The 121,896-nt window shown below is 51.8% G+C and overlaps 6 protein-coding genes across 14 annotated transcripts in view; 3 read left to right on the top strand and 3 right to left on the bottom strand.

Annotated features, from left to right (window-relative positions):
* Positions 1–300: 300 nt before the first annotated feature.
* On the bottom strand, positions 301–7,352 carry TGIF2 (TGFB induced factor homeobox 2). Of its 2 annotated transcripts, none has more exons than XM_077187389.1 (3): positions 7,199–7,352; positions 5,864–6,099; positions 301–2,584 (listed from the first exon to the last, which is right to left on the bottom strand). In XM_077187389.1, exons 2-3 carry the CDS (start codon positions 6,062–6,064, stop codon positions 2,054–2,056), a joined length of 732 nt encoding a protein of 243 aa, XP_077043504.1. In that variant the 5' UTR covers positions 6,065–6,099; positions 7,199–7,352; the 3' UTR covers positions 301–2,053. The 2 variants fall into 2 exon arrangements, with proteins under 2 accessions (XP_077043504.1, XP_054500597.2); XM_054644622.2 differs by lacking the exon at positions 7,199–7,352 and adding an exon at positions 6,901–7,081.
* Positions 7,353–12,140: 4,788 nt separating this feature from the next.
* On the bottom strand, positions 12,141–21,934 carry MYL9 (myosin light chain 9). The gene is made up of 5 exons (XM_054644213.2): positions 21,667–21,934; positions 20,423–20,497; positions 14,160–14,363; positions 12,947–13,108; positions 12,141–12,810 (listed from the first exon to the last, which is right to left on the bottom strand). Exons 3-5 carry the CDS (start codon positions 14,341–14,343, stop codon positions 12,638–12,640), a joined length of 519 nt encoding a protein of 172 aa, XP_054500188.1. The 5' UTR covers positions 14,344–14,363; positions 20,423–20,497; positions 21,667–21,934; the 3' UTR covers positions 12,141–12,637.
* A 3,319-nt stretch (positions 21,935–25,253) lies between these two features.
* RAB5IF (RAB5 interacting factor) lies at positions 25,254–31,339 on the top strand. Its single transcript, XM_054644555.2, has 4 exons — positions 25,254–25,480; positions 26,978–27,081; positions 28,938–29,067; positions 29,622–31,339. Exons 1-4 carry the CDS (start codon positions 25,352–25,354, stop codon positions 29,661–29,663), a joined length of 405 nt encoding a protein of 134 aa, XP_054500530.1. The 5' UTR covers positions 25,254–25,351; the 3' UTR covers positions 29,664–31,339.
* A 3,540-nt stretch (positions 31,340–34,879) lies between these two features.
* GGT7 (gamma-glutamyltransferase 7) lies at positions 34,880–55,701 on the top strand. 2 transcript variants are annotated; one of them, XM_054644655.2, is made up of 15 exons: positions 34,880–35,206; positions 37,959–38,185; positions 39,893–40,044; positions 41,268–41,382; positions 41,885–41,952; positions 42,596–42,669; positions 43,107–43,300; positions 45,309–45,396; positions 46,407–46,534; positions 48,950–49,038; positions 49,797–49,940; positions 50,613–50,730; positions 51,232–51,369; positions 52,333–52,432; positions 53,376–55,701. In XM_054644655.2, the coding sequence occupies exons 1-15, from the start codon at positions 35,029–35,031 to the stop codon at positions 53,537–53,539; spliced, it is 1,977 nt and encodes a 658-aa protein (XP_054500630.2). In that variant the 5' UTR covers positions 34,880–35,028; the 3' UTR covers positions 53,540–55,701. The 2 variants fall into 2 exon arrangements, with proteins under 2 accessions (XP_054500630.2, XP_077043371.1); XM_077187256.1 differs by lacking the exon at positions 34,880–35,206 and adding an exon at positions 35,934–37,444.
* Positions 55,702–61,246: 5,545 nt separating this feature from the next.
* On the top strand, positions 61,247–105,514 carry NCOA6 (nuclear receptor coactivator 6). 6 transcript variants are annotated; one of them, XM_077187470.1, is made up of 16 exons: positions 61,247–61,361; positions 67,949–68,051; positions 73,528–73,680; positions 73,784–74,058; positions 76,885–77,040; positions 77,606–77,728; positions 79,141–79,269; positions 80,085–80,900; positions 83,615–83,761; positions 84,673–85,792; positions 91,491–91,612; positions 92,510–95,494; positions 97,243–97,311; positions 99,187–99,223; positions 101,933–102,081; positions 104,918–105,514. In XM_077187470.1, exons 4-16 carry the CDS (start codon positions 73,824–73,826, stop codon positions 104,962–104,964), a joined length of 6,135 nt encoding a protein of 2,044 aa, XP_077043585.1. In that variant the 5' UTR covers positions 61,247–61,361; positions 67,949–68,051; positions 73,528–73,680; positions 73,784–73,823; the 3' UTR covers positions 104,965–105,514. The 6 variants fall into 6 exon arrangements, with proteins under 6 accessions (XP_077043585.1, XP_077043586.1, XP_077043589.1 ...); XM_077187471.1 differs by having other exon boundaries at positions 102,211–105,514; XM_077187474.1 differs by lacking the exon at positions 79,141–79,269.
* A 3,008-nt stretch (positions 105,515–108,522) lies between these two features.
* Positions 108,523–121,896, bottom strand: part of TP53INP2 (tumor protein p53 inducible nuclear protein 2) — a 21,953-nt gene continuing 8,579 nt past the window's right edge. The window contains exons 2-4 of one of the 2 annotated variants that reach the window (XM_054644326.2): positions 120,984–121,312; positions 117,568–117,877; positions 108,523–116,044 (exon numbers count right to left, since the gene is read on the bottom strand). In XM_054644326.2, coding sequence (XP_054500301.1) covers positions 115,792–116,044; positions 117,568–117,877; positions 120,984–121,107 — 687 coding nt within the window. In that variant the 5' untranslated portion in view covers positions 121,108–121,312 and the 3' untranslated portion in view covers positions 108,523–115,791. The remainder of the gene's footprint in view (positions 116,045–117,567; positions 117,878–120,983; positions 121,313–121,896) is intronic. The other variant, XM_054644327.2, reaches the window with a different exon arrangement.

The following is a 121,896-nucleotide window of genomic DNA, read 5'->3' as shown; positions in this document are numbered from 1 at the left end:
GTGGTGTCCCCAGCTGTGACCCCCTGTCACAGTGCAGACCCCTGAGCTGGGCTGGCAGATCCTGCCCTGGCTCCAGCTCCCCACTCCCCATGGGAATGTGCCCCATCCCACATCTCTCACCCCGAGCACAAAGCCCATGGACAGTGGGGGACACCTGGGTACTGTTCCAGGGTGGCCCAGGGGTTTATCTGGGGGTGGAGAACCAGGTGAGGCACCCACAAAATGACAAATCTCGCTCCAACACACAGCTCATATTTAAAAATAACAACCAAAACTAAAAAAACTTTTATTTGACAATAGAAAAAAAAAAAAACCAAAAAGATATTTACAGTAGTTTGTTATTTCTCCATAAATTTAATTCCAATAACTCCTGCCTCTGGTCCTTCCCAGGGCAGCAGCACCAGCCCCTGGCACAGGCACTGCTCGGGAGAAGGAAACCACTTGGGTTTGACTGGGGCAAGCGAGCAGGAGGCCAAAGAGCCTCTCCCTCCCCCAGGACAAGGGACAGAGCTGCAGGGGGGTGACGAGGTGAGAGTCCCAAAGCGGAGGACTTTCCCTGGGGAGGAGACAAAAGGCAAACGAAGGCTGGACATAGAAATGGAGGTGGGGGTGAGAGGCACACGATGGGCACCCACCCACCCTGGTGTCCCCCAGCACTGCACAGGGCACCTGCCCAGGTGATGCTGTTGGGAAACCTTCCCACAGCAGCCCCTCCCTGGCACTCTGAAGAAATTGGGGGTGGGAACACACCAGTCCCCCAAATCAGTGCTTTTCCCTTCCAGCCCTGTCCCCTCCAGTGCTCTCCCCCTGCCCCGCAGAGCTCCCAGTCCTGCGGCTTTACCCCCTCCAGCCATCGCCTCATCTGGCTCGGTGATTACCGAGGGGATTGGCGCTGCCATGGCCAGGGTACGGTCACTGAACAACCCACAGGGCCCGGCACAGCGCCCGGGGACAGCGAGCGACACCCAGCCAGGAGCTGCCCCGGAGCCCCTCAGGCCCGGCCATCCCAGCTCACGCCAGTTTGTCACTAGAGGTCCCCAGCACCGCACAGCCACGCTGCGAGGGGAGGGGACAAGGAGCGACATCTCCATCCTCCGCCCGCCCCGCGCTGCCTCCCAGGAGCCCCGCGCTGCACTTGCAGGACGCACATGGCCGTGCCCGCACCACGCCTCCTTCCAAAGGTTTTATGGAAAAAAAAAAAAAAAAAAAATAAAAGGAAATGAAATCGGGTACAAAATTCACAGTCTCAGCTCTGCCCGGGCTTGGCCCCGCGCTCACTGCTCCGGGCACAGCGGGCACACATTCGGCATGAACTCGAGGGGAGCGCGGGGAGGGTGTGGAAATGCTTACAGATTTAAAAAAAAAAAAAAAAGTAATAATCATGGAATAAATCACAATTAAAGGGAAAATGTTTCAACAAAAAACTTGCTAAACAGCACCATAGAGATTTCTACTGGCAGCATCCAGAACAACCTAAAAAGGAAGAGGAGGGTCCTATTTTTTCCATGATAAAATGCCACAGACTCCATGTTTCCAGTTCATCTGTCCTTTGCCCTTCCCTGGGCAAGGCAGGCCCCCTGGCCAGCACCGGGAAACAAAAAAAACCCCAAAAACAAAAGGGGCGCCAGGGGGGAAGGGTGGCAGGGAGAAAGGATCAGAGATATGGGAGACAAAGCTCTTCAGCCACAGTCCTTACACTGGCATTAAAAAGCCAGGTTCTCTCTGTCTCCCTGAAGAAACGGTGCTGGCTGGACCCTCGTTTGCAGGAGAGGAGGAGATCAGCAGGTTTTCCAGGGGAGCTCCCGTGCCCACTCCGGCCGTGCGGCAGGGACAGGGCACTGCCAGCGCTGGGCTTGGGCACACACCGGGGCACCGTGCTCGGCAGCCGGGGCATCTCCGGGGAGGATGGCGGGGTGGGACCGGCCTTCCTCTGCCGCCTCGGCTGCCGAGAGACACCGGAGCCCCCGGGGGCAGGAGCCGCTCCTGGATGGGCCATGGGGGTGAGGGAGGGTCGGAGCCCCGGGAAGGGCACCCTGCGGGACCCGGCCCGGGGCTATTTGGAGGCTCCCGGGGGCTCGGCGTGCGGAGCCAGGGGCAGCTGCCCCCCCTGCCGCTGCCGCTCCAGCTCGGCCGCCTTCTGCAGGGCCACCTCCACCAGCAGCTGGAAGCTGCTGAAGTCGTCCCCGAAGAGCTCGGGGGGCGTGGGGGGCGGCGTGTTGAAGAGTCCGGGTGTGGGGCTGCCCGCCTCGGCCCGCGCCAGCAGGGTCAGGGTGCTGCTGCCGGGGCCCGCCCTGGCCTCGGGCCCGGGGGGCTTCTCCCACTCGGGGCTGTGGGCGCTCACCACGGCCAGCGCCCGCGCCGGCTGGCACAGTACCTGCGGGCACACCGACATCGACAGCACCTTGGAGGCGCCCGCGGGAGGCACCACGAGCACCCCGGGGCCGGCGGCAGCGCCCCGCGGCACAGCCGCGTCGCCGGCTTTGCCCCCGCGGCGGGAGATGGTGAACTGGTTGGGGTCCTTGCCGTCCTTGCGCAGCATGTCGGGGAGCAGCCGCCGCCGCGCGTTGATGAACCAGTTACAGATCTGCGGGGAGAGAGGGCGCGGCGGGGTCAGCCGGGGGTGCAGCCCCGGCTCAGAGCAGCAGCAGCTCCTCCAGAGCAGGCGAGCGGCTCCCACACGGCCGGACTCCCACAGGTCCCCCTCAGCCCTGCACCCCCTTCCCGTGCGGCTCCGGAGAGGCACAGCTAGCGCTGGCACCCACGGAAACCCCAGCACCGGCTGCTTCCTGCCCGGCACCGCCTGCCCGGGGCAGCCCCTTCCTCCCCGGCCCTGCCAGCGCCCCTCGGGCCCGTGCCCGCGGCTCCTGCTCTCCATCGCAGCCCAGGACGGGCACAGCCCGCGCTGCCTCGGGCCGAGCCGCCCCCAGGCACAGCAGCCGTGCCCGGGGCCCCGGGAGCTGGGGCGGTTCTCAGCAGAGCTGCCCCCGGGGCAGGAGGGGCTCAGTGCTGTGCCACAGGCCCCGGCTGCAGGCACAGCACAGCTCCTGCCATGCCCCAGCCAGAGCCCAGGGCATTGCACAGAGCCAGCCCAGAGCCCATCCTGCAGGTCCCCAACCTGGGGACAGGCTTTCCTTCTCCAGGTGACCCATCCTGGAGCTCAGCCCTGTTTCCACACTGCTGCCAACCCAAACAGGAGCACCGAGGCTGCCAGAGCAGATGGATGGCAGGAGAGCAGCACAGATGGAAAACCCTAGAAGCCATCAGGTGATGGAGCTGCAGCTCCTCAGCCCCTAACAGGGCTGGGGATGGGAGAGCAGAGACACCTTCCTGTGCCTCTGCCCACGAGCAGGGTCACAACTCATGCTAAAGGCTTTCCCAAACTGCACAGCATGGAGGCTGCACGTCTGGCAGCCCTTTGCCATTATTGAGCCCTGGCCATGAATTGTTTCAGCATCTTTATATAAAATGCTGCATTTAAATAACTGCCTTCTTCCTAGAAAACAATTAGAAGAGAATAAATCAAGGGGAAAAAAAAAAGTCTGATCTTTCCTAAATCAACAGCTATGGAAAATATTTCCCCCAAGGAGAGAGAACTTGCCACAACTTCAACCACAGCAAGATCTCAGTTGTCGTTTTTTTCTTTATGACAATATTTGGCATTAAAACTCTCAAACACACCAGTCTTACTCCCTTTTCTCTTCCAAACCCCCTCCCTTGCAGGCCTAGGCTGGGTCCCCTTGACACTATCCTGGCCATCCACCACTGTGATCCCCAGCTAGAGAGATCCCATCGAAAAGCCCAACTCCTCAGGGCTGAGAACCCCCAAAATCCAGCCTGTCCCCACCACCATGCTCCTTCCAGCATTCAATTCCCATTGGAGAATGGGGCACAGAGATGGGGACACACAGCCACTGTGACAGCAGGCACTGTCACAGAGCTGGGACACGCTCTGGCTCTGAAGCAGTTTACTGGGTTCAGTCCGTCCCTTTTCCTCCCACCAGCACACCCTGCTCTGTCCCTTTGGGCAGTATCTGTCCCCTGCACTGTGAGAGCAGCATCTCCTCCACAGGGAGGAAAAGCCCATCCAGGGCACAGGCTGGGAAAGCTGCTGCTGTCCAGGAAGCCTCAGTGGGAGCAGGTGCCACTTTCCTAGTGCTGGAATTCCTGCAAGGGAGGCACAGGGCTTCCTGCTCCCCCTGATCCCTGGCTGCCGTGCACAGCTCCAGCTCCCCAGGCCATGGAGCAGCCAGGTGGGGGCACAAAGAAACAGCTGGGGGGGGGTTGGCCGGTGGCTGTGGCAGAGCCCTGCATTCCAGAGGATTTTTGGAGGGGCCAGATCAGCATCACAGACTGAACCCCACAGCCAGACCATGGGGTGTCCCACACCTCCCCCAGCAGGCAGAGAGAACCCCAGGGGTTCCTGCTGCAGCCCCTCAGGCTGGCACTGGGGATGCCCTCGGGCTGGGACCCCCTGCACAGCGGGTACAGGGGGCACACGCTGGCTCTGGGGTCACCTGGGGCAAACAGCAGCTGGCACACAGCAGGGCCACATCTCAACAGAGCCCACCCGTGTGCCAACCCCTGCCGGGTCCCACGGGGCTCAGGCACCGAGAGCCGGGCACCTGCCAGTGCCCCCGAGGCCTGGGGCTGCCCCCGTGTGCCAGGCACTGCCAGGCCAACCCGGGCCAGCACCAGCCCAGCTCCCACAGGCCAGGCCTGTCCCTGCTCCCCTGACTCAGCCTCAAGCCCAGCCAGGGGCTCCAGGCTGTCCCCGAGCAGCTGCTGGACACGGCTCTGTGGCACAGCCAGCACTCACAGAAACACACTAAAGTGAAAGAGCAGGTTTGCCCTGCTGCCCAGGGAGAGGGCAAGCAGACAGCCCTGCCCACGCTCTGTGTCTGGGCTGGGACAGCTGGCCAGGACTGTGCTGAGCCACGGGGAGAGGAGCCAGAGGTACAGAGGAAGCTCCAGGAGAGGAGCAAACCCACCAGCCCCTGCCTTCTGCCTGCACCCCACACCCTGTCAGGTTGGGAGAGGGGGATGGGGCCCAGGGCACCAGGCCTGAGCACGGAGCACAGGGCCAGCAGCTGGGCAGGCCCTCCCAGCCACCCCAAACACAGCAGGGACCACACCAGAGTGGGAAGGACAAATGCTGCTCACCCCCACTGCTGCCCAGGGCTCCTGCCTGGGCACCCACCCTGGTGCCACATGGAGAACATCAGCCCACAGCTGGGAGCAGGACAGGGAGACTCCTGGACAAGGCTCCCCTTTAATGCAGCTAGTGTAACTGGGACCAGGTGGACCAGCCAGCCCAGGGCACTCCAAGCACAGCCCAGCCTCTCCCTTCTGGCTAAAATCACAGAATATCCTCAGCTGGAAGGGAACGACAGAGATCATCAAGTCCAAGTCCTGGCCTTGCCCACTCCAGGGCTGTTCTCTGCCCAGCTCTGTGTGCAGGGGGTGCTCATCCTGCTGGGGGTGTCCAGGGGAACCGGATAAAGAGGCATCCCCCAAACCCCTCCCACCTGTGCAGCTTTTACTGACAACATCCAGCCTGTCCCCACTCCAGTCCCTCCACCTTCCACCTCCAGCAGAGCTGGTCCCCAGTGCTCAGACCTCTCCCACGAAAGACCCTCCCTTCACACAGGTGCCTTTCCTTCCCAAACATCCCTTCCCTTGCTTCCTTTCTGCCCTGCCCGTGGTGAATGATTCCAGCCTGCCCAGACCTTTGGGATCCTCGGTAGGGTTCTCCTGTCCCACACCGCATGGCAGTGTCCCCAGCAGTGTCCCCAGACCGCATGGCAGTGTCCCCAGCATGGCAGTGTCCCCAGCGGTGTCCCCAGCGGGTGGGGCCGGCTCCTACCTGCAGCACGGAGAGGCTGGTCTGCCCCGAGAGGCTGAGCTTCTCCTGCTCCGAGGGGTAGGCGTTGAAGCGGTGCTCGTACAGCCAGTCCCGCAGGATCTTCACCGACTCCTTGGGGAGGTTGCCCCTTCTCTTCCTCTTGCACTGCGAGGGGTCGGGGGATGTGGCGCCGTCCTCGTCCCCCGGGTCACTGTCCGACATGGTGGAGCTGCCCGCGGGACCCCCCTGGCTGAAGCCTGGCGAGGGGAACCAAAGGGAGCTTCAGGCGGTGTCCGGTCGGGGGAGGGGAAGGGGCCTCCCACCGACCTCCCCCCGCCTCCAGCGGGGGTCTCACCCCCTCCGGGCCCGCCTGAGGGGGAATCCCGAGGCAGAGACCCCCGGGGGCGGGACACAAACAACCGGCACCGGCGGGACAACGGGGGCACCGAACAGAGCCCCGGGGGTGCGGGGGATCTCAGCGCACGCACGGGGCTCGGGGGCACTCGGGCTTCGGGGGGCACCGCAACGGGGAGAAAAAAAAAATCAAGCGTGGGGTAGGGTGGAGGAGGGGAAGTTAAAAACAAAAACAATCTCAGCAGGAGAAAGAGGCCGGAGCTGGAGAGTGGGAGAGGAACCACGCGGGGTCATTGTGCGGCGGGGATGGAGGCGGGGGCGGCTGTCACGGGCCGGGGGCTCGGCGGAGTGGGACTCTGAGGCCGGGCCCCGCCGCCCCTCCGGCCGCAACAGGCGGTGAGGGGCCGGGGCCGCCCACACAAAGCGGGGCAGCGGCGGCCGCGGCCCCCCCGGGCGGCGGGGGCACAGAGGGGCCGGAGAGCGGCCGGGGAGCGGCCCCCGCGCTCCGCCGCCGGCCCCGAGTCGTCCCCGGGCGGGCAAACTCCGCCGTGACTCCGAGCGGCGGCGGGGCCGGGCGGGACCCCCGGCCGCAGCTCCCGCAAACTTCGGGAAGCGCCGGCGCGGCCCGTCCCGCTCCGTCCCGCACAAAGGCGCGGGGCCGCCCCGCTCCCCCCGCGCCCCCCGGGATCCATCTTTGCTCTCACCCCCGGGCCGCCGCCGCCGCCTGGGCGCTCGCATGGGCCGCGCCGGGGTCTCGGTGCCGGGGCCGGTGCGGGGCCGTCCCGCGGCGGCGGGCGGGCAGCCGGGCGCGGCGGAAAGTTTTGGGTGGGCGGCGGTGACAGATGCCGAGACAGAGTTCCCTTTGTTCCCGAGGAGGCAGGAACTCGCCGGGCCCCCCGCCCCCGGCCCCGGCCCCGGCCCGCCCGCCCCCGGCTGTCACCGGGCACCGGGGCCCCCCCGCCCCGCCGAGCCCCCCCCGCCCCGCCGAGCCCCGGCCGGTACCTGGCGCCGGCGCAGCCCCGGGCTCGGCCCCGCTGCCGGACACGGCCCCCGGCAGGAGGGGGCAGGGACAGAGGGAGCCCCGGAGCCCCCGCAGCCGCCCGGCCCCGCGGAGCTGCGCCCGCACGGGGGCCCAGCCACGGCACCCACGTGGGGACAGCCAAGCCTGGGGACACCCAGCAGGGACACCCACTTTGGAACTCCCACCCAGGGACACCCACGCAGGGGTGCCCCACAAGGCACTGCACAAGTTCCTTCCCCTGGCTGAATGCTGTAACTGGGCCCCAGGGGTCACCGGTGTCTGTGGGCAGGGGACAGGGACAAGGACAGGAGCTGCAGGGACAGGTGTGGGTGACGACCCTGGGGACCTCTGGGCACCTTGAAATTCCACCAGTGCCTCGCTTTTTCTTTACCAGATGGGAAATCAGAAGCCGAGCACATCACTGCTCCCATGACAGAGGAAGGTGTTTTCAAGCAAAGGTGGTGACTGAGAAGGATCCAGGTGGAGCCCTTGCTTTGCCATGGCCACCAGGCTGGCCAAGGTCTCTGGAAGCCTTTCTGCTCTCCCTGTGCCTCTCCCTGACCACAGCAGAGCCCAGGTCACCTTTGGAGTTTTGGAGACCAAATTGCTCTGTTTATGTGCTGGTGGTCCAGGGTGTGATGAGCATGAGATTTCCCCAGCACAGCTGTGTGCCCCTGTGTGCTGTGGGGCTGGGTTGCATTGCCACCCCCTGCCAGCTGCTCCATGGAGCCCAAGGGGATGGGTCCATCAGGGGTCCCCTGGAGCGGCGCCTTCGTCAGTGGGAAGGAAGAAGAGAGAGGAGCTGCTCTGAGCAGTGGTGCCACATCCCAGCGCCTGTGATGGACAAAGAGCCACCATGGGAACCCTGTCCTGCAGCCAGCCCAGAGCCCCCTGTCCTGGGGGGCATCTCCTGGGGATGTCCTTTTTGGGATGTCCCTCCCCTGTCTTGGGCACAAGCACAGTGTGGGCACCCCCCAGGACCTGTGTGCTGCTGGGGCACAGCCCCCAAGCCTCACCAGGTCCTGCTCCACCTCTCCCCACCAACCCCTGGCTTGATGTCACCCTGCCCCAGGGGCAGCTCCCCTCCCTCCCCTCTTTGCTGCTTGCAGACTAAAAGATGGGAATCCCTTCATGTGTTGAATAAAAGCTACAAACCCCCTTTTTTTATGCACTATTTTTTGGTCTGAGAAGAGCAGGATATGTGGTGCAATAAGGGAAAAAGGAGAACTCCTTAAATCACTTATTTTGTTGCTTCTAAATCTTCCATGACCTGAGTGGAACTGTGTCCCAACCTGCTATGGCTGCATTAATGCCAAGGCAGCAGGGCTGGTGAAGCGCAGGTGGGTGTGGGGAGCCCTGGCAGCACCTCCCAGCCTGTGCAGGGTCCCCCCGGGCAGGGAGCACCCCCGGGCTGGTCCTGCCCGCTGTGAGCCACGGCCGGGAGGGATGGGCTCCTCCTGCCCCTCTGCTCCCTCTGCAGCCGGGTCCGGGACCCCCCGACACCCCCGGACTGCCCGGGCTGGGTCAGTGCCCAAGCAGAACCGTCCTGAGCAGGCTGCTCGTGCTCCCACCTTTTGGGAAATGCTAGTTCAGTCTTCCACCGAATTGAGACAATCGGGACCCGGTCCCTGAGCTCAACCACCCCTCAGGCTGGGCCATGAGCCACCCCCGGGTCCCTCCACCTGCCTTTGCTCCCCAGACCGGTAGTGTGGAAGCAACTTTGGACAAATCCCATCGGGTGCCTGATGGGAGGAGCCCGAATCCCTGGGCAAGCCCAGCCTGGCATCCCAGAGAGCTCCCGGCTGATGGGGACTAGGGAGCCTCGGGGATGAGGGGCCAGGGAAGGGGCTGAGGTGCATCTCCCTGTCCTTCCCACTCCGAGCTTGTCCGTGCTGAGCCCTGCCCGGGCCCATTGACATGATAATACTGCTAAACTTCAGCAATTTGAACAACAATCAGCCAACGAGAGCCTGAGGGGGAATGCTGGAAACCCAGAGGGATTCTGGGAACCCCAGGGTGATGCTGGAAATCCCGGGGAAGCTGGAACTCCCAGGGGAAGCTGGAATTCCCAGGGGGATGCTGGAATCCCCAGCCAGCCTCCCAGGTATGGACACTTCCCAGAGCAGACTCTCTCCATCCTCTGCCCACTCTCTGATCTTCAATCTGCGTTTTTAGCAAGGCAAATTGGATTTGTGGTTGGCTGTGCTGGCTGTTTGCTGCCACCCTGCCCTTGGGGCCACTGCTCCAGCAGCAGGCCCTGCTCCCTACTCAGGGCCACTGGACCTGCTGCAGGCTGGGATTCCCCCAGCAGGAAAAACCCCTGGTCCTGGGAGCTGGGATGCAGCTGGAGCCCCTCTCCTGGGCACTGCAGCCCCTCCATCTCCTCCTGCCCCTTCCCACGGGGAAGCTCTGCTCTGATTCCTTCCTGGAGGCATAGGGCAGGACAGACCCTCTCAGCAGGCACTGCTGTACCCTCTTCCTCTCTGATGTTCTTCTAATCTACATCTCTGGACATGGCAAGAGGAGTGTGGGGACTGCAGTGAGCTCACAGCACTGCTGAGAGCACTGAGAAAAGCAAACATTGGGGTCAGGGGGTCCTGGGCTGCACTGGGAGCTGTGTCACAGCTGGCAGAGGGAGGGGATCCTTTCCCTCTGCTCCACACCAGTGAGGCCAGCCCTGGAGTGCTGGGCCCAGAGCTGGGCTGCCCAGGACGGGACACAGGGACAGACTGGACAGAGTCCAGCACAGGGCCATGAAGCTGATGGAGGGACTGGAGCATCTCTGCCATGAGCAGAGGCTGAGAGAGCTGGCCCTGCCCAGCCTGGAGCAGAGCAGGCTCAGGGCATCTCATCCCTGTGGATGAAAAGCCAGGGGGAGGCTGCAGAGGGAACAGGGCCAGGGACAGCCCCGGGGGCCTCGGGCACAAAGTGACCCACAGGAGGGGCCCTCCGAGCTCAGGAGACACTTCTGCACTGGGAGCAGCTCTGCAGCTCTTCTAGACTGACCAAAAGTTCACCTGACTTGGTGTCCCCCTGCCCCAAGTGAACATTTCTGAAATGAATGTCTTTATTTTGCTGCTATTTGATACCTTTGAAACAAGTCAGGTCAGGTCCAGCTGCTGCCTCTGCTGTTTCTGATGCAGCCCAAGGACAGGTGACTTCCTGGGCTGCCAGTGCCCATGGCCAGGTCACATCCAGTTTGTCACCAGCAGCACCTCCAAGTCCTTCTCCCAGGGCTGCTCCCCACCCAGCCAGCTCCAGCCTGTGCTGGTGCTGCCCTGACCCAGGTGCAGGACCTTGCCCTTGGCCTGGCTGAGCTCCATGAGGTTCACCTGTGCCCAGGTAGTTCTGGAGTTTCATACATTCATCAAATCCCAGAATGGTTTGGGTTGGAGGGGACCTTAAAGCTCGTCTCATTCCTCCCCCTGCCATGGGCAGGGACACCTTCCCTATGCCAGGGTGCTCCAAGCCCTGTCTAACCTGGCCTTGAACACTTCCAGGGGTGGGGCAGCCACAGCTGCTCTGGGAAACCTGTGCCAGTGGGGTAAGTTTATTTATTCTTCCCATAAATACCTCAGTGCCCAATAACAAATTTGTTCTGCTTTGCTGCATCAGGGTTGAAAGTCCCACGGTGCCACCACAGCCTCACCAGTGAAGCGGCAGCTCAGACCCAGCAGTTTTGGCAGCTGCTTGAGGCAGCAGCTCTGACAGCCCCGGGCGGGAGCTGTGGCAGCTCCCAGCTGGAGCAGCAGTGAGTCCATCCCACCCCTGCACTGCCAGGACCTGGGCTGCTCACCCAGGGGGATCCCTGGGGTCAGAGGGGCTGAGCAGCACTCCCACATGCAGCTGCCCTGGGAGCCCATCTGGCCCCAGCTCCAGCACCAGCTCCTCTGCCCCAAAGTGATGTCTGTGGATGTTCACTCTGCTGGGTGTCACAGTGAAGGTTTTATAAATCATCCAGGCCTCCAGAAGCCTTCAGGCCTGGGAATTCTCTCTGGCTGTGGGAGAACTGTAGTTTTTCCCTGGCACAGCAGTGAATTAAGGAACAAGCTTTGTACCCATGAGGCTGGAGTTTGGCTGGTTTGGGGCTGCTGCTGCAGAGCACAAGCCCTGACCCTGGGGAACTCCCTGGAGACCGCAGGTCACCCTTTCACATCTGACAATTTACTTCCTTTTTCCTGGTGTTGGTAGTGCCTGCAAAATAGGAGCACTGAGACCAAGGAGAAGCTTTTCATTCATGGATCATCTCCCAGGGGAGAGAGCATCACCTGGGGCCTGGAGTGTCTCTGATGCCTCTGAGCCCAGCATATGCCCCTGGAGCTCCCACAGACCCTACCCAAGCTTTCCCAGAACTGGTAGCATCTCTGCCATGCACTATGCCCTCACCAGGCTTTGTAGGTTTGTCCCCCCATTTTAAATAAAGAATTGCTGGAAACTCGTGCCTCCCTCCAGGGCAGCCTTCAAGCAGCATTTTAAGACCACAGCTTCACAAGGTGGGGAGCACCCCATGCTCCCACACCCCTGTCAGGGAGGTGACAAATAACCAAACCAAGGGGACAAAGCTCCTCCCCATTTCTTATCCTTTCTGTTTCTTGCTCCCCCACCCGTGCAGGGTGACACAGAAGGTGGCCAAGCCCCTGGGACTCTGGGCCAGCTGATGTGGGGAGCATGGCTGGCACTTGCCCCTCCTGACACAGGGACTGAGCAGAATGACCTTCAGCCCACCAGCTAAAGCAGAAAATGATGCTTAAGCTGATTTTACATCATTTGAGAGCAATTTTGCTTCAAAACCAGGCTGCCCCATTGCCAGGGGCCCTGGGTGACAAGGGCAGCAGGGTGAGGAGCTGCAGTGCCCAAAGCCACCTTCCCAAAGCCCCGGGCACAGCACGGGGGCACGGGGCAGCCACACACAGCACACGTCTGTCACACCCATCAGCCTTTATACACCCCTCCAGCTTCCTGAATCCCTCAGATCTCAGGCTCTAAAGCCATACAACAGCCAGGGAGGAAGAACAAAGTGGGGGTTCTTTCCTGAAGGGGGAGTGTGGGAGGAGAGGGAGAGAGGCTTTTCCTCTGCGCTATGGCCCTGAATGGGCTCGCTCAGGCTGGACCCAGACAAATCCCTGCAGGTCAGCAGGGGATGCTCAGCCCAGCCCCGGGACCAGTGGCACGGTGGCTTTGAGGGGGAGTCACAGCAAGGCTGGGGCACCCAGTGTGTGGGAGATGTGATGGGAGGGGAAGGCTGGATGGGCACACGGCAGCACAGTGATGGGAGTGCGTCCCCTCCAAGCGTGTCCTGGTGCAGGGTGATGGTCCTGGGAGGTGCTTCCCGTGGGAGGAGTCTGCTGTGGGGCAGCAAGGGGGGCCAGGGGGCGGGGGATGTGCAGGGGATGGGCAGAAGGGGTCAGTGGCCGCGGGCTCTAATCGTCCTTGTCCTTGGCCCCGTGCTTCAGGATGCGGGTGAACTCCACGTAGTTGAAGTTGCCCTTTTTGTCGATGGGCGCCTCCCGGTACATCTCATCCACCTCCTCGTCAGTGAACCTGTCCCCCATGGTGGTCAGCAGCTCACGCAGGTGGTCCTCGTGGATGAAGCCTGCAAGGAGGGCGGGGGGCAGCGTTAGCAGGGGGTAGCAGGAGGGCTGGGCACAGCTCTGGAGCTGCCTGGGGACTGTCCCTGCAGTGCTGTGGCCCAGCCCCGTGCTGGCTGTGGCAGAGGGGCTGGACTCTACCTGAGGCCTCCTCGTCGAAGCAGGCGAAGGCGTTGCGGATCACGTCCTCGGGGTCGGTGCCGTTCAGCTTCTCCCCGAACATGGTGAGGAACATGGTGAAGTTGATGGGCCCTGGTGCCTCGCTCATCATCCCCTCCAGGTACTCATCAGTGGGGTTCTTCCCTGAGGACACAGGCAGGGGGTGGATGCAGGGCCCTGCTCCCCAGCTCCCATGCAAACAGCTGGAATGGCTTTTATCCATTGCAGATTGATCTGCTGGTTCTTGTTCACCCACCCCACCAACATGGGAAGGGAGTTTCTGCCGTGCCCACTGCTGCCCCCTCAGCACCTCTCCTGATGCTTTCATCTCCACCTGGGAACAAGCTCTGCCTTGGGGGAATGCAGTAATTAATTTGGGGGTTACTGGAATGAAACCCATGGCTATTCCCATCCCCTGACAGCCCCAAGGAGAGGGGCAGCAGTGTCCTCACACAAGCCTCGTGCTGCTGATGTCCCCAGCACTGCTTCCCCCGTGGGTGCACCGGGGATGGCTCAGCTGCTCTGCTGAGGTCCTGCCCCCAGCACTGGCCCCTCTCTGCTCCCAGAGCTCCAGCTCCCTGGGAGGAGGGAGATCCCTCCCATGGCCAGGCAGGACCTCCAGAACAGGTTTGGCTGCCAGGTCAATCATTGACAGACCTCCCAAAGCGCAGTGGGGGTACCACTGGGGGTGGGAGGAGGGAGCCATGGTCTGCAGCAAAGGAGAATGGCTCGGGGCAGGGAGTGGGTACAGACCTGCAAGTCTCAACCAGCCCAGGTATCACACCAGCACGGGCACCTGCCTTTGTCATCCCAGCTGAGAGCAACGGGAGGGCTTTGTTCCACATGGGACAGCCCCAGAGACATGCTGGGGTGAGACTACTCAAACACTCCATGGCTGCAGCTGGTGGTTGCTCCCAGGGCAGAGCTTCTCCAGCTCCAAGGGTCTCTTCCCTTCTGGTGAGTCCACCTGTGAGCAGCACACAGAGCTGCTGCCCTCAGACCCCTCACAAACACCCCTTCTGTCAGCTGGTGGAGCAGAGAAATCCCACCCTGGGCTCTGAGGCATCCCAGGACAGGCAGTGTGGGCACGAGGTCACCCTGGTATGGGCACAAGGTCACCCTGCAGCTCTCCCTGCTCCTGAGCTGGTGCTCGGGGCAGAGGGACCTGCAGGGGCACGGGGCAGGGTGTCCTCACCCAGGGAAGCCAGCATGTCGTGCAGATCCTCCTTGTCAATGAAGCCATCCCTGTTCTGGTCGATCATGTTGAAAGCCTCCTTGAACTCCTGGATCTGCGACTGGTCGAACATGGCAAAGACGTTGGAGGTGGCGCGCTGGGGGCGCTTCTTGGTGGTCTTGGCCTTGGCACGTTTGCTGGACATCTTGGTGGCTGGGGGAGTACCTGGGGGCAGGAGCATCAGGAGGGCTGGAAACAGGCTGAGCAAGGGGGCCAGAGCAGGGACACACTGCCCGTGGCACCTGCGGTGCTGTGCCTCAGTTTCCCTAGCTGTCACATACTTGGGCAACACAGGGAGATGAGACAGACACAGGGTCAGACGTGGGAATGGGCAGGACTTGAGCTCTGATGAGTCACAGAGCAGGCATTGCTCACTGCAGCTCCCCAGGACCATCCCCCAGGGCTGCAGGCAGCCCCCAAACCCCCTCACTGCCTGTCCTCTCTGCATATCCAGGCACAGGGAGACACCCGGCCCAGCACCCACCTGGGTGCCAGTCCTGGGGCCATGGGCATGGAGGTTTCAGCACTTCAGTCACTGTGGCCATGCCTCTCCACCTCCCCCTGCTCTGGCAGGTTCTCCAGGCCCAGCCCAGCTGCCAAGGTCACCCTCATGCCCTCTGTGCACAGTGCCAAAGCAGCCCCAGCAACCAGCACAAGGGGGTTATCTGCTGCGAGCACACTGCTTCTCATGTCCCTCCATCCATCATCCATCCATCATCCATCCATCCATCCATCCATCATCCATCCCTCCCTCCATCCATCCATCCATCCATCCATCCATCCATCCATCCATCCATCATCCCTCCATCATCCATCCATCCATCCATCCATTCCTCCATCCATCCATCCATCATCCATCCATCATCCATCCATCCATCCATCCATCCATCCATCCATCCATCCATCATCCATCCATCCATCCATCCATCATCCATCCATCCATCCATCCATCCATCCATCCATCCATCATCCCTCCATCATCCATCCATCCATCCATCCATTCCTCCATCCATCCATCCATCATCCATCCATCATCCATCCATCCATCCATCCATCCATCCATCCATCATCCATCCATCCATCCATCCATCCATCCATCCATCCATCCATCATCCATCCATCTATCCATCATCCATCCATCATCCATCCATCCATCCATCCATCCATCCATCCATCATCCATCCATCCATCCATCCATCCATCCATCCATCCATCATCCATCCATCCCTCCATCCCTCCATCCATCCATCATCCATCCATCCATCCATCCATCCATCCATCCATCCATCCATCATCCCTCCATCATCCATCCATCCATCCATCCATTCATCCATCCATCATCCATCCATCATCCATCCATCCATCCATCATCCATCCATCCATCCATCCATCCATCCATCCATCCATCCATCCATCATCCATCCATCCATCCATCCATCCATCCATCCATCCATCCATCATCCATCCATCCATCCATCATCCATCCATCCATCCATCCATCCATCATCCATCCATCATCCATCCATCCATCATCCATCCATCCCACCCTTGGTGGGTCGAAGGCCTCTTGCTGCTGCCCTCCCTGTCCCAGTGACCCCCACCCTGCCCAGGGAGCCCACAGGAAGAGGCAGAGGAGAGAGGGGACCATTGACCTCAGAGGGCTGCAGAGGCAGGAGAGGAGCCAAGAGCCCAGGGTGCTGAGGATGGTGCTGTTGTTACAGGTAATGAATGCCAGGAGAAGGGAGGGCAGCAGTGGGACAGACCCATCTGTGGGGACACAGCTGGGGCGGTCTGTGTCCCATGGGGAATGGCACAGGGACCATGCAGACCCCAAGAACCACTGAGGCAGGATGACAGCAGGAAAACCTGGTCCTTCCAAGGTGAGGGTTGCTGTGCCCAGCTGGAACTGGGGCCCCCAGCAGGATCAGGGCTGGAGCAGAGCCCACTCCCAGCCCAGGATAGCATCCAGGCCCCCTCAGGCTCCCAGCAGGGGGCTGGTGGTGTCCCCATGCTGCCAGACTGATGGATGCACCCAGGGTTTGGAGCACCCTGCTCCTCTGACTCTGCCTGAGAGGATGCTCAAGTTCCTCCCAGGGGAGTCCTGCCAGGCTCAGCCCAGCAGGATGGCAGCAAAGCCCAGCTTGGCCTGTGGGACAGGCTGGGATGGTCCTGTGGGACACTGTGGGACAGGCTGGGACGGTCCTGTGGGACACTGTGGGACAGGCTGGGATGGTCCTGTGGGACAGCTTGGCCCGAGGCCAGCCCAGGGAAGAGACAGTGCTCTGAGCCCTCATGTTTGTGCTGCAGCCATTCCTCCCTCACACACAGCCCTGGCTCTCCTGGCCAGGGTCTGGCTTGGGCAGCAGCTGCTGGGGCAATAGCAAATGAATGGATCATGAAGGGGTTCCACAGTGGAAGAGCAGAGAATCACTCCTGTGCTCTGAGTGCCCCATGCCTGGTGGGCAGCAGGACCTGGGCTCCCCATCAGTGCCCAGGGATGGAGCAATTCAGGAGCCACATCCTCTCTCACGGAGACACAGCCCAGTGAGTGCAGCAGGACTGTCCCTGCTGGGCTGGAGACCCTGAGAGGGCTGCCCTGGGATCTGCTCTGGGAGCTGCTTCCCAGCTGGGTCCTTAGTGCTGACCCCAGGGGGACCACAGGGACCTGGGGAACATCCCCTGGTGCTGGCATGGACCAGAGCAGAGCAAACAACCTCCAGAGAGCCTCCCCCTGCATTACCCACACCAGACCCACTCTCCAGGTCTCTCCTTCCCCTCCTGCTATCACTTTCTCAAGGGGTAGCAGAGGTAAGGGCTGGGGCAGGGGACCACCAGCCAGGTCCTCAGCCTCCTGTGGTCCCCAGGTTCCCACAGCTGGGCTGTGCTGGAAGGACATTCCAAGGGCATCAGGCAGTGCCAGATCACAGCCCAACACACCATGGTGACCAGCCAGGCTTAGAGGGGGCTGGGCACTCTTCCCACATCTTGACGAGGCTCCCATCCCACTGTGGAAGCACCCACAGAACCCAGGTGGGACCCTTCATCTGCAGGGAACATGGTCCAGGAGTCCTCCCTCATCCCCCCTGTGCCTCCCATTCCAGGATGGAATCCACAGCTCCCTCAGCCCTTCCCTTGTGCTGATCTCACCACCTGACAGCAGCCACCAAACCACCCCAAATCCCCTGAACTCTCCCTCCTTTCCCAGTGCCCACCAGGAAAGAGATGTTTGTCACCAGCCAGCCAAGGGGGGCAGCAGGACCGGGAGCCCAGCTGTGCCCACACTGGGTGAGCAGAGACCTCATCCCCCAGTCCACCTCTGCCTGCTGCTTCCTCCAGCCCCACAGAGCTCTTTGCAGGAGGCCAGCCCCTCTCTGCATGCCCTGCCAGGCACCACCAAGCACCAGGACACCCCCAGGTGGAAAGGGCCAGTGATATCACATGGCAGCAGCATGAGAAGCTCAGTTCAACACCACAACACCACCAGGCCAAGTCAGAGCCAGAAATAAAAGCTCTGCTGCTGGCCCATGGCACTGGGCTCAGCTTTCAAAACACATCCAATTATTAGCAGAATTATTAGCATAAGACTATAGAAATAAGCAGGAGTTTTGCTCTCACCACATGAATTAATATTATCCAAATATTTACCCTGCCCTGACTGTGACCAGCAGCAGCACAGCTTGGCACCATCTCCACAAAGACAGTGCTCTTCAGCAGGATGAAGTACAATTTTGACAGCACATGGATCTGCAGTTTGATCCAAAATGTGCCCAGGAAAGATGCTCAGTCCCAAGGTCCAGCTCAGTCATTCTATCTCTGCTGTTTGACAGCTGCCTTGGGCTGGCTGGGACTTGAGAAGAGATTTTTGGGTCAGTGTGGGGGGAGGTTCCTGTGCATGGATTCTGTGTGGGGATCTGCAGCCAGACCTGATTCAGCTGGAGCAGTCCCTGCTGTGCACAAGGGCTTGATGGCCACGCTCCCCTGGTAGCCATGCTGTCTGGGATTCCCAAAAACCCAGTTCCAGGAGCATTGCAGGGAATGCCTGGCCATGATGCCCTGCCAGCTGGGCTGGCCTCAGCTCAGACAAATGGTGCAGCCACCAAAGCTCCAGCGTCCCCTCAGCAGGAGGGACACACATGGACACAGGTCCTGCTCCCATCCCAGCACTGCCCCAGCCCAGGAACTATGGATCCTGGGCAGCAGAGCCGAGGAGGTCAGTGCTGGGTGACAGCCACATGCTGATCTGGTCCCCAGCTCACCCTGTCACAGCTGCCCTCGTCCCCTTGTCCCTCTGCCACTGCTCCTGCCAAAACAATTTCCCAGCCTCCTGCAGTGGAGGCAAAATGATCTCCTGCCAGGCTTGTGCCTCCCCACCTGAGAGCCAGACCCAAGGGACCACGGGCTGACCTAAAGAGCTCATAAATTAGTAAATAGTTTAGTTTGAAAGAGGAAAGGACCCACAGTTATCAGAAATATAAACTGCCATGTGTTTCCTCCTTGGTAGAAACCAAGCAAGCAACTCCATCCTGGTGCTGCTTCCTGGCTGTGCTGGGGAGGGTGGGACAAGCCAAAGGGACACCAAAGGGCAGTGCCACCAGGGCAGTGCCACCAGGGCAGGCAGCCTGTCCCAGCCCCATCCTTCCCCCCCTGCCTGTTTCCACCCTCCCCTGCAGCTCCTGCCGTGCTGCGTGTCCCGGCAGGAGCTCACGCTGGGCTGAGGGCGCTGTGACAGCCCGGGGGGCACAAAGGAGGAGCGGCAGGCAGGGGACAGGGCAGAGGTGGCAGCAGCCTGTCCCCAGTCCCTGGGGTGTTCACATGGATCCTGAAGCTGTGATCTCCCAGGATATGCTGGTAAGGTTTCTCATGGTGGGCTGCTCAGAAGCTGCTCCAGCAGGAGCCACCTCTGGACATGCTGAGGGGGCTGCAGTGGGACTGCCCTGCCGTCCCTGTCACAGCCAGGCAGGGACATCTGCTCCAGGGACCTCTGCTCCAGCAGCTCCTCCCCAGGATCCTGGCACCATGTGCCTCCCCTGGGTGCTTTGGGTCAGGGAGGCAAAGAGCGATTCCAGCAGCCTAGGCTGTCCTTAGGGACTCTCCTGCAGGGCAAACATCGGCTCCTCAGGGGGGGCTGTGCTCCAGCCTCTGCCCAGGGCCGCTCCCCAAGGAGAGCTGTGAGTACCAGCGAGCCACGAGCAGCCACGTTCACTGCTGGCAGGTGCTGGCCCCCACCACGTGCAGCCTCCGGCAGGTCAGCAGCTCCCACCCTGCTCCAGGGTGGCACAGGGCTGGCAGGGTCAGCTGGGGACTTGTGCATGCCCCTGGCACAGGAGGGGGAATATCGGGGTGAGCTGGTGCCCTGTGCATGCCCCTGGCACAGGAGGGGGAACATCCTTCCACCCTAAAGCTTTGCCAGCAGCAGGCACCTCTCATAGCCCCGGGGCTGCTCACCGGGTGTCACACTGGGGGACGGAGCAGGGAGCAGCTCATCTTCCCTGCTTCTTTTGTTGTTAAACCAGCCCTTTCCTCCAGCACAGCCCGGCTCAGGATGCCTGTGGGATGTGGCATTGCTCAGCTTCACCAAAGAGGGTTTCTGGTGCTGGGGGAGCCCCACTGCCAGCCAGAGGCACCGGGAGCTGCGGGAAGACTCCTCAGCCCACTGGACACTGCAGGAATGCAGGCAGCTGCCATTCTGCTCCTTTTATGGCCTTATTAGAGATGTGGGAAAGGGAGCCCGGAGGTGAGAGGAAAGCAGACCCTGAGCCCTGGGCTGGGCCTCCAGTCCAGCCACAGCCATCGGCCCTGATGCCAGGGAGGAAGGGCCAGGGCAGCATCAGTCAGAGCAAAATGTGCAGCAGCCCCCGGGGAGCAGAGCTCATCCCAGCCCTCCCCAGCTCCCACCAGGCACTGGGGACCTGGCCAGGTCCAGGCACAGCTGTGGGGCTCAGCTGCAAGTTCAGCAGATGGTTCTGTACTAGTTGCTTCCCACCAAGTGCAGGAGACAAGGAGCTCACCGTGTGACACACACACCCTTCCAAAGCACAGGTTCTGCGGCCCCCCGGAGAAGCCCTGGCACAGACACCCTCGATGTGCAAAGCACCCAGCCCCTCCCCATGCCCGGGGAGGCCGGGAAAGGGACCACGGGCACAAGGTCCCCATGGCCTCGGGCAGTCAGCAGAACGTGTCCTGGCCGGAGTTCGCTGTTTTCCCAGGGGAATTAAGGGGCTCACCTCGGCGGGGGAATGTGGCCGCAGCGCCTCGGAGGGGGGAGGTGACCGCAAACTCCTCCTACAACCGCACAGAGCCTGCCAGGGAGAGAGGGAAAAAATTCCAGCGACTGAAGGAACCCAACCATCTTTGGTCAGCAGCAGTGGTTGTTAACACTTGGGGATGTTCCACTCCAAAGAATTCAGCTCCAGCCGCCCCCTTCTCCTACACATCCATGTTTTAGAGCTTGCCTGGCTTTTATCACAGTCGAAACATTTTGTACCAAAAGGGCATGCTGGGAGGGAAGCCAAGAGGGCTTCAAGTTTTCATGGGAAAGACTAAACAAAACACAACATCCCTCTGCACTTAAGGCTGAAGGAAATGAGCTAAATAAAGCTTTTCTGCCTTAAAGAACTTTATTGCCTGAAGTGGCTCCCAGGCCACTGGGGAGATATCTGTAGCATCACACATGCATCTGGATCTTGGCCCTGGTCATCAGCAAAAGGACTTGGAGGAAAAGCAGATGTTCCAGACTGGAACAGTCTCAGAGATCAGGAGGTGGGTGAAGGCACGGGCAGCAGGATCTGCTTCTGCAGCTCTGCCATCCCGGGGAAGCCAGGGTATCCCAGCTCCAAGGCACTGCAGACAGTTACCCTCAGCTTGGCTCGGGACCCATCCCCACCTGCCCTTGCCGGGACATTTCTGCCGGGCCTGGCAAGAGGCTGCCCGGGTACAGGATGCCCGGCAGGGCACACCGGAGATCGTCCTGCCGCCTCGACCCGTCCCCAGGGCTGACCTCGGCACCAGCTCCAGCACCGCAGAGGTGGAGGAACGCCGGGGCTGCCTCCCTCTGCTCCCCGAGGCGGACGGGCCAGCTGCCCCTGCTCTCCCGGGACGGCTGGGGCTGCTTCCCCTGCTCCCCCCGGCTCCGTCCCTCCCGCTGCATCCCCCGCTCCATCCCTCCCGCTCCATCGCTCCAGCTCCATCCCTCCCGCTCCATCCCGCCCCTCTCTCTCCGCCGCGGCCGCTCGTTCCCATCCCGGTGCCGCTCGTTCCCGTCCCGGGACCGCTCGTTCCCATCCCGGGACCGCTCGTTCCCATCCCTTGACGGCTCTTTCCCATCCCGCGCCGCTCTTTCCCATCCCGGGACCGCTCGTTCCCATCCCGGGACCGCTCTTTCCCATCCCGGAGACGCTCGTTCCCATCCCGCGCCGCTCGTTCCCGTCCCGGGGCGGTCCCGTTCCCGTTCCCGTCCCCGTCCCCTCACCTGTCCCTCACGGGAGCGGCGGGCGCTGCCGGAGCTGGGGCCGTGCGGGTTCTGCTCTGCGGCTCTGCGGACGCGGCTCCGCGGGGCGGGCGGGCCCAGGGTCCCGGCCCGGCCCGGCCCGGCCCATACAAGGCAGAAGAATGCGGCGGGGCCGGGGCCGCGGGGCCGGGACGCCCTTATATAGACGAAAGCGGCGGCCCACGCGTGCCCCGTGCCGCGGGGAATGCGCAGCGCCGGGCGGCACCGGGCACCGCCGAGCCGCGCTCCCGCCCGGGGACACGGGGGGACCACGCCCCGAGGGTGGCACTGCCGGGGGCACACGGGCCGGGGCTCCCTGAGCTCCCTGGGGCAGCTCTGGCTGTGGCGGGGCAGGTCCCCGCTGCTGCGGCTGCTGCAGGACCGGAGCGCCCTGGGGTCCCTGGAAAGGCCAGGGAGTGTCCACAGGCAGCACCGTGGGCGGCCACACAAAGGGAACGGTGGCCAGAAGGGTCAAGCAGCCCCTCAAAGGTCTCTAACAAGTGGCCTGGGGTGGAGAACAGCTGGGGAACTGCCCCATTCCCAAGCAGGGATGCAGAGCCTGGAGAAACAGGGATGGGGAGCTCCTCCACCCGAGGCAGGACTCACGCTGATCCTGGGACACCTCTCCAGGACAGCAGCTCTTGCTCACTGTTTCCTTCCCATCAGCAACCCTGAGCCTCATCACAGTCCTGCAGTCACCAAGAGGAGCTCCTGGTCCTGTGGGATCCCCCTTGGGAGGGTGATGCCCCTCCAGACATCACCCCAGAGGAGGTTTATCTCTGTTTTGTGGGGTCCCACAACAGCAGGGGCAGAATTGAGCCTGCAGAGGAGCAGGAAGGTGGAAGAGGGAGACAGAAGGAGTACTTCTGAGAGGGACTGTTCTTCTGGGGACCCAGCCCTGAGTGGGCAGCCAGGGCAGGACTGCCCAGCTTCAGCATTCCCAGGAGCTCCATCTGCCCATGGAGATGTGGGAACTTGAGGCTGAGGACCAGACCCTGATCAGAGGGGACAGCATGGAGCACACAGACTGCACTTGCAGTGGCACAGATGAACAGAAATGAGCAGTGGCACAAATTAATCAGCTGCCATTCTCCTGCAGGGCATCACTGCAAACAACAGCTAAAAAGTCCAAAAAACTGTTTCAGCCCTGCTATAAAAGCAGTGGTGTGTTCTCTGGCAGGCTGGCCAGACCCTGCCCCAGGCATGGAGCTTGCTCCCACTGGCTCAGAAGGCTGGTGACCTGCTCTGCCAAGAGCCTGCCTGACTTGGGGACACCCTCCCCGTGTCCCTGTGCTGCTTGGATGAAATCTGCAATGGGGGGAGAGCCACAGAGGTTCCTGACCCTTGGCTGGAAGCAGGGATCCTGCCTGCAGCCCTCTGAAGGACAGAGCTTCTGAGCTGTGGGCTCAGAAGCCCGCAGAATGCAGGAGTAGAGTTGGAAATGCTGCTGGATGCTATGCCAGGGTGGATACAAGCCAGGGAAAGCACAGAACCTTTGCCATGCTCGTGAGCTGGACAGGGAGGCCCCAGAAGGTTTGTCTTTTTAATAAAAAATATAAGGGGGGGGGGGGGGGGGGGGAAACACACACACACACACGCACACACACACACAAAAAAAAAAAAAAAAGAAAGAAAAAGAAAAAACACCAAAAAGCCCCTGTCGGGAGTCACCCAGCCTGAGCTGCCACCCCGTGGCTGGTCCCAGAGTTTTCCGTGCTGGAGAAGCCCAGCCTCAGCAGGGTCCAGGTGTTCCCAGGAGCCCAGCAGGAGCAGGACCCACCTGCAGCCCCTCTGGGGTGGCTGCAGTCCCTCACTGAGCTCTGCTTTCTCTGGGCAAGTGGGCAGCCAGCCCCTACGGGGGGAGCTGCTGAAGGGGGGCTGCAGGCACATGGCAGCTCCTCCAGCTTAGCAGCCCCTGCAGCTGGGTCACCTCTGCTGTCCCTTCAGCCCTTCCTGCCTTCCCTGTCTGTGCCCAGGACTTCCCATATCATATTTGGTCCCTGCTTCCATGTGTCTGCCAACACACATCCCTTACCAGGGCCTGTTTGTGCCCTCTGGCACTTCTCCTGTCTCTCTGTGGCTCTTTCAAGCCCAAATTCAATTTGTTTCTCTCTCTCACTTTCAGCATCAGGCAATGGAAATGGAGTAAAACAAGCCATTTTTTTAAAGAGTGTGAATTTTAGGTCAGTTCCCTGACCCAGGTATTGTAATCACCATGCAGACATTTCCATCCCTGTAAAGTGGGGACAGGGACAGGGACACTGTTTCCACTCTCCCCAAGCACCTGAGGAGTGTCTGGGGAGCAGGGCTGGAGCCAGGACACGTCTGGCCTGGCCCTGCCGTGGGGGTCAGAGGCAAAGGAGCTGCCAAAGACACAGGCATGACCCCACACTGGTCCCTTCCTGGCCATCTTGCCAGGCTGCCTTGGCTTGGAGCAGCCTCTGGCTTCTGGCAAATGCCCAAGGGGCTGGAGGTGATCAGGGCCTGATAGCTTTGCAGGAGCAGGGCAAGATACTTCTCCATAAGTCCATTAGTATATTGCATTATCTGTATTTAAATTACACTCCCCAGCTGGAAGTGATCAGAGCTCTGGGACAAGGACCCCACACAGCCCACACAGGCCCAGCCTGCACCCACGGCCTCCAGGTCCTGCTGGCAGCAAAGCAGCAGCTGCTGGAGCCTTTGGAGCTGCAGCCAGGCTCTGGGGATGCTCAGCACATCGTGTTTGCAGGCTTGTAGGACAACAAGAAATGCAGCACCTTGGGCCTGGGGCTTGTTACTGGGAAAAAGGAACAGCAGGGCTCATGGTGTGCCAGTGCCAGGGGGATGTGTACAGCAGGGGAGGGAGGAACGGCTCCACACAGGGCACCAGTGAGGATCCCCACAGGATCCAGGGCTTCCAGCAGTGCCCAGAGTGGCCCCAGCAGCACCACTCAGCTGCCAGGGACACCTGGAATATTGTTACTAAGGCTCCTCTCCACCCACACAATCCTGTGCTGAGGAGGTAACAGAGTGAGAGCCAGGCATACCCTGCCCACAGCATGCAGGAGTAATTCCTGTATGCTTCTCCAGAAGTGCAACTGGTCTGCGTGCCACTGCTCCTGGAAGGCAAGAACATGAAAAAGAGACAAATCTTTAGGGCTGCACTGGTGATAACTCTCCCCACATCCCCCACACGTTCGGCTGCTCTAAGGTCAGGTGAACAACTACGTAAGGAGCTGCATGACCCTGTGTATCCTACAGATACACCCAAATCCTGTGGAACCTCCTCAGCCTGGCTGAGCACCGGCATCCCCCGGGGCGGCCTGTTTGACGGCTCGGTGACCCTGCAGGGCTGCCAAGGGCTGTGCCACTCCCAGCCAGCAACACCGGCACTGCTGGCTGGGCCTTCCGCTGGGGAATGGCCCTTCCGCTGGGGAATGACCCTGCCAGGCCGAGACGAGACTTGACTTGACTTGACTTGACTTGACTTGACTTCTTCCCTTCCCTTCCCTTCCCTTCCCTTCCCTTCCCCTCTCGGCCCCTCTCGGCCGCCGTAGGCCGCGGCCCCGCCCGTGTCACGTGCGGCGGGGCCGCGCGGCGATTGGCGGCGCGCGCGGGCCGGGCCGGTTCCGGGCCGGGCGGGCGGATCCCGGCGCAGGATCCCGGCGGATCCCGGCGGAGCGGGATGAGCGGCGGGCGGCGCCGGGACGAGCCGCCGCACCCGCAGCACCACGCGGTGGCCAACGGCGGCGCGGCCGGGCGCGGCTCCGTGTGGGGCAAAGCGCTGCGCAGCGACTCCGCCTGGCACGACAAGGTGGGACCGGGGCGGCGGGACCGGAGGGGGCCCTGAGGGGGGGCCGGGACCCGCCCGGCGCGGCGGCTCCGTCCCGCGGGGGTGCCGGAGGAGCCGCCGTCCCCGAGCACGGTTGAAGCCGCTGCGGGGGGACTGGCGGGCTGAGGCGGTGCCGGGGCCGTGCCGGGGCTCGGCAGCGCCCCGTGCCCGCAGCCCGGAGCGGCGGGGGCGGCTGTGCGGTGAGTGCTCGCGGAGCGGAGCCGTGTTTGCCGCTCCCCCGTGCCGGCCCATGGCCCGGCTCTTTGCTCTTTGGGCGTGGAGCCAAGGGAAACACGGTGTTGAGACACCGCCGTTACTTTTGTCTTGTGGTTTAACACTCTTCTCGGATAAAATAAAAATGTCCCTTGTATGGTTCAAGAAACAGCAGCCTGAGCTTTCCGAAGTTTCCCCGTGCCCATGTGCCGTATGCTCCTGCGGCGCCTGTCCTGTGCCGCCTCCCAGCAGCACGGCCGCCCGGTGCCCGGAGCTGCCGCTGCAGCCCTGCCGTGCCCGGGCACACAGCGCAGGTTCGGCCTCTGCTCCCCGCTGCTGGCTTTGCTTTTGGCCGGGGCAAGGGGCACGCTCCGTTTCCGTGGGGCTCAGACAGCAATCTGTGTCGCTTTTTCCTTACCTGTGGCTCCCCGGACTGGTGGGGCTCGTGTATCCCTGCCCCCTCGCCTCTGGCTGATAGAGCTGGAATTTCAGAGTCAGCAGGGGAGCAGGGACGGCTGTGCCAATGTTTTGATACAGTAGGAGGTGAACCGAAGGCTGAGCTGCCTGTCAAGTGCAGTGACCAGAAGAGATGTCTGTATCTTACATGGATTCCCATCTTCTGTGAGGAGCTGAACAGCTGGCACATGCCACAGGCTTTGGGGGATCACAAAGGCTTTAGTGTTTGGGGGGATGCTGGGACAATCCCAGTTCTGGGGAGGCTGGGGAAAAGATGTGAGCTGAAGTGAATCTTTTTAAAGTGTGAGCCCTGCTGCTAGGCTACAGTAGCTACTGAAGCGTGGCCCTTGGACAGAGGGATGAGCAGAGCCCTGCTGCTCAGGAAGCACAGGAATCCTCATGGCACGAGTGAGGTACAGCTGTGCTTTGGAGCTGCCCTGAGCCCCGAAAGCAGGAGGTGCAGGAGGGCCTGGGCCAACGTGGGTAGAGCATTCTCAAAGCATAAACAGTTCTTTAAACTTTTATTCCAGGAGATTATTATTGCACCTTTAGTAAATAAGGGGACTAGAGCCTTATTGGCCTCTGCAGTTGGCCCATGGGAGGACAGAGCTGAGTGTTTAATGTGGAAGCAGAGAAGCCCAGGGTGCACAATGCCTCACGCTGCTTTACCTGTTCTGAGTGCAATATTTTATACTCTGAGTGGGGAACTAAGTGTTCAGTATGCTGAATTTTCACCTGTTAATTGTGTGGTGCTTTAAAAAAAAGAAACGTAATAAATGCCAACATTTTTCTTGTGCTTTGTCTCCTCAGGACGAGTTTTTAGATGTGATCTACTGGTTCCGGCAGATCATTGCAGTTATTTTGGGAATCATCTGGGGAGTAGTTCCACTGAAGGGATTCGTGGGAATAGCAGTGTAAGGTTCATTTCCTTTTCTGTCTCATGTACGTTTGCACGTTTGGGTTGGCCTGGGAGCCTGTTTGAGGCTGTGCTGTGAACAGTGGGCTGGCTAAAGGCAGGCTCTGCCTGCTCTGTGTCTCACAGCCAGCCTTTCATTCCACTGCTGCTTGCCATGAAATTCACCCAAATCATAACATGGCCATCAGTCTCTTTCTCCTCAGCCTGATTAATACTTCTAAACATTATTATTTGTTTTGCTATTAAAAGGGGCAATGGCAGAAGAAGGGAGCTAGCATTTCAATTGCCTTGGAGTGTGTCCTGCACATGTGGGGGGGGGGGGGGCTGGCAGTATGGTGCCTGCTGTGATCACCCAGGAAGGAGCATCCATGGGGAAGGTGTGCTTGTCCTGGTCTTTGAGCCCTGCTCAGACAGGAGGCTCTCTCAGCAGACAGGGGCAGCTGCTCTGAGAAGAAGAAAAGGTTTGCTCAGAACATGAGAGGCTGGAGGTCCCAAGCAGGCACAGTGGCACTGGCACAGTGGCACCAGCAGAGCTTGGCAGCACTCCTGGCTTCCTGACATGGCCCTTTCAGCCATGGGGTGGGGAAGGCAGTGCCTGAAGGGGGTGTGTGTGCATGGAATCCCTGGGAGCCAGGTCACCTCCCCAGAGGTGTCTGAAGGCTGCAGTGAGTTATGAAGAGAAAATCTGTTTGGGCCTGACATGTGCCTGGAAGTGTTCAAGAGCAGAGGTGGGGACACAGTCCTGCTCTCTGCACATCTGCTCTGGGAAGATGCTGGATCTGCTCTGGGGAGCCTCTGTTTGTAAATATCTCTGCCTAGCCAAGGTCTCAATGGTCAAGCTCCAGCCTCACAGCTTTTCTTAGGCAAAATTCAGTTGTCATCTTGTCCCTCATCCCAGGTGTTCTGGTTTTGGCAAGAAAGGGGAGGGGTGATGCTCCAGCAGGTTAGCTCCAGGTTAGCTCCAGGTTAGCTACAACAAACAGTTCAATCTGAAGTGCCCCCAGGAACAGTTCCTTGTTCTTACTTAGTCACCATGAATTGACAAGGCACCTTCAGGCACCCAAGCCCATTCCTGTGCTAAATGTAAACAGGAAGGATTTGGTGTACAGTGGAAAACCAAAAGTTTCTGGAAGTGTCTGTGTGGTTTCTCTGTGCTGTGCAGTGACACAGCTGCTCCAGCCTGCTGCTGGTCACCCACTTTGTGTGTGTGTTGTCATCCCACCCTTCCCACACAGCCTTTCTTGCAGGACATGGACCTGTCCCAGCCCCAGGCTGGGCTGGTGTAAAGCCAAACCTGCCTTAGGACAAACAGAAGGTTGTGTTTGTTCTCTCTGCTCAGCACAGACTGGAGAGCACGGAGGTATCTCAGACTGAACCCTAGTGCTGGGGCTCCAGGGCACTATTGAGTCTCTGTGGCCCTTATTTCTTCCCTGTTTGGTCCTGGGATGCTCACAGAGATCTAACCCTGAGCATGGAGGTGACAGTTTTCCCTCTCAGCTGCCTGAGAATCAGGAAGCACACACAGGTTCTCTGTGGAGGCAGAGCTGCTGTCAATCTGCAGGACAGGAGAACCTGCAGATTTGCACATCTGAGGATACCTCCAGCTTTTGACTTCTGCCTCTTGAGCCCTACTAGGAGTAGGTTGTGCCTTGTCAAGTGAACTTCATCCCAACCTGGCAAGCTCCCCTGGAGGGGCTCTTTCGAGGAAGTGTCTGAGCTGCCTGGGAAGCATTGCAGGAAAAGAATTCCTCTTTGCTTCCTCTCTGTTGTGGATGGAAGATATTTCACTGTATGGCATGTGGGATACCTACAGCCTGTATCACTGCAATGATGGTTCCTAACCTCTCCCTGCAGATTCTGCCTGATCAATGCTGGTGTTCTGTACCTCTACTTCAGCAGCTTCCAGCAGATAGATGAGGAGGAATATGGTGGGACGTGGGAGCTAACGAAGGAGGGATTCATGACATCTTTTGCACTGTTTCTGGTAATGCCTCTTGCTGTCTTTAAGATGATTTGTCAATTGTGTTGGTGCACTTTCTGAAGACCTGGGAAGAGAGCAGGGGAAGTGGTGAGAGAAGGCAGATGTGTTAGCACCAAGTGCCAGTGATTGGGATTGCTGCCTGTGAAACACAGTGCTGACACCTGGGGTTTCTCTGTAGTAATGGATGCATCAACCACTCCCTCCTCTGTCCCAGATACCCTGTTGGAGTTCCATTCCATCTCGAACTAGTTACACCTGGACTGGTGTTTTGGGTGTTGTTTTTCCCTTACTCCCCTCTCCCAAGTAGCTGATCACAGCACTTGATTAGCTAGTGCCTCTAAATCCCTGGAGGGGCTGTGGTGGGATTTTAATGTGGAGAGGCTGGCAGACAAGTTGAATGCCACCATTTGGGGCAAGTGGTGATCTAAGATCTCCCCAAGATCACCTCCAAGCTGGAATTCAGTCCCCTGTTGAGAGCAGGGCCTGAGGCTTGTTTGCTGTGTCTGACAGCTCTCCAGAGGCATCCAAATAACCTTCCCTTCCTTTCCTCCCCACAGGTGGTTTGGATAATCTTCTATACTGCCATCCACTATGATTGACACAGTCTGCAGCATTTGCCTGTTAAATCAGTTGTCAATAAATAGAGAAGGTTTTAATAAATCCTAGTCTTTAGTGGACTGGTGGCAAAGGGAAGTCAAACCAGCTCTCCTGTGTACCAGTGGTCTGGCTAGCCTGGAGGAGCCCCAACTCTTCTGCTGGAGAAGCCTGTCTCTGTTTTATATACCCGTGAATTATTGGAACTATTAAAAAGCCATTGGAATTTTTGGAAGTGGTTCAAGACTGTTCAAATTTGGAACTTTCTGTGACTCTAGCCAGTAACTCTTATCCAACTCCTGTGCCGAAGGTTGAATCTGTTAATTTAATGTATGTATGCCCTCTGTTTGAAATCTGTCATTAAACTCTGACTTGTCTTCCATGGTTGTCCTTTAGACAAACAGTGTTTCAAAAGCAGTTGTCGGTATGTGGGCAGAAGGCACAGCAGCACCCAGGACATGAGCTGGTGGCTGTCCTTAGCATGTTTTTGTAGTAACCAGATCTGATTTGATTAAACAGACTGTGTTGTTACCATTTCTAATTTTTTTTGGTTTTGTTTTACTTGCAAATCAGTTGTTGATCTGAATTTTTAAATGCTTTTTGCCGAAGACAAATTTTTAAGTGATTTTGCTAGGAAGAACTGATTCATTTGGTGAACCAAGATGTATTCAGGAGGCTTAGAAGCTCCACTGCACTCCGCCAGCCTGACTACCAAGTTGCCATCACATACCTCAGAGCTTCGTAGTCTCGAAGGAGTCATTCTGGAGATACCCTGTTAAATGTTAGTGTTTCAATTTGGTTTTAAGCTCTTGAATTCAACTGCTCTTTGTTCATAAATGCAGGACACTAAAACACAATCAAGGCAGCTATTATCTTAAATGCAGAAGTACCAACTTGCCAACTGGGCAGAGTATACAACCTGTGGTTTGGGAGGTGCTTGATCACTTCATAGCTCAGTCCCTCCCTAGTCATGCCCTTTTTATGCATCGATGGGGAGTCTCTGCTTTAAGGTATTTTTTAAGAATGTGTCTTTCAGAAATAGTTCTTGGGAAACACGCACAGTCCTTGTTATTGTCACAGGACCTTGTAGTCTTGTTGCCATGTGGTCCTTGCTTCTCTAAACAGCTCAGGCACCCAAAAGAGTCCTGACCTAACGCTGCCTTATAGTGAGGGGTTGGTAGTTTAGTGTGCTCTTGCTGCAAGCCTGCATTGCCTCCTCTCTGGTGGAAGTGCCACAGCCTGGCTCTCACTGGGAGTGCAAAGCCAGGGATCTCAATCTCCAAGTGCTGAGCCTGGGCGAGCCTCCACTCTTACCAGGGAAAATCTGCCTGTTCTTGGTGAAGAAACAGCCCTGGTTATTTTAGGTCCTTGGGATGCCAAGGGAAGAGTGCAATAGCAGACAGCTTCTGCTACTTGTGAGTGGCCAATTTAAGTAAATTATCTCCAAAAAACTTCTTTATTTTCTCCTCCCTATCCCCAAACTTGCCTAAGCTTTTAGTCTGCTACTTTCTCTTCCCCTCCTATTAGCTGAAATCATTAATTTCCCATGAGAATTGCATAGCCTGCTAGTGCTAGGTCACCCTTTCCTGCTGGCATCTGTCTGCATCTTAGCTGCTTACAGCCATCAGTAAAACCATTGTATACTTGAAATGCTACAATAAATGTTGCCTGAATAATCCACTGTGCAGCTTCTGTGTCCTCTGGTCTTTGATGTTTTGTAAAATGGTGGGAGTGTGGGATTCCTTTCAGAGTTGGATTTTTTGGTAAAGTTTTTGGGATTCTTGGATCTCTTGTGCTGCACTTTGAGAAGAGGCCAGAAGCATTTGCAGTGGTAGCTAATGCTTAGATCCATGCTTCAGCTAAGCAGGCTAAGCCATGTTGCCTGTTCAAGCTGTTCTTTTAGTGACTGTTCCTGCCCTGTGACACTGAGCCAGTGCTCCTTCCAGACTGCTCAGGTGTGGTCTGGAGCAGGACCTGGAGCACTGCTGCACCACGTGCAGAGAGAGTGCAGAGCTGCTTCCCTGACCCTCTGCTCTATTCCTTGCTTGCCTGTGCTCCCACCAGCTCAGTTCCTTGGACAGCTCAGTGCAGTTCCAGTGGCTGGAAGCTGAACCTGAGCCAAGGAGGATCATGACTGTGAACAGACATTGGCCTCTGGTATCTTTAAGGCTCCTTGCAGAGAATTTACTGATTACTGTTACCCAGCTGCAGGTTTTTCTCTCTTCAGGTTCCTGTTTTAAGGGGTGCCTCAGGGTCTAGGAGCTGGTATCCCCTGTGCTGGTCAGCAGGAGAACTAAATCTTTGGTGCCTGCTCATGAAGGGTGGGGGGGTTAATTTTAAGCTCAAGGCAATGTGGCAGCCAGCAGAAGGGAGCTGAGCATCTTGCAAACGATGAGAACTGTAAATACAGGGAGCACTTGCAGGGATTTGAGAGGTTGACACGGGAATGGTGTAGCGGAGAGCGTGGTTTGGTGCTGGGAAGACAGGAGAGCCTTGGCTGACAGGAGCAGAGAATGCTGTGGGAGAGCAGGGCCTGGGCAGCACCCCTGCCCTCACAGTTCTGCACTGGCACAAGCTTGCTCTGCACTCTGCACTCCTTGGTGGGAAAGAGCCAATGGCTGGTGGGGCTCAGTGCTACCACAGAGCCTCAGCTTGGGGAGAACAATGTCCTTCCTGCTCTGGAGAGCTGGGCTGTGGGAGCCCCAGCTGCTGGGACACAGTTCCAGGAGCAGCTGTATCCTCATGGAGCTGACACGGAGGCTGCACTGCCCACAGTGCAGCTCCCTGCTAAGCTGCAGACCTGCAGAACATCACCTTGGCTTTCAGCAAAGAGCAGCCAGTCCCTGGCAGGAGAGAGAGAGATTCCCTGGCCTAACCTTGTTGAGAGGTGAGCAGCAAGTGTTTTGTGTGGTGGAACTGGTAAAGGAGTTTCTGGTGTCCTTGGCCTCCAGGCACATAATGTGCTGAAATTAATGCAAGTTACTGTGGGTCTTAAAGGGAGAAAACTAGGGTGGGTGCCAAGGGGTGTTGGAGGGTGGCTGTGCCCCCAGGCATCTCAAGTCCTGCCAATCCCAGCTGTCAGAGCCCAGCTAGACCTGGCACCGAGCAGTGCCTGTTGGGGTGGCAGCACCCCCCAAGGAGCCTCTGTCCTCTTCATGGGGTGTCACCATCTCTGCAGTTCCCCAGGTTGATTCCCAAGCTTGCAAAGATTGCTCACAGCTGTTGGCTTTTCGCTGCCTACAGGTGTCACAAAGCTTGTAACATTGAGACAATATATTCAAATAAACTTCTTTTATAAACCAATTAAACTAGATAAACCAATTAAACCTCAGCCAACATATGAATACAGATTCGTGCTGTGAAGTAGAATTGGAACCACCTGACTGTACAAATTCTCAAGATCTCAGAAGGGTCCCCTGGAATGCACAATCCCTATGCAATGAGCTGAGGGCTCTCAGCCTCGAGGAGCTTTGTGCTGACCCTCAGGGAGAGTCCCTGACTGCTGACCAACAGCTCTGAGGAGCAACTCCACTGTCCCCCAGCGTGGCTCCTTCCAGAGCCTGTGGGATCTGATCTGGGGTAGGCCAGAGCCACATTAACCTTCCCTGACCGGGGCTCTGACCTTCTGCCCCACCACAGCCCCAGGGGCCGGTCAGGCTGGAGCCAGCTGTGACACAAGGGGGGTGGCACCTCGCCAGCCAGAGGGGCTGAGGTGGCTGCTCCTGTCACAGCCAATTGGTTTGGGCTTGTCTTAAACACCAGAGAGGCAGAGGCTGGGCTGGTGGGTTGATCCTCTGCCAGGCAGTGGGTGGAAGAGGATGCAGTATGGACATAGCTCCTGGCCTTGTTGAACATGCAGTGGTGGGGAAGAAACCCCTCCAGCTGCTGGGGATGGGGAGACTGGACAGATGCCTGAAAGTGGAGCAGACTGAGACTGGTTTGCAAAAGCCAAACTATCCCACTCCTGTCCCTAGTCCTATTTATTTATTTACTATAGCTAGCAATGGTCATGATGCCCTCGGGCTGCTGGAGGCACAACCAAAACCTTACCAGTGCCTCAGCAAAGGAAGATTTACAAATCCCTGCATTGAGAAACACCGAGCCAGTGGAGCTGCTCATGCAGGGGATTAGCTGGCTCATTGGAGGATGAGAAAGTAGGACATGTACCTGTCAGGTGACCTCCCCAGATCCAAACAGCACTTCACATGCTCTGCCTCCCAAAACAACAGATGTCCAGGATACATTGGGGCTGTAGATGGATTTTTCAGATCTGGCAGCCAAAGAGACAAGTTTGTGTGCCAAGTCGAGAGAGGCCAGTGTTGTTGCAGGGATAAGGAATTTTCACAAACTTGGACCACGGAGAGAAACAACATCTTCCATCTTACAGATGTTTTACTGGCAGTTTTTAGGTCAATCTCTGGAAGAAGTGCAGGGGAAAATTTAAATGTTTCAGCCAATTTGATCTCAGAAACATCCATGTAATCCAGGCCCCTCAACGCATATAAGTCCACCACAACTCTGCCAAATGGGAGCTGTTGGTAACCACAGCTCAGGCCTGCCCCAGGCTTAACTGGCCCTGTGCCCCCATTTGGCTCCCCCCGGCTTTGTGCTGGTTCCCTGTGCTGCCCAGCAGCCTCAGCCCCTCCTGACACCTGTGCTGGTGCTGCCGGAGCCAGGAGCAGGGAGCCACCAGTGCCAGGCGAGCCTGGCCAGCTGCACCTGCAAACGGCAACTCAAACCCCCTGTGCTGCAGAGGGAACGGCGGTGTCCAGCTCTCATCCACACGCACGAGCAGGCAGCGATGGAAGGCAGGCTGTGGCAGAGCAGACACCCGGCCGCTCTGGGCCAATGTCACAGCATCTCTTGCTGATGGTCCCACTGGGCGCTGGTGGCCCCTTGCCCCATGACAAGGGGTGACATGCGAGCCCTCTGCTAGGGGCTGGCTGTGGCAGCGACATAATGTCCATGCACATCCCCTGGAAAACTCTTCCAGCCTTCTGGAGGCGGACGTAGGAATCTCGGATCCAGCTCCCCGGAGGCCTGGCCCGGAACCCGCCTGGTGCGGCGTGGCCGGGGCAGATCCCCCTGTGTGGGTCAGGGGCGAAGGGGAGCTCGGGCCATGGAGCAGCCCCGGCTGGAGCGGGGTCCGGGCCCTCCCCACCGGCCGGCGCTGGCTGCCGGAGCGGCCCGGAGCGCCCCCAGCCCCGGGAGGAGCCGCCCCTGAGCCCGGCCCCTTCCGGCTGCCCCGCCCGGCCGGCGCGGGGCGGCTCCGTTTGACCGGGAGCGGTGGGCCCGGCCCGGCGCCGCTGTGGGTCCCGGCTCGGCTCGGGTGTCCCGGCTCGGCGTGACCCGGTTCGGGGTGAGCCGGCGATGGCAGTGCCGGAGGCGGTGCCGGGCCGGCAGCGGGCCCTGGCCGCCGGCTCGCCCGTGGATTACATGAGCATCACCAGCTTCCCGCGGCTGCCCGAGGAGGAGCCGAGCGGCGCGGCCGAGAGCGGCCTCCGCGCCCGCAAGGAGGAGGACGCGTTCCTGGGCGAGCAGGACACGGGTGAGGGGCGGCGGCAGAGCCCGCCCGCGGCCCCCGGCACCCCCGGCCCTCGGCCCCGCGCCCGGAGCGGGGCTCCCCGGCTCCCGCCGTCCCTGCGCCCCGGCCCCGCCTTCACCCTGAGGGACGGAAGGCAGCCAGAGATCCGGGGCTTCGGCACAGAGCCTCCCAGGGCAGCCTGGAATGTGCTCTCCCACAGCCTGCTCGGCCTTCCGGCCTGGACCACTTGTGCATGGCCTTCTTGCATGCTCCTTGAGCGTCTCTCCGCCTGGGATGCTCCTTGAGCATCCCCCCACCCTAGGGTGCTCCTTGCACATCCCTCAGTTCGGGATGCTTCATCCCTCCGGTGCTCAGCTGGAATAAAGTCAGGTGATCGTTTGATCTATGAGAAAATCCTCTGCCTATTTTTAACTGATTGCTTCCTCCTCCATAGTTGAGAGAAATGCTATTTCTCCCCCATGTCGTGTTTCTTCTGGCGGTATTGCCCTTCCCCCTGGGGCTGGTTCCCAGTCCGGGTGCCTGTCAGTCCCCAAGCCCATGTTTGCACAGCCCCAGGCTCCCCTTGCCCTCTGCCCTGTCCCACCATGCTCACGGGTGAAGCTCCCATTGCCCGTTCCCACCCTGTGCTCTCCTGACCATCGAGGCAAAGCCGCTGCTGGCAGGAGTGTGGGAGCAGCTCTCCTGGCAGCACAAGGCCTCTTGTCACACAGCCAGAATCTGGTGGACTTTTGGCAGTGCCAGCACCTGCAGGTGGGGTTGCTGGAGAAGAAAGCTACTGCTCTCCTGACACTTGTTGCAGGAGCACCTGCAGAGCCCACCAGCAGCTCCAGTCTCTGCTGTCTCCTCTGCAGTAGCTCCAGACCTGAGGTGGCCCTGGTTCTCCAAAGCATTGGCTCCCACTTAAAGCCACAACTCCTTCATGGCCCCACAGAAGCCAAGTGGGATTTGGTGGCTTGTTTTTCAAAGCATGCACATTGGTGTTGGGATGGGCAGCTGTGCATTGGCTACGCAGGCTGCTTCTGATCCCAAGTGACCCCTTCCAGCTGCTCCCATCCCCACACTGCAGCTCTGCTGTCCCTATGCAACACCGGTGGGCACAAAGACTAAAAATAGGATGTCTGTGGCAGAGAATGGAGGTGCTGCATGGTGGGAGGGCTGTGGCCTGCCCTCTTCTACTGTTGCTTCCAAGGTATTCATGTCCCCTCATGCTGGGCTGGCCTGTCACCAGAGCAGAGGGATGGTGTCCTGGAGTCCAGCTCACTCCCCACTGTTTCCCTGCAGGTGGGACTGGGGCCTCACTCGTGTGTGCCAGGGGCTGTATGTGACATCCCACCCCAATGGCAGCCCCTGCCAGGCCAGTTGTGGCCCCCACTGAGGCCACCAGCCAGTCCTCCTGCTCAGTCCAGCTCGCTTAGACCAGAAAAGCCCATGAGGGGCTCAGTGTGTGCTCAGAGGCTCAGGCTGCAAAAGCTGAGCCTTTCCCAGTCCCACTCCTAAACCACCACAGCACAAATGAGATTAAATTCCCTCTGAGGGGATTTCCTGGCTGTGGAAGTTTACTCCAGGTTGCAGCATCACTGAAATTAAAATTCCTTCCCTCCCTGGCCTCAGGAAAGCTGCAGCTAGGTCAGGTTAATGCCATGACAAGGACTGGGCTGGCAGTGCCCAGGGTGATACCCAGCACCTGCCAGAGCAGACAGGCAGGCAGTTGATGGGGGATGTGGGCTTTCCTGCTCTCTCCCCTCTCCTTTTCCAAGCCCAGGAAACATCTATACGGAGGGACAATCTTGTCTTTTCCACTTGGTGCCTCTTCTTCCACTATGGATGCACAGAGTACTGCAGCCCCTGAAAAAATTCCTCCAGGAGCCCTGGATGATGCCCTGAGCTACTTGATCCCCTTCAGAGCCCATGAGGGATGGGCACAACCTCACAGCTGCCCCAGCAGCTCTGTGTGCCTGACAGCACCAGGACAGGCAGGGCATCCTTAGCCGGTGTCCTCCCAGCACAAGGGCAGCAGCTGACACTCACAGAGATTCAAGGCATCTTTCCGAGCAAAAAAGACTTTTTCATCCTGCTGAGGCCCAACAAACTCCTGCCCCACTGCTTTGCCATCTTGGAGCTGGGTGTCCAGTGTGTGGCTTCATTTCACAGTGGGCCTCATCTGCCAGAGGAAGCAAGGAATTAAAGCAGAGTCCTTCCTGCAGAGGAGCCAGTGGATGTTCCAAGGCCTCCGGTTTGCAGGTTTGCTCCTCCCTGCCCTCGCTTCCCTAGAGGGATTTTCTCTTCCCAGGCCAAATGTTTTGCTTTACCTCTGTTTTGATCAGGTGCTTTAGTTCAATCACAGCTCCAAGTAAAGCTGCTGCATCTTTTTTCATATCTTAATTTCCTCTTCTTCAGTCCTGCTGCATTTCAAAGACCTGTTTGCTGTGTTAAGAACCCCTCCAAATGGAGCATAAGAGTGGGCCTGTCACTGAAGGCTGATGAATGGACTGAAATGGAGTAAAAATTCAAGGGTTTCTTGTCTCTTAATCTCCAGGGAAGTCAGTTTGGAATAACCAGAGCTAAAGAAAAGGATCAGTAAAATGACTCAAAGCAGTATCTGAGCCAGAAAGGCTCCTGAGGGCTGGGATCAATAGGGAAGGTGATAGCCGTGCTGGAAGGGGCTCAGTGTAACATTAGTGCTGGGTAAACACTGCAATAAGAGCCCCAAGTTGCTCAATAACTCACACCTGTTTTCTCCCTGTTGCCCACAAAGACCCAGACTCCTTCCTGAAGTCTGCGCGTCTCCAGCGCCTGCCCTCGTCCTCCTCAGAGATGGGGAGCCAGGATGTGTCCCCTCTGCAGGAGACCAGCAAGGACCCCTTCTCAGGAGACTGCAGCTGCCGGCAGGACGGGCTGACCGTCATCATCACCGCCTGCCTGACCTTCGCCACAGGCGTCACCGTGGCCCTCATCATGCAGATCTATTTTGGGGACCCTCAGGTAAGACAAAACCGTGGCTTTATGGTTGGGCTTTGGCTCCAAAGATGGGAGAGCTCCCTGACTTTCCTCCTGGTCAGAAGTTCGACAAGGGAAGCACTGGGGAGCCATGGCTGGTGTCAGTGAGGCCCTGGGTGCCAGTCTCCCCCTGGTTCCACCCCAAATTGGCTTGAAAGCCTTTTCCTGCACCTGGAGGTTGTACTTGGAGAGCCGAGCCAGACTCTCAGAGCTTGTCCCATGGCCAGGTGTGGGGGCCTGTGTCAGGCAGGTTTGGGGGTGCTGCCGGGGGGGAACAGAAAACCCCACTTCTGTGACTGCAGCTGTGGTTTGAACTAGATGGGAATGCTTTCAGAAAATAATTCTTAGTGAAACAGTAGGCATCTTGTCCACATGGACAGAGTTTTATGGATTATGGGCATACATGCCCAGATTCACCTCTGGAAGATTCATCCAGGACTAAGTAGAGAAATGGAGCAGTGGCCAGTGAAAAGTGAAACGCCCAGGCTAGATAAGTGTCCAGCCAACCTCCAGCCAGTCAGGCACTTCCCCAACCCGGAGTCAGGGCCTTGTGCCTAAGGCGATGTCAAGCCTTGCGGACGTGTGGCCGCAGTAGAGAGCTCCGAAGTCGCAGGATGAAATGAAGAGGCGACCCTCAGTTTCTTCGGGGGGTGGTTTTATTGGTAGGGAAACGTGGAGTTTTTCGGTGGAAGAAGCTGAGAGCCCCGAGGCAGGGAAAAGCCTCGGTTTTACAGAGGGTGGGAGGGGTGAAAGATAGCAAATCAGAGAGGGATACATTAAGGATTGGCATGATCGGAGAACCCATCAAACACAGTTGCGGGAGGGACCCTGGCCCCTAACCCAATCACTCGACACCTTGGCCCGAACTCTCTAGAAAAAGAGGCAGGGGTGTCGAGTGACAGGCAGGCTGCCAGGGATGGGGAACAAGAAAAATACATTTGGTAACCAAGACAACTGGGGAGGGGTTTGGGGATTGACACAAACTGGTAACAGGGCAGGACTTTCTGAGAGAACAATGGGGGGAAAACTGAACAAGCATAAAACACACCACAACATCGAAATAGCTGAAAACAGAGGTGAACCGCCCGCTAATCTGTCCCACGGCCCAGTACTAGATTGCACAGCCAAGGCAGTATGGCTACAGGATTGGACCCTGCAGAACCTCTGCCAGGGTCACAGTCAGCCAGGAGTCACCATCATCATCTCCACATGCAGCCATGGCCCTTCTGTCTTTTCATGTCCCCAGGCCAGCCTGGCTTTTGTTAAGATGCTGCAATTTGTGCCATAGGGACAAAATCAACTCTTTAAAATATCATGGGACAGCATTAACACAGCTCTGGCACAAGGATGAGAACATGCTGTGGTCCTGGGGCCCTGCTGCATTCTTTACAGCTGTATCCCCATTCCTGATGACTGCCTGGCTGCAGCACAGGGACAGCTCTGGGCTGGTGAGGGGCAGAGGGAGATGTGGCCCCCCAGCCTGGCACACCAAGTGTGGAAAGCTGTCTGAACTGGTGGCCGTGGCTGCCTGCAGCTGCCCTGGAGCGGGGATGCGCCAAGGGACGCACGGTGCCCGCTGGCATTGGTTGGATCGGCCCCGGCGCTGGCCCCAGGCCTCAGGTGGCACACGGGTGGGTGTGCACAGAGCCGGGCAGGAGCAGCAGTGCCCAGGGTGCCCTCTGTGTCCCGCAGCTGTTCCACCGCGGCGCCGTGGTGACGGATGCGGCGCGCTGCACGGCGCTGGGCACACACGTGCTGGCCCGGCACGGCTCCTCGGTGGACGCCGCCATCGCCTCGGCCCTGTGCGCCGGCATCGTCAACCCCCACACCTCGGGCCTGGGAGGGTAAGTGTGGGGCACTCGCCCTCTGCTCCTGGCTTCGGCTGTCCCCAAGGGAGTGGTTTCATGGAACCCCAGAGGTTTGTGTTGGAGAGGCCTTAAAGCCCATCCAGTGCCACCCTCTGCCATGGGCAGGGACACCTTCCACTATCCCAGGGTGCTCCAAGCCCCATCCAGCCTGGCCTTGGACACTTCCAGGGATGAGGCAGCCTGCACCAGTGCCTGGTTCCCCTACCTCCTCCTCAGACAGAGGAATATTTCTTCCAAATACCTGATGTAAACCTGCCCTCTGTCAGTGTAAAGCCATTCCCCCTTGTTCTGTTACCATCTGCCCTTGTAAAAAGTCCCTCTTCACCTGAGAAATGCCTCCATGGCAGTGCCAGGCTCAGGGTGTGGTGCCAGGGCTCTGACATCAGGCAGTGGATGTGTCCACATCTGTCACAGTGACCCTTCCCGTGCTCCATGCTGTCAGCACAGGACAGAAACACCAGGCAGGGAATTGTTTCTGCTGAAGTTGGTGCAGGAAGCATCCAAGCCCCAGGCTCGAGAGGGCTGGTGAGGGGCAGAGGGAGACATGGCCCCCCAGCCATGGGAGCTGTGCCAGGAGCTACAAACACCCTGGGCTCAGCCCCAGTGCTTTCAGAGCCTGAGTTCTGCCTTCCACAAGCTCTGCTCCCGAGGCTAAGGTCTGAGCCCAGCTCCAAGAAGCTGCCAGGGAGGGGTGTCCTTCTCCAGCCCTCATTCCTAGGGTGGCATCCACGTGAGCCCGGTGCTCCTGGCTCTGCAGGAGGGCTCAGCAGCGTTGTATAAACCCAAGCCACCTGATTACTGCTCCAGCTGCACCACCCATTGCCGCTGTAAGCAAGCACCGTCTTTTGTTGCAAAACTGTTCAGATTAGAAAGAAAATCCCAGATGGTCCCAGCCTGGCAGTGGAACAGAGCCAGTGGCTCCATGACCAGGCAGGCAGGGACTGCTCCAGCCTCACCAGGCTCAGCACAGGGCTGCCTGCGTCCCACACCAACCCTGCCTTGGCTGTCCTGGTGTGTGCCCTAGGCAAGGACAGCAGCATTCGCTGCTACTCCGGCCACCTGGTGGCCCTGCTGGGGCGGGTGACCTGGCACAGCGCCCCTTGTCTCACCGGGCCGCCCTGGCCTCAGCACCCCCCGGGCCGCACGGCCGCGGTGCTGCTGGAGCGGCCGCGCCACGCCCTGAACCTGTCTCGCCGCAGGGGCGGGGTGATGCTGGTCCACGACATCCGCAAGAACAGGAGCTGGGTGATCGACTTCCGTGAGGTGGCTCCCCTGGGCATCCCGCTGGAAGGGGACCCGCAGCAGGACACCAAGGTGAGATCCCGGCCCACAGCCATTGTCTCCAGCTCTCCTCTCTCCAACTTTCAGGCTGAGGGGCAGATGTCCAGCGAAGCTGCAAGAGGTCTCTCTCATCATGGGAGATCCTGGGCCCTGCAGACATGAGGAATCTAGGGAAAAAAAACTTCTTTATCAGCCCCGAAATACCTGCAGAGCTTTGGGGAATAAAGAGGTACATTTCTGTGGCACCAGGGTGCTGGGAGGACAAGAGTCCCAGGAAGGAGCATAATCCCAGGTTGTACTGCTGAGTTCTCTCTCCTGACCAAACTGGGTTGAGAACAAGATTGAATTTGCCTCTCTCCTTCCAAAACCTTTTATTTCATAGTAAAGTGTGTTGCTACAGACTCTTCCCCTCTCCTAACTATGCAGATAATTCCAAAGTAAGCATGATTTGCACCTCCCCTTGCAGTTGGGGACGGTGTCCCATGTCCTCATGGAAAGGACACTACTCTTCCTTTTTGTCCTTCCTGTTTTACAGCCAGGTCTGCTCGTAGGGGTGCCAGGCATGATCCTAGGAATGCACCAGGCACACCAGTTACATGGCAGGTAAGACATGAGGCTGGCACAGGCTGTGCCCTGGGGTCCCTGTGGGAAGCTGGGAGCACATGAGCCCTTGCCATCAGACCATGTTCTCAGCCACCAGTCAAAACCATCAGCAAAGAGGTACTTAGAGGCTTGTGTTGAAAGAGATGATTATTTTTTTGCTATTTCATGTACCAAAGAAAAAATTCAGCTTGGTCATGTTTTCTGCAAAGTGAACTGTTGGCGAAGAAGATGTACAATGAATGTTCTGTTAGAGCTGCAGCACATGGCCCTGCGTGTCTGTGCATTTTCATTGTCTCTTTAGCTCACCCTAAGAGGTGTGGCCGTCCTTGGTGCTCTGTTGGGATACAGAGGGATCTGAATGACTTGCTCACCACCAGAGCCTGGCTTGAGCTCTTGCTGCTGGCACAGCCCTTCCCCCATCCATGCACAGCCATTTCTCTCTGGGGCACATCCTGGAGCACTGACATGATCCTGTTGAGGAGAAACACTGAAAGCTCAGTGCCTCCTTTGGCCACTGCTGGCCCCACAGCCTGGTGTCCCAGGAGCCCTGACTGCAGAGCCAAGCCCTGTGCTAGCTCCCCACCACCCTGCCCCACTGCAGCCCTCCAAGGCCCATTTCTCCTTGTCCTCTCTCCCTTGCCAGGCTCCCCTGGTCCGAGCTGCTGGGCCTCACGGCCGATGTTGCCCAGAATGGCTTTAATGTCACACATGACCTGGGTGAGTACCTGATGGGCAGCTTAGGGCAGTTCACTGTGCAAGGCAGCTGGGGATGCAGGGGGTTAGTCATGGGAAATCAGGGCTTTGTGGACGTGGAGATTGGATGCTGTTGGGAGCTGAGCAATGTGTGAGCCACAGTCTGCCAGGGACAGTGTGGTGGCAGCCAAACAGGAGCCCTTTGCCATGTCTGGGCAGAGCCAGGGCAGACAAACCACACTGGGCAGTGCCCAGGGCCAGGCAGGGAAGGGTTCTGGGGTTTCTTTGGGTTTCTTTCCCAGTTCCAAAGGACCAGTGGTCCAGCTCCCCTCTAGTTCTGCAATAGGACCAGAGGCAGCAGCAGGTCTCCAACATCCCCATCAGGTGCACAGTGACTCCAGGTCCTTTGAGCCTTCCTGACCCCTGCTTTTTCTGGATGTCCTTCCCCTTCTCACCTGCAGCCAAAGCCCTGAGTGAGCTGAAGGACCTGAACTACTCTGAGCGATTCCAGGAGCTCTTCCTGCCGGGTGGGCAGCCCCTGCTGCCTGGGATGTTCGTCCGGCGCCTGGACCTGGCGGCCATGCTGCAGCTGCTGGGGGCAGAAGGGGTGGCAGCCTTCTACAGCGGGAACTTGACCCAGGAGATGATCTCTGAGGTGAGCCAGGACTGCCCCTGGCACCTGCCAGCCTGGGGCTGCCACCTGCTTAAGGTGACAAACTGCAGATAAGCCAAGTGCCAGCACAATGATGGGGACAGATGCCTTCTTTCTCTTTCCTGTCCCTGCAGTAGTGGGAGTACTGACACACAGGCCATTCCCACAGTCTACAGAAGTGAAACCTCCATTTCCTCTATAACCAGGACAGTCTGGAAAGGAAACAAAAATCATTTTGGGCTCTAGGCTCTGTTCACTTGGGTGACAAAGCCTTTTCCCCCAGGATGAGAGGCTGTTGAGAAACAAGTTGTTGTGGTTAATGGGACTGTAGGATACAGACTCCAGGAAGATGGTTTAAAAAAAACTCTGAGTCTTGTGAGCAGAGGATTAGAAAGGCTTGGTCCCACTTGGGGTTGCCCTAGTTTAACTCCTGTTAAAGGTGCTCTGGAAAAAATATCAGAACAGACAAAGTAATTTTGGTGAAAAAAGCCCCCAACAAACCATAGCAACTTTTATATCTGTGTGGCTGCAGTCAGGGTAGTTGGAGCACCATTTTATTGTGCCACCGTGGCTCAAGTGGTGCTCCTTCAATAGCTCATCAAGAATCTGGAATGTGTTCATTCCACTCAAGACTCAGACATCTGTGGGCTCTGTGTTTGGAAATCTACAGTTCACCTGAACTACAGCAGAGGTGAAGGATGAGGAGCAGGAGGAGTCCCAAGCATCTCCACAGCTAAACCCTGCTTTGTCACTGTGTTTCCCTGACTTGGGGGCTGCCACAGGGAAGCACAAATTCCCTGTGGAGGAGCAAGGCCCAGGGTTGGCACATCAAAGACCTGACAAGCTCTGGGATCCAGTGCACAATTCCAGCTTTGGTTGCAGAGCAAAGTGCTGCCTTCACAAAGTGGTTATTGTTCCAGCACAGGGAGGGCATCCATCTGGTGAAATCAACAGCTCCAAAACACCCACTCTTTGCTTCCAGGCACAGGTGGAAAATAGTGCTCTCTTGGGAATTTGGGATGTCTGCAGTGTGGGGCTGACTGGGGCTTCTTGCCCTTTCTCTGCTCCTTGTGCCCCATTCCCCACTGGCTGGGTCTGGGGAGCCAGGTCCTGGCTCAGCACAGCCCTTTTCTCTGGGAAGGAAACAGGGATCCCAGGTAGGAGAGACACCTTTAGCAGCTTTGGGGTTGCTTGACATTCTGGCCCCACGGCATGCCCTGCATTAGCTGTCCTGCTCCAGTGATTCATTCAGTTTTGCCAGGGGAGTTTTCCTGCCAAGGAAACCAGCTGGGTTAAAGATCAGAGCATGCAGGCATCCCAACAATCCCACCCTCTTCCTAAGAGCATTGTCCAGACACTCCTGGAGCTCTGGCAGCCTTGGGGCCATGCCCATTCCCTAGGGAGCCTGGGCAGTGCCCACCACCCTCTGATAGTCCTCCCTCATCTCCATCACGACTCAGCCACAGAAGACCTGCAATGGAGAGAATGGCCCATCTTTCCTGTACCAACCCTGGTACATTGTACCTCTGACAGGAATCTTACAGGAAGACCAAGGCTACAGCAGACCCACTATCAGATGAAATAATTTCAGATAGGGTGAGAACAGTGATTTTTTTAGTTGATGTTTCTAGTGATGGCCACCTGCTATACCCAAGCTTCTTGTCTTCTGGACCCATAATCCTGGCAGTATTCAATGCCCCTTATCACACACCTGTTTGCCAGCCAGGGCAGGGAGGCTGCAGGGCAGGGCCAATCCCCATCTTCCTGGGCAGACAGAATGTCCTGGGAGCACCCTTGGGGTGGGTGAGCTTTAGGAGGGGAGTGCAGAGCATCCTGATGTGCTGAACAGTGAGCCAGGTGCCCAGGGCTGTGAAAGCACAGATGTCCAGGGTACCCTAAGGAACCTGGCACCTGCTCAGGGATCTCAGTGGAGTGTGTTTGAAGTGAGGGTGTGTTGCACACAGAGCCTTGGCCCAGGCTGCTCAGGGTGCACTGCTTTGCTCTCATGCAGGTCCACAGCTACGGAGGAGTCTTGGTGGAGGAGGATTTCAGCAATTACAGTGTCACTGTGGAGGACCCTGTGCACACAACCTATCGAGGTACACCCTCCCCCTGGAGCCATGCAGCTCCAGGGGAAGCTTTTCTTCACCTTGCAAGGGGTGGCAACAGCATTGAGCAAGAGTTGAAGTCAAAACTGTGCTGAAATGTGTGCAGAAAGGCCTTCCAGACAGTTTCCTGCTATTTCCTGCTGACACTGATGCATCATGGGTGGCTCAGGAGATTTTCAGTACTTTGAAATGTTTTTTTTTCCCTTGGAAGTTTAAAGATGCAACATGTTCATATCTTGATGCAACATCTCAACAGAAGCTGGACCTACAGCTGAAGACAGTTCCCAAAGGGAAAAAAGCTAACTTTATGCAATGTCAATATTTTCTAACAGTCCCTGTATTTACCCTCCTTATAGCTGTAATGTTGCAAATTTTTTAGGTAGGCCTTCCAGTATGTAAAAGAGTTTTATAAAAAAAATGAGGGAAAGTGACTTTTAGCATGGGCAGAGAGTGACAGGACAAGGGGAATGATTTCAGACTAAAAGAGAAGAGATTTAGAATAGATGTTAGGAAGCAATCTCTCCCTGTGAGGGAGGTGAAGCCCTGGCACAGGGCCCAGAGAAGCTGTGGCTGCCCCTGGATCCCTGGAAGTGCCCAAGGCCAGGTTGGATGGGGCTTGGAGCAACCTGAGATAGTGAAAGGTGTCCCTGCCCAGGGCAGGGGGTGCCACTGGACAGGCTTTAAGGTCCCTTCCCACCCAAACCATTCTGGTTTTCTACAATTCCATCTCCATTCTTCCATACTGCAGTCTAGAAACCAGCAGCCAACCAATGAGAACTGAATTGCAGAAGTAAAAAAGCATTCCTGTTTGGGCTTCCTTCATCCTTCATGAAGAAACAGAAAGATAAAACAGGGATGTTCTGGGAAATCCTTCTCAAATCATGCTGCTTTCTATTGTTTCCCCTTGAATCAGGAAGGGTTTCCCTGTCCTCATGGATGAGTGCTCTCACTGGATGGTGTCTGACAAAAGCAGCTTCATTCCTCTTCTCTTCCCTCCACAGGACACCTTGTTTTCACCCCCCCTCCTCCACATGCAGGTCCTGCACTGATCTCAGCACTGAACATCCTCGAGGGCTTTAACATCACAAGGCAAGGGTCCAGAGGGAATATCTTGCACTGGATGGTGGAGGTAAGAGGAAGTTCAACATCTGGCTGAATTGCTTGTGCTGCTAGAGAATGATTTATTTATTTTGTGGTTGTACAAAAATGTTTGTATGTTATTCCCAGAGGAGAATGAGCAAATAGACTGCTAAGGTGTAAAACTGAGCAGTACTGCTGTCTCAGAGGCTGAGCAGGAGCATCTTACCTGCTTAGGAAGAGCTTTTTCAGAATAAACCGTGGCTTTGTCCATTTCTTGTATACAGTTATCTCTTCAGAATGACCCCACAGCACCTGAGGGTGGTCCCATCAAGTTCCTCCACCTCTGAGCTCCAGTGGTCCTGGCCACTGCAGAGCACCTGAGGGCACTGCAAGGTGTGCTGCAAGAAAAGCCTCTACACGGTGATGACAAGGAAAACCTACCCAACACTTCACATTTTAAAAAAAGTTTACATTTTTGCCCACCTCCTGATCTCTGAGGTCCAGAATTTTGCCAGTATTTAGGACTCTCCTGCCAAAACCTTGCAGCTTTCCAGGAGGTTGAGCAAGTGTTCTGTCTCCTGCTCTGTAAGCAGAGTTGTGGTCTTAGATGTTCCACAGATGCACAGATAGGGTTTATGAGTTGGGAATTTACAGCTGGGCTTTATCAGCTGGAAGTTTTAATTGAGGATTTAACTACACTCTTGTAGCAGACAGGACAATGGGTGCATGGAAGTGTCTCAGCAAAAATGCAGCAGAGATGTCACACACTGCAGAGGCACAGGAGGTTGACTCACCTGAGTCATTTTTGAGCTCTCTTCAGGAAGCTTTGGGTGAATCTATTTCCTCTGCCAAGAGTTTCACCTGCTGGTTATCCTGGAGCAGCACCCTCCAGCTCCAAGGCAGTCACTTCAGGAGATGTGTAACCCTGATTGCCTGGGTCCCACAGCTCATCATGGGGCTGAGGTTCAGTGCTAGGCCAGCTTCAGGTACCCAGCCCTGGGACAACCAGGACCAAGGTTAAGAGGTCCTCAGCCTCTGGGGTGAAAGTGCTCTGCTGTTTCCATGGAGCTCTTGCCTGGCCTCCAAGCCCTTGTCCCCCTGAGACAGTGTGGTGGTCAGAACACTGCTCCATGGAAGTGCTGCCTTCTCCAGAGCTTTGTCACATTCTGCTCCCCACACAGCTGGTAACCAAGGAGAAGCTGTTGCTGTGTGGCACATTCCAGACCAGCAGTCACATCTCACTGGCTGCCTGCAGGGGAGTGGGCTGTTCTGGATCCTGAATGACCATGGCCCAGCCTGCAAGCTGAATGCTGAGTGTGTATCTGCTCAGCCTTTCTCTCTCAAGGCTGGCTTGGCTGAGGAGCAGCTCTCTCTCTCCTCATGGCTCTGCCCTGGCTATGCTGTGGTCCCAGGGTTGGATAAACCCTGTGCTTTGAAATTGCATCTTCCCATTTTCAATGGACTGGCTCAGGCAGGATTCTGCATGTCTGAGAAACCAGATCTTTTCCTCCTTTTGCACCATCATTCCCTGATGTATGCTGGGACTGATGCTTTCTTTTCAAGCCCTTTGGATGGTTTACAGCCAGGAGCTGGGCAGCAGCTGGAGAGCAGAACACTCATTTCTGCTCAGCACTGGTGCTGGGCCAGCAGAGCTGGGGTCCAGAGGCAGCCCAGCACCTCTGTCCCATTGGGATTCAGTCTGGTCCCTGCTGTTGTGGTGACCATTCAGGAATGGAAAGAGAAGGTAAATGGCATCCTGGAGACCCTGTGTGCCAGATGGCAGTGAGGCTGAACCACTGAGCTGGACATCAGCTCCTGCCAGGGATGTTGCACTTGTAATAGCAAGTGCATTGCCAGAGGGCAGGGTTAGAGGGGATAAAGGGAAGAAATTCTTCCCTGTGAGAATGGTGAGCTGCTGGCAGCAGTTGCCCAGAGAGGCTGTGGCTACCACACCCCTCGTAGCATTCAAGACCAGGTTGGAGAAACATGTGAAGGTGTCCCTGCCCATGGCAGGGGGATGGAATGTGGTGAGCTTTAAGGTCCTTTCCAACTCCAACCATTCTGTGATTCTGTGGTTGTACAAACACTGCTGGATTCACTTGGCTCCTCCAGCACAGTTTGCCATGCTGGACTGAGGCTCCCTGGTTCCCATACCCACATGTGGCTGCCTTTGCACTGAGGTATTCCCAGAACCCAGACTTCTGGTAATTTTTCTTCATAAGGATCAGCCAACACACCAGGACACCAGATACCTCTTCTAGTTTGGAGTATTAGAAGCTGTATTTCCAGGGCCACATAAATGTTTTTCCTTTCCCCTCCCCTCTCCTTTCCTTTCTTCTCCTCTTCTCTCTTTTCCTCTCCTTCTCTTCCTCCTCTCTTCCTCTCCTCTCTTTTCCTTTCCTTCTCTTCCTCCTTTCCTCCTCTCTTCCTCTCCTCCTCCTCTTTCTTTCCTTTCTTTCTTTAGACACTAAAAATAGCCCTGAGTCTGGCGAGCAACCTGGGAGACCCATCTGGTGACGTGTCTGTCACTCACACAGCAGAAGGCATGGTGAGGTATGTCTGAGGAGGACAGGCAGGTGAAGTTGCAGGATGTGTGGGTTGGATATCATTCCTGGCTGTGCTGTGCCTTTTTCTCCCTGTGTTTTATGAAGGAAAGGTCAGACCCTGAGTGTCCTCCCAGGGCTCATTCTTTTACAAGGATCACAGCTGACCACAGGCGCGGGGCTCTGGGGAAGGGTCACAGGATGTCCTCACTCAGAGGTTTCCTGGAGCCAGCTTGAATTTGAGGGTTCCTCCCACTTTGCCACAACTCTAAACATTCCCTTTGAGTGGGTCAGACAGACAGCCATCCCTGTGGACATGGCCACATGTGCCACTTCTGCCTCTCCTGGCCCTCTGTGGGGCTCAGGGCCTTGCAGAACACCCAGCTGTGCAGGAGAGGCCAGGCCTGGGGTTTGAGCCCAGCTTCCCACCTCAGAGCCAGGCTGAGCCATGGGCTGGGCCTGACTTGTCCTCCTGCTGAAGACTGGCATTCAGCTGGGGTTGTCACCTTGGCCGTCGAGGATGGCTTTACTCCTGGTGAGGGCAAACAGGGGTAGACAGAGCTTTTGGAGGCTCATGGCAGACTGAGTGCCACTCTGTGCAGACTGAGCCACCTTGTCACCCCTTCCTTCCTTGGGGTGAACCAAACCAGCCCCCTGTCCTCATGCAGCCCCTCGGGACCCCCAGCCCCAGCTGTGTGAGACACCAGGACACATCCAGCTCCCCAGGCTCACAGCTTGCTTTCCTCTCTCCCTCCCTCCTCGCTGAAGTAAATCAGAGGCCAATTCCCTGCGCCAGCTGATCAATGACTCCCAGTCCTTCCTGTCCACGCCTCCCTCCCCCCTGGAGAGCGGGGCTGCTGCCAGCCAGGTCCTGGTCATGGGCCCTGATGACTTCATCGTCGCCGTGGTGAGGTGAAGGATGGGCCTCTTCCTCCTCTACAGCTGGGGTGGGAGCAGGGAGGAGGGAACAGGACAGGGTGGGAGCAGGCCTGGATCAGCCAGGTAAAGGATTGGCCTCTTCCCTCCTCTACAGCTGGGGTGGGAGCAGGGAGGAGGGAGGGTGGGAGCAGACCTGGATCAGCCAGGTAAAGGATTGGCCTCTTCCTCCTCTACAGCTCGGGTGGGAGCAGGGAGGAGGGAACAGGACAGGGTGGGAACAGGCCTGGATCAGCCAGGCTGCTCTGTCCCAGTCAGTCCTGCAGCAGAGGACTGGGAGAGTGGGGCTGAGATGTGTGGGCTGGTGCTGCTCTGTCCTGTGCAGCCTTAGAACCCTCTGACAATGGAACGTGGCTGCAGTGGCCTGGACCTGCTCCCTGGGGAGAGGGGGTGACAAATGTAGGAGTGATGGAGGCACATCCATCTCAGCAAGGAGAATCCTCAAACACGGGGAGGGACAGACTGCTGTGGCATAGGTGTGTCCTGCTCCTAAGTGCATTGGTCTCTCCTCAATCTCACCAGCCCTAGACAACCATCAAAGAATCTCTATCAAGACAAGGTGGGACAGAAACTTGGAGCCCTGAAAGCCTCGAGGTGTACAAAAATCTCTGGAGTGATTTGGATGAAATTTCCTGTGTTTCTTTTCAGTTCTTTGAATCGTCCCTTTGGCAGTGGAATAGTAACACCCTCTGGAATCCTCCTGAACAGCCAGATGTTGGACTTCTCCTGGCAAAACAAAACAATGAACCACTCCATCCCCAGGCCGGTAATGAATGGCATGACAAATTCTTTATTTACCTTTTCTTTTCCCAGTTTTATTCTTATCTTCACAACAGGGGAACTATTTAATGCTTTATTAATAACAGAGACAACAGCCTGTAGAAAGCTGCTATTTTTCATTACATAAGCCACTGAAAGTGAGAAAACAGAGGGCTCCATGTCCATAAGTTATTATTACAATGCAGAATTACCAAACAACACCGTTACCTACTTTCCCTGCAGCCCAGATGCACTTTAAGTAACAATGTGGACTTGTATTAAGCAGTTTCTTCATGAATTGTTGCCCTTCAGGTTAAAAAGTAACAAATAGCAGGAAAAATGTCTTCAGGTCTTGGAAAGAAACAAATGCAGACCTGTGCTGGTGGCTTCCAGGCTGCCTTATGCATTGTAAAACCTTCTTGTTTGAAGAGGGTGATGAGCTCCATGTCCCTTCTGTGGCAGAGTTGGCTTGTTGACATTTTTTGGTGCAACTTTTCCTCAACTGCAGCCAAACCTGGTTCAGCCCGGGAAGCGGCCGCGCTCCTTCCTGCTGCCCACCATTGTCAGGCCCTCGGAGGGGATGTGTGGCACCTACCTGTGCCTGGCAGCCAACCACGGCGACAGAGCCCTGAGCGGCATCGTGCAGGTCAGTGCCCTGTCCTCCCTGGGCAGCTGCTCGCTCAAGGCTGAGGAGGGTCCCCTCCTTTCCCTTCCTAATTGTCCCAGGCTGGGTCAACACTGGTGGCCACAGGTTACTGGTTCAAACTTTGGTGTCACCAGTTCCACACTTGGGTTATTTCAAATCTCTAAGGGTTACCAGTTTACTTTTCTTGCACCTTTCCTGGTGGCACCACTCATAACTGTAGAGGAGAAGCATTTTGGCAAAATCTGTAATGGTTTTTGTCATTCTAATACCTGTTCAAAACTCACCTTAAGGATGATTAAGAAAAAAAAGAGCATTTTTTTATTCAGCAAATTGCAGGAAACTGGCAGCCCTTTAACCCTTTTCCACACGAAAAGCTCCTTTTAAGGCATTCCCAACTGAATTCTTCCAGCTCAACACTGAATATAAATTGGGCAGTTCCTCTTAATTTATGATTTGTAAGGAGGTGAAGTACTTGCCAATAGCTTGATTGCATGTACAGCAGTAATGGATTGCTGAAAAGAAAAGCCTGAGAAGGGCTCCCAGTTTCCTTACCTTTTGGAAAGCATTCTTCAGAGCAAAACCAAAGCCAAGAACTGCTTCCTAGTGCTTTGTTTGGAGAAGTCACATGCTGAGCTTTTGGCTGTAACAAACACTTCTTTAGAGCTTACATCATGTTCCAGACACACAGCTCTGCTACTTTAGCAGGAACTATGTGACAAAAAGCCCATACTATCCTGAAAATGTCCTGCTTTACAAGCAACAACATACAAGCCACATTCCAAGGACCTGTTAGTGTGTGCACAGCCCTGCAGCAGTTCATGCAGTTCAGTAAATGGTTCAAAATCTCCTTTGCCTGCTGCACGTGCAGATGTTGGAGCCACCAATTTGGGGCATGCTCAGGAAGTTGGCTTCTCCTATTCTCCTAGCTTTTTTTATTATTGAGGACAATTTATTCTCTTGCAGGTTTTGGTAAATGTTTTAACATTTAACAAGAATCTGAGTGAAAGTTTGTCACTTGGTCGACTTCACCCCCAGCTTCAGTCCAACACCTTGCAGGTTGACAGTGAGTATGGACACTGGGTGGGACACAAATGGACACAAATCCAGCAAGTTTAGGAAAAGAGCAGGATTTCCCTAGCACACTGCAATGGAAGCACCACAGGTCACCATGTTCTAGGGTCCCCAGGGGTGTGGAGGGTTTTGGGGAAGACAAAAATCAGAATTCAACTTCTTCAAAGCTTGGAGCCTTTGCTGAGCCATGTCTTTTCCCTCTTGTCCTGGAAATGCTTCCTGACCCCTCTGGCACCATCTCTCCAAGCTCTTTCAGGTGCTTCTCCCCAACCCTTCCTCTGTCCCAGCTCATCTCCTGGCAGTGGCCTTGTCCTGTCCTTAAATCCTTCTGGAGATCAGATGCCATGGACAATATCCAACTCAGCAAGACTGCAGCCTCAACTTCACCCAGACATGTGCTCAAAGCTTCCTGCACTTTATTCCCTCTGACATAAATTATATTTCTTCACTTTTCAGTCCATGTCCCTTAATTCCAGCAGCTGGGAAGAAGGCAAGGCTTATGGAAAGGGCGGTAGCTTGACAGTGCTGAAAACACAGCATCAGTGCTGGCCCTCTGCAGTCTGTATTGTCAGCTCTTGTCCTTGTTACTGTCAGTCTTGGTCTATTTGGTGTTTTTCACACTGCCCCAGACTTCACCAGAGCCAACCATAAGTGAAATTTGGTTCTCATTCCACACCAAATAGCCAAAGTTTCTGGGCTTTTCCCATTTCAGAGGAAAATCTAAATAAGATCTGTCCTGCGGTGTGCCCTGCAGACTTGGAAGTTAAAATGGAATTAAATCTGAAACTTCACAAGGTCCTAATTTGTGAATTTGGACATTCTGAAGGAGCAGCAGGCAGGTTCCCCCCACTGCAGGCCCCAGCAGTGTTAGACAGACCTTTGCAGCAGAGGCAACACTGGTTTCAGTTACCAACTTTCTTTTCAAATCCCTGCAGGTGAGTTTCCTGAAGAAGATATTGAATTCCTTGTGGCCAGGGGCCATCAGGTGGATAAAGTCCCAGTGGTGTCCCTGGTGCACGGGGCCAGGAGAACCAACAGTTTCATCATTGGCCTGAAGGACCCCAGGAGTGCAGATGCTGCTGGAGCCACAATCTTGTAGCAGCTCCCGGGGCCGTGGGCTGTACCAAGGCTGACACACAACCCTGTGATGTGCATGTTCTGAAGTGGCCCCTTCCCCAGCCCCCATACTGCTGGGAACATGTTCTGCACTCCCCACCCTGACAGCACAGAGGAGCCAGCAGCAGCAACATCCAGCTCTCTTTTTATTTTTCAGTCCTTTGGATTGCAAGCAGCCCAGGCCTTGTTACAGGGGTGGCAGGAGCACTTTTCTTTTGGCAGTCTTGCTAATAGTTCAGTCTTTCCAAAGCTCAGTTCTAGCCAGCATCTTACTTTTAGGGATCAGGAACATGAGCAAGGGAAAAAACAGCTGCTGCAGCTGATGTTATTATTGATGGTGATTATCCTCATCTCCCTGTCTTTCCCAAGCTCCTTCTTTGCTTCCAGTGCAAGCCAGTCATTAATAGAACCTGATGGAATGTTTGTAGGTGCCTGCAGCTGGAATATTGGAGAGTGCTCTAATACTCCATCTGGGCCAGCTGATTTTTGCCAACATGCAGCATCCCAGGGAGGTTCCTGTGCCCACATCACTACCTACCTTGAATTTTGGCAGTAAATATTTTGAATCCAGTTGCTGCACAGACTCACTGGCAATCTGATTTTGTAAGCAGAGCAATGGTTTTCACCACCTCTAACAACTTCTTCCTCTAACAACTTGTGCACCCCCCAGCAGTTTTCTTACAGAGGTTTAACCTCCTCACTGGTGAATTTCAGATTAATGGTAGCAGGTTTAACTTTCTTAGACACTTTTTTGGAGATCTTAGCAGTACTCCACAGTGAAAAACCACAGATCCACGTGAAGACCACGTGGAGAGCATTTAGGTGTGTTCAGAGCTTTTCTTCCACTGCATTATCTCAATCTGTTCCAAAAGCCTGGGTCACTCCTACAGAGAGGCTTGGGAATTTCTGCTGACTGAATTAATGGCTGTACCTTAGCTCTGTGTTTTAGTCCTAGTGAATCTACTGGAAAAGCTGAAGAGAGTGAGAGAAAAAGTAGAAACCAAACCAAACACTACTGAGATAATTTTCTGTCCACAGCATGTAGTGAAAATAAAAGAATGCTCTTGCATTTTGTGTCTGAAATTGAGAAGGGAGGAATACCCCAGCTGACATCTGCACCAGGTCATTCAGCCCACATTTGGACATTTCCTGTTCCTTTTGCTGGCTATTAGAGACACTTGGCACTGAAAAATCCAGAGTTTGATCATTTTCTGCGGTCTGAAATGTTATGTTTTCCTTCATGGTGCAAATGCACCCATGGCCACTGTACATATTATATATGTGTGTCTGCTTATGGTTGTGTTGCTCTTTGATTTGGTGATGACACCACTCACCCTGACCTCCCTCCCCAGGCACCCTGTGGCTCCCTGTTTGTGCCACCCTCCTGCACTCGAGGGCATGGGCTGATTTTGGGGTGGTTGGGGCCACAGGGCAGATATTGGACTAATTATTCCTGGGAGCTGTGGATCCCAGAACAGCCCAGTGCAGCATGTTGGGCTGAGTGAGAGCAGAGGTGTTTTCATGCTCTGCTGAAGTGCAGCCACCATGAGGGGAGCAGAGCAGCTCCCACTGACGGCACCATCAGCAGCATTTCCTGATCCAAGTGCATCCATGCCCTCAGCTGGGACAGGGGAAGCACAATGTTGTATCTGTGACGTACTCTGTGCCACCAAGAAGAGACTTCACCACAGGGACACCAAATCTATTTATTTATTTCTCTGTCATCAGCACTAGAGTTGGTCACTGGCCAAGGATGGAGAGATGGGTCTTGGAGCAGACCTCTTCAGGCTCCGTTGGAAGGGAAGGAGGCAGTTTTGTGGGTTGAACCTCTTTGGAGATGGTCTGGGGTTTTCTGCTCTGTCCCAGCCCCGATCTGTCCCTTGGGCATGGAGGTTCTTTATGAACAGCTGCAAAATATGTGATCGAGTCATTGTCAGTGCAGAACTTCACATGAAATGTCACAAAACACTTTGAAAGATTAAATTCCTCCTTATTAACTGAATTCACCAACTTCTGATGCTGGATGCCGTGTATATGTTTGGGAGTAAAAGACTTTGTCTTGATTCAAAAGGGCACTCCTATGTCCCAAATAACAATTTCACAGCAATTATCCAGAATCTTAAAATAAAGCATGTTCTGAAGTGTTCTGCTCAATCATGGCCTGCATTGCAAAAAAAGAGAAAATTGAAAATAATTGGAAGATGAGACCTATGCCCCTAGGTTTCAGCTAAGAGAAGTAAAGGTATTCCAAATAATTTCCTTTTTTTTTTCTCTGTTTAAAAGCAACATCAGTATAGCACAGATGTATCCAACATGGAGACCTTTAATCTGCTAATTGGCCCAGTGTCTCTAGTATTTTGAGCCCATCTGTTTGATCTGATGAATTTAACATCTAATGAATTTAAGATCTGATAAATTTAACATGAGGTACCAAGAAATACCTGGTGTTTCCCTTGGTACAGGTGAGATGGGCATTGTGAAATAAAGGGTTGTATTGTAGAGATGTGTGTGTGCAGAGTACCTGTGCTGATCTCAGCCTGGCCCTTGCAGGCATCTGACAGCTCTGAAGCAAAATTTGTCCTGAAACTTTGTCATGGAAGTGTCAGTGAGGAGCTCAGAACACAAAATACAAAGGGGCTGGGAAAAACGAAAACGATTTTAAAAGGAACAAAATAAACACAAACAAAGTAAATAAATTTTTAAAAGATGCCTTTACTAAATGTGACAAATTATGATCTGGAATGTGGCCGGCTTGTTTCTGCCCAGGTTTGCAGTACTCCCCGTCAGCTTGTGCTGCTTTCACACGAGGATGAGCTGGAGCCAGGCTCTGCCATGGAGCTGCAGCAGTTTATTCGTGTTTTCCAAGGGCTGAACGCCCCTCTCGAGCACAGGTGACAAACTGCCCGCTGGCTTTGGGCGCTGCTGCTCACCCGGGCACAGCCCGAGGGGCAGAGCAGGAGCCAGCCCTGCCCTCCTGCGGCAGGGTGAGGATGAGGATGAGGATGCTCTGGCCTTTGGGCTGTGCCCTCCTGTTCCCTCAGTGTCCCGCGTGTGGCCCGGCACGGAGCGGGGTCGGAGCCTGGCCTGCTCCCGGCGCTGCGGGCGGGCAGGGGTGCTGGGCTGCCCGGGCTGCCCGGTCCCTGCTGCCATGGCTGGGCACAGGCCGAGGCACCCCCGGGGCACAGCGGCTCTTCCCGCACTGCAGCAGCTCCGGCAGCGCGTCCTGCCCGTGCCCGGGGCACCGCCGGGGCAGGGAGGGCACGGAGCAGCCGCTGCTGGGCCAGCAGCTCCGGGTGCCCGTCCCAGCGGTGATGACCGGCGTCCTGCAGCTCTGCCAGTGTCACCTGAGGCGTTCCTCAGCTGGGGCAGCAAGTCTGGAAGTGCCACCGAGTGCCGGCCGGCCGGGTCACCCTCCGGGTACCCGCTGAAGACTGCGCCCAGATCATCTCAGAGCCCCCTTCCGCTGCTGCCCGGCCCGACGGGGCTGCTCCGGGGCACGCAGGGGAGTCAGGCCTCGGCAAACACCCTGTGAACAAACCTGCATCGCTTTTATCAACTTCCAAACCACGCAGGGGTTGTAAAGATTTGCGAAGAATCAGACAGAGCAGGAAGAGCTCCTGTAGCACCCAGGCGTTTCCAGTGGCTTTGGAAAGCTCTTCCATAGCTCAGTGATGGAAAGTGGCCCCTAGGCAGGCAAAGTGTGACAAACGCCAATCAGTTGTTTTTAAAACTTTAAAAGTTTAATAGTAATAAAATGGTTTTTAAAATAGTAATACAATTAGAGTAATAATAATTTGGACAATTTGAATTAGGAAAATATGAGACAATGGAGACAAAGAGTTACAGATGTCTGGGTACCTTTTTCTGGGCAGCATGAGCCCCAAAAGGGACACCCATTAACAGAGGATTAACCTTTAAAAACAATAACCTGTTTCACATTCATACACTTCATACATGATGCATAAATTCCATTTAAATACAGGATTCTGTCTGGTCATCTTCAACGTCTTCCTCTGAATCTTAACAGCGCCTTCGAGGCGGGAAGAAATTCATTTCTTCTGATAAGAAGGCAATAAATTCTTTATCTCTGAAAAATTTAGGTGTCCTGTGGCTGCTATCTCGCTGCAAGTCTTTTCTTTAAAAAAAGTATCTTACATAACATTGTTTCTATTTTAACATTTTTATAACCTAAAACTATATGTAACATACTACTTAAGAGAGTAATCCAGCATTACTTTCTAACACAACACATATAATATTCACTTTAATGTTTGTGAAAAGCCAATCACAAAATACGCATTTTTCACAGAAAGGAAAGCTGTGCCAGGCAGAGCTGGTTTCGGAGGGGCAGCCACCGGTAGAAATGAAGCACACTTGTGTGGAGGGCAGGTGGAGAAGGAGCAGCAAAGCCCTGACACGTGTTGCCCTCGAAGGGCTCAGCAGTGGTCACAGCACTTTGAGGTGCAGATTGTCCTGGCAGGGCTGACCCTGGCTCCTGTGGGGAGCGTCCTGTGTTACAACAGCTCCTGGGCAGCCATGGACCTTCACCCACCAGGAGTGTTCCTGGCCCAGGCAGGACTCCCCAGCCAGCAGGCTCCACCTTTCCATGTCCTCGGAGTGGAGGAGGAGAGATAAACTCCTGTGCAACCCTGCCTCACCTGTGGCCAACTGCCCACCTCTCTTTCTCACCACAATCACACTTTAACAAAACACCAGATCCAAAGTGAGAGTGACTGCAGTGCAACACATCTCCCTTCCTTCTCTCCAAGTGAGCATTGTACCAGTGTTAGAGGGGAAATTATCTTGTTCAAGTCATTTTTCTGTGTAATACCTGTCATTTGAAAACACTGCCATATGAAAATGAGTGTAAATAAACCTACAGTTTTGATTGTCATGATATCAAATGCATTTGTGTTCTGTTGTGGACAATGAGGCAGTTAAACACCTGTCTCTGCTGCAGGTAGCCCTCCTTCCCTGCAGGAGCTCTGGTCTCATTCTGTGTCATTGTTTTGCAGCAAAGCTTCAGCATCCCAAACAAACTGAGGGTCTGCTCCTGGATGAGTTCCACAAACAGAATGACAAAAAAATTACAGAATAGATTGGATTGGAGGGGACCTTAGAGACTATCCAGTTCCAGCCCCTGCCCTGGCCAGGGACACCTTCCACTATCCCAGGTTGCTCCAGGTCCTCTCCAACCTGGCCTTGGGCACTGCCAGGGATGGGGCAGCCACAGCTGCTCCTGTGTTGTTTATGCTGTGCAGAGCCTGGGCAGACCCAGGAACACACAGGCTGTGTAGTAAGCTCAGCCTGCAGCACACAGGGATGTGATATGGCATGTCTGGAGCTGCCCCATGTTTCTTCCCTCTCGCCCCTCCACATCACATTGCCCCCTTGTCCCTCTGCCAACGGGTGCCAAGGCCACCTGGGGGTCCTTCAACTGCCAGTCTCCAGCAGAGATGCCTCAAAAAGTCTTTGGTTGTGTCCTGTCACCCTGGTGTCCCTTCAGCTCCCCTTTGCTTTTGCTTCCTTACCCTTGTGGCAAGGCTGTTCTAAGAGATTTGGGGTTAATTTTAATTATGTGGAGACTGAAGCAGTTCTGGTCTTTCCCAGCAGTGAGCAGAAGCATCAGAAGCCATAGGAAGCAGCGTGCTCTGAAGAGTGAGATGGATGTTCAGGCCTCAGGCTGCTAAGGCAGGGAGGGCTTGTTTGCAAACTTCCTTTGTGATTAGGCACAGGGGAGTTGTCCCTGTGGGATCCCTCAATCCCAGAACAGAAAGCCACAGCACTTGGATGGCTTGAGCAGATCTTGGTGGGACACCTCAGTATTGTGCTTCCAGAAAAGTAAGGTTTTGGAAAATAGCATTTGGCTTGTTCTTGTTTGCTGAGGGATTTTGAGACGTGCCTGGTACTAATGTGCATAATACAGATAAAACCAAACAAGCTAGGAATCTGAGGGACAATCTGGCATGACAAGAACAGCAACAGGAGTGGGAAGTTTTGGAAGTTTTTTGGAAGCAGTGCTGTCTCTCTGTTGGAGGTTGCTGTTTGGGGAAGATGAGGCTGGACAAGGAAGTTCAGTGCAGCTGGTTTAAGAAGAGTCTCATGAGACAAGGAAAACAAGTCACTTGGGAAAGAAAGGTTAATTCTTGGTACCAAAGAAATTTTCACTCAGCTTCCTTGGGTTTCCAGCCAGTCCCAAAACCCAGGAGCAGAGCTAGGCAAGGCCTGGGAATCATCCTCATGAAGGCAAATGGAAACTGCCAGGGATGATCAGATGAATGGAATGCTCCTCTCTGGGACTGATCCCCATCTCCTCACACCTGACATCCCGCAGGGTCTCAGGGCTGGGGGGGCTTTGCCCCTGTCTCAGCACACTGGAGAGGTGCTGGAATTGCTCCCCAGGGGCTGTGGAAGGCACAAAAAGGCAGGAGCAGAGCAGTGAAGGATTCCTCACCCCCTGCACAGCCAGGGAGGGGCACTGTGCCCGCAGCTCTGACACACCAGCAGAGGCAATGCTCCACATGAGTCCTGTGCTGACCATGACATTAATATTTTTTTTGGTGGGCTTTGTGGAATGTAGTTATATGTGAATTCATAAAAAGTGTTTTTCCTCTATGTTGCAAGCGATAATGCCCGATGAGATGTGGGTTTGTTGTATTTAAAAGGTTTTACAAAATAAAAAATTAAAATGAAAAAATTCCTTTTTTTACGTTGTTTTTTCCAGCAGTATTCCACAGGAAGCCAAGGGTGGCTGTGAGGGCTGGCTCCAGCTGCACAAACTCTCCTGAAACCCCTCCTCAGGCCACTGAACCTGCTCAATCATGTGCTTCTGTAGGAACAAAGTCTTTATTTTTCCCATAAAGGACTTTTGATTGTTTTCCCATCCTGAAATAGGAATTGTCACGTGTGTCATTTCTTCCCCAGTGCCAGGCAAGAGCTTTCTGCCTCACCAACCATGGGCAGGAAACCAGACATTGCAGAAGTTTTGTATTGATCATTTCTCATATTCACAAAGGATGTAAAAAGACAAGCCAAAGGGCTGTGTGCCCTGTGAGGGTCCCTTCAGCTGTGGAACCCCTCTGTGCTGAGGGGATTTATGGATTTTAGGGATCTAGCATTGCCCCCTGGGGATTTTGGGCCCATGGGCCTGTTCATTAATCACATTCATGGAATTTTTATTAAAATTCAGCATTGTGGCCTTTGCTGAGTCCATACCAGGTCCCTCCCTGGCTTCTTCCCCACCTCCCCGCTGGTAGAATGAAGTATAATTCAGTGATGTTCAAAGAGTCGGAGACCTTTGGATGAAATGTTCTGAATTAAAATTCATCCGAATTAAAAACCTAATTTCCTGGAAATTTCCTATAAAGGCCGCAGTTATTATTTTTTCTGCAGCTTCACCCGGCAGACAGTTTGTCCGCACTCCCAGAAGCAGCCGCCACCGCGGGTCCCCTCAGCTCCCCCGGGAGCCCAGCGGGGTCCCTGTGGCGGGGGCGCGGCGGGGCTGCCGTGCGGCGAGCGGGGCGGGTGCCGCTGTGTCCCCGCTATCCCCGGTGCCGGTCCCCGCTGTCCCCGCTGAGTTCCGGTGCCGGTTCCCGCTGCGTCCCCGCTGTGTCCCCTCACTGTCCCCGGGGCCCGCCCGGGGGTCGCGGTGCCCCCCCCGCCCCCGCGCGCTCGAGCGCAGGCGCGCGCGGGTCACGTGCGCGGCGCAGGCGGCGGAGCGGCGCTGGATCCCGGGCCGCGCGCGACCCCCGCCCCGCGCGCCCCCGCGGCCCCGCGCGCGCCCCCGGCGGCGGCGGCGGGTCCAGGTGAGGGGAGGGCGGGGCGGGGGTCGGGACGCGGCGGCGGCGGCGGCCGGAGCGCCGGGAGCGCCGGGGCCGGGGCCGGCCCGGGCGGGGCTCAGGCCGAGCCCGCGGCGCGGGGGAAGGGGCGGCGGGGCCTGGCGGGGCGCGGAGCGGTGCCGGGCCCGCGCCGCTGGCGGGGCAGCGGCGGGGCAGCGGCAGGGCCGGGGGCGTTTCGGCGGCGCCGGCGGTGCCGGGGCGCCCGGCAGGAGCCTGTCAGCGTGCGGCGGATGAGCCCGCCCGCGGCCTGCGGCCCCGTAGCGCCCGGCGCGGAGCCGACCCTGCCCGGCCCGCAGCCGCCTCGGCCGCGCTCCCAGGCCGCGGCTCGGGCCGGCCCGGGAGGGAGCGCGCCGGGGCCGGCAGCGCTGTCAGCCGCGGGAGCTGCCCGCGGTCCGGCCGCTGTGTGAGCCGGTCCCTCAGCCCTGACCTCATGCGGGCGGTGACGGCTTTGTGCCGTGTCAGCCGGGGCGCGTTGACGTTTCGCTTTTGTTCGAGTCCTCCGTGGCTCTTAAACCAGTCGGAAAAAGGCTCTTCACTCGTTTCCTCCGTGTGATTGCTGCGTTTCTCTAAATTTCAGCTACTTTAAAACCATCTCAGCAAGCTCGGGGCTCTGATTCCTTCCCGCTGCTTTGGGGAATGGAAGGACAGATCTCTTCTGTGGCTCTGCATCCTGGCAGCAGCTTGGAGCTTCATGAGCTTTGTCTCCCTATAACCCCTCAGCCTCCTCGTAGGCGCATTTTGGTCATTCCCCTTGCCGGGAACTGTAGGGAATTTGAAATTCTATTTTTCTAAAACCTTTCTCAGAGGTTTTATTGTCGTAAAACCTCTCATAGAAGAAAGACCGTGCCTCTTGTTGGTTTTGCAATTATTGTGTGTTGTTCTGACTGGATCTTTAGCTGAGGCACCTTTCAGTATTTCCTATATGAGGAAACAACCACAAAGAACAAACCTGGCATTTTCCATAAAGGTTACCATGTGTAATGACCACAACCTTTGGATTTGGCGGCTCTTCTCAAGTTATGGCAAATGGTCCCAGCTTTTCTACATATCTTGTGGAGTGAGAACCAAAGGTTTCAGGACATGTGTTCAAACAGGCCGGGTCTGCGGCCTGGCGGCGGCCGCAGTGCCCGCAGCTCGAGGCGTTTGCCAGGGATTCTAAGTATCCACTGAGCCGTGTGCCTTCCTGGGAAACTTCCCCGGCTCCAGGAGGAAATGTGCTACAGTAACACTGTACGGGCTCTCCTCTAGGAGAGGAAGGATCACAACGTGGGGGGCTGCACGCGTGCCTGACCTTCAGTTGAGAAATGACATTTCTTAGTATTTTGAGCCCAAGGAAGGTCTTCTGTTAGGCATTGGATTTGGGCAGAAATCTCCCAGCAGTACTCTCCAGCCACTCTCTGTGGAAGGCCTGTCCTTCTGTAGGACTTGGAGGAAGGGGTTGTTTACAACAGGCTTCCAGGTGATGGAGTAATTTTACATCTTTCTAGTAAAAACATAGATGCTTCTCTAACATAAGAAACTACTGTGAGTAGAGAAGCCAAAGAATTCCAGGTCCTTGTGCATCTGGAAGTGTTGGTGTTTCCATTTTTCAGTGGCTTAAATATTTGAAAATACAGGTTGTGGAGGTAAATTCTGCTGAAGGGATGTAATGCCATTCTTTGTGCTGCCTGAGCATGACAAAGGTTCCTGCCTTAGTGGGAGATGTTGAATGTTTCAACATGACAACTAAACCTTAAATTGGCAGTATATTTTGATTTTCTAGTACAACAGCAATTGCTTTTGGATGGAAGCTGGAGTTGCAACCCAATTACACAGACTCACTAAATTTAATAGATTTGCAGTGGCAAAGGCTTTGCTGCTGAAGGGATTGAAGACTTAATGTGGCTGTAACAGTTTGCATTGAGAATGGTGAAATTTTATAAGTCACTGGAGAACCTCTGAAGGGCAGAAGGCGTGATGAGGGTGTCTTTCAAAATCCTGTGGTCTCTGTTGAGAAATGCAAAGCTGTGGTGCAGGAATGGTGTGAGGAGGCCTGCTGGTGTGTAGGGCATTGAGCAGCAGACTTGACCCTCAGTGCTGCAAAAACTGCCTTCAAGCATAAGCTTTTTCCTTCAAGCACAGCTGGAGCAGAAGGAATGAGATAGAGCGTAGGGCTGGGAACAGGTGAGGCCAGCAGTGGAAGGAGAAATAACCCCAGATGATACCAAGTTGAGGCAGAAGGGAAGATGCTTCATCAGGTGAGGTGTTTTCCATCTCCAGGCGAGTCTCTCCATTTCCACCAGCCAGACAAGCAAGTCATCTTTGCTTTACTGGAGCCGTGGATATTTTGTGTTTTGTCTTGTCACTCTTGCAGACTCTGCTGTTCCCTCCAGAGCAGGTCACTGATGTTCTTCAGCAGGAGCCACCCATTAATTGCAGATAACTGAATGTTTCAGCACGGAGTCAGCATGTTCCTGCGTGGAGAGCTGGAGGTTTAGCTCAAGAGGATGAAGATAATTTAGATTGTCTTGTGCCCTGGCTAATTGGAGTGATGCTGCTAGAGTTTAAAGTTAATCTAAGATTTGGACTATGCAGGCTGGTAGTGGAAGTTTTCCAGAGGTCCAGGAGCTGGGGATTTTTCTCAGTCAATTGAGAAATCATTTTCCATCATTTTCCATCCAGTGGAACAGCATCCCACCTGCTGATGGCACATCAAAAATTGCTGCTGTAGTAATCAAAACCAGGAATAAATACTGAATTGGTCATGTGTATGTGAGAGCCCTGAGGCTGTAACTTAGTACATAACTCTTCTTTATGCATTTGGGGAAAAAGAAAGGCAACCAGTGTGTGACAGTGCTGTTGGTTTGGGAGCTGGGGTGAGGGATGGAGACACTCCACAGCTCATGAGGGCCATCATCTTCTCACACCTGAGACCAGTTGCCTGGTTCTCCAGCTGGCATGAGTGCCCTGAAGCATAGCCCTACACAGGGCTCTGGATTTGATTGGTATGAAAAATAGAAAATTATAGGAGATGAATGGTACCTTGTCTAAACTAATTTATGTAAACCAGTAGTTTGGGACAGGAAGTTGCTTATGCTCAGTTGCATATATGGGACCTGAAGCTTTAGGATGAAAGGGATCTAGTTACTCCGCCAAAAGATGCATTCTATTGAATTCTCCAAGTCCTATGCAAATCATTTGAATTTTATAATTTTACTGTTTTGAAAATTAAACCTTCCAGGACCACACAGCTGGTGTAAGGTTGTGTTTTTCATTGTGGTTTCTGTGTGGTGCTCACAGAGACTGAGTTAAGCCTCTGGTCTGCATTTACAGAATCCCAGAATGGTTTGGGCTGGGGGAGACCTTGAAGACTGCCTCATTCCTACCCCTTGCCATGCATGGCAAAATGTTTCTTTGAAGAGTTTTTTGGGAGAGCCCTTCTCATCCCTACAAGAATGCATTGCTCTCCAATTCTGTTGCATCCACATTTTACCAGAAAGTCCTAAGCTGTTTGTGTGGTTCTTAATGGCAGTAGTGACAACAAATAACACTTGAAATTCTATTTTTCTAAAAGTCCAGAGCAGCGCAAAATAAGCTGCAAGTTTTTATGCAGTCAGGAAATAATCAGAATAATCTTGATTTTAACCAAAGGTGTACCTACTTCTGTTATATGAAGATTTTTTGGTCAGGGAAAAGAGACTCCTTGATATTGAGTGTCTCCTATCAAATAATTACTTCTAAGCTGTTTGTTTTAGCTTCAATTCTTTTTCCGTTCTTTACATAATTTCAGAATTTGAAAAGCTTCCTTGAGATTTCCTGGATGTTTATTAGATGTAAGAAGGAATAATATTGCAGAAGGTCCAGTTTTCAGTCAAACCTTATTTCAGTGCTGATGATCACATGGATTTCTGGGCTGGTTATATTGGTGTTTAGGAACACCAATATATTGGTGTGAGAATTTGGTGATAAAGGAGCACCTGTGGGGTGTGTCAGCCCAGAAAGATCTGGTAGTGGTTAAATTCTGGTTTAAATAAAAAGCTTGTTGTAGCACAGAACACAGATTGCTACTTAAAAAGGCATTTTTCATAACTTTTGAAGGCAAGAACAAATACAGTCAAGATGCTCCTGATTTTAAATAGCATCTCATTTTGTTTGCTGATTGTGTTGGTGGATTCTTGTGGAAAGTTATGTACTGCAAAGCTCTGTCAGTATTCACAGTGTGCTTCTTCCAAATGAAAATATCCTTACCATGGGAAATTAGTAACTCAGCTAATGGGAATTGATTGACCAAATATTGTGCTGGGTGGACTGCAGCTCCCAAGAAAATTGCTGATTCCGATTTCCCTTGTGCCTGGTAGCTGCCTTGGTTTGTATCTCAGCTGCTGAAAGGGGTAATTTCTACATGGCTAACTTAGCTGCTTATTCTAAAGTTATCATTCTGCTTTTTAGAGCAGTCCTGAGTACCTCAGCAGTCAAATTCTGTTGGAATAAAACTGAATGGCTCAGCTGAGGCGTGTCCATTGCAGCTTGGCATGAGTTGTGGGCTTTCAGCAAACTTCTTGAACCTTTAACAAACTGATGTTTCATTAAACCTGCTGTCAGACTACATCAGGATATCACTGCAAAGACTTATGTGTGTTATAACAAGCTGTAATTTTCTCTTTGTCAGAAACATTTGGGTTTCAGTGTTTTAGTTTGAGGGCTGTGGGAGTGCAGCAGACCAGTGTGAGGAGCAGTGACCAGTTCTGTGGCAGTGTGAGTGAACGAAGCCTGCCTTGCTGGAGACGTGCTTGGTTTATTTTCTTTGTGTTTGGGAAAGCATAAACTCTAAACAAAACTCTTCTGTAGCTGGAACACTTCACAAGGCTCTTTCTGTGATTCCTTGGGGACTGTTAAGATGTGTGCTCAGTATCCAGGTCTGTCAGATAATTTACTGTAGTGAAAGTTGGAGTTAATGAACCAATGTTGATTACTTCTTTTCCTTAACCAAATTTAATCCCGTGTGCACAATGGGAATGGACACAGCAGCAGTTATTTTTTCTTCTTCCCATAGCCCATGCTGACCATCCTCAGTGTCTCACTGGATCTTGCTAGGGCAGCCTGTCTTTCCCAGTCCTTCTTTGGAGCAGCTGGGTGTCGTGGTGAGGGACACTCAGAAGGGAGAAATGAAGGAACAAAATCCCTTTGGTTCCTTGCACCAAGGAGTTGAGAAGATTTTTTTCTTCCCTCCACTTCCCCACGCTTTAGCCAAAATCACCCTCACCCTGCTGGGCTAAGGCACAGGTCTTCAGCATGGGGACTGGCTGCTGCACCTTGGAGACTTCATAAAAACAGCTTTTCCATGGCCCAGCCTTTCCTGTGAAGTCTTGGCCTGGCTTGGAGTTAACCAGCCAGTTTGTTTAGGCTGTGGAACATCCTTTTGTGAAAAGGGTGAAAAGGTAGAACTAGTGCAGTATCTGCTGTAGAATGTGAAAACCTTTTTTAGTTTTGGCTTATACAACAATACTAAATTTTCCTATTTCAAATTTTGATTTTGCTCCTCAGCTTGGTGTCTGGTCATGGTATTTGGGCAGGTGCATGTGGCTGGAAACTGGTCACTGCTTGTGGTTTATCCATCAGGCATTTGACTTGGTGCTACACTTCCTGAGTTACAATTACTTAGAAATACAAGAAGATATGACAGGTTGAAAAGTGTTAGATGACCGTTAAAAGTGCTGCAAAGCCTCTATGATGTGATTTAATGTAAAACCTCTTTCCTCCTCTCTGAGGTGCTGGGTTGGTGCAAAGTGCACAGGCTACAGCACAAAAATGCTTTTAAAGCAATTTTGCTTTGTTGTCTAGATAGAAGAAAACAAATCTCTGCTTTTTCTTTCTGAGTATTTTTCCATTTTCTGCTGCCCCTGTTTGTGGGTGATCCCCTTCCCCACTGATGAGCAGGCAAGCACATAAGCAGAAAATCTCCTTGAGAGGCACCCTGGGCTGTGCCTATAAACGCCGTTGATTCGAGGGGCGGTGTTTTGTTGTCCCAAAGCCATTTAGCTTTACTGCTGTGTTTTTATGATCCCAGGAGCTGGAGTGCAGCTTGGTGAGCCCAGGAGCAGGGCCTAGGGATGGACTCACCTCTCCATGCTGGCCACCTGCAGCAGCAGTGTCTGAGGTGCTTCTGGAATGAGCTGAACCTGAGCTGGTTTAGGCGCCTGCTCAGGATGAGCAGAGGGGCACCCTGGCTGTGCTGGTGTCTCTGTTCTGAAGATTAGTTTGATCAAGATGAGCTTGTCCTAAGATTTAAATAAATACATTATTCTAGATAGAACTTGCCCTGTTTGGAAGAATAGAATGTCATTTCCAGCTAAAGGAAGTATTCCATTTTCTGCCTGTAATGAAAGGTTGATTTTTCAAGCTCCTCAGGCTTTGCTGTTCAAATCTGAATATAGTAATATGTGCTTTTTACATTGCTGAGCGAGCGTTTGACTTGCTGTAAAACTGCATATTAAAAATGGAGCTATTCACCAGTGTGTTCAGTATTTCTGTTATTTCACATCACTGTCTGATGAAATGTGATGGTTTTCTTTCAGGATTCCATATTTGGGACTTTCTGTTTAACCATGTTTGCCAGTCTGGAATTACCTGAAGTCCTGTTGCACACCCCACAATACTGAAGTTGTGAAATTTGTTTTGGTAGGTAAAATAAACATATGATGCATCTGAATATCTGTTGTTTTTATAAATTCTCCCCCTGCCTCTCCTCACTGCTGTGTTTGCAGAGCTGGGCTGGCTCCAGAGCTGACTTCCCACTTGGCCATAGGGTTAGGGGTATTTGCCACCAGGTTTGTGGCTGCTCCTCCCAAGGAGAACAGTTGAGATGCTTTAGTTGTGTCATTCATCTAACATCAATGTTTGAAGTTCAAAATTACTGGAACCCTGGCTAAGTTGTTTTAGAGGAAATTTTAGTGCATGTTTATTTTTAGGTATTCTTTCATATTATAACCATGATTCTTAGCCTTATTTATTCTCCTTGTGTTATATTGTTATATACACTTGCCTAGAATTTGTTTAAAAGTTTTGTGAGGTTTTTTGTTCTGTGGGTTTTTGTTTGGTTTTTTTTTTCCCCCCAAAGCCATATTATTTTAATCTTTGTATCATAGGATGGATATGGGTGTCTAGCTTTATTCATTGCTCAGGTTCAACAAGCTCTAAGAGGGGCAGGTGCTATGCTGGGCAATAAAGGAAACAGTTGTAGGAGGATAATACACTGTTACCAAATCTCCAGGAGAGACAGTGCTGTGATCAGTGTTTCAGGGGTTTATGGGTGTTACACTTTAAACACAGCCTCTGTGACTGTGCCAGTGCACAGGCTAAAAGAAAGCCATCCTCTCAGTACTGTTCTGGCAATGCTGAGCCTCTTCTGTCCCATCATGAAAATCTCTATATGTTTTTCTCACTGACACCTAGAACAAAGGAATCAGAAAACATTAAAGTGTATTTTCCAAGACATCCTTTATTCCTGATTTTTTTTTTTCTATTAAGTCACTTGAAAACCATTTTTAAGTGACAGCAAATGCAACATGAATCCTTTAGAAATTACATTGCTACTGCTATCCCAGACTTTTCCTCCTCACTCTCAATTCTGGTTTCCCCAAGGGGTTTGGCTGTACCATCATGTCTTTCCCTTCCATGTTGCAGCTTTAAATAATGGTCAGTGTGAAGATGAGGACCCTGCTTAGTGCCAGCTTGTGCCATCTGCTAGTGAAGGGCATCATTCCATCCTTCCTTCTGTTCTCATCCTTCCCAATCTTTTGTGTAATGTGGAGGAGTACTTGTTGAGATGTAGAGCATGGTTTTAGTATTTTTATTTGTTTTGCAAGAGTGCAGGTTCTGATGTGACATCAGTTGTGAAAGTGTTTATTTTGAATACATCGAAAAGCTTGGCAATCAATAGACTGTGGCAGAAAACCTGTAACAGGTGGCCAGACAAAGCCTTGCTTTGACTGTGTGCTCTGTGTAGTGCAGTAGATAAGGGAAAACAGGACAAGAGATTTCAAGGTTTGTTTAAGAGACTAACTGACATAAATTTGGATCAGTTGAGTGAACCTTGGGGCAAAAATACCAAGGTACCATTTGGGTTTTTTTCTTCCTTTGTGTTGTTTTTTTCACTCCAGAGACCAGAGACCAGCACTTCCAGGTACTCCAGAGCCTTGCCAGCTTTCCCATGTTCAGCTGCTTCCTGCCTAGTGACAGCTGGCTGTTTCAGATTTTGCTCTAATCCCATCTGTCCTGGGCTCTGGATGGGATTTTCCAAGGCTTGCCCAGCCACGTGGTGCTGGGTTTGTTGTGCAGGCTGCCTGTCAGGCTGCTGGGGACAGCACAGGGCACAGTAAAATGCCTTGGGGCTCCCCAGGTGTGTGTGTGACCCAGCTGTCCAGCAGCCCAGGTCTCAACTGCAGCATCCTCTATCCTGAGGAGCCTCTTTTGCACACGTTAGTGGGTCAGCTCTTTTGTCCATAAGCTGAGTGTGCCTGGGAGCTCCTGGCTCCAGCAGCCCAGGCTGTGCCCTGCATGCACCCTTTGGACACTCTGCTCTTTGTGGGCCGAGCTCTTCTACCCCCTGGCCCCATACAACAATGCAGGTGCATTTTGACCATTTATCTGTTATTTGGCTGTACTGAATAAGTACAGTCTAATTAGAGTTTTCTAAATCCCAAAGGACCACAGGCCTTGTTTCACCTGACTCAGAGAACCACAGGACCCACCTCTCTTACTTCAGTTCGATATTTTTAATCATTAGACTGTACTGAATAAGACCAACTTTATAATAAAGAGGCATAGCAATGGTTTTGTTGCTGTAGCCAGTTCCAGGCAAGGTGTGAGGGTAAATGGTTCCATGTGGTAGCAATAGACTTGCTCTGACTTTCCAGAAACAATTGTATAATGGGAAATACTAATTTGGAAACTCTAAAGGAGCAGGGGCGGGAAGGAGGCCATGTGTGCTTTTTGAAGGAAGGATGATGGTCAGAGACCTTCTTATGCTCCCAAGTGAGCATGGGTGCTCAGGTTCCTGAAGTGTGCTGTGGTTGTGCAGATCTGTTCAGGTGTGGTTCTTACTTGTCAGAGACCTTCCATACCCTGCTGGGAGTTCTGGTTTAAGGGATTGTTGAATGAGCAATGTTTTACCTGTGTGTGCTTGTGCTGAGGGCTTCTTGTGTTTGTGTGGAAGAGTGTTGAGGGAAGGTACCTGCTAATTATGATCAAGTGCTTGCTCAGGATTTATGGAAGCCAACCCTAGAACCATGAGATTACAGAAGTTGTTAGGATGCTGTGCAGCTGGGATTCATTTGCTCTGATATGGATGGTGTGCTGTGCACTGCCTGAAAAGGAAAATTTTGCAAATCGTCACTTTCTCATGTCATACGTGAGATAAATGATACCTGAGCATAGGAACAGACAAAAGTTCACGTGTTTTGGAGGGAAAGGGTGCAGATGAATGTAGCAGAGATCCTTGAGGAGCATAATGTGAAGAAAAAATGCAAAGGGAGCTGTAGCTATCTATATGTGCTCATCTGGGAGGTAAAATTTAAACCTTGGTCTTGGTTTGTTTCCTTCCCTCACAATATCCCTGCGGTCCTGTGGTTCTCTGAGTCAGGTGAAACAAGGCCTGGGGTCCTTTGGGATTTAGAAAACTCTAATTAGACTGTACTTATTCAGTACAAAACAGCTAAATATTCAGTATATTCAAATATTCAAATATTTTGAATATTCAGTATTCAAAACAGCCAAATAACAGATAAATGGTCAAAATTCACCTGCACTGTTGTATGGGGACAGAAGAGCTCGGCCCACAAAGAGCCGAGTGTCCAAAGGGTGCATGCAGGGCACAGCCTGGGCTGCTGGAGCCAGGAGCTCCCAGGCACTCTCACCTATGGATAAAACAACTGACCCACTAACGTGTGCAAAAGAGGCTCTTGGGAGGAAGAATTATTATAGTGTTTACAAAGGGCAATAACTTCAACAAATCCTGTCAGATTTTAGCACATTCAGATGAGGTTGATGAAATTTGGTCTAAGTTGCAGCATTTTTATGAATTGTTTAAAAACCAGATTTAAGCAATCTGGGGATCTTCTGCTCTTTCACAGGGAAGATGGAGGCTTCAGACACCTCTATTAAAAAAAGATCTGAGATGTTTGTGTTCTTGTAGATAAATTCTTATTTTTTTGGTGTTAGGGATTGTCAGGGATACTTATGTTTCTCGCTGCAGGTGCAACATCCCATCACCTCCAAACAGTTGTACCTTTTCAACATGTAGGAGCCTGTATTTTGAGCTGAAATTCCTCTCCCTAAAAAATTTACTCATGATTTTCTGACAAATAACATTCTATGTAATTTTCCTCAAAATATAGTGCTTATATTTCAAGGGTGCTTGCCTCAGTCCTTGCACAGAATGGCTGTGTTTGGCCATTAAAAAGGCCATTTGTGTAGGACCCTCAGCTCCTCTCTCCCTGGAGTCAGTGGATGTGGAATAAAAGATGTAGGAATGCAGAAGGAGAAGGACTGTCCTCCTGGTTAGTGTAAAGCCAGCTCGGGTAAGGAAGTTACTTGTCCAAGAAATTGTGTGAAAATCAGTTCAAACATTTTTTTACAGACTCCTATTACTTGTGATTCTCATTATCTGGGCACCTGACATGAAACTGAAGAGTTTGCCTTAATGGAGGTGCCAACACTCAGAGCTGTAATTTAGACACAAAGCCAAGCAAGAAGGGAAAGAAAAAAGATTTAATTGTCTCTGTGTTCACCTGGTAATGAATTTTTAAAATTTATTTCTCTATTGCCCATCTTTAAAGTTTCCATGGCAATAATGAGTATATGAAAGCACTATGAAAATAGGTCAGTACCTGTGAAACATTGACCTTATTTTCTGATGCAGGACTGCAGAAGAGCTTGTGAGACAAAATTTGCTTGGTTAATCTGCATCCTGCTGCTGCAGAATGAAAGAGAAACTCCATGTAAATAGGGGAGTTTTCCTTAGTGCTGTTGGATTGCCTGGTGTGGGGTAGAGTTGCAAGGGAGAAAAAAATCACAGTATTCTGTAAATGTAGTGAGTGTATGTGTAGAGATCTGACCAAAAGCAATGGGAATTTGTGACTTCAAGCCCTTGATTTTTCCTTTGGAATATTGTCCCTTCAGCAGCCTTGTGTGAGTGTGCAAACAGTGCAGAGCTGAATCTGGGCTTTTCTAACATTGTTAGATTTTTTTAATTAGAAAAGGCTGTTTCCTGGCCAGGATCTGCAGCTCACGTTTCATCTCAAAGTTGTGGTTTTGTGTTGGGAACTTGAACCTCTGCCCAAACCCCAATCTGTGTCCTGTTCAAGGCTATGTTGTCCTGAGCTAAACCTTCTGGCTGGGTTGTGCCAAATACCCACAGCTTTGGAGTTATCAGATCTTGGCAGTACTGGCTGGTGAACGGGTTTGATTTTGACTGTGGTGGTCAGGAACAGGTCCCTTTTTTGGTTGTTTCTACAGGTGGTTTGAATCTTTTAGCAGAATTTGCAAAGTGCTGAGTGTTAGAGCAGATGTGTCACCTGGAAAGGACACTTTTATCACAGATTGTACTTCTGTAACTTAGATTAGTTTAATGTCATAATGTCAAAGTTTATTGCAAAGTTCAGATATTTCATTAAGCAAGACCCATCAGGTGTGGGACTTGACTTCCTGAATTCATTCTTATTCTGAGTGTGATCTGGGGGCATGGTGGGAGTTGTGGGTTGTGACAGGGGGAGCAGATTTCAGGTTGTTACGTGCAAGAAGCTGAAAACACCTAAATCTATACAAACTTTAGGAAAGTAGGCACAATATGCCTGAGATTTAGCTGGATGTGAGTAAAATATTTTTCAAATGCTACATTTCTCCTGGTAAAAACATACTGTGGCTTTCCTATTGCTTTGGACCTATTGCATCTGCAGTCTCTAAAATTAAATTTGGTGGCTCTTCCTATCATTCTGTAATTCAGCTGTTGCTGTGAGTTTTAGTCTCCTGACAGTCAGGCACTGCAGCATTAGTACCAGGTGCTTGCTTGTCCCCTGTGTGATACAGAAATTAATAAAATTCATTTTCCTCTGACTTTTTTAACCTCTACCTTCCTTTCTATGTGTCTGTCTTTTAGATCAACTGGAATACTTCTCAAGCCACGTGCAGCACGATTCTGCCAGGAACCCCCTTCTGTTTGTCCTAGTGGAGGAACAGCTTGGGCACTGCCATGGCCCCCATTTTCAGCCTCACACAGTTGGATTCACAGAGCCCAATACTGGGTCACCAGGTAGGTTTTTCTGTCAATGACCAAATGTGCTATTGAAAGCAGCTGTTAATGTCCTTACCCAATGATTATTATATGTATTATAATTCTCTTTTTCCCTTCCAAGCATCACCTTGACGTCTGACAGGCTCCCATTGTTGGAAACAATGGTTTTGGATGATCTGCCTAACTTAAAAGATACATATGCCTCCTTGTACTCCTCAGCTATGGAAGACTTAGAGGTGGATTTTGATTCAGGACTGGAGGAAGATGAACTGAAACAGGAGGCTGGTCCTGGGGATTCCACAATCTTTGTGGCTTTTAAAGGAAATATAAGTGACAGAGACTTTGAGCAGAAGCTGGATACCATACTGGAGAATGTGCCTGGCCTTTTACACATGGGTAATGTGCCTTCTTGTCGCTTTCCAGCTGTCCTTAAAATGCTTATTTAGGTAGTCAGGGTACTTGCACAAAAAATAGATTGTATTGGGTTTGAGCAACTTAGTTTGTAATGATAATTCCTTGGAGCTATTCTTAGTGAATTTGCAAGCTGTTCTTCTCAGAAATGCAGACTACAAGTGCCTGCAGTTGTTTTGTTGCTTAAAACTGATGTATTTGGCAAGTTCATTAATTTTTCTTCTGTTTCCACATTTCACCTGGTTTTATTCTCTTTCATGTCCCTCTATTACACATGGCTGTGTTATAAATAAGTGAAACCAGGCTTGTTCACACAGGAGATGTTTTACTATCCAAACTGTCCAATTTAAACAATTACAGTTCATCTGAGAATGGGTTCACTTTCCAGTACCTATGACATTACTGCCCTTTTCTGACCTACCCTACCTGACTGATTGATTGATTTGTGTTGGGGAATTGGTAGTGCCCTGATATACCCCTGAATGCTCAACCAGCTCTGGGAACAGCTCCATGGCAAGTCAGTGATAACAGGCTTTTGGGGACATCTTTTACCAGCATGTTTAGATCTGGAAAAAGACATTTGTCCCCTGTCTGAGCATGTTGCAAAAGGTCCTGTGCTGATTACTGATGGCTGCTCAGTTAGGTAGCCTTGATTGTTTTCTTCAACAGCGTCAAACACCTTTTCAGGAAAATAACACATTACTTCTCAATAACCAAACTGAATTTCTTTGTCACTTCATTCCTTTCTTTCAACTTTGTCCATCTAGTCAGCTGGCATCAGTTTGTTGGGTTCTTGCTGTTGCTCAGAGAGATAAAAAAGCTGGGATAAGACAAAAATACTGTTAAGAAATACCAGTTTTGAGCTGTGTCTTACAAACAGTTGGAAGGAGATGTAAACTAACAGACCATTTCTGGTGTGAAGGGATGTTTGTAATATTACAGATCAATTGTGTCATTTTTGATATAAAATAAATTCAGTCTATGACTGCACATAGTCATCTTTGTTATATAGAGGCATCTGCATGCTGAGTCTGTCATAAATATTAATGCCAGGATTAATAAACATTCAGACCTCAGCTGAGAAAGCAAATTTTTAAAATCAATGTCCAGTTAATTTGAAAATTATCCATGTGTGAAGTTATTTAAACTGTTTCAGAGCAAAATAGGATATCCTGAGATCAGAGTTAGTAAATAGCATGGGGTTATCTTGGCAGATGCAGTGCTTGAAAAATGAGAAACTTGGGTAGAAATAAATAGAAATACTGAAACTGATGATACAATTTTTCTATGTAAAATATTAGCACATTAATAGCAGAAAATACAGGATTGTTCAAAAGGGGATTTTAAAACAAAAGGAGATTTTAAAACTCCTCCTGCCATGTTTCCAGCCAAAACCAGGTTTATAGATGGAATGAGGATGAATTTAATAATTCCATTACTGTAGCAGCACAAGGGGCTTGGTGAACTAGTGGTGAACAAGAGCTTCCTAAATAGGAGTGAGTGTTGGCATTCTTAACTAACATGTTTTTCAGACCTCAAAAGTTAGCAAATGTTTAGTAAATCTGAGGTTACAGTGGAGGAGCTGGCTGATGAAAATTTGGGTCAGTGCTTTCTGTTTTGAGAGGAACTTTCTTTACAGAAAGATAGAAACTGGAAACTTATAAAGCTATATTGGGAGTATTTTTAAAATTATCCTTAACTGCATTTTGTAGCAATCATTTAGGTAGGGATCACTTTGGATAATGTATCCAACATAACTGCCCAACCTTTCTGCAGTTACTGTGAAAACCACTGATCTATGTAGAAACGCTCATTTGTAGAACAGGTGTTCAGAAAACCTGCAAGTGAATATCTTGCATGACTTTGAGATGCTTTTTGGCAGTGGATTTGAAATGCTTACCCAGAAAACTAACTAAGAAGGTAGAAATCAATGAAAATTGCTAGGAGTCTGTTGGCACTGGTCGCAAATATTTCAAGCATTTCATTCCTGTAGTCACTTTTTCCCCCCATTCATCTGGTTCCCAAACCAGACCTGTACAGTTCACTGTACTGTAACCCAGGGCTGGAGCCCCTCTGCTCTGGGACAGGCTGGGAGAAATGGGGGTGCTCACCTGGAGAAGAGGGAGCTCCAGGGAGACCTTGGAGCCCCTTTCAGTGCCCAAAGGGGCTCCAGGAGAGCTGGAGAGGGACTGGGGGCAAAGGGTGGAGTGCCAGGACAAGGGGGAATGGCTTTAAGATGAAGGAGTGTAGATTTTAGATGGGATATTAGGAGGAAATTGTTCCCTGTGAGGGTGGGCAGGCCATAGTAGAGGCTGCCCAGAGCAGCTGTGGCTGTCCCATCCCTGGCAGTGCCCAAGGCCAGGCTGAGTGGGGCTGGAGCACCCTGGGATAGTGGAAGGTGTTCCTGCCCATGGCAGGGGGTGGGATGAGATGGGCTTTAAGGTCCCTTCCAGCCCAAACCTAATACCTATAATTGTATGAAATCTGTTTTGTTAGATATTTTCTTATCTTTCCAAAGTAGTTTATCCACAGAATATTTCCGTTTTTAAGTAATACTATCAAGTGATTCTGTTGTCTGTTGCATTGGTTGTCATTTTTTTCCTGCTAATTTTTTGGAAAATCCCTGATGTGGTTTGGCAGCATTGGTTGCTGTACACCTGTGTGGGGAAAAATCTCCTCTACCTGCAACTGAGCACTGACAATTTTCAAAGCCAAATAGGGCTTCATTTTCTTCAACCTTTTAACCAAGTTGTTTCATCAGATGTGCTTATAAACTGCCTTTGCACTGACTTTGGTTGTTTTTCTTCTAAGAATCCAACAAGTTGAAAGTGCAGAAGATAGAGCCCTGGAACAGCGTCCGTGTCACCTTCAACATCCCCCGGGAAGCGGCCGAGCGCCTGCGAATCCTGGCTCAGAACAACAACCAGCAGCTCCGAGACCTGGGCATTCTCTCCATTCAGATTGAAGGTATTTCACACCTCATCTGCTTCCAAAGCTCAGATTTAACTAGACTCAAAAAGCAATTTTGTGTATTTGGTTAGCGCTGCAAAACTTGTAATTACTACTTTGGCTTTAGTGAAAAAGATAGCTCAGGATTTTAATTCTTTCAAGAATAACATTTACTAATAATAAAAATGAAAGCTGGAAATGCTCTGGGCACCAGGAACCCTCCTGAAAAATGTTGTCTGTGGGTTGACTGGGAAAGGGTTGGCTGATCTTCTTTCCCTGTTGTTTCATATGAGGCTTTCTTTAGGACAAATTTTCAGTGGCTTTCACAGTTACTATGTCCATTCTGGACAGTTGTCCAGGAGCACCCTCAGGATGGAATCAAGGGCAGGCAATGCTTGTCATGACATTTGTTCTTCTTAAAACTGAAATCCAGAGGAGTGCAGTGATGTGCAAGTGTCCTTCTAAAGCATTCCCTGGAGGTGAAGCCTGTTCTTCCTTCCTTGGCATCTCTTAAATGTCCTTTTGCAAAAGTCTGCTCTGCTTTTCTGTTTCTCCTGTTCACCCAAGCTGTGCCTTGCTTTAGGGGAAGGTGCCATCAACTTGGCTTTAGGCCAGAGCAGGAGCCAGGATGTGCGGATCAACGGGCCCCTGGGAGCGAGCACCGCCATGCGCATGGACACGGGATTCCCCATGCAGGGGGGGCAAGGTAAATCCCCCCAGGCCTTCTCCTGCTGCTTCAGACACTCCACATTTACTGCTGGGCTCATGGAGCTCCACTGGTTACAGCAACTCTTGTTTGCAGAATTCTAACTGCCATTTAAATTAATGTCTGGTCTTGTTCCATGCTATCAAACCGTGTCCTGTGTTATGTAAATTTATTGTTGGGTGCATTGTGTCCCACGAACACTGGGGTGGTTTTGGCAGGGCCCATTGGTTTGTTTTCAGGTATTGTGAAGGTGTGGTGGGTTGGGGTTTTGTTGGGTAGTTGGTTTGGTTGGGGTTTTTACATACAGTCTGTTGAAGCAGATGAGTTGAGTGTAGTGAATTCACTTTGAAATATGCACAAATTTTCAGAGTGTTCCGCTTGGTTCCCTTTATGGAAATGTGCAAAAGTCTTGATTCAGTGTACAATAAACTGACTTAGATTAAATCCATTAGAATTATGGGAAGGATGGGACACTGTAATTGTTACTCTCTTCTTATTTTCTGATAAACTTTTGAGATCTGATCATAAAGATGGGATTTCTGTGGAAATGTGTAGTTTTTTAACTGTATTTTAGAGTATTGTATACTCATAAGGAATTTTTAACTACAAAACTCAAATTTGACAAAGAGTTTTTACAAAGAAAGCTACTATCTAATTTATTAAAATAGCTGAATCATAAGGCAGCATTAAATAACTAATATTTTAGTAAATGGAATTTAAAGCAATTAAACCAGGAGCATTTTTGGTCAGTTTATCTAAGATGCATTTGTGGCCGTTGAGGAGAATGAATGGAAAGAACATTTCAGCTTTGTAGAAAGCTAATTAAACAGTAGTGAAATTTTTGTCCTTAACAAAGACTAAAGCATTTTGAAGAAGGGCTCTATTCTCCAATGTCAGCATCAGTGCCTTCATTTCCTGTCTGCAGGTCAACAACAAAACAGCAACAGAACCAACAGGGCAACAGTAGCAATCATTTTAGAAAATTACAGTCTGTGGAAGTGAAACATTGAAATTTTTTTTCCTCTTGCAACACCTCAGTTACTTTCTAGTTTCAGATGTTGCAAAAACCTGAGTTACATGTACAGCTTTGATACAATCTTGCCACTTGGCGCTTTCAGTGGCAGGTCAGGCTCACATTAATTCAAGAGTCAGTAGTGTTTTCATTTGTACTCTTTTTAAAAATTTGCTGTTAAAGACCTACAGCATGACCTGAACTTGTTTGTTTGATACCAGGGAATCTGAGCTTTCAGACAGAGAGGTGTTTCCTCAGGTTATTTTGGACAAACAATTCTTGAAGTCTAAAGAATTGTTTTACTGACAATTTTTTTTTTTTTTCTTGTTAAAAGAAAAAAATGTAAAATTCTTCTCTATGTAACTGCAAGACTTGATGATTTCTATTTTTATTTTTTAAGGTTTAATAAGAATGAGCAATGCTGCAGCTGTCATGATGTCCCAGGGTGGAAATGTGCCCTCCTCTATGGTGGCAAGTGGTGCTAGTGCTGAGCTGCAGCCACGAACACCTCGGCCTTCCTCACAGCCAGGTGGTAAAATTTAGTCATAATACTGATCTGAAAAAGTTCTTAAACTTTGAATCTTCAGCACACAGGCTTGAGTGTGTACTCATGAGAGTACTCCATAATTGTTCTGGAGCATTTTCCCTGCCTTTCTGGGAGCTATTCTTTTTGTGAAAACCCCCCTACCCCCTTAATCTGTTAAATTTTTTCAAATAATTTGGGTGCCTAATAAGTCACCAGCTTGCTTGGTGTTTTGTTCAAGTATGTTGAGCAATGGCAATTGTATTTTTGCACTTGAACTGTCATGACTGATCTTTATGTTTAGCTTGAAGGTAAGAGAAGGATTAGTTCAATGAGGCAGGAATATTTCTGGTGCTCTTCTTTCCCTTCTTTTCAGGAAGGGTAGATAGACTGGTAAGTTAAGGACTGGGGATCTGGTGGGTGTGAATGTTTGGGGGTTATTCTTCACAGGTTCCCCAGGGAAGCAGTCATGTCAGCCTGACAGAGTTCAGGGAGTGTCTGAATGTTGCTCTTTGTCCTGTGGTTTAGTTTTAGGTGATCCTGCCAGGAGCAGGGATTTGGACTCAATGGTCCTTCCAGCTGAGATACTTGTGATTCTGCAGTTCTGAGTGTGTAGAAGGCTTACATCAGTCTGTAGCATTGTGGGGCTGTTGTGCTTTATTTTAGAGGATATAAATTGATAAGACCTGGCTTCTCTGGAATACGAATTTTTAATGCAGAGTAAGAAAATGCAAGCAAGCAATTTAGCCTTTGTTGTTTTGGGATGGGTTTTGTCTACAGTAGGGTTTTTTAAAAATTATTTTTCTTTGCTATTTTATTAGATGCAATGGACCCACTTTTATCTGGGCTAAATATGCAGCAACAAAATCATCCATCTGGATCTTTAGCTCCTCAGCTCCATTCAATGCAGTCAGTTCCTGTAAACAGGCAGATGAACTCAGCCAACTTTCAGCAGCTCCAGCAGCAGCAGCAGTTGCAGAATCGGCCTCCCCAGCCACATCAGCAGCCACCGCAGGGTATTCGACCTTCATTCACTTCACCAGCACAGGTTCCAGTTCCCCCTGGCTGGAACCAGCTTCCTTCTGGAGCACTCCAGCCTCCTCCAACCCAGGGAGCACTGGGTACATTGACAGTGAACCAGGGCTGGAAAAAGGCCCCGCTGCCTGGACAAATGCAGCAGCAGCTTCAAGCAAGACCATCTCTAGCAACAGTACAAACTCCTACTCATCCTCCACCTCCATATCCTTTTGGAAGCCAGCAAGCTTCTCAGGCTCATTCAAACTTTCCCCAGATGAGCAATCCTGGCCAGTTTACTGCTCCTCAAATGAAAAGCCTTCAGGGAGGGCCCTCACGGGTTCCTACCCCACTACAACAGCCCCACCTGACCAATAAGTCTCCTGCTTCTTCTCCCTCCTCCTTCCAGCAGGGCTCTCCTGCCTCATCTCCCACCGTCAACCAGACACAGCAGCAGCTGGGACCAAGGCCTGCCCAGGGCAGCACTCTTCCCCAGGGCTTCCAGCAGCCTGTCAGCTCTCCCAGTCGTAATCCTATGGTGCAGCAGGGGAATGTACCCCCCAACTTCATGGTGATGCAGCAGCAAAACCAAGGTCCACAAGGTTTACACCCTGGTTTAGGAGGTAAGAAGCACTGAGACCTTCATTTATTTTAAAAGGAAAAGAAACATAAAGTCTAGAACTAATATTGCTGTTAGTTCTGAAAAGATCCTTTATGAGACAGAATCAACAAATAGGTGGAGTGTGAGGTGGGTACTGGTGAAGGAGCATCCACATCACTCTGTCTCTGTCCTGCAGTGTCACAGAGATGCCCAAAGGGTCAGGGAGGAGTTGCTGTGTGCACTGCACTTATTACTGCCAGTTGTCCTGTTGACAGCTCTTCTGTTGCCTTGAAGCAAGCTTAGAGTGTTCAGAGGTGGTGTGGGGATTTTGTTTAGGTTTGAGGTTGTTCTTTTTTAGGGGGAAAGGGGAGGATTTTTTGCAAGAGTGTAATGAAAACACTTCTCTCTTCACCTTCCTCTGTCATGATTTACATTTTCTATTACAGAAGTGAAGCATTGTTTTGCATCTTCCTTTCTAAGCTGTGGATGCTTCTTCTTCACCCTGTCTTTATCACCAGTTTCTTCCTATCTGAAGAGGAAAAAGCTATTGTTGCCATGCTGTTGTACTCCCTATCCTAAAATTAAGACATTAAGGGATGTTTTAGTTTCTCATTTGGCTGTGTTGTCTTTAGTTTTCTCTTTGAACCAATGCACTCACTTCTTTTCCTTACTACTCCTAGAGTTCTTCTCTAACAATGAGGGCATTTCTTTTGTCAGTTCCAGGATCTCTTTTGTGTCCTTGGTTGTTTTTTTTCTCTTGAGCCCTTTGTATTTCCATGCAGATTTTCCATGCTTCTCTTTGCTCACTCATTTGTTCATCTTCCTCTTGGATGGCTGTTCTCATGTCCCATACATCAGTTCTTGCTTAAACCTTTGAAATAATTTCTTTGTGTGCTTATGGCCCATATTCTTTGTCCACCTACACACACATAAGTACATTCTAGTGTCTTGCATTCTCATGTTGTACATTCAAAATCTGTCCAAACACTGAAAGGAATTCCTGTTTCTTGGTCTACTGATCTGGACAAGCTTGTCTACTGATCTGGACAAGCTTCTTGTTTTCAACATTTGTACCATGGGTCTTGTTTGAATTCAAATGAATTTTCTGTGTTTCAAGGTTCTCTTGGGATCTGCCAGTGCCCTACACTTGGTGTATCTTATTTTGTCTCCATCTGGAAGCAGTTATTCATTTATTACAGTCACATTTCCCTACAGTCTTGCCTCACCAGCCATATGTCCCCATCAGAAATCTTAGCCAGGACCTTTAGCCAGTATAATCTCCATGTTCTGCTTCCTAACTAAATCTACTACAAACAAACCTCAATTTTTCTGAGTTAAGAGTCACACCAGAAATAAACTATCAAAATATGTTATTTGGTCTTATTTTAGACCTTATTGCTAAATCAACAATTCTGCTGTGAGCTGTATCCTCAGGTGATTTTAAAAGACAGAATTCCTTGGTTTCAGCAAAGCTGTGTTGCTCCCACTGCTGAGATTTTTGCCTGACTTCTCTGCACACTCATTCTTTGTTGCAATTTATATGTTAATTTGTCATTATAGATCTTTCCATTTTTAAGCCACCTTACATTTAGAGGTTTGGTGGAAATGAATGCATTCAAACACTTTGCATTTCACACAGCCAATTTAGCAAATTGGAATTTATATCAGATTTGGAATAGGCCAAGCTAACACTTTATTTTTTTTCTCAGTTCAAGCATTCTTACATGAAACACGTTCCCAAAAGTTTAGCAGAACTAAAGCTGGAGTCCAGTGATGTGATGCTTCAATAACTCTGTATTTGCAGATATATTTGGTGTTTGGCCTATAGACTTGATTACCTTGAAATATTAACTACAAGCTAAGACCAGATAATTAGCACAAGCAGTAAAATTAGGTTTGCAAGAAAGCTGTAACTGCAGAAGGAATTGAAGTCACATTCTGGCACTGGGTCAGGAAAATAAAGGGGGCAGTGGGCAGGGTTGCTTCAAAGTCTGAGGCATTGTGTGGACAGTGAGTTATAAAGTGGGTTCACTTAAAGCCATCCACACTGCTGCTCACGCTGGCAGGTAGAGGGGAGCTTTGCCTCTGTGTGTGTCCCAGGGCAGCAGTGATGTTGGCATTACCAGAGTGTGGCTGTTGTGCCGCATGAGGGCCTCAAAGAATTCCTTGCTCTTGCAGCAGGGATAGCAGAGTTACCCGAATGAGCAGCAGGTCTGGACCTACTGAACTGTGGGGTTCCTCAGCCCACTCTGGGGTGGAAAGACCCTTTGAGTGTGTGCACACAGCAGCACTGAGAAGGAGTGTGTGCCTGGTGTGTCAGAGTTGGTGAGAGGAGCACATCACTAACAAGAATACCAGTCATTTCTCTGTGTGTACATTGAATAAGTTAAGGGTGTGCTAAGAGATGCAGTAGAGCAGAAAGCAACAAACCACATTACTTTAATTCTAGTTTCTATAAGGTCAAATGTGCACTTTTCACCTTCTCTGGGTAGTAAGTTTTGTACTTTAATAATAGTTTGAAATTAGTCATAGTAATTTATTAGACAGAATTGTTGCACAGGTAAGAACTATAAATGTCTTCAGTGGATTTTGTATATTGGCAAAAAACAATTTCTGCCTGAACCTGTCATATGACAGCACAGACTCAAAGGTATTCTCCAATTCCAATTATAGATTTTGTCTATTTTTTCCCTTCCCATTTCCCATACTAACTAACCAGGAAATTCTCGTGTTCAGGAATGCCCAAGCGGCTGCCCCCGGGGTTCCCTGCAGGCCAGGCTAACCAGAACTTCCTGCAGGGCCAGGTGCCCTCCACAGCTCCAGGAACGCCAGGGAACAGCGGAGCACCGCAGCTGCCAGCCGGCCAGAGCGTGCAGCACTCAGGTCTGACTGCAGGGGGGCCCTCCTCAGCCTTTGCCACTCTCCCTTTGTAACACGTGATGCCTTTTCCTGTGTCACACGGTCCCAAACCGTGAAACTCCAGCAGCAGCACTCTGGGTGTAGTGCTGGATAGGAAAAAGAAAAGCATAAGGCTGCTCATGTTTCTCAAAATCTAACTATTATTGATGTGGATTGTGGGTCTGGGCTTCAGAAGCAGCTGTTGAGAAATTGGATGGAAGGTAGCACTGAAATTTGGAGGCAAGGGGTAATAAATGTAACAACACAAAAGGAACTTCTTGTCCAGAAAAAAAGAGTGTAATTAGAAGCAGAATAGCAATATAATCTTGTTCTGCTTTGAAAAGATTATTTATTACTTCCTTCAAAAATTTCTGACGACTTCTTAAAGTGTGAAAATGAAATCTTTAATGCGCAGATGTCTCCCTCCATTTCACAACTCAATTATTAGTCTTTTGGCTGGATTATGGATACCCTGATGATGTCATTTCATCAGTACTCTGTGTGCATTTATTCTTTAACCCATTATAAAGCATCCTCAGGCTTTGAAGCTCATTTTGGTTATGAAGTACTCTGCTGAGTTAGGTGACATTGTGGAAGATTTTCAAACTTAGGTGCAGATAACAACTGAAATTAAGTTTCTGTTCTGTCCTGTGCAGTGGGATACAGGAGAAGTACAGTCCAAGTGTTTATTTTGAAATGTATGATGTTCTGTTTTGACAACTAACATGGATCTATAGCATCAAACTTTGCATCCCAGGACTGCAAATATATGAAATATGCCAGTTTATTGGTAAAGGGAGGAAAGCAATGTTGGAGTGCTAGACATTTAAATGTGTGAAAACTCTTGCACCACTCCAATTAGTTTCTTAGTGGTATTTTCTTTTTATTTTCTTAAGGTGGCCAAGGATCTGGACCTCCTCAAACTCAGATGCAAGCAGCACATGGCCCACCAAATATGATGCAGACCAATCTAATGGGACTTCATGGAAATATGAACAACCAGCAGGCTGGTGCTAGTGGGGTGCCACAAGTTAACATGGGCAATATGCAGGGACAGCCTCAGCAAGGACCACAGTCCCAGCTTATGGGGATGCATCAGCAAATTGTGTCCTCTCAAGGACAGATGGTGAACATTCAGGCTCAGGGATCGCTGAACCCTCAAAACCAGATGATACTGTCTCGAACTCAGCTCATGCCACAAGGCCAAATGATGGTGACGCCCCAAAACCAAAATCTTGGTCCCTCTCCCCAGAGGATGACCCCACCCAAACAGATGATTCCCCAGCAGGGACAGCAGATGATGTCCACACACAATCAGATGATGGGACCTCAGGGCCAGGTCTTGCTACAGCAAAACTCAATGATGGAGCAGATGATGACCACTCAGATGCAAGGGAATAAACAGCCTTTTAGTACTCAAAACCAGTCCAACGTTATGTCGGGGCCAGCTCAACTGATGAGAGGACCAACCCCAAACATGCAAGGAAACATGGTGCAGTTCACTGGGCAGATGATGGCACAGCAGGGCCCTGTGAATGGGAATCCTTCTCAGGTGATGGGAATTCAAGGGCAAGTTTTAAGGCCCACTGGACCCGGTCCTCACATCTCTCAGCAACTTGGGGATACTGCGACCACAACAAACAACGATGGAAACTTGACACAGATGTTACCTGAGGTTCCTGTGCAGCAGCCAAACATGGTGCCTTCTCATATGCAAGGAATGCAAGGAAACAGCAATGCTTCAGGGAGTCATTTCTCTGGCCATGGGCTGCCTTTCAACACAGGGTTTAGTGGAACTCCCAATGGGAATCAGGTTTCCTGTGGGCAGAACCCTGTGTTTCCTGTCAATAAAGATGTGACGCTCACAAGCCCGCTCTTGGTTAACCTGCTCCAGAGCGATATCTCAGCAGGGCACTTTGGTGTGAACAACAAACAGAATAACCAGAATGCCAACAAGCCAAAGAAGAAGAAGCCTCCAAGGAAGAAGAAAAATAATCAACAGCTAGAACAAACAACGTAGGTTTAATATTACAGTGTTTTTTATAAGGGGCATGAAGAAACTCCCACAGGCATCTTGTCAATATTTTATCAGCAAGTAATGGGTGAGAAAGGACTTGTATTTTATTCATGTTGTAGCAGTTTCTCTCAAGAGTCGGTCATTGGAATGTTTGTTCAAGATTAAAAATAACATGCAAATATCCAAACTCAGATATAAACCCAATTCTACCAGCACTGTCCTTACCTTTACTGGGTGAAGGAAGTTTAGCATGTGGCCCATGGTGCCACAGTCCTTGGAAGAGGAGGCTGCCTTTTTTTAAGCAGTCTTGACAGGCACGATCAAAGGGTGGGAAGTATGTTCAGAAGAACTAGAAGCCTTTATAAAACATGTACAGGACAGATTTTGGGGGGTTGTTTCCTGAATCATGTGCATATCCTGACACATTTCTGCCTGGAATTGAGCTGGACTTCTCTCTTAGCTGAAGCTGCAGCTAGAGTTTAGAGGAAAGAATGCGGTACTTTCTGGGTATGAGGTTAACAAATCCAGGCAGTGCTGGTCTTCCTGGCCTAGCAGAGATTAGGAAAGAAAAAAAAAAACCCTACAGCTCTTGAGAGGGAGGAGGCCAGTGGGAAAGATTCAAAGATGATGAATGAATGTGTCTTTTTAGTGAAAATACAAGACTGCAGAATCTCTTCCTTCTTTGGCCAGCATGTTCTTTCTTGGCCATCTGTCCTGTGAGCATTTGCCATTGACAGTTCACTATCACCCAGCACAGGGTGGTAGCTGCTGCTGCTGTGCCATTATTCAGCTCAAATGGTGAAGGCAGATATGCTTTATTTAATTATCCTGATGCTGCAGATGAGCCCATGGGGCATTAACAGGAACCTACCTGATGCTACTTGGGGGGATTATTTTCAACCAGGGAAAAATGAAAAAAAATTGCATAGAAAATTATAACACAGAAATATTCAAATATCAAAATTAAATTCTTAGAACCAAACAAAAAGATGGCAATAGCACGTGAAGATCCTGGTGTGGCTCTGGTTCCACCAGTCGGGCCCCTTTGAAGAATCATGTTTTTAACCTGAAGTTTATGCTGCCTTTCCTAGGGACACGTGTTCAGTTCAGTGCAAAGAGAAGCTGGCATGAAGTACTAAGCAAAATGTTCAATATTTTAACTTTTCCCTTGGTTATTCAGTGTGTCGCCCCAGTCTGCATTTTCTGCAGTGTCAAGATCCCTTTGTAAAGGTGGAATTAATAATCTCATGGACATTTTAATTGTGGACCGAAAAACTCACATCATCTATAGCAAGTGATCTTTTGTGACAATCATTAGTTGGCTTAACTAGTACAAAAATAAAATGCAGAAATGCTGTAAGGTAAAGCAAAGCATGCTAATTTAATAGGCCTTGGAACAAAGCTTTTCAAGGCTCTCCTGTATAGTTGTGTACAGTCATGGCATGGCTTGTCAGGTCCTCACTGCTACTGAGTGACCTCAGATTACAGCTGGAGGAGGACACAATCTGTGGCCAGATGTGGAAACCTGGATAAAGTAACTTGGCCAGCACCAAGTGTGTGGCCAGTCTGCAGCTTTTGGGGTGACTTAGAAACCTGACACAGACACCACTTCCTCCAGTCCAAACAGATTCCAATAAAACACTGGTAACCACTGCTGTAGCAAGTGCCTTGCTGTGGAAGTGACAGAGCATTCAGAGGGAGCAGATGAGTTGGCACCACCTTCTGAAAAAAAATTTATTAATAATTAAACTCTTCTTATGATTTTGTTTTCATTGGTCTTACTGATGAGCACCCAGCCTCAGTATGGCCTGGGAATATGAATAAAAGTGTCTATAAAGCTCTTCCTCTGAGCTTGCAAAGCCTCACAAGACTATTTCCTTATTAAAGTTTTCACAGTGGAAGTCTCAATTACAGCTTTTCTAATGGGCTATGACAACTCAATTCCAGCTCCTAAATAAGGTTTTGAATCAGATTTTCAGTTAACAAAGGAACCAGAATGTTGTTCTGATATGGATGAGCGTTTTGGTTCTGCGTGGACTAAATCAATACTCAGTCCTTGCAGAAGCATTAAGAAGGGAGCTGTTCTTTCAAAAGTTCCTGAGTTTATTCTCCAGTAAAAAGAGGGAGAGTGCAGTGAAAGCTGGCTGTAACACCTTCCTGCCTCCCTCACTCTCAGCTTCCCTCACATTGTTGGGCAAGCTCAGCATTTTCCTGCCTTGGAATTGGCAGGAATGAAATCCGATTTGGATCACTTTCTCTTGCATCAGAAGCAAATAGGATGCTTTTCATCTCAGCTTCCTCTCTGTCATTCTTCCTCAGAAATTTTACAATTCAGAGCAGCAAACCTTGTGTGGAAATGCAGCTAATTTGATAAAGACACTAAAAAGAAATAATTTTGATAAATAATAACATAGTAACAAAAGTACAATTGGGAATATGGATTGCAGTCATGTTGGAATGTAAATAGGGTAAGTGAGCTATTGAAAGAGTTTATTCAGCTGAGTCTGAAATAGTTTCAAGGGTTTGCTTAATTGAGGAACTTTGCATTGGAATGAAACCCAGGACATTTTGGTTGTTTAAAAGTGTTTGCATCTGTGTGCTGAACCTGGAGACTGTGGGTAATGGGATGTAAACTGAGGAACAAGATGCTAGATGCAATGGGAATGTGGATAAAACAGGTTGGCTAATTCTATTAAATCCATGCACAAACAAGCAGTTGTTTCATGTTCCCCTGTGCACAGACCATGAGCATCCTGTGCACTGCTGGAACAGAAATAATTCACTGTGGGAGGTCACTGCCAGTGCTGCCATTCAGGTTGCAGTGTCCAGTGCAGGTGGTGACAGCACTGCAGGACAAAGGGGCTTTTCCAGCCAGACTCAGAGGTTTCACTGCAGCCCTGGGGGTTCCAGGCCCTGGCAGAGCTGGGAAATGCCCTCGCTCAGCAGCAGGGGAGGAGCCTCTCTACCCCCAGAGCTCCTGGACAGGCCTGGGGCTGCCACACCTGGCATTTTAGCCTTGCTCTCCTTATGACCCAGCTGCCACCTTTGGTTTGGTTGGTTTGGGTTTTTCTGGAGCTCTCTCTCTACTCTGATGAGGGATTTGTATCTGAAGGTTGCACTTCAGAGTGCAGCTGGTAGAGCAGAGGTGCTGCTGATGACAATCCAGACTGTACCAGGTGTGCAGTTACTCTTACATATTTTTCACATCTAAAGCTATAGAAAAGAAGAATAAATATGGAATATTTTGTCCCTCACACAAACATCTTGCTATTCATACTCTGGTTATTTTTCATGAGTGGTTGTTGCTACACATGCTCAATGAATTTCAGCCTCATTTGAGATTCAGTTGATGTTTAAATTTTCCAGCAATGACAGAAGCAGACTTTCTTACCATAGCTGCTCTTTGCTGGCAAACCAAGCTCGGGTCTGTTCTGCCAGATTTGCACAGATCCATCTGGCAGGAGGTGTTTGCTAAGGATCCACTGTACACCAGTTTTGTTTTCTGGGTTAAACCTTTCTATGCAGTGATGCTGTGTGTCAGCTTTGAGCTGAACTTTAACTGTAGCATTTTTAATTTCCCACCATTGTAAAGAAATAGCAAAATTGACAAATTTGAGATTACATTGACAATTTTAGATATTATTTTAGTTCACATGGCTGGCACCTGCACCAAAGGCTGCAGCTCTTCTGGGTGATTTTGCTACCAGAATTTTTGTTCACTTGTGGCTGTTAATATAATGCTCTGGGCATATCTCTGCATTTTGCCAGTTTTCATCAAATTTATTGGTGGAGGCATGTAACCCTACACCCCCTGTATCACAAAAATTGGTGGTGTGCTGGACAAGACACAGCAGTGCACTCCAGGTGCTTTTCTTGGCAGTACCTGCCCTCAGCAGCAGTGGCTGGAACAGTTCTCTTTGCCCTATTTTCACCTTTCTTCTCTCTTGGTGTATGTTCTCTCCAGTTTTGACCCACAAAAATTCAGGGTTTTCCAGTCACATGCTGCTTTTTGAGTGTTGATTAGGTAGCTGATAGAACATTAGGACAGGCCAGGGTGTTTCCATGGGTGTCTACAGCTTAATGTCAGCTGTACAGATGCCAGAAACTGTTATTCTCAGGTAAATTGGAGTAGTATATATCTCCCCACCATTATGTATTTCCAATTCATATTTTGCTGAAAATGTTACTTTTGTCCATGGTATTTCTGCATTATTCTGCCTCTCTTTATTGGCAGTGTACTTTTTTTGATGTCTTTAATTTTAGCTTAGAGCTTTTCCTACACAGAGCTTCCTGTAACCTTCATATATTCATGAAGGTGATAAGCAGTTTAGTCCTTCTGCTCTCATCTCTCTTTATTTTACATCCTCTGGCCGTATATATTGGTCACTGTAGAAACTTGGGGTTTTTCTAAGTCTGCAAAAGCTGCCTTGGTTTAGTTCAAGTATTGAGCATTGAGTCTGGACAATTTTAAATTGTCTTAGAGAGTCTCCTGGAGCATCACATTCCTCAGGAGAAAGACTTGGGGCTGCTGATGGATGAGAAACAATGTGAGCCAGCAATGTGCTCTCACAGCCCAGATTCCCACTGGGTCCTGGGCTGATCCCCAGTGTGGGGGGATTCAGCAGGGCTGGGGGGATTCTGCCCCTCTGCCCCACTCAAGTGAGACCCCCACCTGCAGAGCTGCCCCAGCCCTGGGGCACAAGGAGGACACTCCTGTGGAGAGAGTCCAAAGGAGATCACAAAGATGCTCCCAGGGCTGGAGCCCTCTGCTCTGGGACAGGCTGGGAGAGCTGGGGGTGCTCACCTGGAGGAGGCTCCAGGGAGAGCTCAGAGCCCCTTGCAGTGCCCAAAGGGGCTCCAGGAGAGCTGGAGAGGGACTGGGGACAGGGATGGAGGGACAGGACACAGGGAATGGCTCCCACTGCCAGAAGGCAGGGATGGATGGGATACTGGGAATTAGGAATTGTTCCCTGGGAGGGTGGGGAGGCCCTGGCACAGGGTGCCCAGAGAAGCTGTGGCTGCTCCATCCCTGGCAGTGTCCAAGGCCAGGTTGGACAGGACTTGGAGCAGTTTGGGATAGTGGAAGGGGATGGAATGAGATGGGCTTTAAGGTCCCTTCCAACCCAGACTAGCATGGGATCACTTACAGAGCCCCAGTAGCACACAGGTCTGTGCTCTGGAGGGTGACTGCAATGCCTGACATGTCAGTGCACTCATGCTGTGGTGTTATCAAAGGTCTTGGATACCCTGAGTGAGTCACTTCTGGGTGAAATACTGGAAGAAAAGATGCTACCATTCAAATAATTTAAAAATGCATCTACCCATGGCACTTGCTTATCCATACAGATGTCATAGGAAAGCCTGTTTAGTTTAGTTGAAATATATGTAGCTCTATCTTTTGAAATCTCCATTGGCATTCTGTTAGTCCTAAAGCTCAGATTCACAGCAGAAATTAATGTTTAAGATCAACAGAGCACCAGGCAACTTGTTTCCTTTTCAGTAGTACCTAAGGCAGTGACTATACACAGACCTGGTGTGTGTGTTCCAGTCAGACAAGTTACATCAGAGGCATTTCAGTGGGTCATTCCAGGTCTGTGGGGAGTGCTGAGAGTCAATTACTGGAGTACTTGGTTATAGGAGCAGAAATCAAACACTGATGCAGGGGCTGGCTCTTAATTGCAATTATTTTTCTTTCAGTTCTTCAGAATCACGTCCAGCTGGCCTGGAGGAGAGTGATCAGTCATCGATGTCTGGAGACCAAGGAATGAGTTTAGAGAAGTCAGGCCCTAAACTCTCCGATTTTGCAAGTAGGCCACCAGGTAGTAGGATTTTTCTGTGATTAACTGAATGTAATAACTATAGGAGAGTTTTAGTGATCTTTGTAACAGTTCTATTTTATTTATGCTATCACACATTCAATTTCAAACATTTTTTCCTCCTAGTAAGTAATTGGTACCATTGTTTAAGTGTTTTCTTTGGGTTAGCTCAAATTGAAGAGGTGGCCCCACTCTCATTTATCATCCTGCAGGTATCATACTAAGTACTGCAGCATTATTCAGCAGTAACATAACTGATAAAAAATGTTGTATTTCTAGCTGTAGCACAGACTGATGTCTTAAAAATTTAGCATTTAACAATAACTGATTTTTGAGAAGAAACAGTGGTTGTAGTTGGAATGATCTTTTGCATGTAGAGAGGATTAAATCTGAAGTCCACAATAGGATTTATATTGTAAACCACAGGGAATTCTTAGCATGTTTTTGGCCAAGTAACACATGGCAGATTCTACTTTATACTCCAGACAATGTCAGGTCTGTGGCAGGTGTGCTGGTGCATGACTCTTGAGGGTTGTCAAATTCTGAAGTCAGTTCTAAGGAGTAATAATTAGTGAAAGCCCAACTCTGCATTTCCCAGTGAAAGGAAGCCCCTGGGCAGTTGCAGAGACTTGTCAGGTGGTGTGAATTTGGGTTAGTAGTTGATACAGCATACTAAGAGATCTCCAGTTAAATCTCATGCAAGTAATACATTAAGTAAAACTATTTTTATGAATTTAGTAAAATCTTTAGCCTTGTTTGTAAAGCCTGTTTTGTTAATGTGGCTGTCATCCCAGATAAGCAGGCTCCAGGCTGTACTTTCTATCCAAGCCTGTTTGTTACAGAAATTGTGCTTCCTCTGGTATTTGGTTGGTTTTAACCATGTGTCATCTGTTGCCTTAGGTTACCCATCTCAGCCCGTGGAGCAAAGGCCACTTCAGCAGATGCCCCCTCAGCTCATGGCACACACGCAGCAGCCCCAGCCCCAGCCCCAGCAGCAGCAGCAGCCCCAGGCAGCCCCGCAGCAAGGCCAGGCACCCCCCCAGACACCACAGCAGCAGCAGATGATGATGATGCTGATGATGCAGCAGGATCCCAAATCAGTCAGGCTGCCTGTGCCCCAGGGGGTTCACCCCCCCAGGGGGCCCCTGAACCCGGATGCCCAGCGGATGCCAATGCAGCAGAGCGGGAACATGCCAGTGATGGTGAACCTCCAGGGCCCCGGGCCCGTGCCTCCCTCTCCTGACAAACAGAGGATGGCCCTGCCAGGCAACCCTCCTCTGGGAAATAATGCAAGAAAAATGGTTTATCCAGATAATGTACAGAATCCTTCCAGCTCGCCCCTCAGAGAGGTGCCAACAGTATCCTCTCTTCCAGAAGGAGGTGGAGCTGAGGGCCCGCCAACATCAGGAGCTCAGAATAATGTGACATCTCATTTAGTAGTTTCACAGAACCAGTTAATGATGACAGGACCCAAGCCTGGACCATCCCCACTTTCAGCTGCCCAAGGTGCAAGTCCCCAGCAGCAGTCTAGTTCTCTGTCTAGTGCTCTTACACACCATTTTCCAAATGTTGCTGCCCCATCACAAACATCAAGGCCTAAAACCCCAAATAGAGCGAGCCCACGGCCGTATTACCCTCAGACTCCTAACAACCGTCCCCCCAGCACAGAGCCCTCAGAAATTAGCCTGTCTCCAGAGAGGCTCAATGCCTCTATTGCTGGTCTGTTCCCTCCCCAGATCAATATTCCTCTACCTCCCAGGCCTAATCTCAATAGAGGATTTGATCAGCAAGGTCTGAATCCCACTACTTTAAAGGCCATTGGACAAGCCCCATCAAATCTCACAATTAACAATCAGTCCAGTTTTACTGCCTCACAGTCACACAAGTTGGAAAGTGTGGTCATTAATTCGGGCAAACAAACCAACGCTGGAGGAACAAAGAGAGCAAGCCCGAGCAATAGTCGAAGGTCCAGTCCAGGATCCAGTAGGAAAACTACACCAAGCCCTGGCAGACAGAATTCAAAAGCAGCTAAATTATCATTGACAGCTCAGCAGAATCCATCTCTCTTGCAGAACATGGAACTACAGAGAAATATGATGGCTAGTCCCTCTTCTTTGGCAACACCTGTGACCACAAGTTTTCAAAATAACTCCATGCTAAGTAACCAGAATCCCACAGTTTCTGTACCTGCTGTGACTGGCATTCCTGAAGACAATAAGGAGAGCCTTAGCGTGCCTCAAGATACTGAGAGTCAAAGTGCACAAGGTGCCCTAGGTAGCAAGGACCAGCCCAGTATGGAATTGAAAGGTGCCCCTACTCCAGAAATGAAAGTGCTGGCTCCTGAGGAACAGGCAAAAAAAGATGGCCAAGCCTTAGACAGCAGTAAGCTCCCAGTCATGGAGGAAAGTAAAGCCATGGTATCTCCAGCCATGAGGGAGGCACCAACTTCTCTAAGTCAACTTCTTGACAATTCTGGAGCTCCTAATGTGACCATTAAGCCTCCTGGCCTGACTGGTCTTGAAATGGCACCAATAGTCCCCACTGGTGAGGAGCTAAAGAAGATAGCTGTCATTCCTCCACTGCAGGATTCATCCTTGAGCAAGGAGCCATCTAATTCACTCAGCCTGCCTCAAAATAATGAGCCCTGTCCAAATCCAGGGCACCAGGAACTGGGAGAAGTAAGTGCAAGTGTGGCACAGACTGTTCCTCCAGTCATGCAGAGGCCTGTTAGCTCTTCTATTTCAGGTCCTTTACCTCCCAACCAGATAACAGTTTTTGTGACTTCCAACCCTATTACATCTGCTGCTAATACATCAGCTCCATTACCATCCCACTTGCAATCTGCATTAGTGTCCACTGTTGTCACCATGCCCAACGTGGGGAGCAAAGTGATGGTGTCCGAGGGACAGTCGGCGGCTCAGTCCAACGCCCGGCCGCAGTTCATCACCCCCGTGTTTATAAACTCATCCTCAATCATCCAAGTGATGAAGGGCTCTCAGTCCAGCACGATTCCAGCAGCCCCCATGACATCTAACTCGAGTCTGATGCCTCAGTCGGTGGCGGTTGTTGGTCCTTTGCATATCCCACAGAATATCAAGTTTTCCTCCGGACCCACTCCTCCCATCACCTCATCCAGCAGTCCTGTGTCCAGTATTCCCACCAGCAGGTCACTCGTTCTGAATCCCTTGGCATCTCCTGTCCAACTGCCTTCTTCTGCTCCTGCTCCTTCCAGTGCTCCTTCACAGCTTCCTGCTCAGCAAGCCAAGGACTTAAGCCCGGAGGAGCCTTCCCAAGGGGCAGGGTCGGGTGAGCAGTGCCCTGTGCCGGCAGCCCAGCCGGGACCTGTTGTTTCCTCTCTGCTCACAAGCAGCCCGGGCTCTGGGAATAGACGCAGTCCTGTTTCATCCAGCAAGGGGAAGGGAAAGGTGGACAAGATTGGCCAGCTCCTGCTGACTAAAGCGTGCAAGAAGGTCACTGGCTCCCTGGAGAAGGGGGAAGAGCAGTACGCTTTGGACGGAGAAGCAGAAGGTCAGGGACTAGAAACGCCGGTCCCAAACAGTTTGGGAACAGAGCAAGCCCCAGCAGAACTCGATAACAAAAGCGGGACCCCTCCAGCAGGCGGTGTAACAAAACAGAGCACTTCTGGGCCCAGCCCCTCGAGCCTCAGCCCCGCGGCGGCCGCTCCCTCCTGCGCGTCCCCGGGCGCGCCTCCGAGCACTCCCGGCCCCGGCGCGCTCCCGGCCGCAGCCGCTCCGGCCGGAGCCGCCCCGGAGCCCGCGGGGCCCGGCGGCAACGGCGGCAGCCCCGGCGGGGGCCCGGAGCCGAGCGGCGGCGCCGCGGCCGAGGAGAAGCCCGCAGCACCCCCGGAGCTGCTGCCGAGCGCAGGTGAGTGCGGGGAAGGGAGGGACGGAGGGAACGAGGGGCTGCGGGACACCCCGGGGGCTGCGGGACATCCCGGGGGCTGCGGGACATCCCGGGGCTGCGGGACACTTCAGGAGCTGCGGGACACCTCAGGAGCTGCGGGACATCCCGGGGGCTGCGGGACATCCCGGGGGCTGCTGGACATCCCAGGGCTACGGGTCACTTCAGGGGCTGCGGGACATCCTGGGGGCTGCGGGACATCCCAGGGCTGCGCGGGACATCCCAGGGCTGCGGGACATCCCGGGGGCTGCTCCCCCGATGCTGCAGCCGAGGCTGGCTGCTGCTCTTTGGTCTCTAACAGCCGAGTGATGCACAGGCTTGTGTTGGCCAACATTCGAGTTCCAGATGGTTTTTTTCACTTTCCATTTACTGCTCCAGTGGGGTATTTGTCGTGAGCGTAGGATTCTGTAACTTCATGTAACTGTTGGAAGCAAGGAGGAAAAGTGGGTGTGTCAGTAATGACAAATACTTAGGGTCCCTTTTATCCTGGTAGATACACTGGTATTCTGCTTTAGTCTTGCCACAGACTTTTGATTTTGTAAATTATTTCAATTTATTGAATTAATTATGATAGTTTGAATTAATCCTAATAATACTATTTTCCTCTCTGAATAACCTTCATCCTCTAAGGAAATTTCTGAATAACATCCAGAACAGAAGAAAAAAAACAACCCACACCAAATCCCTGTTTGTCTAGGGAAAAACGTAAATGCTCATTTTGGAGAAATTAATGAAAACATTTACTGCATTCAGTTTGAGAACATAAAATACCTTTACATCTGAGCTTTGCTATTTTAATTTGTGCATCTGGCAGACTTTATACATTACATTGATGCTATATCTTGATGCTATTTTTAATTTATTGAATCTGGTGTCAATATAAACCTATCACTCTTGAAGGGAGCTATGTCACTGTTGTGCTTTACAACATGAATTGGGCACAGAAGATAAAATCATGGATGATAAAATCCACAGAAGTTGGGGAACTGAAAACTTCAGCCTCAGTGTGACTTTCCCCACGGCTGTTGGATGTCGTAGCTGCATGCCACTGGAAAGTGGAACCTTCCTTTGAGCTTCACAGAAGGAATTCTGGCTTTCTAGGAAGTGATAGTCTTTATTTAAGCAGGAATGTTACAATTCTGTCTTCCTGTTCTCTGTAAGTTCACATTGAAGACTAGAAAGCATTAGCCCAACAAAAATTATTTTTCCGCCTGATCTTTTTTACTTGGCAACCTAAGAAAGGTTAAATCATCATCTTATTGCCAAAGACCTTCAAGGGCAACTCTGGAGCGTATTGTGCACTTTAATTTAAAGAGTGAGGGCACTGATTCATTAAAAAGATACTATTTTCCCCCAGAATCTCTGTTGAAATTAACATTGAAAAAAGGAGACTACACTATTGAAATTTTAGGATTTCCTTTAATGTCACAGTCTGCTGAAAAACTGTTACCTTTAAAAGTGTTGTTTATGATACTTCATTTCATCACTCATTCTAGTTTGAGAAAACTTGCTTGGGATAGTTTTGCCAAGGTTTGTTTTAAAAAGGGGAGGTGTGTATGGTGGGAAGGAAGTGGAGGGTAGATGAAAAATATTGCATCTGTAGATGGCAAAGTCAACTGGGAGAGAAAGCATTTTGTACCAGCCTGATCACACAATAGGAACTCCTTTACTCCCTTTGACAATAATGTTTTTTCCTTCCACTTTTATTCTAGCATCCTCTCAACATTTAACACAGAAAAAAAGTTCAGTTGCAACAGCAGAAAGTACTGTTCAAAGAACAGGTAAATCTTCCTTTGGAAAAGCAGAATGAGGTGAACTAAATCCTTTACGAAAATGTATTTGTTTGAATACATATTCAGTGGTCACTAACACACCGGGTATTTTGGGGAGGGTTTTTTATTATTATTTGTGCTTTTGGGATTGTTTTACTTTGCTTGTTACATTGTGCTTTGGAAGTCTCCAAAGCCTTGTGGGAGATTCAGGATGGGGTCAAGTAAAATATGAAAAAATCCCCAAGAAAGGTTTTAGATATTTAGTGTTAAATTGGAGGGACTGGATTTATAAGAGTACATACATGGAAGTTCTATGCTGAGCTAATAAGAAAGGTCTTTCTTTCATTGTACCCTTCTGAATATAGAAATATGTTCATGCTGTGCTGAGATTGTGTTTTAGAGTGGTAATCCTTTTTTTTTGGTGTTCAACTCTTAATGCCCTCCCAGCAGTGTTTCTGGTTGGAGCCCTGGCAGATGACTTTATGGTGTTCCCATTTATTATCATGGTGTTTCACCGTCAGTTCTGGGGTGTTTTAAAAAAGTAAAATTTTAAAAAAGGCTGAGCAGGGAAAACAGATAGATGTGGACTTACTTATGGGAAGTGCCACTCTCCATCTATTTTCCATCTCTAGTCTGATTGGAAATAGGGTTTTTAGGAAGTAAAAATGGTACAAAATGGTTTTCTTTGAATTTCCACTAAGACAAAGGTGGTCATATATCCTTGTTTTTCCACACCTGACTCATTGCCCTGTGCTGCTGTGACTGTACTGGGGGTTCCTGCTGGGGAAAGCACTGATGCTATCCATTTTTTCCTATTAGATTATCTCCCAGTTTAAATTTTGGGTGGGAAGAAAGGTCACTCCTTTCATTGCTCAGTCTCTTCTTCCTTAGTCCCCAGGATGTCTGTTTTTCTCACACAGTGCTGTATCCCTTTACACTGAAGAGGCTGATGTTCCAACACTGCAAATTCATCCTAGGAGGACAGACATTGCCCATTCTCTTAATTTTTTAATGCCTCTATTCATTGTGCACAATCTTGCAAACTGGGAGCTAAATTGCTTCAAAGGCAAAGCCCCAGTTTGTGTCCCACTGGCCCCAGGTTTGATGGGGAAATTGAGCTGGGCAGTGAGACAAAGCACATGGGGCTCATCCATGACATTGCAATGTTAATCCCTCAATCTCTGGCAGTTCCTCATGAGAGAGCCTGTGTTTAGGTACAGGTCTTCCCTCTCAACAAAGGATACCATGGATATGGAGAGAATTAAAAGACAGACAGTAAAAAGACTTGACATTTTATGTGCTGACAAGGACAGCTGTTTACTGAGGTGAAGACTCCAAAGGAAACCTGACCTGTATGTACAAAATCACTGAGAGAGAGAGAGAGAAAAGACAGGTCAGACTTCTCTTTGCATCATCTCCACTGAGATATTTTCCAACTCTGTGCAAGTGCAATTGGGCTTCAGAAATTTGTCATTAGAAGAACTTGCTGTGAGAGGCAGTTTGGTTAAGTCAAATTTTTACATGCACAATAGAGCCAGATGGGTATTTTAAGGGTACTTTAAAAAAATAAATAAAACCTAGAAGGTTTAGTAGAAATAAACTGTCTAAAATGGAAGTTTAAGAAGGGAGAAGAGTGTAGCCAGGGAGTTTCTCTACAATTTTCTTCTGCAGGGCTTCAATTTTCCCCTGTCTTAGCTGACTGCAGTGTCCTGAAGGCTGTAATCAGACCAAGCACTTGGCCAATGTGGTATTTTAGCTTGCTTTGCTTTGAGAGAAGCTTATCCTTGAGATCTAATATGTGATAGAAAAATATGAGCTAGTCATGCCTTGTCAGCAGGTATGTACCTCTACAGCAGACTTTAAAATTATCTTTTTCTTTTGTAGAACTTGAGACAAATGCTGCAGTAGTTGCTGGTCAAAGGTAAGGAGATAGTTTGTAGATTCAGAGTAGATATAGCTTTCGTGGGAGGAAGTCCCTTTCTCTTTGCTTAATTGCTCAACCTCTGCTACTACTTTTCATTTTCTTGGCCATATCCTTTCTTTCCTGCTAAGAAATCAGGCCAGTTAAATATTCCAAACCATTGCTGAAATGCAATGAATGTAAGGTAACCTTTTCCTTAGTCTGTGCTTTGGGCAGTGTTTCCTCTCATCCTTTCAGGCCTGGATGTTTCATGTGCAGTTTAGCTGTCATGTCAATTTTTGTTTTCTGAAAGGAAGTCTTTCAAAAGTTTGTTCTTCTGCCTTGAGGATTGTTTTCAACAGTTTTCCTCTATTTGCTTGTTAACACTGCCAAAACTTGATAAGAAAGTCAGGTAGAAACTTCAGGTTGTCCTGGTTAAGACATTTGGTAATTAAAAGATATTTCAAATGGTTGTGTTCTGTCAGAAGAAAATACAGTTTCCAAGACCTACTTGGAAGATTCTAAACACCCCAGGCTCTCACTCAGGTGGCAGTGAGAGCCCCTGGGGAGGTTTTTGGCTGATGGTGCTGGCACAGCTGGCCAGGTTTTGGACACTGCCCTCATGGGTGGAGTGACCCCCTAGGCTGGGCCAAGAGGGGCAGCCCCTTGTGGGGTTCCTCAGGAGATGGGGCAGTGCCTTCCTTTGTAAGGGAGGGAATGCAGGACATTTCCTCAGATCAGGAATCACTCTGAATGGAATATTTAACCCTATTTATCTTCATTTGGACTGGCATCTTTCAAAGACAAGCTGAAATTTCACAGTGAGTTTTCTTCAGGGTAGAATTGTTCTGAAAAGCTGAAGGTGGGACATTGGCAGCTGAGCAGATTCTCCAAATGAAGTGTCCCTATGTGACACCCAGCACATCACATTACCACAAGGGCATTTTCAGGGTTTTCTTGATTGATGCTTTTCTGAGCAAGACTAGAAAAGAAGGAAAGTTTGTGGGCAAACTGGGTCTGGTGATGGCTGATACAGTGGACAGCTTTGGGTATGTTGAACCATACAGGACAACCCTTGAGAGAATCACAGATGGTTTGGGTGGCAAGGGACCATAAAACTTACCTTCATGCCATGGGCTGGATCATCTTCCAGTATCCCAGGTTGCTCCAAGCCCAGTCCAGTCTGGCCTTGGACACATTCAGGGATGGAAAAAGCTTCTCTGGGCAACCTGTGCCAATTTCTCCCTAATAGCTAATCTAAACCTATTCTCATTTAAAGCCATTAAAAACCTTTAAAATCTTAGGGGAACCTTGCAACCCATAAACCACTAGAAATATTTTCACATGGAGTAATTTGATTTCCTCCTGTAAAAGGAGGGAAGTGATGTGCTGGTTCCTATGAGACAATCCCAGCTCTGGATTTAGTTACTAGAATCTAAAAATTACCTGTACTAACTGAACTTTGGGTGCTGATGCCTGTTTGCTTCTCTCTGGAAGCACCCACCCATCACTGTTTGGGTGATCCACTTTGTAGATGGCCCATTATACTCCATTTTAGGGAAATAGATTTCAGTATTTTGTATCTGAGATAATCTACAATCTGTAGTCTCCTCTGCTGTGTGTCTTTCCTTGAGTGTGTTTGTCTCTCCTTCCATTGAGAAACTGTTTTATTTCAGGTTTCTGTTACTTAACCCTAAAGTTTGTGTGGTTTTAGTCCTTCCCCTCAAAGCATAACTTGTCTGAAGGGTGACACTGCAGTGACCACTGTCACACACAGCTCACCCTGTGCTGTGTCTTCAGTCTCTGATTCAGGCATTTCCTGAAATCCTGCAAGTTGTCACCCAAAGGGCCTGAAATGAGCTTTCTGCTTTTCCATTATCAGCAGAATAATTTATTTAGTTAATTACTTACCTTTGAATTCACACAAGAGAAGTTTAGTTTAAACTTCTGAAACTGCTTAGTCACCAGAAATTGTCTGGCAAGAACACATTAAGAAGAAAAAACCCAAAACTCAGTATGAGTTTACAGGGCTAAGAGAGAGAAAATAAAAGAAGAATTTAATTACAAAACGTAGCACTCCCTTTATTGTCTCATTAGTAAGAAACAGATTTCCACAGTACCTAAAATTATTATTTTATAGCAAAAAAGCTTTTTGTTACCAAAAAAAAAATGAACAATGGATTTTGATTTCAAGCTTTAAAACCTAAAGAAAGTTTTAAAAAACCTTTTTTTTTAATATATGAAGAAATCACTTGGATCAATGGAGTAAGTCTTTTTAGCAAACCCAAAAGTTGGCATACTCCCTGGAGAGTTCTTAATTCCTCCTGATGTTCATCTGCAATTTCAACTCTGCACCCCCATACTGCAGCAGTCTCTAATGTAACCTGTTTGCTTTTCCTAGACTTCAGTAATGGTGACACCTGTGGAAAACAGAGCAGACAATTTATAATGCATCTAATTTCTTGGTCTTCTTATGTTGAAAATATTCTCTTTGAGGACTTCTCAATTCTGTATCCTCTGATAATGTTTGATAGAAATGGACTATACTCTGGCTTACTCAGGTCATTCTTCATCTGATAGAACTTCTGGTATCTCTAGCGTTTCATGTCTTCAGTGCTAATAGTCCGGAACTGGCACCTGTGTCGGGCCATCCTCCAGCTTGTCTGACTTGCATAGAAAAACATAATTCTTCTCACACTTCATCAGAAATATTTTGTCCCACTTTATTAGTAATGAGACAAAAGAGAATTGTGAAAAGTCTAAAACTCCAAGTAGAAGAAATTCAAGAACAGAGGATTCTGCCGCTTCCCAGGAATCTGTAGAGAACGGGCAGCGCAAGCGATCCTCGCGACCCGCGTCAGCGTCCGGCACAGCTAAAGGTAACATGCACAGCCCCCCTTCCTGGGGAGAGGGCAGCTCCTAACCTGCTTCCCCAGGCCTTTGCCCTGGCAGTAGCTGCCTCGTAACGCTGGTTTGCAGCTCGTACACCTTGGGTGCTTTATCTCTAGTTTCAAGGATTTAGCCGCAGGTTGGTGTTGAAGCGTTTCCCGACGTCTGCACTGGCAGTAAATGCTGTATGAATTCCTCTTTGGTACATCTGTGGAACTTGTTTTCTGCAGCACTCAGCACCATAGTGTTCAGCACCTTGCCTAGTTGAATTCTCTTTGCAGAAATGTGTTGCTGTTGGAAGGACTGTACTGAGATCAAAAAGTGACATTTTCCTTTTCCTGAAGCCTGAAAGTCTTCCCAAGTGCACGGTCAGTTCTTGCCAAGTCAAATGCCATGGTTCAGGCACGCTCCAGAGGCTGCTGAGGTGGCAGCCAGGAGCATCAGGGAGTGCTGTGTGCTAGCACAGAGCCTCAGCTCTGCTTCACAACAACATCTGAACTCCTGAAGTTATTAACCCATGGCATTAGCAGGTGCTGACATACCTTACTCCTACCCAGGTTACAGTCTTTAACAATGATACAGCATTTGTGTGATATGCATGGCCCAGTGCCAGGCTGAAGCTAATTCTGTCAGCTTCTTGTGTTTAAGGGTCAGAAAAATGCTGATGGACCAAAGTAATACAAGAGAGTAGAGAGAGACCGTCAAGAGGCAACATTCGACCACTATTTTAAAGATAATATACAGAACAAAGAGGTACTGATATAAAATGATTATAAAAGGAAGTCAAGTTGAATTCAGCCACCATTTCCATACTGGAGGTACTGAAGTGTGATGCTAAGAATATTGTGTTGTCAGAGTTTCAGAGAAGCATTCCAGCTTTACGTCATTGTGCAATGACTCCCAAAGATTACACAGGGGACCTATATGTTCTGCACTTTTGTGACTGCTGAATTTAATTATATTTACTTCTTGTGGCAGGACTGTGCAGAAGAATCTGAGTCTGTATTGTAAAAATAAATTATCTTTCATGATTGTGAAAAAAAGTTTGAAAAATGTGAAGCCAGTGTAAAATCCCTGCCTGCGTTCGAGGGGATGTAGAGCGTGTGACCTGCCCCACACGCTGAACTGGGTAAACCTAAAGATGACAACCAGTGACACTTCAAATTCTGAAAATGTGGGAATGGGAAAGTACATCAAATTCAAATAATACCAAAACTCTCACAGGGGTTTGTGCTGACTGTGTAATTCATTTACCTCTGTAAATAAAACCTTTGTTTTTAAGTCGTGCATCTGAAGCTGCCACAGTGTTCAAGGGCTTTGCTGGACACTTGGGTGCAGTCTGCAGGGGACACCTGGCTGTGCTGCCTTACCTGTGAGCACACAGCTGCTCCTGAGCTGTGGAGAATGAGCCAAACCAGGTGCTCTGGACAAGCTGCACATTAGTGAGGTGGCTGCAAGAGTGTCACCTGGTTTGTCACCTGTGCCTGCTCTGTTGTACATTTTTGTTAGTGAATCAGAGCTTAATTATTCTGGTTTGGTTGCTCCTGTCCTCATTATGTTATCTGTGTCCTAAGAAATCCCCGAATCCATGGTAAAAGGAATGTGGGGCTGGGAGGAGTTATCTCTCGAGAAAGAGGCTGTTTAAAGTCATCATTAGGAAAAAGAAATCAGCAGGGAGAGAGAAGCAGAGTTTGACCAGCTGGAGTAGGAACTTGGTTGCTCAGCCTTGGGAAGGAGGAGGCACAAGGGTCACTGTGAGAGGAGAAGACACCCAGGGAGGGTCAGCCCTGCCCCCTGTGTCCAGCACACTCCGGGGTGCAGGGTCTGGGAGCTGCTGGTGATGCTCCCAAGGGGCTGAGACAGGGGCTGAGTGCTGCTGGCCCACTCCTCCTCCCAAACACAGAGCCCTGAGCAGCAACAATGGTGGCAACAACTGCTGCTGAAGCTACTTCAAAGTCAGCCCTGCTGCTTGGAGGGCTCCAGGCTGGAGTCCAGCCTGCTGAGATGTTTCACTTCTGAAAATTGGTACTATACTGGAGTTTTCCCTTTTTGGAGTACTTTTCCAGCAAGGGCTGCTTTTAGCATTTACTGTACCTTTGAGTTTGTTAAATTTTGAAACGTTGATTGTTTTTTCTAATTCCACATGTAACAGCTGTGGAGTTGTACTGCTGCTATTCTAATTTTAGATGGGCTTGGAAATTTTTTTCCCTTTTGACTCTTAAAATACACACAGCTGCAATAGTTTTTGGAAAACACTATGAAGAGCCAAAGAGACATTGCCAACATTTAAAATCACATTTTTAAAAAGATCTAAAGATGCAAATGCCTTTGGTCCTTACTTCTTTTTTGTTTTGAAATGGAAACTTAGTGCCTTGGTAAGTGCACTGGACATGTCATCTGCTGTTGCCGTGGCCCTGCAGGTGTTAACATTTGTGTCTTTCTGCATCAGCTGTGTTCCTGTGACTCAGTGTACCCTGCAGAGACTCATTTTCTAATGACCTTCTAGGAGCTCAGGCAGCTGGGGTGCTGACTGGATGGCACAGTGGTTGTGAGCACCATCTGCTCCTGTGGCACGTGGGGGACAGCAGGTGGGGACAGTTTCAAACACTTGGCTCTTCTTTCCAGGCTGTCCTGTGAGGTTTGCAGGAGGGCCCAGCTCGGGGCCCAGGGGTGCCCCAGCTGCTCAGGAGTCTGTCCTGGTGTGGGGAAATCCACCAGAGCACAGCCTCTGGTGTGAGTGTGGAACAATGGCAGGGCAATCTGTGCCCCTCTGGGGAATGGCTTATGGACTGCATATCCATGCTTCTTTTCTTCTCTTGATTTCAGAAACGAGTGCCAGTGCAATGCAGTCAAAAAGAAGAAAATCCAAGTAAATTACTGCATGGAAACATGAGACTTGTAAATGAGTGTGAATTTACCAATAGCAATTTTGAGCTGTGATTTTTCTTTTTTAAATAAAATTCTGTACAGTAAGTAATTTTAATATTATACTGTTCCCAATAAATGATTTTTTTCTAAAAAACAGATAAATAGATATAAAAACTGGGTTCTTCTAAAACCCCTGGATTTGCAAAGTGAAGTCAGGGTTAGCACATTAGGGTAATGTGTTTGTATGAATGGAAGGGGAGGGGAAGACAATTGTAAATTTATTTGTTTCCACTTTTCATAAACAATTTAGAATACAGGGTTGTCATTTTTAGGTATTAAAATAATGTAATGTGCTGTTGTTTAAGTACTGTATGTGAATAGCAGTCAGAGGGTTTATAAACAAACCCCATGTTGTTTGGAAATGTAAATAATTTTATTATATAGTAGATCTGATGTATTTGTTGTAGAAATGGACCGGTGAAACAAAAAAAAAATTTAAGGGTTTGTATAATGTGGAATCCCTCATGCTCTAAATAAATGTTATTGTCCTATAAATTGGGTTGAATTATTATTAGCAACAACAGCAGCATCATTCCAAACAGGAGGATTGGAGAGATTATTTAGAGCTCCAGGCTTGCAAGCTCCTTATATGCAGCTTCAGCAAGGAATTTGTTTAACCACAAACAAATTAAGTGATGCAGCTGCTCCTGCAGAGCGAGGGAGCACGGGAAGGGCACCAGGGCTGCCTGGGCAGCAGAGGAGCCCCAGCAGCTGAGCAGGGCCAGGCAGGGAGAAGCTCAGCAGTTCCACAGGACACAGCAGCAGCTCCATCCCTCGGTCTGGAGCTCTGCTGCCATCAGCCCTGGGAGGTGCTGCCATGGAAAGTGGGTCAGGCTCCTTCCTGGGAGCTGCTGGGGAGAGCCCAGAGCCCGAGCTCTGTGCGCACACACTGCCACCTCTTTCTTGCTGAATTTTAAAAATATGTATTTGAAAATGCTGATTAAATAGAAATTGTTATTAAATAGAAGTTGTCAGCTTTTATAATCACAGAAATTAGCTATTTGTGCACAAGGTAGCAGGCACTGAGTGAAGCCAATGTCACAGGATCATTGGGGTTGGAAAAGTCCTTTAAAACCATCAAGTCCATCTGTTCCCCTAGCACAGCCAAGGCCACTAACCCATGTCCCCCAGTGCAGCATCCACACATTTTTAAAATCCCTCCAGGGATGGGGACTCCACCATTGTCCTGGGCAGCTGTGCCAGGACTTGACAGCGCTCTTCCACAAAGAACTTTTCCCCAATATCCAACCTGAACCTCCCCTGGTGCAACTTGAGGCCATTTCCAGTCATCCTTGTCCCCTGGGAGCACAGCCCAACCCCATCCAGCTCCACCCTCCTGTCAGGGAGTTGTGGAGAGTGAATGTTTCCCCCCAGTCTCCTTTTCTCCAGGCTGAGCCCTCCTAGCTCTCTCGGCTGCTCCTGGTGCTCCAGCCCCTTCCCCAGCCCTGTTCCCTTCTCCAGATATGCTCCAGTCCCTCAATGCCTTTCTTGCCATGAGGGGCCCAAAACTGTCCCCAGGATTGGAGGTGCCCCACCGGTGCCCAGCACAGTTGACAGTCACTGCCCTGGTCCTGCTGCCACCCCATGGCTGGTACAGGCCGGGTGTCATTGGCCCCTTGCCCACCTGGGCACACCAGGCTCTTGCTCAGCTGCTGTCACCAACGCTCCCAAGGCCTTTCCCACCAGGCAGCCTCCAGGCACTCTGCAGTGTCTCCATCCTCCCTGCCAGGGTGTGGCTGCTCCTGTCCCTGCACAGGCACAGCTGATGGGGGTACAGGACCCCCCCTATCTCTGCTGGGCCCCCACTCTCTCTTGGGGCTCACCCTGCTCTGTGCTTGGCCTTGCTGCTCCTGTTGCTGCTCAGATTGGGTGGGAAGCTTTGGAAAATGAGGACAAAGTCCACAAAACTGGAAAGCCTTCACAGAAAAGGTCCCTATCCCAATAAAGCAGGGGAAGACAGGGGATGTACTTCAGTTTGTGGGAAATACCACCCTGTGGGGAGCAGACAGGCTTGAGGTCAGGGTCACTATTTGCAGGGACATGGACCTTGGGAAAGAAGAACTGCAAGATCCAACCACTGGGAAGGAGCCTTGGAAAGAGCAAAGGGCCCCTGTACCGATCCTCTGAGCAGTGCTGGACTTTGGAGCAGCTCACAGTCCTGGAGGAGAGCTGAGCCAGGCTGTGGGCAGGGAGGGCAGCCTGTGGGGCAGGGAAGTGATCCCTTGGCATTTGGGGATCTGGAATTATATCACCTGGTTTCCACCTCCCACCCAACCACAAGGTGTTGATAATGTAGAGGAGACACAAGACAGGGCCACCAGGATGGCCTGGGTTGGAACACCTGACTAAAAGGAGACATTGCAGGGGATGGGCTCCATTGCCCTTTCGTGCTCTGCAGAAAATGGAGCCAGGAATTTACAGAGATGTGGGCTGGGAGACAGGGATGGACACCACCAGGACAAATGGAAAGAGAGGAGCTTCTGACTGAGCAGCAGGAACTATTCCCCCTGGGATGCAGTGGCAGGATCTCTCTCTCTGGAGAGTTTCAAGCATTGGCTGAACAAAGCCCTGTGGTGTGAATTCAGTATTTACCCTGCTGTGAGCAGGATGTTGGACTGGACCTCCTGAGCTCCATCCCTCCCAATAATCCTAGGCTTTGTCTGTGGCTGTCAAATCTGGTTTTCCCATAAGAAGGTTTATCAAAGCCATGAAAGCTCACTCCCAGCTATTTTTTTCATTCCCACTTTCTAATCTAACATTTCTCTGAAGTGCTTTTCCCAGCAGCTGGGGGGTCACGGGTTTCTCCTTGGCTTGGCTCTGCTGGAGGAGCTGGCACAGCCTCTGGGCTGCGCAAGCCCCATCCCACCCCTGCCCAAAGCTGCTCAGGGCCATGTCTCCTCTCATCTTGAGTATCTCCAAGGATGAAGACTCCTCAACCTCTCAACCTGCCTCCTGTGGCCAACCACCCTTGCAGTGAAAAAGCATTTTCCTATCTTTAAGTGAAATTTCTTTTTACTTCAATTCGTGCCTCTCATCCTGTTCCTGTACTGAGAATGTTCCAGTGCTGTTTTCTGCACTTCCCCCATCAGTAATCTGCACACAGGGCGGGATCCTCCTGAACCTCCTCCAGGCTGGGCAGTCCCAGCTCTCAGCCTCTCCTCATCTCCAAGTCCTTAATCACCTTGGAGGCATCTCTGCCTCTCCTGGGTGCTGAGAAGGTCTCACATTGTGCTTGGAGAAACAGCTGATGCTGCAGAGATTGGCTGATCTGGGATTTTCTCAAGGCAATCGACATCTGCTTTAGCTCTGTCATTATCTGCTGAGTTGTAAGGTTTGGTAATGGGGAGGGGGAAAATCCCCTCCAACCCCTCAGCCTGTGCCATCCTCTGTCCTGTGTGTCCTTGTCTTCAAAGGGGATGTTTTTCTTTTAAAAACATTTTTTAAAAAACCAAAGAATTTTGCAGACAGATTTACTTGCAGGCTTTAGAGAAATACACATAAAATAGATTTTAAATATATATATTTTTTATTTCTTGTGATTTTTCTTTATATTAGATTTTTTTTTTCAGTCAAGAGACAGCATTATAACCTAACAACCAAAACCAGGTTACACACACACAGGCACACTACACAATGTGTCCGAGGCAGTCGACACACAGCAAATGTTTACACAATGTCCTACGAGGAGGAGACATCCCTTCCTACGAACCCTGCTTACACCAACTGAACACGTAACACACGAGAAGGACGGATTTCGTTAGCTTCGAGTTCCAGACGAGGTCTCAGTCCTACAGCACAGGTGATGTAGAAAACGTGGGGGGTTTCTGCCTCTTCTCCCAGACCCCCGTGGGGCTGTGCCAGCCTAAGGCAGAGCCCGGGGCGGAGCTGCTCTGCCCGGGCTGCCCCGGGCACAGGCGGGAGGGCACCGAACACTCTCCGGGGCATTGCAGGGAAGGCTTAAGGCAACCTTGTCCAGCCACGGAACAGCCATCTGTCCGTCTGTCCTGGCGCTCCGGCATCCGTCCTGCTGCTCCTGCTCCTGCTCCCGCTCCTGCTCGCTCTCCAAACACGGCCCCGGGGGCAACTGGGGTTTAGAGCTTTACAAAGCTGCCTAAGAGATTTAGTATATCCAAAATGCTAAATGCTTTTTAGCAAAAAAACCCAAACAAACAAAAAAAAACCCCACCAAAACCAAAAACAAAACAAACAAAAAAACCCAAACAAAACAAAACAAAAAAACCAAAAAAAAAAAAAAAAAAAACCAACCACAAAAAAAACCAACCAAACAAACAAAAAAAAACTTTTTGGGGCATTCATTCTATTGGGGTTCTCTGAAAAACCCCACAAAGACTTTGAAAACAACATAGAAACACAGAAATACCAAAAACTGACTCCCTGGTCACCTCTTGCATAGGACTTGTAACTGCAGTTCAGTGATTTTTTCAAGTTCTGTAATTGTGTTAAAAAAAGATGCCAAACCATGAAAAAGGGTGAAGGCACATGTACAGTCAGCCAGCCCCACATGGGGGAGGGCAATGTGTGGGCAAGAGTTTCACAAGCAGGTACCAGGGGTGGATAGACACAGGTAGAATATTGCAGTGCTCTGTGCAAGGACAGTTCTGACACAAGAGGAAATGTCACTGCTACACCTTGTGCTGCTCCCTCATCCCCAAACTTCCCAAAGCACAAAGCTGAGGATAGGAATTCAGGGAGATTTGGGCACAGCTGCTCACAGCTCCCCAGCAAGGGTACATGAGGTGAATGTGAAAGAGCAGAGGAGCTTTGGGCTCCCCTGTGCAACCTATTTTTAAGCTACACTTAGAATTTACTGCGCTGTTTTCCCCTTCATTTGCAGAGAATAAAATCTTCCCACCCGCCATGCAATGAAATAGGGTCAGAGTGGAAGGCAGAAGGATTTTCAGGTTTAGCTGCAACCAAGTCAAAGCTTTGCAGCTCTTTTTGTGCTCTGGAGCATGGGGCAGCATCCCTGTACAAAATATGGGGTTGGAAAAGCAGCCAGCCCGGGAGGTGTCAGCTCAGAATGAGGGACAGGGGACACACCTGGGTGTCACCACTCTGCACAGAACTGAACAAATGATCACACATAAAAGCCACCTTTGCTATTGAATGGAGGTGCTCACCCTCGTCATCCTCATTCCTCTAAGGAGAGGGAGGTGGGTTAATGACAAAGGTTTTCAAGAAGCACAAAGGAAGGCAGATGAACCAGGGAGACCTCCTGGCCAAGCGTGTGCAGCTGCCCAGAGCCCAGGACTGGGAGGGCTCTGGGATCCTGGAGATGAGCAAGGAGAAGGTGGCATCTCCAGTGGGGCTGAGGACACCTCTCAGCAAAGAAGGGACTCTTCAGGCAGGCAGAGCCCTTCCCACTGCTGCATCCAGCTCCTACAGCCACATTCAGGCAACTTGTGGCAGCCATTCCAGTGATGGGAATTGGAAGGGGATGGAGCCCATGAGGACAAGAGGAGGTTCCTGACTTTGCGTGGAGCAGATCTGAGAGGTGGGAAGCTCCACCTTGAAGAAGACAAGGCCTGAGGGGATCAGCCCCTTTTAAGGCCCATTCCTGTCCCTGGTAGGTCCCTGTGGCAGTCCCTGGGAGGGGGCTGCTGCCAGTGGCGTGGATGTCCCTCCTCAGGATCTGGTCCCTGCCATCAGCTGTGCTGAGGAGGCCACCACAGTCCATGGTGGAGAAGGGCTTGGGGGAAGCTCTGAGAAGCTGGGGGGTCACTGGGCTGCTGATGCTCCCCTCCTGCCACCAGCAGCTATTGCTGAGTGCACGCAGCAAAGGAGGAGCAGCAAACTGGAGGCTGGGAGTGGTGGCAGCTGACAATCCCTGGTGGCTCGAGGGTCCCTGTGGCACCAGCTGGACATGGATGGCCTCCTGTTCTAACCCAGAGAGTCAGGGAAGACTCAAGGACTGCCAGCAGCCATTCCCAGGGCAGTGGGGTCCAGTGCTGCCTTCTGAGAACCATTTCTCTTGACTTGAGGTGACTTATGTCTTCTTACTGTTTCCTAATTATTGGATGTTTGATCTTTGGGGACTCACTTGTTTTTCAATAAATTCACATGAAGTTTAATTTCCACTTTATGCAGGGCAATGGAATTGATACTGATCCACAACTGCAAAGCTGTGGGACTCAAGCCTAGAACCTTACTGGAGTATTTTTTTTATCTTTTTTTCCTTTATGGTGTGGTAAGACATCTAAGTGGGTATTTGGCTCCCCATTAGGGCTGAATAGAAGAGGAAAAAGTACTAGTATGATGTAAATGTAAAATTATTGATTAGAAACAAGCCTAAAGAGAGAAGATTCCCGTAGCAGTGATCTTTGGGATGAGCCATGCACTGATGTTCTGCATAATGAGAAGGAAATGTGGACTCCAATGGAAAGAATTGTTTTCCTTCCAGACCAGGCTTTTGCAGCAGAGTTTCTTAGAAAGAGCATTTGTGAGTGCAAGTTTCAGAGCAACAGGTGAGGAGGATTTTGCCCCCACTCCCTTGGCATCCCTCCAGCCCTGTGGTGCCAAGCAAGAGCCAGAATTTGGTGTGAGAACTTTGTTGTGGCTGCTGGTGAGGGGCCCTGAGTGTGCCATGGCCACAGCTTGGCCAGTGCAGCAAGCACAGCCTTGGGGGCCTGGGGGCACTGGTGCAGCCCAAGAGGAGGCACTTCCCCAGCAGGGCTGTCCCTCCTGTCCCATCACACTCTGAGGGCTCATCCTCCTCATCTGCTAGAGCAGAACCAGGCAAGCAGAGGCAAATCTTACTTGGAGAACATCCCTGCACCACAGGGGCTTCAGTGGTGGGAAGATTCTTCCCTCCATAAGGGGTCTCACAAACTCCAGCATTGCTGAGAGCACTGTCCCAGCCTGCCCCAGTGCCCTGCTGCCCCTGGGCTGGGGCTGGAGCCAGCTCAGGTGTCTGACACACAGCCCAGCAAAGCTGGCATTTACTGAACAGGGATTTGCCCAGGCCTCTCCACTGGGAATTCTTCCCTTTTTTATGCTTTCATTGCAAGAAACACAGAAATTTCTTTCAGTTGCTTGTATCACCATGTCCCCAGGTGATGATTTCAATGGCTTCCCCATCCTGGTTGTCCCCTGATCCCAGTGATGTGGTGGGTCAGGCCATAACACACAGTCCTGCTGCACTTCCCAAACCCCAGGAGGCTCAGTGCTGAAAATCTGTACCTGCTTGGTCACAAGCCAGTTAAAAAGGGACCAGCCACATTTGGCTGTAAAGGTGAATTTTCAGGTCATAAACAAATGAAGAGGAGCTGCAGCCCAGGAATGATCCCACCACGAATGGCCACAATTTCTTTTTCACACAAGAGTGTCAGAGCAGCTCCTGTCACCACCACATGCTGCCACAGGCCACATCCCTGCAGCACCCCAGAACCAAACCCCACATTCTAACAGAGAAGCCTGGGAAAAAGACATTTTTAAAGACCCCAGCAAATTGGTTTGTCCCTGAGTCCATGCTGTAGTTTCTCCCTACACAAGTACAGAAAAGAAAGCAAAATTCACCCCACCTGTCCCAGCAGAACCAGCTCAAGAGCTCCATGCAAACCAGAACCTCCCCATTGGAAGCACCACACAGTGCATCACAAATATTGGGTGCAAAAAAAAACCTCAACAAACCCCTAAAAAAATCAACCCCAAAACAAGCTACTGAACACCCACACTGGGCTTTGAAATATCTACACATGCAAATGGGTGCACACACAGGAAGTTCTCAGTTCTTAAGCACCTTTCATTTGTTTTAAGATTCGAGGAGACAAAAAACCTCAATGAAAAGGGGTTTTCTTGCTCTGGCAGCACTGGGCAGGAGGCCTGGGACCAGGCCAGGCCTTGTGCTTGCTGCTGGGCAGGAGCAGAACCCTGCAGGTCTTCTGCAAAGCACAGGTTGACCAGAGCACAGGGAGGGGGGGGTCACACTGGGGGTGACAGTGGCCTGGCAAGGGTTGGCAGGTGAGTGTTAGGTGTTAATGCATGGCAAGAGTGCAAACAACAGAGGGGACTTGCAGGAGCTCATTTGTTGTCGTTCGTGCATTTTGCTGACCCACCAGAGGCTCAGGGTCTGGATTAACCTCTTCATGAAAACATTATTAATAATTTATTAATCTTTTATAAACATACTCTGGATATAAAGTGTGGTAATAGTTCTGCTTCATCTCCTGTGCTGGCTGGGCACAGAATGATGAAAGACATCTCAGACTGGCACAGAAAGAGTTTGAATTTGCTTCTGAAAACCGGGACAGAGGAAGAAGATCGCCTGTTTGAAATGGGCACTGGGGGCCGGGTGCTGCTGGCAGTGCCAGGCTGAGACAAGTCCCCCAGGAACACGGCCAAGGGCTGGCTCACAGCACAGGAGAAAGGTGCACGGGAGGATTTCCATAAGGGATTTCTCCTGGGTACCATCTCCAGCAGCTGGGCAGGCACAGGAGAGCCCGGCAGGTGAGACATGGCAGGATCTGCTTGGGGCCACTGCTCCCCCAGCCTGTTCCTTTGGGAGCTGTCAAGGGGGCAGTGGGGTCACAGCCAGCCTCTGATTTCTGGAGTGCTCCAGAGGGACTGGCAGCAGGAGAATTTGCAGTGAGACCAAGCTGGGGGCTGGACAGTGCTTGGCTTCTGCCCTTCTTGATGTGTGCTGGGGCCAGAGAGAAAACGCCCCCCCCAACCCTGGTGCCCCAGAGCTGTGTCCTACGGGGATGGGAGGGCAGCACCCACCACAGCCGGGCTCAGCCCCTGCCTGTGCCACTGGCCCTGCACTGCCCTGCTCCCAGGCCAGCCCAGGAATCACTGCAGGGGCAAAAAAAGGCATTGAGTGTGAAGCCCAGGAAGCCAGAGGAGGTAAACGCTGCCCTGGAGTCAGGAGATGCCAGTCTCTTCACCAGCAGGGTGATCTCGGCGTGGTTTCAGGCTTGGCCCGGGACAGAGGCTGTGGGAGGCCCGAGGAGGGCGGGGCAATGCCGAGGGCTCGCAGTTCCCCCTCTCGGGACGCAGAGCTCCGGAGCTGCCCAGCTCTGAGCTTTTGGGAGAGCCCAGGCAGAGCAGTGAAGGGGAAATGCTGCAGGGGAGCAGCAGCAGCTGGCTACTACGGTCCAGGCTGCCTGGCCCGGAGCTAGGGGCTGTTGCTACTAAGAAGATTCATTTTGGCTTTAATCTCATTAAAAGAATTAATAACTATCAGCTGTCTCAGTTTGGGCTCACCACAATTCCTTCAGCCGAGGCCCCCAGCTGATATTAAGGGATGCAACATGGTGAGTGGAAGAACCTCTGGTGAAATCAGAATTTTCTGGAGTGTTGTGGGGGTATGTCTTGTCTCAGAGGGTGGGAATCCAGGCTGTGGTCATGAGCAGGACACTTTCCCCGGGCAGAGGGTATAAAACCAGTTCCTAAAAGGAGCGAACTGGGGGCAGATCAGCAAATTTCTGCTGAATTTGAAGCTGTCTCAGCTGGTGCTGGAGCCAGTGAAAATCCTAGACCATGTTCTTCCAAAGGCAGAAGGAGTCCATCACAGAGAGAGGAGGGATTTCATTAGAAATTAGCATCATCTAACAGTGAATTTGGCCCTTCACAGGAAAGGATGCCATTTTTAGCGGGGAAAGAAGATGCCTCTGTCACAGCTCCTGTTACAGCAATCCTCTCACTCAGGTCTGCCCCATCCTGACCCATTGCAGTGGCTCCCAGATCCATCTTTGTCCTTACTTCAGGCACTTCCCTCCAGCCTCCTCTTCAGCATCTCTTCACCACCACCACGGACGTGCTTTGGCCACCTCAGGGAAGCTGTGCAGATCCTGCCTCCTCTCCCCTCCCGGGGACTAACACCAGGCAGACAGCGAGCCTTGGCTTGACAGAGCCTCCTCTGAGCGTCCAGGAACAGAGAGAAATACACACACACAGATACAGGCGTACCCCTGGGGACACAGCTGGGGCAGGTCACTGCTCCAGGGCCAAAGGGCTGCTCAAAGGGGACCTCCAGCCACGGTGATGCCACCCCAGGCTGGCCACCCCTCCTGGCACGGCAGCCAAGGGCTCCGGTGCTGCGCTGGGACGGTGCTTTGATTCCTGAGATTCCTTTTAAGGTTGTTAAAAAAAACAACACCGTGAGGCACCAGGAGCTGCCTGGCTGACCCAGCCATGGAGATTCTACCAGCGCTTTCAACCACAAGCCCCTTCAGGACTGGCAGTGGGGCAGTATCTTATCACGGTAAAATGTAGCTAAGAAATCAAGGAGGGAGAGAAGTGTTTGCTGGTTTTGCAGGGCGGAAGCAATATTTAGTGTCATTGATGAGATTTTCCTAAAAATCCCAAATCTTGTGGCTTCACTGCTCTTGTCACTCCCGCTCGATGTCTCTGTGACATCCCAGCCAGGCTGTACATGGAGTCATGATGTGAGGAAAGGCACTGATGTCACAGGCTTATCAGGACAAACAGGTTTCACCGGGAACAGGTGATTTCGGGAACAGGTGATTTCAGGAACAGGTGATTTCACCGGGAATTCCGATTTCCCGCGTGAATGCTGCCAGGCAGCTGGGGAGGGGTAGCGTGGCGCTCCATGCCGGCGGCTCCGGGGGTCGCGGCCCAGCCGGCATCGAGGGCGGGGGACACGGTGAAGGTACAGGAGGAAGATGAGGAGCGCGGGTCAGGCGTGCGGGCGCGGGGTGCGGAGTGAAGCCGCCGCCGTGTCCCCGGTGTCCGTGGGGGCCGCTCCCGGGGCCGGGGCCGGCCGGGGGGAGCCCCTGGGCGGCGGAGCGAGGTCAGTAGTTGCAGTGGCGCTGGCAGGGCTGGTGGACGAAGGCCCCCGGGAGCTGCTTGGCGCGGCGGGGCGGGCGCTGCCGGGCCCGGTTCTGCCGCTGCAGCGCCTTCTGGGCCAGGCGGTGCCGCTCCGCCAGCTGCCGGGCCCGCTGCGCCCGCTGCGCCTGCCCCGCCTTGTCCAGCGCCGCCGCCTTCACCGGCAGCGCCCGCCCGCGCTGCGGCACCGGCGGCTCCGGCCGCGGCTCCGGAACGTCCCTGCGGAGACAGCGGCGTCAGCACCGGGGCCGCCCCGGCAGGCGGGGGACACCGGGCACCGACCTCCTGCCCCACGGACCCCGGCCCCACGGCCCTCCTGCCCCACGGCCCTCTGCCCCCAGCCGCCTGCCGAGCGGGGCAATGCTCCAGCAAGGCAGGCTCTGGGACACCCGAAAAAATCAAGACACCACCAAGAACTCCACTGCATCTGAGTCCCTTGAGCCTGGTCTGTCTCCGTCCCACTGTGACCCCTTTGGAGCCTTGGCTAGTCTCAGGTTCCCTTTAGCCCTTCCCTGCCCCCCTCCAGCACTGAGGCACTCCAGAACACTCTGTCCACTCTGGACATCAAGCTCTGGCTCTCAGGGAGATTTTGGAAAGAGACAGGTCCTGAAGGAATGGTGTCACCTAGACAGGAATGGTGTCCACTAGGCAGGACCAGTGTCACCTAACCAGGAATGGTGCTCTCTAGCCAAGAATAGCACCCCCAACTAGGAATGCCGTCCTCTAACTAGAAATGCTGCCCCCTAACCAGGAGCAGTCTCCTGGCCTGGAGCAAAGCTCACCCCAAATTCTTACTCCTCCCCTGCCCCACTGTGGGGCTGCAGGGGAGGAGTTGGAGGGCTGGGACTGGGGGAGAGCAGGGGCCCCATGGCACCCCCATGGCAGTCAGGGCTTGTCCAGCAGCAGTTGGGCTGAGCGTGGGCACGCTCCAGGTTTTCCCTGGGGGCTGCAGGGCACGGGAGAGCAGCCCTGGGGGGAGGACAGAGCTCCAGGATATGGCCCCAGAAATGGGTGTGGAGAGCTCCAGCCCACAGGCCTGGGGGGGGCAAAGGGGCTATTTGGGGCATTTCTGTTTAATTTCCCCACTGCTGAGCTGGGGTTTGGGGCAAGAAGTGTCCCACTCCCCACAGCTGTGGGATACCCACCCCCATGCTGGGCCAGTCTGGGGACAGGCGGGTGATCGAGGGGGGCTGCAGCACCCTCCTGCCTGAGGGACCAAGGGGTCTTCAGGGGCCCACTGTGCCCAAAGGCCACCCTGTCCCACTGGGCTTGCTTTGCTTGGGCCATGCCTATGCAAACCCCTGGTGTAAGCCCTGCCTGGCAACCCCCCCTGGATGCGTGACAGGTGGCACTGGCATTGGCAGGAGTGGCCTTGGCAAAGGTGGCCGTGCCAGGAGACCCTGCTAAGGGCAGGGGAGATGAATGCAGCCCTGTCCCAGCACAGCCCAGTGCCAAGCTCACGTCCTGCAGCCACAGCCACCCGAATATGCTACTGAGACCCCTTGGCAGAGGATTTTGGACACGGGGGCTGCCAGCCATGCATGGTGACAGCTGGGGCACCCTGCCACATATGCAGTGTTCCCTGAGGTGGGTGTGGGGACACTGATGTCCCCCACTGCCACGCTATGTCCGTGGGTGAAACATTCCTGGGTGTTGGCGGGGATTTGGGATGGCAGGACCAGCCCTGGTCCCTCAGTGGGTGCTGGGGCTGCTGCCCCCCCACACCCTCACAGTGCACTCACTCTGCAGCATCGTCCTCGGGGCCCTCCCCATCCACCTCGAGGGTGCTGGTGACGTACACCGACATGCTGGGGTGCTCGATGAGCAGGTCCTCCATGGGGCTGCTCCCCACGCCGTCGGGGCCGGGCTCCTCTGCAGTAAAACAGGGGGGAGGGGTGACAAACCAACTCTCGTCCATCAAGCAGGGACCGGCCGGAGCCGGGGAAGCAGCCGGTGGCGGAGGCGGACCGGGGGGCGTCGGGCGGGGCCGCGCCGAGCGCCCGGTACCGCCAGCGGCCGGGCGGCGAGCGGGGCCGGGGCGGGCACGGCTGCCTGGGGCGGGGGTGCAGAGCCATGCGGGGCAGCGGGGACACACACACACACCATGGACAGGGGGAGGGAGGGAGGGAGGGAGGGGGAGAGAAAGGGGCATCGTTAGTGCGAGAGACACCCACGGCCGGCACACGGCACACCGGGCCCGCCGAACCCCCCGCTCCGGCACGGACACGGCTCTGCCGGGACAGGCCGAGCCACAGAGCTGCCACACCGGCAGGGTTTACTGCAGCAAGGGGCTTTTTCCTTCTCAAAGGGAGAGAAGAAGTTCAGGCAGTGAAAAACGCTGCTTTCCCCGCTCTGACGGCACCCGAGCCGAGCCAGGCCGGGCCGGGCCGGGAATGCCGACACGCCGGTGCTCACAAACACCACCCAGCACTCCGCAAACACGGAAACCAAGCACACACAGCAGAAAAACAGTCCACACCTTTTCTCTGGAAGAAATCATGGGAATAAATTCTTCAGCAAAGGTTTGCACTGTGCCTTCAACTCCAGCCTGTCAGAGGCCAAATTTTGAGTCGCTGATCCAGAAGCTGACACCCCCCCAAGCCTCCCATCCCTTCCCTTCCTCACCTCTGCCTGGCAGCAGCACTCGGGCCGCTGCTTTTCTCAGCTGCCTGTGCTTGGGATTACTGGGGCTGTATTGGGGCAGGAGCATGCACCAAACGTGGGGATAACCCTAACCCATTGCCAGACTCATCGGGGGGATTTGAGGGAACTGGTGAGGGGGTGGCACTGCGGTATCTACATGGATCCTGCAGCTGGATGAGGGAGCAGGAGGAAGCACAGATGAAACTGTTCTTGTGTGGAGAAACAGAGCATGGGGCTGGGTACTCCTGGCTCAGTGCATCCCCAGCTCCTCCTGCAGCTGATGCCCCAGCCCAGGGCCCAGGACAGGCCACAGTTGGCCTTCCAAAGACAAGAATGTCTTTCTCCAGGTCAGAGGATATCAGCCTATTAATAGCTGTTGACATGCCGGGCTGGAGATTGTTTGTCAGCCTGGAGACAGGCACCGAGCTGGGCTGGAGCAGCACTCCCACAAAGGGCACAGAGAGCATCCTGGGCACTGTGCCCATCCTTTGCCAAGGTGGGGTTTAATGTCACAAAGCAATATTTTGGGATCCTCAAGTACCTCAGTGATGCAGCCACATCCTGGGAAATGCTCTTTGCTCTCTCCCTGGGTGCTGAGCAGGGCCAAGCTAAGCAAGGGGACAGGAGCAGCATCAGAAACATTCCAGGAAGGTCTGAGTAATTCTGGTGCCTTTTGCAACACAAGGGGCAATGACCAGGCTGGCAGAGGCTGAATCCAGAGGCTCCCTAGGCTGCCTCTCGGCTGCTGGGAGGGAGCCAGGCTGGGAGCAGCTGCTGGCCCCCACAGCTCCAAGGGAAGGATGGGGCTCCGGGTTTGGTTCTTGGAGTGTTTGGTACAACTCAAGCCCCAGAAATAGAGCTGAAAGAATCTGGTCCCCCACTGTTGAGGGACTGCTGTGGGAACAGAGTGCAGCTGAGTTAGCAGCAGGGTGCCATTCACAGGCAGACACTGTTGGAAGCCAGTGCTGCCCTGAGAGCTGAGGCACTTCCCTGGGAAAACGTGGGAGTGTTTTGTGCCAGAGTCAGGCCCTGGTCCCCTGTGAGCCATCTGCAGCCTCAACCCAGGGATCAGGGCACAGCATTTCTCTGGCTAGGGAAGCTCCTGACTCTTCCTGGCATGCCTTAGGCTCGCTGCAGCTGCTGCCAGCTGGCCCTGACACGTGGCAGCTGCATGCCCACTGCTCCAGGGACCTCCTTGCAACAACCCCCCTGCCATGGCACTGCCCTGACCCTCCCTGCACAGGCACCTGAATGCCCAGAGCACAGGGAAGCCTCCACAGCTGCCCATGCCCACACCACCCACCACCTCCAACAGCTCTCCAGTGCTCCTACCAGGCATGGGGCTGGCCCTGTCCCCCATCCCAGCCTTGTTCCTGCTCTGGTCCCTTCTCCAGGTCACTGCATATGGGAAAAACACCCTAATGAACAATTTGAATAACAAAAACAGGCAGGGAACATCTGCCCAGAGACCTGCTGCCTGCAAGAGGGAGGACAAACCCCTCCTCCCAAACCTGCAGGATACATCTGTGCTCCCTGAGCTGGGGCCTCACAACCAACCAGGGGCTACCAAAGCAGAGCACAGCCTCAGGAGCTCCTTCACAGGCAGGAGGGTTTGTCTCTGATTGCTGCTGCATTTGCAAGGAAAAGGTCATAAAAACATCATTGCAATTGGCTGAGTCATCAGTCTACAACAGAAAGTCCCAAGGTCTGAACAGAGCTGGTGAAGATCTGCACAGGAGCAATTCAATCTGCCTGGTTGGTGTTACACAGGGCTTGGGATGCTCTGTCAATGGGGAGCCCTGTGGGCTCTCTAGGTACAGGCACCTGGTGCCAAACATCCCTTGTGCTTGGCATGGACAGTGGGAATAATTTGGGAAGATAACCCCCATGGAGGTGAGATTTACTTCTCTCAAATGACCCAAGCATGGGCAGATCCCTGGTGGCACATCCCCAACTGGAACAGGCACCACTCCCACCTGCCCTCCCATGGGGACAGCCCCATCCCCTCCCCAGGGGAACAGGCTCCCAGTGTGCTTTCAGCAGGGCAGGGCAGGGAGCAGCTGAGCTTGGCTCCTCCTGGAACACTGCTGCTGTCCAGGGCACAGCTCAGCCCAGGCCATGGCACTGCCCAGCCTGGGACCCCTCCCCACTGACCCCTGTGGGCAGCATCGCCCCAAAGCTCTGGGTGATGTCCCTGCCTTGCCAGGCTCCCCTCCTGCCATGCAAGCACCTGGAGGCCTCTGGGCAGCAGCAACCCCAGCTGGAGATGCTGATGCTGCTCCCACACTGGCAGAAAGTTGAGAAGCATCACTGGGAGAGGAAAGGGAAAAGGAGGAGCAGGTCAGAGGCTGCTGCAGTGACCACGGGCAGAGCATGGGGACCAGGGGAGAAAAAATGAAGGGCAGAGCTGCTCCCATGTAGTGTAAGCCCATCTGCTGATATAAGGATTTGCCCAGCTCTGGAGAGACAAGGTGCAGCAGAGGCTGTGGGAAGACAGTTCTGTTGCTTTGCTCACCTGCAAGATCAATTATGAGCCAGCCATCCTCCTCCTCCTCTTCCTGGACAAAGGGTTTGGGCTCCTCCAGGCCCTCTGGCGTGCTGCTGTCACTGAAGAAGAGGCTGGTGAGACGCTGAAACATGGTGGGGAGCAGTCCAGCAGGATGGACAGGGAGATAGAGCTACTGCTGAGCACCAGCTTCCAGGCACAGACAGGAGAGATGGGCAGGGAGGGGAGAAAGAGCCCTCGGGGTGTCAGTGACAGAGAGGTTTGGCTGCCAGAGGAATCACAGCTGAGCAGTGTGCAGTGCAATTGTGAGGTGCTTCACTTGGCTTCAGTGCAAAGGCCTGGAAAAGGGAGAGAAAAAGGAACAGCACATTAAAACAGGCTGGCAGTGTGGCCCTCCTGCGTCCCAGGGGCTCGGGTGGGCTCAAGGGCACAGCAAAAGGTGCCTCTGGCACTGATCTGTGCCATGGGCTGTCCCAGCTGGTGCTGTATCTGAAGCAGCACTGGGTGCCTGTGCCCTGCAGCCCCCACCTGCACCAAGCCTCTCATTGTGGCCCCATCCTCATGGGTAGGGTGTCCCAGGAGACCCATCCCCAGGAGCTGGCAGGGACAGAGCAGAGGGTGTCCCTAAGTCAGGCAAACATGCCAAGCTCCTGGCAGCAGGCAGGACAAGGACAGCACTGTCACAGAATCCCAGACTGGTTTGGACTGGGAGGGACCTGGAAGTCTCATCTCATTCCACCCCCTGCCCTGGGCAGGGACACCTCCCACTGTCCCAGGGTGCTCCTGGGTGCTCCCATCCAGCCTGGCCTTGGGCACTGCCAGGGATCCGGGGGCAGCCACAGCTGCTCTGGGCACCCTGTGCCAGGGCTTCCCCACCCTCACAGGGAAGAAATTCCTTTCCAATATTCCATCTAACCCTGCC

This window comes from Agelaius phoeniceus, chromosome 17, assembly GCF_051311805.1.
Source record: "Agelaius phoeniceus isolate bAgePho1 chromosome 17, bAgePho1.hap1, whole genome shotgun sequence".
Taxonomy (NCBI): Eukaryota; Metazoa; Chordata; class Aves; order Passeriformes; family Icteridae; genus Agelaius; species Agelaius phoeniceus.
This window is presented reverse-complemented; position numbering and strand designations above follow the sequence as displayed.

What these genes read in the sequence shown, in the direction of transcription:
- TGIF2 (XM_054644622.2), bottom strand. Translation starts at nt 6,934, where the DNA reads ATGCGAGCGCCCAGGCGGCGGCGGCGGCCCGGGG. An exon ending in GCGGCGGCGGCGGCCCGGGG is followed by an intron (nt 6,100 to 6,900) that starts GTGAGAGCAAAG and finishes TCCCCTCGCCAG; the next exon opens with GCTTCAGCCAGGGGGGTCCC. An exon ending in CCAGCCTCTCCGTGCTGCAG is followed by an intron (nt 2,585 to 5,863) that starts GTAGGAGCCGGC and finishes CTCTCCCCGCAG; the next exon opens with ATCTGTAACTGGTTCATCAA.
- MYL9 (XM_054644213.2), bottom strand. Translation starts at nt 14,343, where the DNA reads ATGTCCAGCAAACGTGCCAAGGCCAAGACCACCAAGAAGCGCCCCCAG. An exon ending in CGACATGCTGGCTTCCCTGG is followed by an intron (nt 13,109 to 14,159) that starts GTGAGGACACCC and finishes CTGTGTCCTCAG; the next exon opens with GGAAGAACCCCACTGATGAG. An exon ending in CTTCGACGAGGAGGCCTCAG is followed by an intron (nt 12,811 to 12,946) that starts GTAGAGTCCAGC and finishes CCCTCCTTGCAG; the next exon opens with GCTTCATCCACGAGGACCAC.
- RAB5IF (XM_054644555.2), top strand. Translation starts at nt 25,352, where the DNA reads ATGAGCGGCGGGCGGCGCCGGGACGAGCCGCCGCACCCGCAGCACCAC. An exon ending in ACTCCGCCTGGCACGACAAG is followed by an intron (nt 25,481 to 26,977) that starts GTGGGACCGGGG and finishes TTGTCTCCTCAG; the next exon opens with GACGAGTTTTTAGATGTGAT. An exon ending in CATCTTTTGCACTGTTTCTG is followed by an intron (nt 29,068 to 29,621) that starts GTAATGCCTCTT and finishes TCCTCCCCACAG; the next exon opens with GTGGTTTGGATAATCTTCTA.
- GGT7 (XM_054644655.2), top strand. Translation starts at nt 35,029, where the DNA reads ATGGCAGTGCCGGAGGCGGTGCCGGGCCGGCAGCGGGCCCTGGCCGCC. An exon ending in TAATGTCACACATGACCTGG is followed by an intron (nt 42,670 to 43,106) that starts GTGAGTACCTGA and finishes TCTCACCTGCAG; the next exon opens with CCAAAGCCCTGAGTGAGCTG. An exon ending in TGTGCACACAACCTATCGAG is followed by an intron (nt 45,397 to 46,406) that starts GTACACCCTCCC and finishes TTCCCTCCACAG; the next exon opens with GACACCTTGTTTTCACCCCC.
- NCOA6 (XM_077187470.1), top strand. Translation starts at nt 73,824, where the DNA reads ATGGTTTTGGATGATCTGCCTAACTTAAAAGATACATATGCCTCCTTG. An exon ending in CAACAGCTAGAACAAACAAC is followed by an intron (nt 85,793 to 91,490) that starts GTAGGTTTAATA and finishes TTTTTCTTTCAG; the next exon opens with TTCTTCAGAATCACGTCCAG. An exon ending in TTTTGCAAGTAGGCCACCAG is followed by an intron (nt 91,613 to 92,509) that starts GTAGTAGGATTT and finishes CTGTTGCCTTAG; the next exon opens with GTTACCCATCTCAGCCCGTG.